General features: G+C 28.0%; 5 protein-coding genes across 5 annotated transcripts in view; 1 reads left to right on the plus strand and 4 right to left on the minus strand.

Annotated features, from left to right (window-relative positions):
* Window positions 1–8,058, minus strand: part of LOC136074965 (uncharacterized) — a 47,592-nt gene extending 39,534 nt beyond the window's left edge. The window contains exon 1 of the mRNA XM_065787150.1: window positions 7,381–8,058. Coding sequence (XP_065643222.1) covers window positions 7,381–7,899 — 519 coding nt within the window. The 5' untranslated portion in view covers window positions 7,900–8,058. The remainder of the gene's footprint in view (window positions 1–7,380) is intronic.
* Window positions 8,059–20,764: 12,706 nt separating this feature from the next.
* On the minus strand, window positions 20,765–22,965 carry LOC136074673 (uncharacterized). Its single transcript, XM_065787012.1, has 3 exons — window positions 22,807–22,965; window positions 22,336–22,435; window positions 20,765–21,390 (listed from the first exon to the last, which is right to left on the minus strand). Exons 1-3 carry the CDS (start codon window positions 22,963–22,965, stop codon window positions 20,765–20,767), a joined length of 885 nt encoding a protein of 294 aa, XP_065643084.1.
* A 51-nt stretch (window positions 22,966–23,016) lies between these two features.
* Window positions 23,017–23,559, minus strand: LOC136074674 (uncharacterized). The gene is made up of 2 exons (XM_065787013.1): window positions 23,428–23,559; window positions 23,017–23,343 (listed from the first exon to the last, which is right to left on the minus strand). The coding sequence occupies exons 1-2, from the start codon at window positions 23,557–23,559 to the stop codon at window positions 23,017–23,019; spliced, it is 459 nt and encodes a 152-aa protein (XP_065643085.1).
* Window positions 23,560–39,509: 15,950 nt separating this feature from the next.
* On the minus strand, window positions 39,510–89,973 carry LOC105845232 (uncharacterized). Its single transcript, XM_065787151.1, has 6 exons — window positions 89,350–89,973; window positions 80,147–80,238; window positions 61,541–61,688; window positions 53,351–53,420; window positions 40,883–41,184; window positions 39,510–40,043 (listed from the first exon to the last, which is right to left on the minus strand). Exons 1-6 carry the CDS (start codon window positions 89,866–89,868, stop codon window positions 39,669–39,671), a joined length of 1,506 nt encoding a protein of 501 aa, XP_065643223.1. The 5' UTR covers window positions 89,869–89,973; the 3' UTR covers window positions 39,510–39,668.
* A 22,926-nt stretch (window positions 89,974–112,899) lies between these two features.
* Window positions 112,900–143,013, plus strand: LOC136074966 (uncharacterized). The gene is made up of 6 exons (XM_065787152.1): window positions 112,900–113,651; window positions 116,944–117,035; window positions 131,293–131,440; window positions 132,984–133,053; window positions 141,412–141,713; window positions 142,361–143,013. Exons 1-6 carry the CDS (start codon window positions 113,148–113,150, stop codon window positions 142,691–142,693), a joined length of 1,449 nt encoding a protein of 482 aa, XP_065643224.1. The 5' UTR covers window positions 112,900–113,147; the 3' UTR covers window positions 142,694–143,013.
* Window positions 143,014–144,179: the final 1,166 nt, after the last annotated feature.

Consider the following 144,179-nt stretch of genomic DNA (forward strand, 5'->3'; position numbering starts at 1 on the left):
AAGGCGGAGATAAAAATTCGGAATTTTTTTTTCTTCAATGTCAAAGATGAAAAAGGACGTAATTTGAAGAGTTAGAAGTGACCAAAAATCCATAATTGGCCTTTACACACATTTAAGAGCCAAACATGATTTAATTTTTTAAAAAAGAGATGCTAGTAATATTCTTCATGAATTTGGCTGAAAATCTGATACTCATCCAAATAGCTAAGTATTTTATTATACTTAATCATCCCATCACTAAATATTTTAAAATCACTTCAAAAGACACTCCTGTAGCAATCTTAGCTAAAATGACAGATCTAGATGTGCTTCCATTTAGAATTTTTTTAAGATCCAATAATCATTAAAAGCAACTGAAAACCATAAATTTAAATGATGAACTTCAAAAACCAGTTACTACAATAGAAAAAAGTTAATATTATTAGAAAAACTTCTCAACAGTTAGTAATGAAAGAAATATTAAAACATAAATTAATGGAAAAGTTTTAGTATTACTTTTGATGAGTGGAAATCTTCAAGGAACCGGCAATACAAAAGTGTGAACCTTTAATCCAGTCAAAATTTTGAAATTTGTACTACTCCAAATTGATCAAAGATAAAAAATTAGACAAAATGGAATCGATTTCTCAGGCGAGATGGCGAATAGAGCAAGATGGCTTTTCATATAACAGCTCAACAAAAAAATCTAATAATTGGGTAAAAAAAACTGTAAATACATTTCGTATTTTAAAACCCCAATTTGTAATTTAAATCAATTTATTTTTAAATATTATTAACACAACTTTTTACGCAAAAGATTACATTTTTGTGCTTAAAAAAAATACCTTGGTTATTCTTGTTATTTATGCCATCCTTCGAGTGAAACTTATTAAGGAATATATTTTTACGGCGCGTGTTTATTTTGTATTACTTTAGTTAGAGTAGTTGTTAGTTTTTTTATAATTTTATAAAATTGAAGGCAGAAATTGCATAATAGTCATCCTGCCCCGGTCACGTGACCAGATTACAAATTTATGACATTTTGTTTTAATTTTTATTAGAAACTTTTTTACGTGCAAACTAAAAATTTATGCTTACAATTGATCATTATAATAACATAAAAATACTGAAAAAGTATTATTACTTCATGACTGATAGTTTCGCAATCACTGAAGGCTTTCAAAACATTCGCCATCTTGCCCGTCTTCCCCTAAATCAAGATTTTGCTAAAGAATATTGGTTAATCTCAGATTCTAAAACTTGACGGAACAGCCTATTAGCAGTGCTTTAAAATTCTTTTATAACTTAAAATTATGCATTAAAAAATCATTGACTTGAAACTAAGTACAAATTTTACAGATACCAAGTTTGAAACAGTAACTCAGCTCTTTTGCCGGTAAACATAGCAGTTGAGTCACTTTTTTAGCAGTTAAGTCTCTTTGTTGAAAGAAAGCTTGTTTATTTGTCTGCAAATATAATAATTAAACAAATAAGCGGCAGTGGTGCAGTAGTTACAGCACTTGCTTTAGAAGCAAGAGATCCTGGATTTGAAGCAAGCTGTGTACTTTTCCGCACTATTGGTAAAGAAGGAGGCGTGAACATCTATTTAAATGCACTACCGTGGTTCTGTGACAAGACCGTTAGGTCTTCTTGGGGCACCTAAAAGAAAAACTTATGTTTGAAATTAAGTCATCACTGGTCAAAGAAAAAATTTACAATTGCAAGAAAAACGAAACACGCCAATTTAATTTCTCATCTGTATAAAGCTTAGAAGATGGTATTAGAAAATAAAACTTTAAAATATCACATTTCCACGCGTATTTAAAGCAAGCATTTTCAATTAAATGCTCATCCGCGGTGCTTTGTGATAAGACCATAAGGATTTCTTGGAGCACCTAAATATAATTAAAAAAAAAAATTCATTGTTGGACATATATATAAATCAAAAAAAGCGTTGGATTCTATGTACTACTGCTGAGATAAGACATGTATAAGAAAAAATCTGCGCGTGTTCTGATGTGGTGTTTGACGAAACCGTGCATCATTTTAAATAGCTGATTGTTTTAAAATGTCATTGTAATAGTGTTATTAAAAATTTTTTGTTGAAAATCCTGGTGCGTCAAACAAAACAATTTCTAAAGAGTTGCAGATTGCTTTGAGAACAGTGCAGAGCGTTGTGAAACAATTTACGGACACTGGTACAATCAAAAGAAAATCAGGAACTGGAAGAAAAGAATGTTTCGTTGACGAGATCTTGATAAAAAAGTGGACATGCCTTGAACAGAAAATCGGAGATTTCTGATTGAACTTTAGTGAATAAATTTAAGACAAGTGCTTCCACTAAACAAAGAGTGAAGAGAAATAATGGCTATAAATCTTATAAAAAGAAAAAAGTTTTTTGTCCAGAAGAAAAGCAAGCAAATGCTGCAATTCGTTATTCAAAGCTGCGCAATAAAAAATTATCTGCCAAAAATCTTGTTTGATGATTGACGATAAAACTTATTTTGCTGTATATTTCTGATCTCTTCCATGACATCAATATTATTCAGCAATTAATCGCAAGAAACTGAATTCCAATTACAAAGGCATTGGAATGCAAAAATTTGTTAAAATAGTCTTAGTTTGGCAAGCATTTGGTGAATGTGGTGAAAGAAGCTTTTGTCTTGTGACCACGGGAACAATTAACACCAAATATACATAAAAGAATGCCTCAAAAAACGTCTTTTGCCGTTTTTAAGAACACGCGCGGGTAAATCATTATTTTAGCCCAATTTAGCATCATGTCACTACTCTGGGACATCTTTAAACTGGCTTAGAGAACATAAATTAAATTTTGCTAAAAAACACTGCAATCCACCAAATTGTCTCGAACTACGTCCTATCGAGAGATATTGGGCTTTTGTCAAAAGAAAACTAAGGTTCAATGTAAAAGAAGTCAAAAACATTATAGACTTCAAAAATAAATAGATTACAGCTTCCAAGAAAGTCCAGCCGAAGACTGTGCAAAAGCTGATCTCGAGTGTAAAACGCAAAGTGTGTGCGTTCTCATGTACAAAACTTCGCAAGCTTTCTTAAGTGAAATTTAAGAATATTAATATATGTACTCTCAAAACATATATAACATTCAATATTGAAATACAATGGTTAAAAAAATATCCTTTAAAATGTCCGCGAAGATTTTTTCTAATACATGTCTTAGAATCTCAGGAAATCCCTCACTTTGAGATTACTTTGAGATGAATTGGAAACTAAAGAATAAGTAAAGTTTGAAAAATCAATGGAAAAAGATGTAACTTTGTAACTGTCAATAAAAAGATGCAAACTTTGTAACTGTCAATAAACAACCAGAAAACGTTGGAAATATTAAAAAGGGTCTATAAAAGGAAATGAGGCTTATTAAAGATAACTCAGATCCAGAATACTCCACATTAAAATATATTTATTTTAATGAAAAATGTTCGGCAAAAAATTACAGTAATCAGAGACTACAGTCAGTTTTCAAACTTGAAGACAAATCTAATTCTTTTATTAATTCTTTCGCACCTAAATTTAATATTTGTTAACAGTAAAAATAAACATATTATACTGAAAATGGTATATTAGGAATAGGAGGCACCATATTTACACGCCATAACTATATATTTTTTGAAAGATAAATAAATATAGTGTCTCTTTTTTCAAAAAAAAGAGAAATACCAATGATGGCGAACAAAAAGATCACGTAACTTTTTCAACTTTTTTTTTTCCCAGGAAATTAGTCTGATTTTATTGCTTTGCAAAAGTTTAAAAAATCCTAACCTAGACTTAAAACCATGACTTAAAACTCCCAGAGGTGCATGCAAATCCAACACTTAAATCTTTAAGAAATCAAAAATTATCAAAAAAAAGCCATATTTTTCGAAAATTCACTAAAAAGTTGAACTAAATATAATATCAAAAATTAGTTTATAGTACAGAAGGCATCATATTTGCACCCTAAAACTATATATTTTTCGAAATTTAAATAGGTAGACATTATATATCTTTAAAAAAAATTAAATTATTAATGATGGCGGGCATAAACATCACGTGACTTTTACGAAAAAAATAATTTTAAACAAAAATCAGACTTAAAAACAATTTAAAGTTAAAAGAAATGCTGATCAAGACTTGAAACTAACAGACATGCATTCTGCAAGAAAAATCGACACAAATACAGTGCTTAAACGCATATGAATTTTTAAGATATCAGAAACTATAAACCAATATAAACAAAATATAAAACTTAAAAAAAGGAGTCAATATTAGTAAATAACATTCTATATATAACTTTTTGTATAAAGATCTTCAACAGTAAGCAAACAAACTTATTGCATTTTTCACAAAAATGTGAAGTTTATGTATATTTCAATTTCCTAGAATGATTTTTTTGGTAACCACACACATTGCATCTTTGATCCTGAGGGTGACGACTAACAGAAAAATGTTTTCCTATCATTCTGACATTAATAGAAATAGATTTCTAACCCTTGGTGGTCAATTTCCTTCCAAATCATTGAGATAATCTTCAACCAGCAAATGTACAAGCTCTATTCAAAAAGCTTTATGACAACTTCGGTTTGCCTTTTTATTTGGGTGAATGTTGAAGTATATTACTTTAGCGTTCACAACACTTAATTCTAGAAGTCTAAAAAAGACACTCTTCCACCACTTAATTGATTTTCTAACAACAGAATAGTAGGAATGATGTTGGTCAAATAAATAAATTATAGTGGCACTTTATGTCAGGTTTCTCAATAGGCTCTTGATTTCCACGACGGTTAACAACTTGCGAAGAGGTGCCTTGAATGGACGAAATAGCATACATATCCAGCTTGTCCTTCCAATGAACAAGAACAATGTTATTGGATTCCAGGAAATTCACCCTTCATTTCACCCTTCTTGATTGTTGCAGTAAATTCTTTTGGGAACTTTGCACGATCTGCTCAAACTGTTCCACATGCATATGTTTGTCGTTGAAGTAAATTGTATATCAATTTGAAGCTTCTGTTGAAATTATCAAAATTATTAAAATTTAATAAGGACTATAATGCATATATATATATATATATATATATATATATATATATATATATATATATATATATATATATATATATGTATATTAGTAAGAAAACATCAATTGATGCGAATTCTCTTAATACAATTAATAATTTGTTATTAGAAATTTTCGCTGGATTATGGTTACCAGTATCATCAGCTTGTAAAAGATTTATACAAAAAATTTTTTTTTGTAAAGTTAGAAACAGTTTACAACTAACTGTCGTCAGCAGTTGAATTGCTTCTTTTTTATTTAAGTTCATTCTGCCATGTAAAGGTGAATATTGGAACCTCTGTAATACGAGAGCTCCGCGCACTTTTGGATCAAATTTTTTTGTTTCAACTTTAATTATTTTTACGTTTTTCCGCTTTATTTCTTGTGAGCAAAACTTATTATAGGTGGCTATTATATACTGATAATGTTTCCTCTCGTTTAAAATTATTAGATATTGCTGAGTTCGAGTCCTAATTTAGATAACGGGCAGTTAGTGAAAACTAAATTTTGGACTTCGTTTTTTACATTTTTACGTAAGCAAGAAAGAAGCCATTCAACTGCTGACGTCAGTTAGTTTTAAACTGTTTCTAACGTTACAAAAAAAATTTTTTTGTGTAAATTTTTTACGAGCTGATGATGCTAGTAACGATAATCCAGCGAAAATTTCTTATAACTAATTAATAATTGTATTAAGAGAATTCGTATTAATTGATGTTTTCTTACTAATATAACATATATTCTCATACACGATATTAACACTAAAGATATATATATATATATATATATATATATATATATATATATATATATATATATATACATATATATATATATATATATACATATATATATATATATATATATATATATATATATATATATATATATATATATATATATATATATATATATATATATATATATATATATATACATATACATATATATGTACACATATATGTATTATATATATATATATATATATATTTATATATATATACATATATACATATATATATATACATATATATGTATATATGTATATATATATATATATATATATATATTTATATATATATATATATGTATATATATATATATATATATATATATATATATATATATATATATATATATATATATATATATATATATATATATATATATATATATACTCTGAGTTAAAATTTAATTATCGGCTAAATCCGGTTCTTAACTATCTTATAACAGCTTGGTTATCAGATTTAGCAGACAGCAGATTTTTGTATTACATTGGGTAGGTCAATATTATCCTTGGTAGAACTCCAGCTGTTATAAATGATATTGAAGTCTTTAATAATAAACATTTTATAAAATCCATGACGAAATATCGTTTATTTTTATTTCTTTTTTCTTAAAGTTTAAATGTTTTAGCAACGTTGTGATTTAAATTGATATTATAAGTAATAATAACAGTTTTTACATTGTTAATGTTTGTTAAATTATTATACTATATTGACTAATTTAAAAATAAAATAGGTGACCTAACTACATTTATTATTATTGGTTCTCACATACAGAACTTCACATTTATGGTTTTTTTGTTCGATTGTTGGGAATTTAGTGTGGATTGCATTATATAATCTTTGAATAAAATGCTCATTTACTTTGTTAATACAAAAAGTCGTAGCAATAAAAGCCAAATAAATACAACTATTTGATATGACTTGTTCACATCACTAGTTTTATGTGTCTTTGTTTGCCAATATATTATAATGGGCAAATGTAGACGCTCCTTGAGAGGATAGAGACTGCTGAAGACGCTTCATTAGCGTCCATGATCCACTTTTTATATATACTTATTTCTCTTTTTAAGAGTTATTTTAAAAGACGTTTAGATAACTCCGCTTGATTGCAAATTTAAATATAAGCATTATTTCAATGAATTTTAACAGTCGCATTGCAAAAGTCGCAAAATTTTTAGTTATAAAAACTTATTTCTTTATTTATAGTTAATAAAAGTATTTATAGTTATGAAAATTTTTTAGTGTATTTATAGTTATTAAAAAGTAGTAAAAATTGCTGATTTAAGTGATTGAAACATTTATTTCACTATTAAGTAAGTTATTAAAACATTTATTTCGAAATAACTCATGTGAAAAAACAAAATTCTTAATCTATTGCTAAAAAAAAAAAAAGAAAAAAAAAATTTAACCGAGAAAGTATAAAATGATAATACAAAAGATATGCATTTAAATTAAAATTTTATTGTTATTACATTACAAATAAATAATGCTGTTTATTATTGTTTTTTATGGCAAATAGCAAATAAATAAAAAAAGACTTACTACTAACCATACGAGTAACGAGAAAAGAAAAATAAATCCCATAGCAAATGATGCGATTGGAATGCTTTTTTTAATAGATTCTAAAATTTTACGCGATACTGTAATTTTTTTTTTATTAACAATAACTCCAACATTTGGTGAATATATAAAAAAACCTTCCTTAACATTTCTACTTTTCAAAATATTTTCATCTGGTTTAATTAAAATGGGAAACCATATTCCATTTTTTCCTGTATAATTTTCGAGCTCTTTATTAGCATAACTTTTTTTTTTTAAACTTTTATAAAAATCATTTTGATCAAATGTTTTGTTAATCAAATGATATTGCACTAAATCTATTGAAGGACAACACAATTCTTGTAATCGTTTATACATAAACGGCAATATACCATCTAAGTTACCGTCGCTTTCATAAAATATAAAAGGTTTAATTGGCCAAAAAAATACTTGATCTGGTACCAGCATTTGCCCTGGCAGAATATACAGAAAAATCAAGCACACTGTTTGCTTTTTAAACATTTTTTTAACAGCTTAAGTTATTGAGTTTTTGAAAATAATTAAAACATTTATTGCTTCTCCTTATTGTGTCACGTTCTTGCTTTAACAATGATAAATTTTCTTGATAAGCTTTTCTTGATAAAACAAAAATGATTTTCGAGAGGAAATGCTTTTTGTTTTATTTTTGCGGAAATATTTAAAACATTTTGTATCAAAATAATTAAGCTCATAAATTAATTATAACTGTTTAAATGTTAATACTCATTAATATTAAAAAACGAAAAATGTAAGTACATTGTTTTGAAATATTTATGTTTTTCATATTTTATAGATTGCCTTGTATATACTTGCAATCATATAGTCTTTTAAAAAAAAAAAAATTTTTTTAAGTGTTTAAATATTTATAAAGAAAATGAAATTTGAAACTGAGGTTTTAACTTTCAAATTCAAGTATGAAAAATAATATGCAATTATTTAAATTGAAAAATTTAATCAAGCATGCGAGACTTTCGTCTATGTTATTTCCAGACTTTATCATTTTGATAATTTAACACCAAAATTTTAGAGTTTTTTGAAATGGTTATGGTACGTATTGAAATATGCATTAAAAATCTCTCCAATTCTAAGTCTTCTAATTAAAAATTCTATTATGTTTAAATAAATTCGTAACTACTGGTAACAGTTGTTTAAATTAAAATGAAGTTTTACCTTTTTATGAGTGTATATATATATATATAATATATATATATATATATATATATATATATATAAATATATATATATATATATATATATAAGTGTAACTTTTTACATTAAAGCGTAATATACAACCCTATGCTTTCAAAAACACTTGGTTCAGATTCTCAAAGACACTTGGTTGCTTGATCTACACACTGTTGTGGGAATTTGTTCTGGGAGTTTCTAGTATCAATAGTTCCTGATTTCAAAACTTTTTCACCAAGTTTAATGCTTTTTTGTGAAGTGAAAGCTGCTACATAGCTTCCATAAATCATCTGTATTGTACTGTGTTCCCATTTATATACCCAATATGTTCTTTGTTCTCAATCTGAAGATAATAAAATCTCTTGTCCTAACTGGAGAGCCGTTCACCATCTTTTTATGTGCTGTCAAAAACTTCATTTAATGAATCGTATTTTCTTTGTTTTACACATTTATTGTGCGTCTTCAGCACTTGATCTAGTTTTGTCAGTACAGTTTTTCCATAAACTTGTTACTTCTTTCTTAATTTGCTTTATGAACTCTTGTCCCCCTTTGATGGATTCTACCAGAAACAGACAGTGACCAACAAATTGGAATTTAAGAAGTAGGGGAGACCGGGGCTAGTTGGCCGCATGGGTAAGTTGACGAACTGCGTTTATCTTTAGAGCCTTTCATCAGAAAGTGACAAAAATTACTCAGAAACTTTCTCATTGACCATTTCATCATTCACTGTAGTATTGTCAGGGTTCGCGCATGCGCATGGGAGATATTGAGATTTATGCGCTTTTTGGACAAAAACGTAACTTTTAGAACATCGCTTCCTTTTTACTTTACAAAGAAAATATTTAGTCGTATGAAAAAAAAAATTATTGTAAAAGTTCCAGTCACAATTGGTTTACTATATCCAGTCAGCATATTTACATACTCCACAAGGCGATAGCACACATGCGCCCGCGCACGATTTTTCGTACTTTTTTATAAAGAAACATATTTTTAAATTACGTACTATATACTATACTTTATTTACCTTTGTGTTTACATTTGAAGTGTCGCTTTATAAATGTATAGTAATCAAAGAACACGTAAGTATATTAGAATAACATTTTTTTAATTAAAGTACACAACTATACAAAGATCGTGAGGGTTTATTTTAAAAGAAAAGTTGAATGTAATTAATGCCCTTCTCCATGACTTTTGGCGTTTGCTCTATCTTGGGATATATTTAAAGCCAAATTTCATTATTTTTATTTCAATTTCAATTTCATTAAGATTTATTGCTTTCAATGAAAAATAAATATTCTAATTATGAGTTTCAAATTTTTTTTTTGTTTTAGTAATATAGTCAGAAAGAAAACAATATATAGGTACAGTAAGTACTTCTTCAAAAATTTAAAAATATGTTTCTTTATAAAAAAGTACGAAAAATCGTGCGCGGGCGCATGTGTGCTATCGCCTTGTGGAGTATGTAAATATGCATCCAGTCAGACTTTTTTTTCAAAGCTGCCGTTTTTCAGGATCTATAGACTGTTTATTAAAAAAAAAGCTTTTGGGGTAAGTTGACAATTTTTTTACGGGGTAAGTTGGCTCATAGCATTTACTATGGAAAAAAATATTTATTTTTATAAATTTATTTTTTTTAATTTTTTTTATTTTTAAAAATATTGAAAACATTTATTCTTACAAAAAAATTAAAAAAAAATTTTGTTTAGTTTTTTTTTCCACAGATAAGAGGTGGGTTACTGTTTGGCTTTTATACGGACAAATATTTGGTACCAGCTAAAAGTAATATTAAATTTTGGGATAAAATTGTTGCAAAAATTTATTTTAAAAAAATTTCTATTAATTTTGCACTTAATAGTGCATTAATAAAAATTTTTATAGTTTGCGCCGACTTACCCCGTGGTGGGGTAAGTTGGCGCAAATTTTTTTTTTTTTTTTGAGGGTCCGGAAAGGCCCCAAGAATTTTTTTTTTTAAATGAATGCAAATTTTATAAGATACCCTAATCCATACTCTTTAAGACTACACTTTAATATTTTTAAAAAAATGTACTGTTAGGGGTACAGAGCTCATAGAGTAAAAACCGAGCCAACTAGCCCCGGTCTCCCCTATCCTGCTATTATCTTCCAATATTTTTTTTTTTTTTTAAGAGTACAATATAGCGTCCAGTTGCTCTATTTCAAAAAATTTTTATTACTGTTTAAAAAAAGTTAAACTTTATATCTACTTGGATCAGTTCACATTTTATATTTGAACATAAACAAAATATTATGATATAAATTGATTTGTAAATGTTCACAGCATTCATCTGTTTTAGTAATGGCTTTGCATGAGTAAGCTTGTCTTTATAAAATACAATTCTTGAAGCGAGTTTTGGTTGCCTATAAATTTAGTTTTATAGGTACTTGGCCGAGTTATATTGACGTATTGATAGACAACTGTGTCTAAAGGAAAAAAAGAATGTTACTTTATAGTAACATTCTTTTTTTCCTTTAGACACAGTACTAAATCTTACTTTATAGAGTGGACCAATGTTTTTTGAAATTTTTTTTTTAATGGCATTTATACGAGAGTTTTATTATATTCTTATTTAGAAGCACACCAAGTAACTCAGCTGATGGTGTTTGTTCAATAACTGTGTTGTTTATACTAAGTTTTTAATTAAAGAGCTAAAAATGTTAAATTAAACCTTTTTATACCAGAAAATAAGTAAAGTACAACATTGATAGATATGTTAGGGCCTTATTCATTTTAATTGATTTAATATATGTTTCTAAGTTTAGATTACTCTTTCTAGCAATGAACACTGAAAGTCACTAAAAAAATTTTAAAATGATTTAATTTTTGATGCAAGGTTTTTGTCTTGCATTCGATAACGTTTCCATTAATTTGAGTGGTAAAATGTCAGAAAACATTTCATTTTTACCAATTATTTATTTCATGACTTCCCGCGTTTTCTTTATGCTTAATATTATTTTTTGTAATTGTTCAAAATAGGTTTATTCAAATAAGTTTTTATATTCTTTATAAACATTAAGATTAGCTTTGATTCTGCTTTTTGATAATGTGATTTATAATTTTTGCGATTTTTTAGAAGATTTTTTTATTTTTGTAATCCACAATCCTTTAAATTTTTTAATTTAATTTCTATTTCTTGTATTGGAAAATGTTTGTTAATAAATAAAATAATAACAGGAAAAAATAATAAAAAAAAAATACATTAATAATAAATAAAATTAAACTAAATAAATTGTTATACAAGAAAGATGTCGAGAAATAGGGTATTGGCGGAGTAGTGTTTCCTAGGTTACATTTTCGGTATACAATTTTTCCAACTTATTGTTGATATTGACTCTAAAATTCTAAACTCTAAAATTAAGCATAAAAAGTTTATTGACTTTTTCGTTTAAAGGTTTTTGTTTTAAACTTGTTACTAATGTTTGCGTTTTCAAACAAAAAAAAAAAAGAAAAAAAGTCAAGTGAAAAGTGATCGGATTTATCAGTTTTGATTATTCCTGTTTTATCAGAACTTATCTAAAAAGGAGTTTATTGCATTATTATCTATAGCAGTAGTGTAAATTATTGTAACAAGAGTTGGTTTGTAAATGATTGGGAAAATATTGCGTTAAAACATTTTTTCAAAAAATCAGCTTGTTTAGCGTTTTGTGTATAATCGAATTTAATCTTTGTATTTAAGCAATGAATAAAAAAAAACTTAAAAACCTTATTATTACACAATTGTAAAATCTTGTAAAAATAAAAAAATAGAGAAGAAAAAAAAAAGATGATAGATAAGATCAACTCTGTTAAAAAAATATCAAAAAGATTATAATTAATTTTTTCTTAAACTCGTTATGACATTTTGATTTAAGTTTTGTTTAAGTGTAAGAGAAAGTTGAAACTGTCATAAATACTGTATTTTGTTTGTTTTTCTTGCATTTTTAATTTTAGGGTAATTTTTAGTTTGAGGGTAATCATTTAATTTTTATTTTTTATATTAGGTTGTTCATTGTATTTTAAATTATGTTAATGTCACCGATGCAGAATAGTCTTTTTTATTTCATTTTGCTTTTGATATCAATTCGTTGCAAATAATTTTAAAATTGAATAACATCGCCATCGGGTAGCCTATAACAAGAAGAAACTATGCTATTTGTATTTTAAATTATTATCTCAAGAGTTAGGACCTCACCTTCTGAATAAGAGGCCGAGAGGTCTTTTCTTATTTTGATATCGTGGTCATAACGAATGTCAACTATAACTCCTCCTCTCTTTTATAGCGTTTTTATCCCAAATGAAATAATTTTCAATTAGGAATATGAAAATTTGAACTCTTTTGAGATGACTCATCATTACACCATGAATCTGAAAGACAAATCATGTTAACAAAAATTGCATTCTAAAAAAAAGTTAGTTTGTCTATATTAACATTGGTACTTGTGATATTGATGGGTATCGCCGTGAGTTTTTTTTATATTTTTTTTTAACAGCGTTTTAAAAGTTTCGATTTCAATGTACTGCAAATTAAAATCTAATCCTTTGAAAAGACGTGTATCTGCGTTATAAAAGTCGTTAAGTAAAATAATGTTATCAGTTTCAAAATTTTTCGTTTTGAAGATAATTATTTCTTTAGCTACTGTGCTTGTTTAAGAGCTTATTTTACAAAATAGAGGTTTTGAAACATTTTACTTATTTTTGAACTTTCCATACAAAATTTTTATCTTATTTGATAGCTACATCTTCTTATCGGTGTCTTTTTATTTCTTCTCAAAGTTTTTTTTGTTTTTCTATTATTTCAGTAACATGATCTTTATTTATGAATATTCCACTGCCTTTTTCAAACAACAAGGGTTTCCACCCTACATCACCGAATTTGCTGAAACTTTGCATTAATGTTAATTGTTAATTTAGGAAGCATTTTGATTGTAAACACTGTGAATTTTTTGCAAAAAACTACCATCAGTTGGTAATTTAATATAACTAATTGGTTTATAGCAACTCAAAGTTTTTTCAACTTTATATTAATTATAAGCGGATAAAATGTTTAAAATGTATCTATTTCTTATTTCTCTTATAAGGTCCATGTAGAAATGCTGCGATGCTAATTTTTGGTACCAACGAAGTTCGATACTTGCTGAATCTGAAAATTTAGTCGTGTATCTCTCAAAACAATAGGAAATATAATTGTGTAAATATTTCATCTATAAAATAAGTAACAAAATATGTGTACATAAAAAGTCCAATAAATATTATCTTATTAAGTTATATTTAGGTAAATCTAGTAAATTTTGTATAATAACTAATATCGATAGTAAATTTAAACTTTTTTGTTCAAAATTTTTGTAAATAATCTGCAATGACTTGACAATAGGTAGTTTATAATTAGGCATTTAAAATATGTTTATTAGAACTATTTGTTCAAACAATGTGTTCCTGATAAATATAAGTACTTTTGTTTTGGAGATATTATTTGTGACAATAATAATATATAAAATAAATAGAGAGAGCGGGTTAATACACTATGAAGCAGGTAACGCTGTCACAGAGAAGACCACCTCTAATTTTAAAGATCTCTCAATAAAAAATATAATAATGGATAAATATTTATCAGCCGTCAAAAAAATAAAGTAACAGCAAATTGTTGACTGCGCCATAACCAGGACCTGTGTCACATCCTCTACCTGCGCCTCAGTCTTGACCTATCCCTATGCTAGAGCCTGTAATATTACATAAGACTCAGTAAACTGATCATAAGCTTAAGCAGCTTGAGCAACTTTAGTGTCTATTTTGTGATGAAGATTCTATTGAGAAGCTACCATTCTTTGAGGCCTAAAAGCTGACTAACCAAACGGAAACTTTTAACACACTCTTTCCATAAGGCTACATGTTAGAAATAGATGCCCAAACATTTTTGGATGCTGTAATAGCAAGAATTAATTAAAAAATTGAAAACAAGATTAAGAATAATAAACTCAAAGTTTTGTTTATCCTAGTGTTTGAAATGGGAAAGACAACCTTTGGTATAGAAGATGTTTATGGCAAGAACCGAGCGGAAGAAAAAGTAAAAAAAACGTCTATCTTAGGTCCAACGCTAATCCAGTTTTAATCAAAAATGACATTGAGAATATCCTTAATAATATCAAATATATAATTATAAATATCGAACATATGCAAACGTACAATCAAATTGGAATCTTTGTTGCTGTAACTTTATATTCATCGGGCTCGCTCAAAACCAACCATTCCTTTGTAAGAGCTACATTAAAACGGAGACTCACAGAAGACCTTCAGGTCTTATCATCGAGAACCGCTCGTAAATATTAAGTACATTAAAATAACATGAAACATAAAATAAAAAAACAAAACAATGTCGTAGTAATAATTAGCAAGAATATAAATATCGCAAGAATTTAAAAACAAAATTGGTATAAAGAAATTCTTCATACATTTATATATAGATAAAAAAATATTTAAAAAGTACAGTTTTCATAAACACATAAGATGTGGATCAGATATACTGTTATATATTACCTTATGTAATATGCTTCATATATATTTTCAGAAGAATTTAAAATATTCACCTTATAAATATTAAGAGTTTTTATTAGAAATAATGATGGTTTGGCATGAGCAAACCTTATTGGAAGTTTGGCATGAGTCACCTTATTGGAAGCATTATTCCGCATTTTTTTGAATTTCTTTTTATTATTTGTTACTCCACCAGCCTTTCAAAGAATTCCTTTAACTATTGCCCAAAAATCTTCAATCTTTCGCTCTTTAAGACAATTTGAAGGATTCGCATCTTCAGGAACAATGATTAGATTATTATCTTTGCAACACTGTAGAGCTTTTTAGAGAATAGTGAACAGCGGTAAAATCTGGCCAATGGAAACATTGGCATTTGAGTTTTATCGAAATGGCAAAAGCCTTTTTTGGAGGCTTTCTATGATGTAGAGATCGATGGTCAAGGTCTTCTTAGTGACAAAATAAGAGGACTGCATAACTCATCCACAAATCGCTTGCCACACAAGGAACTTGGAAGCAAGTTTTTCTTGTCGAATATATTTAAATTGATCATTGACATGTTTATCTTTTTTTCTCATTTTAAATTGTTGACCAGGAAGTTGTGAAAAATCCGTCCAGCAATATGTTTCGTCATCTTCAATTATGCATATGCTTTTATCCGCCATTACTTTAACCAACTTCTTTGTGCGTTGAATTTGTTTAACTTCATCATTTAAGCTTCTCTTACGTGTATTTTTTTATAAAATGCTTTAATTCCAGTTTTTTTAAGTATTTTTTTGATATAAGAACGCAAAGTCTTGAATTTTCTTACTAGATCTCATTGGTTTCACTCATTGGTTCGGATTTCTCGCTATTGAATTAAGAATTACTTTTCCCTTTTTGGAATTATGAAATGTTATCTTTCTTCCACTTCCAGTTTTTCTTTCGAAACTTTGATTAGTCTTGAACTTGGTTACAATATCAATGACGAATTAAACTTGTTTGCAATATCGACGATGACTGTAGATTTTGGGACATTGGTACGTTTAGCAGTCAAGCAATATGAAATCGCTGGATTTTTGAAATAAAAATTAACTTTTTTTTTTCAAATATCCAGCAATTTCATATTGCTTGACTTTTGAAAAAAAAGTGATGTAAAAAAAAAGTGAGTTTTCAAAAAAATAACTTTTTTTCGCACCCTAATTTGTTTCCGAAAAATTTTGCAGATCATTGATTTGTAAAGAAAAGTTTATCAACACAATTAAAGTTAAAGAAGTAACGTTTAATTAAAAAAAATAAAATACAAAAAAGCATTTGTGGTTTTAGAGAAATCTTAATTTAAAGTTGAGCAGATTTTTCCGTGTCCACACAATAATTATGATATATATTATCAATCAATCCTTCGAGTGGACTATCGTCAGGGCCAAATACCTAGCAGACAAATAAGATGACCGCACAAGTAAATACAGTAAGCATCTCGTAGAGCTGGTCTTAACGGATATCAACTTCCTAGTGATCTTCGACTACTTACTGATAATCCATAAACTCATTTTATGTCTAGATCAAGGAGTGCACGTATGTATTACTATGGGAATTAGTATAAGCCATTAAAGCACCCAATTCAACAATGCCTTCAAGCGTTCTTGAAATGATGATCACCTTAAAACACATAGTAAGTATTGCCTTGGTAAAGGGAATAATCACAAAGAACAGTGATGCTATAAGCCGGTAAAAATGTATTTAAATTTGCAAGCTGTTATACGCATATGCAAATTTCTTATATTATTTATGCTGACTTTAATTCTCTTAAAATGTCAACCTTTAAAATATCTATACCTATTAAACACTTTCAAGACAATCCGTAGAAAAGCTTTCTTTGCCTGATCAAAAACAGGTTCCATGTAGCTACTGCTATGTGAAGGTTAAAACGAGTAACAAGGTGAGGCTTCCTTTTTTTTTTCTTTCTTTTTTACAAAATAAAACAGAAGTCTCATAGGAGCACTACTTAACAAACGTTGAATCCGAGTTATTAGCAGTTTATAAGGTCTTTGTCAATTCAGAATATATTATTATGAGTGAAGTCAATCAGGTCTCAATTGCAGAAGTAAAAGACCGTCACATCTGCGGCTCAACCCTAGGCATTCTTGTGTTATACGCGATTTAACAAAGTCTCAACCTTATACTGCGACAGTTCCTGAGTGCTCCGAAAAATCTTATTCCTCTATTTTTTTCCTCAAACATCAGTTCTTTTAATTTGCTTCCTTTATCTTGTTTTGCTTATTCATATAATTTAAAAATTTTTAATTCGTCTGTCAATTGCTTTCTAGCTCTATAAACTTCATCCTTTCTCTTACAGTAACTTCAAACTCTAATAGTGGTTGTTTACAGCCTTGCCTAAAGTGAAGATGTTGAAAGAAAAAAAGTGACCTATGACGTTACTATGATTACCTTACAATGAAAGCTTTTAACACGGCTTCTGAAGGCAGGATAAGCTGCATTCCTATCAGCATGAGAAACCACACGTTCTTCAGCAATAAGTCGTCTTTCTTCAATTCTCTCCAATCAATGCATGACTCAATTGATAATCTGTCAAATAAACTTAAGCTGGAAGACTTGAAAGTAACCAAAATGAGATTAAAATATACTAAGCCTAAACTCTTATGTTGCAAGAGAACCTACCCTTATGAGTACGTTGATAGCTTCGGCAGATTTAATGAGACTCAGCTCCCACCTTTAGAGGCTTTTTAATCTAAATTAACAAGGAATGGAAATGTTTAAGACTCTCAGCGTTTACAGCATGTTTGGAACACGCTCAACTGTAAAACCTTGGTGACATTCATGATGTACTAGCAGTAGGCAACCCGTATTACGGGTTATTAGTAAATAAATTATTAATTACAATTTAATTTTTATTTATTTTCTCTAATGAAATATAAATTTATTAATGTATTTTTTTAGTTCTGCTTACTTTATTTTTCTTGGCTAAGAAATTAATCAAAACTGTTAGCTTTATTAAAAATACAGTTAACCATTTATTTCGAAACGTTGGAACATTAAATGCGCAAATTACAACAAAATCGTTATGTTAAAATATGACTTGAATTATATGCATAGATCATCCAAGTCTTATTTCAAAATTGTGGAAAATTGTTTGCGTAAAATATCCGGAAAATATTTTCCCTTTTCTTCCTCTTAATTTTGCTTTTAGCTGAGAAGTTTCTAATTTTTTTTTGAACTTTTCTTTGTTTTTCTAAGAGTGATAAATGAAGCTTAAAAAATAAATATTCACAAAATTTATACCTAAACTTGTATCTATAGAAATCGTTTTGGATATCCGGAATAACTATATATTGAAAAATATATCCGCATTCCGGAAAAGGTTAATCCCTGTATACGGCTCCTATAATATTAAAGCTAATTACTCAAGCTTACTCTTTTTTTTAATAATCCAGCAGAAATTAAAATAATTTTAAAAAAATACGATAAACGGATATGTCGATTTACATTATAGTTAACGTATATTTATTTTAACATTCATCCAATCCAAATTTATGCAAATGCAGAAAATATTTAGCGAAAAATGTCCGGAATATAATTTGCCTTGCGTTTGTCTTAAATTTGCGTTAAAATTATGAGTTTTTATTTGAAACTTTTTATTAATTTTTGTATTAGTCAGATTAATAAAAAAATCAATTGCTTTTTTTTATTCACCAGGCCTAATGAGCTGAAAAGGCTATAAAAGAGATGTTAAAACCATATAAAATAGTTGTAAAAATTAAATATTTAGAATTGTGTTCACTTTTTTTTAAAAACAAATTTATTTACATGATAAATAGTTAAATATGTAACAAAAATATTAGAAAAAAATCTATATAACACATACTTTTCTTAAAAAACAATCAACGTTGAAGGAGCCAAGAATAGCCTATTGTAAAGAAAATCATATTAAAATAATTTAAAATATTACCGATAGGGACGACTATTAAACATATATTAAAAAAACTACGTGATTCCATATTAGTAGGAAATTATAGAAAAATTAGTAAAAAGTAAGAAAAAAATAAATTAAAAAAGAACAAAATAGAAAGATTTTTTAAAACTACTTAATTTTGTGAGCACTTTGGCTATGGTGTTCATTTTTGAAACCAATATCTAATGAAAAGCCAACTCGTTTAATTAATCTCATTCAAAGAGCAAAAATATTAATAACACTAAGGTAAAAGAAATTAAGGAGATATAAACAATTGTACTATAGTAATATCAAATGCTATATTGGCTTTTAGTGAATGATTAACAGCAGTTAGAGAAACTACCTAAAATCACTTTTAAACAATAGAGACCACGGGAAGGTAAGCCAATCTGTCTACTAACACAAAGCATTACAACAATAACATCACAACAATTACGCAAAACAATTACGCAATAGCAAATAGCTTAAGATATTTGTAGGATGAAATTACACTAAATTTTATCAGACATGTGTTTTATATATATATATATATATATATATATATATATATATATATATATATATATATATATATATATATATATATATATATATATATATATATATATATATATATATATATATATATATATATATATAGCTATAAAAGGCTAGACAACAGACATTAAATATAACAGTAAGAAATCGTCCAAAAATTACGCAACGCAAAATATATTTATAAACTGAAATAGATAATATTTAGCTCTTTTACTCGGCAATTTTCATTAAACTTAATGCGCTAATTTATCTAAATATTAAAACTCTGCGAGGAAAAACTTTTGAAATTTTATGTTTTATTGTATAAGTTTGCGTTACGTAACTTATGCACAATCCCTAACAACTTTTGGCACTAAATGCTGTCTAACACCTCTGCTAACTAAACCTCTTGGCTGGCAAAGTTAGCAATCTTACTTATCGCTACTTTACTTTTCTTTTTTTTTTTAAATAGATTTTTAGTAATGAAGAAGTTAGTTATATGTCGGCTAGCATTACAGCTTAGCTTTACACACACTGCAAGTCATGACACTTGCTTGGCTAGTTTAACAACCTAGCTCTACACACTTGTCTGTGAATTATAACGCTAATAATTATTTAAAAGCAGTTATAACAGTAGGCAAATAACAAAAACTGTTTGCATTTTCTACATTTTTTTATAAAAAAAAATTAGGTGTTTAATATTAAAACAATAATCATTTATAAATTAAGTATATTTGTAAATATAACATTTTTGAAAATTGTTTATTAAACCATTCAAAATTTATGCTATTTTGTTAATGCAACTTTTGGAATTTTATATGGAATTTTGGAACAAATATTTAAACAAAAGAAAGTAAAAACGGTAAATAAAAAGTACAATTGATAATTAAAAGTATAATTAACAACTAAAAGTCACTAGATACATCATAAAGCTTATGCTTGCAAGCTATGAACATTTAGAAATATGAAAAACCTAAACACTATAAATTAAGAACATTAGAAAATGTAATATTGCTTGTGTAACATTTTTCAGCGACCATACCTGAGACCATACCTTGAATGGGATGTTTATAATTATAAAAAAAACTGTCAAATGCTCTAGTTCTTGAACAGGCAACATATAGTTGTCAATGAGAAAAACAAGTTTTTTTTAGATATACACCGACTCTGTCAAATGTTTAATCTTGAATTTTGTTAATTTTCATTGAATATGCCAATCTGACAGGAAACTGACGACGTTTCAGAACAAAAAGTACATTAGAATCTGATGGAGCTAACTGAATTCGAGGAACAAATACCCGTTTACCACCAGAAGCACCTGTCGAAACCTCTGCATCACTAAAATTATTTTGTAAAGCACAAACTTTCATTCGAGTGCCATTGCATAACCCAGTTTTGTGATCTAAATCTCTAAGTAGCATAATTACACAACCAATTTTAAATTTTAAAAAATGAGGAGGCATACCTAAAGAAGTTAAGCTGTTCCAAAACTCAACGTGAAAGTTATTTCTTTCATTAAGGTCATCAGTCTCAATTTGATCAGCACTTAAATAAATTTTGACCTCACCCGGTAGACATTCAAGCACTTCTTCATTGATTGATAATGAATCCACATTAGTGGGTGTTAAAATGACACGTTTAGAATAATCATTTTGTTCAGCATTTCCAAAAATCTTATTAAAAATAAAGACATTTTCTCTAATAATGCACTGATGAGGTATTTCAATGCATACTTTAAAAGGATCCTCTTCTTTAACAGGTATTTTTCCACTACCAAGTTTTAATAGCCATTGTGAAAAGTCTCCTTCCCCATCATGTACTCATATTTTCAGTTAATGCAAACTTCTGCACCCATTGCCACTGTAAAGAACATTTTATACACGATTCTACAATTTCAGTTGGTTGTCCTCTTTTCACAACAGGCAGTATTTGCCTGAAGTTACCATCAAAAAGAATGAATTTTCCTCAAAGTGGATAGTTGTAGTTTGCAAACATCTTTTAACAACCTATCAATTGCATTTAAGGCATGTTTAGGTATAATCGATGTTTCATCAAGCAAAAACAAATAATTAGTCTGAAAAAATATCCTTGTATAGAGCTAGGGGTTAAATTACTTGTGCTGTTATCCAATATTGGGAAAGGAAGTTTGAATAAATCATGCAATGTAGATCCATTTTGAGAAGAGTTGCTGCTATGCCAGCACATGCAGCAGTAGCAGATTTACAACCCCTACTTATGGTTTCAGCAATCAAATAATTATACGTGAACGTTTTTCCACTACCAACTGATCCATCCATGAAAAACACTCTATAATGTTGATTTCCTACTCTTGGTTTCTCATTCAGTGCAGCAAGGATAACATTAGATACATTTAATTGATTAAAATAGAGCAACGTCCTCATTTAATTGGTTTCAATAGATGTTGAGCATTTTCATTAAAATTTTCTATATTAAATTCTAAAAACTCATCAACAGCAGGCAAATTGTAAGCAGCCAGTGTTTTACCACTTTGATTAATAATCTTTTCAATTTGACGAAGAGTAGCTTGTTCAGCTATTAGAAGTGGGACTGAGTGGTGACTGAAATCTTCCATCATAAAAGCTTTTTATGTATACCAGAGATGTAAAGGATTGTCAGGTTTACAAAAGGTCAAAATAATTGTTAACAACTGTTTAATTTGCTTTGGCATTCGTATTAAAACCGCCTCAAAAAAGAATATTCTGCTATTCAGTGTCATCTTGCAACAAACCTTTCAAAGGACATGCTTCATGAAACATTTCAAAGTCAATACAACAAGAGTACGCACATTCTCCCAAGATGTTGCTCCTTTTGCTTGCAAAAATAACAACCTAAGAAAAAACAATTCTCTGGTTGGATTAACTTTATATATTCTTACAAAAAGACAAAGGAGTGGTAATATCACTTTATTACCACCCCTTTGTCTAACCTTCTATTTACAAAGTTTATCATCAAAAACAAAGTGATAAGAAATGTCTACATATAAATATGAAGGGGCTTATTCATATTCGGAATTTAACTTAAACCATGCCATAAGATGTGTATCACGTTGAGCAGCTCGATGTTAAGCCACTTATTCTGCTCATTCTCTAAAATACACTATGTGATTCTCAGGAAAATGAACTTTAATGCGGAAAATAGTGTGTGACATTTGACTTATGGAATACTCGAATATTCGCCTCAATGCTTTTTGCGCACTAACATAACGACAATCTAAAAAAGCGTTTACTTCGTCATGATTAATTTGTTCGTTTATTTCTATATTTTCGCCGTCATGCCCTTTGTTTAAGTACTTGCATAAATATTTAACAGCCTTTACAGACATGCAAGCTTCAACATTAATATGGGCTTGATATTTCATTGATAACCAAGGATTGTAAGGTACAACCCAATGGTTGTCTACATTGTTGCCTTAAATATTGATAACCAAGCAATTGTCACGACGCCTGTAACGCCGATAACCATTATGAACTGCAACTGTGTTGGCATAAAATTCTTTAGGATATTTTTTGTTGCATACTCCATTTATCATGCAGGGAAAATTTGGATTTAATAAACCACATGGACCATGAATCATGCAAGTTTTAATAATTTCATAAAGTTGAGGATTTACAATCGTATCTGGAATTTCAGCAGATATTAAATTATTGATATCATGTGCTGTCTCAAGCATATCATCGTTTGCAAAATGAAGTAAAATATGAACATGTGGCAAATCACGCTTTTGAAATTTGATAACCTGAACATGGGTTACAACTTTTCCTTATACACCATTTTTTTTAAAAATATCATTTAGTAGATTACTTAATTTGAGTTTGAATACTTGGGTAGTTAAGTCAAGTCGATCATTTGCAGTCTGGCTTGGATATAAATTTTCAGTTATCTCGCGCCATTTCGGATTGCAGATAAAAGTAATGAGAAGACCTGGTTTACTATATTTTTTAATTATAGCCATTGCATCTTTAAAGTTTTCTTTTATAGCTCAAAGATTTCCTACATAAATTGATGGCAAAACCACTACATTCCCTGGTCTAAAATTATGATCATGTCCAAGTTTGTTATATGTTCATGTAAGGCATCATACTGCTTGCTTCTTAGCTTTCTATGGTTATTTCTGATGAAAGCAATGCGCTGGCCTTCAATTTTGACATATGCATCAATAGCATATTGCTGAAACAGTTTCTTGCCATAAAAGATTGAAAAAAAAAATTGTCTAACTAAAATTCTATAATGTAACACTGAGAAAGGGTAACATAAATTCTAACCAATGTAGCATGTCTCAGTCAGACAATAGTCTTAATTGTGATTCTAATATTGTTTCTGATTAAAAGAGTTCAAATTTAGGATTCCGAGTGGGAAAAATAAGCCGATAAAAATAATTTATCTAATAATTGATTGACCAATAAAACCAGACAAGGAAACAACTATTATTTAAAGAAACCTGTAAATAATGTTTTGTTTTGAGTAAGAAATAATAGTTTAAATGAATTTCGTGGAAACCTAAAAAATTAATAGTAGTAGTCATTTTTTATATATATGAATTTGTATTGGAATTTCAAGTTTAAGGACATTACTTATCTATAATATTACATTTTCCTGATATCTTAAATTGAGTATAACTCAAGGAAAAAAATTCCTAGGCTTCTTCTTTCAGACTTAGTTTCGTTTTTACCGTAATCCAAATATGAAATTTTTATTTTTTTCAACCATAAACCACAATTGTATTATACATTTAAACCATGCTCTTTGGTAATTTAAGCAGTTTTCCATAAGAGAAATTAATATTTTATGATTCAATACAATTGTATTGAGTTAACTTGAGTTGAATTAAAGAAGAAGCGAAGAGTGGATTCAGACCATAAAGTAAGGGGAAAGGGGTAGATTTTATTTAAATTTTTTGATTTGGTGGATACAAATCATCTAGTAGGGGTAGGGGGTAAATTTAGATTTAATGGTTTATAAGCAAGCAATCACACAATTTAAAATTTGCCTTACACAATTTTTTAAAAAATATTATTTTATTTAGACAGTCTCCCCAATTTACTTCCATTTTTAAACAATTTGCTGTGTTAAATATATAGATTTACCAAAAAAAAAACTTTTTTTAACAAACTTTTTACGATAAACTTTGCCGTTTTACAAAGATAACAATTTGATTAGGATTATTTCATTTAAATTTACTAAACCTTTTAATATAGTTTGTTTTTTAAAATCAAGTTCAAAGGAACTTTTCCCTTTTTTTTTTTTTAATTTATTTCCAATTATTTAATTTACTATGATTATTTATTCGTATTTTTTTTTGTCAAACTAAAATTAAATTTTTGAAAGTTGAAAAAATAGCTACTTAGCTTATAGTCCAAATCTAAATGAAAATGATGCCAAACCAATAAATCAGAAGATATGCGCCAGTTTCTTAGAGTTATTTTTTATATCGGATGGGTCAAACTGTCATCTAGTTGGATGGTATTGTACAAATAGTAAAAATATGCTCTAATGAGGCTCTCTATAAATACTTTTTGGGTTAAAAGGGAAATATTGTTTTAGGTTTAATAGAAAAGGTTATCACCTGTACGCCATTAACTTCTAAAATTTCTTTGAATAAACAAAGAACATGATAAATCACGTTAAGAACTGAAGTCAAATCTAAAAGAATGAACAAAAGCTAAACTGAGAAACAGGGAGAACTGAGAACTGAGAAGTTAAAACTGAGAAACTTAGAAACAAGGAGACATTATAAGCAGAAGTAGAGAGAGTGAAGTAGTTGCTAAATGAAAAGACAAAAGAGACAAGACAAAAAATCTTTTTTTATATATGAATCTAATTTTTTAGGAATGAATTTTGATGAAATCTATCATGGAAACAACATATAAACTCCATTGAAAAAAAATCTCAAAAACATTGGCGTAATCTTTAGAGCAAAGACGATTTTAAATTTTTTTATAAAAAGTTACCTAACCTACAGCAATATTGTATGGGCAAGTACAAATCACACTAAGTTAAGAAAACTCTATAGAAAGAAAAAACATGCAGTTAGAATTGTATTTGGAGCTGGTAAAGCTGTTCCTTGTGAACCTATTTTACGTAGACTTGGTGCCTTAAATATTCACAAACTTAACATCCCACTAGTTTTACAGTTTACATATAAAACAAAATACGGTCTGTCTCCAAAAAGTTTAAAACTTAACCAAAAAAAAACATTTTTGTTCCTAAATCTTATTCAAAACTGAGTTCTTATTCGATTCAGAATCGTGGGCCATTTTTGTGGAAACGTTTTCCACAATAATAATGCCTTCTTTTTGCTCTGGTTATTAATTTTATTTGTAAACATATGAAGGTTGTAAAATTTCTTCAACGGCAAAATATAATGTTCAAAAAAATCTATTAAGACCTAGTTTAAAATTTCCTATAGCATTATACCCACCTCTGGGCAAGTTTGTCGATATCGGATAAGAAGGAGGTGTGAACCTTTTGCCAAATACTCTTGCGCAGTGCTACGTGATAAGTAAGAACTTCTTGGGGCACCTAAAAATAAAAAATAAAAAATAAAAAGTAGGTAGTAACAATAAATGCAGAGGTGGGGAAAAGCCCCACCCCTGATCTGTTGCTACTGTTTACTTCATTATTTTAAAGTAGATAAATTTTTAGCTTTTGGGTAACAAAAAATAAATACAATTTGTCTAATATAAATAATAATTACATAGCTATGGCAAAAAAAGGACAATATTTGAATGGGTCATTTCAAAAGTACTATAAAGCAAAATAAGTAACTTTTGTTTGTTCCATAGAATAACACCACAACTCAGTGTCTTAAGGTAATTCTAAAATCAACTGTAATTCCCAGAGGTATTTGCCAGAGGTGGCAAAATTTGCCACCACTGGGCAAGTTTTGCGACATCGGTTAGGAAGGAGGCGTGAAGACCGTAAGGACGTCTTGGGGCACCTAAATAGAGGTGAAAAAAACTATATTCCAACTGATAGACTATTAAATTCCTTCTCCAGGCCAAAGTCAAGATGAAGATTTGTTAAGGTTATGCCAAAAAAAAAATAACTTTAATCTTTTTTATTTGAAAAAGTAAATGCAATATATTTAATACCACTAAGGACTAATCTAACATGTTTACTTAAAATTAGTTTTTATGCTTAAAAATAAGTTAGTAAACAACAAAAGTTGTTAAGATCATCTTGCCCATGTCTCTCCTACAATATTATTATTTTTCTTTCAAGATAATACATAAAAATAAGTGTTTGATAATTGTTTAGTTGAAAAACATTTGGATATTATTTTTGAATAGATCTTTAAAATGGGTAAATCAACCTGGATTCAAAATAATTCTGACCGCACGTTTTTGTCTACTTAGAACTTTTTTAATCTTAAATATATTAGAGCTGCACCAAGAGATATTAGCATAGTTTTAGTCTATTTAAAAAGTGTATTTTGTTTTAATTGTATCGAAGTTAATTTTTCTTAAACCATTCCGTTAGATTTAAAAACTCTTTGCCAACTATTATATATACATTTGGAAAACCAAAGAGTTGACTAAACATAATTCGCTCTAATATTTTAGAGAAACAAAGGAGATTTGAAATTGGTCTTAAATTTACAGGATTCCAAAAAAGGTTTAACTCTAGGATTACAACTAATTTAACGTTTGTTTTTAAAGTATATCCTTTCTTAAAAATCTTCAGAATATTTACGTTGTATTCAGATAGAAAATAGTAACCAACTCAGGTAAAAAGAAAATAATCGTGCTCAATCAATTACAATTAGCAGTTTATACTTATTAATAACAAATCTTGACAACCATTAACAACTAACTTATCTAATTAAATAATAGTTTGATAATTTCCAATGATAAATAAATAATAATAAATAAATAAGTTCAAAGATTGCGCAGTATTGGTTATGAGGAGGATTGAAAGTTTTTTTCTTTTTTTTTTTGTTTAAAAAAAATGGATAAAACTACAAAAGAAAGATGCATCAGAAAAATGTCGCAAAGTAATAACACAGTGTGCTAAGAGACCACGAGGTTTTATGTCGACTCAATCAAATGAAAAATTTTTTATTCAAGAGTAATTGTCTTATTTGTCTTAATTATTAAATTAAATTAATTCACAAAACTTCATAAAAAGTACATTAAAAGAAAGGCGACATATTGAATACTGCTTGGGATGATATCAAACAACTTTATTACCTTTATTTTATTACACCGCTTTCCCCAATACAAACGCTACGCTATAAACAACTACAAACGCTGCCTAACTTTTCTTATTATAAGTAACCTACTTTATTTAAAAAATCAATATTGTAAACGTCAACTTTTCTTGACCTCCCCCTGTCAATAATTGTCAAAACGTTTCAGACCTCCTCCTCCCCATTTTGTCGACATTATTAATCGACATTCCCTAATCAAAATATCTTCATCAATGAAGCTTTTACGTTTTATGTTTTTTAAAAGTAGATTCGAAAGCAACTTTAAAAAAATATTTTTAACAATTTCTTTCGGCTAAAAAATAAAAATAAAATATTAGGTCATCGTCTCTATGAATCTGAGCAAATTATTAATGATATACAAACGACAACCTTAAAATAAAATAAGGCATAGATAAAAAAAGTATACTGAGTAACAAAAACCAATACTAAATACATTTTGATAATTATTAAACCATGACTAAAATAAAATCTTATGCAGAAACAATCTCAACGTTTCAATGTGTTAGGTATTTTTCTCTTTTGTTTGAAATTTATTATTTACCAAATTTTTTTATTTTAAACGTATACGTATTTTAATGATTATTTTTTTATATTGTACTTGTTTTTTTAATACTGCACTATTTAATTTGCAATGATTAAAAAGAAGATTTTGTAATTAAGATTTGTGCCGTAAGAAATTATTTTCTTACCGCACAAATCTTAATTACAAAATCTTCTATTTTCCGAGAAATCGTTTCTGTTTCTAGAAAATAGTTCCTGAAGAAATAGTTTCAGTTTTTGAGAAATCGTTCATTAAAATGATGTTTTAATGAACGTTCGGAATTTCAAACCAATTGCTTGGTATCATAAAATTAAATTATTTATAAAACAATTAAAAAAATTGTTACAAATGATTTAACTTTTTAGTTGAGCTTCTAATGCTTAACATGTTTTATGAGCTTATAAAAAATGATGTTAATCAAAGTAAAGTAAAATTAGGAATTTAGTTCAAATAAAGGAAATACTGTTTACTGTATGCTATTTTTGTAAATATTACTTTTTTAATAGTACAATTGCCATATATTACTGATGTACAGTACTTAATGTTTATTCCATATATCACTAATGTATTCCATATATCACTATATATCACTAATGTACAATAACACATTATTTTGATGTAAATACAGTTACACTGTAAGCAATCGGATACAAAATCAAAGTTTTTAAAATGATAACATCGTGTAGAGATAGAGTAGTTACAAAATAAAATGCAGAAGGATGGTTTTAAAAAACCTTATGAACAGCATATAAATATTAATTTAACTTTTGTCCTAATTATCAGCAATTTGTCGTCAGTTTGTTTGAACACTAAATCTTAATTAAGTTTCAGTCAAGTAAATAATAAACTGCTAAGGTTTTAAATTTTTTGGTTCATCAGTTTCTTAACTAAGAAAATAAGCTCCATATGATGTAACTAGACAAGAATTCAGTATGATAGTAATGGTTGTATTCAATTTATGAAAGCGCATACCTTAAATAAAGTGGTCTTTATATCAAAGCAGGCTGTGTGCTATCACATCATTACTTTTACTTCGTATTTTTTTACGTCAAATTAAAATTTAATTTTCAGGATTTGGGAAAAGTTGACAATACACAGCCACAATCATTTTTAAATAAATTTTTACATTAAAAGATCCTTTATTTATTGTCGTCATTAATTGGGCAGAATTTGTGACGACTCCTCGGTTTAAAAAAAAATCTCCTTCATTGCTAATAAAATAAAAAAGGCTCTGGAGAAAAAAGTGAGGGTATGAGCCTTTATAGTAACCTTCATCAAAATTTTTGTTTTTTAACAAGTTGTTATTATTCGTACTAGAATCAATATTCCAAAAATTTTTTAAAATATTTTCATTGGTTCTCAAGATACTGAAGTTTGATTAAATATTTAGAAAAAATAAATAAATAATCAGTTCTCAAAATTTAACTCAAAAACGGAGTTCCAGACAATTAGCGCCATCTGTGTGACCTCGTAATACTGTAAGCCCTGGCTTTACAGTAAAAGTTATTTTTTAAAATGGGTAATGATCTTTCAGCTACTATATTTATAAAAAATACCAGAGGGGTATTTTAATATTATAAAAAAAAATTCACATATATTTAAAATATATAATTTCAAATTTGATTAAGAGCTGCCTTGTAAGAATCAAGCAGAGCTCAGTAGTAACTAACTTTAGGTTTGAAAATTAGACAAAAGAAAGAAACCAATTTTGCATAGTTATTTCCTTTTATTGTTTTTATTACCTATTTAAGACTTAACCCTCTCGCGGCTGAGTTAAAAACAGCTATATGACTGTGCGTAAAATAACGAAGTAGGATCATGTTCGATTAAAAGAGTATGAAATAAAAACTACTAGTCAGAATTTTACACCTTGTTTTTTTTGTTAAAGAATTTTTTTCAGAATATTAAGAAACTTTAAAAATTTTTGTGTTATTTTAGTAACGTGATTAAAATATACCATGTTGAAATTAACAAAATATTTTTGGTTTTTTTATGTAACCTTAAACAAATAAAAAAGAAATACATATACACATTGTTTTCGATTTAAAATAAATGAGGCATTTATAGTGGTAATCAAAAAAAAAAAATTCCTCCACTATCATTGAAAAAAATATTAAGGATTTCATTTATATCAGCATAATTTAGTCTATTTTAAGTCATTTTATAAAATTGATTTTTGAGTGATCTATATATGCAATTAACAAACGGTTTGAAGCATTAGCTTATAAAATTATTCAGATTTCAAAGGTAAGTTTAAAGTTTTTCTCTGTTGCTGTAGATCTTTTTAAATTTTTGAAGTTGTTTATGAACCGACATGCGGGTCACTCGCCATTAAAGGGTTAATAAACAAAAAAACATATATGGTAGACATAAAGCTTGTTTAAACAGCATGCTTCAAAGTACTCAAAAACTGATTTTTCTTTTCTTTTAATATTCATTTTTATCCAAAAACTTTAGCAGCCTATAATTTTTTTAAATTATAAATCTTAACTTGGTAAAACACCTTAAAATATAAAATTAATTACATTAATTACGCAAAATAGATACATCTTCAACCTCACTTCAATAACACAACCTAATTTATAAATAGCCTTTTCTTTCCAATGGGTATTTTTATATTTTAAGATAGTTGAACAAATGAAGAATAATAATTAAAAAATAATAATTATTGACTAGCAAATTTTTTTTTGATGAAAATTAAGATTAAAAAAAATAATTTTTTGCGTACTTTTGAATCATGATATTTAGACAAGCCAAATGTCTACCATATATATTTTATCACCTATTAAGTCTTAACTAGCTAATATAAAGTTATAAAAGAAATAAATATGCAAAATTGGTTCTGCTATTCTAATTTCAAATTTGAAAATGTGTTTAACATATCTGGGTAAGTATTCTTAAGTCACTATTTCAAACTTTTGAAGTCCAATATTTAGAGAATGTATGAATATTTTTGATAAATATTTCTGAATTGGCTTTCTAGTTTAAATAGCAAAAGCATAATAAATAAATAACAGTTGTGAAGAGTTACTATTAAGCTCTGATTCTTACAGAAGAATCAGAGAATTCTTTCTAAAAATTAAAATTATCTATGTTAAACATAAGTTGTTTTTTCATTATATTTAAATAGTATACCAATTTTATAACATATAAAAAAAATGCCATAGTTATTTTTTATAAATATGTTATATGAAAAGTCAATGCCAATTTTCGAAAATAAAATATTACTGTGAACGCTGTTCTTTACCCATATTTTTATAAGATTAAATTTAGTCATCAACAAAAAAGATTAAAACGTTTTATTTCCAAGAAATTTAAATAAAGTAAAAATACTACCCCATGATCATGCCATAAGGAACTCCAAAAGTTTATGTTGATATTGTTATTTCTGCTGTTTGATATTATATGCACTACTTTCTGCTCGATAAATTATCTCAAAACTAAAGCAAGTTAATGTTTTTTACTAGATACAGAAGGAGTTTTCATTCTATTATTCAAATGTAATAGTTTATGATTTTAAAAGCTTTAAAACACTAATCGAACCTCCTAATATTAGGAGTAGTTACTAATATAAACTTATTTTCAAATATAGAATTAGTTATTTTTCATTATTTAAAAGTGTTATCTATGCAGCTCATGTTCAGATGTTTCTAAAGATTAAGATTTTTGGTTCTTACATTTTATGCAAACAAGTAATTCTTTAACAACCCGACCAATTCAAAGGTCCTATGGATAGAATACGTTTCCAAATAAGATTTCTTCAACACTTCAGTTTCTTATATATTAAAATTGTGTCCTTATGCCCTCTACTTTAAAGATATTATTTATTTATTTTTAGTGAAAAACTAGACGAATAAAAGTTTTTAGACGAGTCAAACAAAAATGAATTTTAGCTAATGGAATTAGGGATGATAGCTCATTTGAGTAGCAACCATGATAAAGTATTTGTAGGAAAGAGAAAGATATGCAACTTTAATAAAATGGGAAAGAAGCTCAAGCTTAGTAGATAGAGCGGTTCCAAATACGTTTACAATGCGTTTTTGGATCTTGTCTAGAAGAGAAAGAGCATCATTAGAAGAACCTGCCTAAATATGATAACGGCGAATATAAGATTTGTAGACATAGAGAATGCAATCAGGAGAGAGAAAAAGGTGAGCACGATAAAGCAAAGCAAACTTAGCAGATGCTAATTTAGCAATCGATTGTACGTATGATTTCCTTAAAAGGTCAACAGTAAACGAAAATCCAAGATTACGTAAAGGAGAAAACTTAGTGGGAGGGTTGTCATTCATTAATATAGGAATATTGACAGTACTGCAAAAGTTGTTTGTAGTAAATAGCTGTGTTTTGTTGGAGTTAAAAATTACAAGCCACTGTAAGCTTAAATCTGTTATAGAAGTGAAGTTAGATTCAAGATCGGCTGACTGTTCAAAGCGATCGAAAAGAAAAGACTTTTTGTCAAGACAGGAAATTAAAGTTGAGTCATCAGCAAAAATTTATTTGATTTATTAAGAGAAATTTTACCTAACCACAGATGATGCAAAATTGTTGCTTAACTTATTTTAGTAATAAAGTGGCCTAAGGTTTTTCTGAAATGACCCTTTCATTTATTTTGTTACTACGCCGCTTAGGCCGAGACGTACTTTTTTTTATTGTAAATAGTGTCTTGCAAATATTAAATTATAAAAAACTAAAATTACTGTTACATTTAAAAACTCTATGCAAGTATAATTAAGATTAGTTGTTTTTTTGTTTATAAGATAAATTATTGAAAATTTAAAATAAATTAAAACCTAAAAAAAAATTCAACTTTTTTACATCAATAAAAAGTTCTCGTTGAATTTTTTGACAGAAAAAGGAAAAAACATTTTTAGGCGATTGTTTATTAAAGTCAGAGTAACTAGGCTTCGTCATGCCCACAATTGCGGAAGCACAGCGAATTAAACGGTTCTTTGCCACAATTCAGTGGGACCTTTCCGAAATTTTAAGATTTTTTTTGTAAAAATGGTTTTATAAAAGGTTTTTTAAAATTTTGGGGCCTTAATGACATATTATGGGGGCCAGACCACTACCCACAATTCTAAACCTAAATAAGCTCAATATTGTTTCTAGTTTTTATTTAAGTATAATGATTCTATTTAAATAATTGCCTAATAAAACAAAATAGTATTTTGTAAAGCTCTTTATTTTGAGTTATAAACTTATGTTTACAGAAAGAAAAATTTAGTTCGAAGCCACAAACTTTAAGGTGGTGGTAGTGTAATAATTTTCAAGGCAGTTGCCCCTCATGTTTAAACTGGGTGAGTCGTTCGTAAAGTTAACGAGGCATTACGTAAGAAGTACAGAATAAGTCCGGTGAATTATTTTTAAGGATTATATATTATTATTTAAATTATATATACGGATTAAATAACTTAACAAAGTTTGCCACCAGACGAGTCAGATTTATTATTAAAAAAAAACATTTTTCGCTTCGTCAAATTTGTATTTTTAATGCTTTTAATATTTTTTTTAGAATTAAAGGCTAATTTTCAAAAATAATAATGTACAAAAATAACAAAAGAAACATATTTTACTTGATAGAAATAATATAACCAGACTAAATTATATATAATAAAGTATTACGGGTTGCAATATTAAGTTGATTTTTGGATTTACAATAACTCATTCAAAAAATAAGAAAGTTTAAAAAAAAAAGGTGAAAATAAGAGCAACAACTTGCTATTTAAAACGAAACTACTTAAGTATAGACATTAAAATTGTCTGTTTCTTAAGTACCTTCAACCATAGCATGAAAATGACAAACTGATGCTGATTGCGACGGTCGAGGTGGTAGATGAACTGCAATAATTTAAAAATAAAATCACATTATTCAATATAATTTGTAATATTTCAATATTTTAGTTGAAACACTTGAAGACTTTAAATAAACGTTGCATGCCCTCTTCAATTGACGACCCAGATCAATAAGGACTACTCAGCAGCAATTTTTACCGAGAAAACATTGCAACTAATATTACCTTGTATAAAAAGCAATAAGTACGGTTTCAAGAAACTTTCTGCAGCACCAATCAAAATTTTTTTTTAAACTAACGTTCAGTTAGTAGCTAAAATAGGAGTTATAAAATTTTTGCAGTTGTTTTTTAAAACAGTGAAAAAGTTTTGCAAGCATGATAAGATTGCCAAACTTTAAATTATAATAATCAGAACAGCAATATCTCTAATTTACAATCAAGTTAATTTATATACAATCACATGGCCTTGACCTTGCTATCGTTGGGCTTATTAACAACACTGGTAAAAGCTATGTTGGCTGCAAGAGACTAGCAAAGATGACAAAAAATCATAAACATGAAGTAACTCATGAATCAGGTGGATTTAAAACACAAGTGGAATATATCTTAACCAAAACAAATTAGTTATTTGCTATATAAAGTTGTTAGACATGAAGCTGGAGAGATCTATGTGAATAAGTGGAGAATTTGAAATTAAAAGAAGATGAAGTGCATAAACATTTTGAAAAGAAATTTAAAGCAAGAAAAAGAAATCTGAACATAAAGTCATCAGCAACACAAAGAATCGTGGTAGTTCAATGAATACTTGGTTAAAATTGTAGCAAAAATCAACTAATTTAAAAAATGTTGTAAAAGTCTGTGAATGCAGAGGACAAGTTTTTGCATTGAAAGTCAAAACGCAAGGCAAAACAAGATGTATACAACGTTCAATCAAACAAGCAGAAGGTATGAGGTAAGATTCTAGATGAATAAAATAAATGGAGAATCTAAAGTTGTGAAGCAAACAGTTACAAAAAATATAGATTTTGTTAAAGAGTGTATTAAAGGTCTAGATGGAAAAATATTTACAAATGAAGTTGAAGTAAAAGCAAGTTGGACTGCTCATTTTGAAAAATTGCTAAATGAAGAAATTGAAATGATAAAGGAAGGTGAATAAGATTAAGAGACCAGCAGATAACAAGTAGTGAAGGAAAATGGAGGATATTCAAAAGGCTCAGTTAGACAAGGCTGATAATCCTTCCAGTGTATTGAGGTAAGTTTTGAAAGCTTCAGGGATGCGGATGTTCATTATGTGTTAGATCTTCGCAATGAAATTGTTCAAGTATAAATTCCGAAATGATTAGAAGCATAAAACCAAGTCATGGCTGTTCTAATTATTATACTTAAAAGGTTGCCAATCAAATCATGCTTGCAAAACTTTTTCAATGTTGTAAAGAACAATTGCAAAAAAGATGTTGAATCAAAAAAAAAAAAAAGTTGGATAGTAAAGATTTGTAAATGTAGGGTGGTTTATATCAAGGGATAAACCGGCTTGACCAAGTGATGAAGGTTTTAGAAAGAACTATTGCAAAAACAAATAACAACATAAGAAGCAGTGTATGTACAGTAGCGTGCCAAAGTTTAGAAACATCAACTTTTTTTCAGTTTTAAAAGCATAGCTTTTCACAAACTTTCTTAAATGAGCTGTAATTTTTGTAAACAAAAGCAAAATTTAAGGTCAAAATTTTTGTGAAATTTCATAATTTAATTACTTTGAGATATTTTTAAGACATTGCAGTATGACGAATTGCCAAAATATTGGCAAAATTTTATAATTCAATGACTTAGCAATATTTTAAAAGCATTGGAAAAGCTAAGGAAGTTTTAAAGGAAATAAAGGAATTAATTATAAAAGCTGTGAGAAATAAAATGACTTACAGGTAGATTTCTGAACTTTACAATGTTTCTAAACCAGCAATAAGTCGCACTATGAAAAGATTTTGTCTGCGCAAAACTTTTGAAAGCAAACCTTGTTCTGAAAGACCTAAAGTTACAACTGAAGAGTCTGATAGATTATCAGTAAGGTATTCCAAAAAAAATCCTCGCAAGTCTGCTGTCTAACTTAATGCATCAGTTTCATGGCACAAACTGTAGCATCAATACAACTAAATGTCAATTACGACAAAATAATCTCTATGGCCATTGTCCAGTTAAAAAACCGCAAATACCTGCAAAAAATTTAAAAACCAGAATAAAATTTGCAAAAGATCATTTTAGTTGGTCAGACTGGTCAAAAGTCTTTTTTTTTTATAAATCAAAGTTTATGCTATAAAGTAGGGACGGAATTAAGTATGTTTGGGGCCCAGTAGGGGACATATTAATCCAATATATCAGTTACTCACTGTTAATCATGGAGGAGAAAATGTTATGGTTTGGGTATGTTTAGTCGTGACAATGTGGGTCCCATTCATCACTTAGAAGGTTTTATGGACCAGAGAGTTTATTTAGACATCATAAAGAATGTTATGCTGCCACATGCAGAGCATAAAATGACTTGCAAATGGATCTTACAACAAGATAATAATTCAAAGCATTGTGCCAGATCTATTAAAGAATAAGTTAAATCACAAAAAATCAAAGCTCTTAAATGGCTTTCACAGAGTCCAGATCTCAATCCTATTAACCATCTTTGGGAGTACATCGACCGGCAATTAGTTGGTAGAAAAACAACTAACAAAGACCATTAATTTGCATTGATTAAAGAATTTTGGTATAATATTCCTCAGGATTTACTCATTAAATAAGTAGATTCAATGCCTCGTCGCTGCGATGCTGATTTAAAGGCAAATGGATGTGCCACCAAATACTAAGTGTTTTATCAAAACTATTTTATTGTTAAAAAAATTGTTATTTTATGGATTTTAGTAAAAGTTTCAGCATTTTTGAAATAAATAATAATCAAATTCGATTGTTTCTAAACTGTTGCATGGAAGCTTTTTTGAAAAAAAATTAAATGTTTAAATTAAAAATTAAAAAAATTAACCATTTAATATTACAACTTTTGTGGCTTGTATTTTAAATTGAAATAATATAAAGCACATTTGGTACAAATTTCAGCTTATTTATGAAAGTTTGTGAAAAGTTATGCAATAAAAATTGAAAAAAAGTTGGTGTTTCTAAACTTTTGCACGCTACTGTATCAGTAAAATGCTGTTTGTTTTTAGGTCAGAGAAGGGGACGATAGGTGCAATATTTATTTTTAGGCAAGTTCAAGTAAGATTTTTAGTAAAGAAAATATATTTGTGTATGAAACTTGTTGACCTTAAGCTCTCGACAGATTACTAAATGGTGGGCTTTAAGGCATTTATATATTAGAGGAATGGCATTATGAGAAACATGCAATCTGTAGAAGCAAAGAAACAAGGACGCTTGAATAATAATGAGGATCATCATTATAATTGATTTCTAAAAATCATAAACAAATGCAGATAACTTTTTGAAAAAAACTTTATAAATAACCAGATAAAACTATTTTGTGTTAGTTTGGTTTATGCCTGGATCGTAACAAACACGTGTCTAAACGGATTTTAATTCCGAGATTGAAACTAGATGTGGATGGGATATAAGTATGCATACAAAAATTTTTACTTTACTTTAGTATAAAATAAATTTAATACTAAAATTATTTTATATTTAAATTAAAGTATAATATATATTGAAAAAAACTACTTTACATCAACTTAATTTAGTTAACTAATGACAGAATTTTGGTTTATAAAAATGAATTACTTCAAAATTTAAGTTTTGACAACATTTTTTTTTTTTTTTAAATTTATTCCTTTTCCCCCCTCCAGACCATATTTGACTCTAATTTAAAGATTTTTTGTCTTTAAAATAGAGTCAAATATGGTCAACCTTTTTTACATCATTGAGCGAACTTTTAGCAATTTTGAATTAATATTTTCAAAAAAATTAATTTTAAAGTTATTCCTGATCACTGTGTAGCGGTAACAGTTTTACACTATCATAAACTTATCTTAAAACGTTGTGAGACACATTTTAGTGTAACGTTTTATTGTGGAAGTAATACTTATTTGCGCAATATATACTACAATATATATATATACTACAATATATATATATATACTACAATATATATATATATACTACAATATATATATATATATACTACAATATATATATATACTACAATATATATATATATATATATATATATATATATATATATATATATATATATATATATATATATATATATATATATATATATATATATATATATTACAATATATATATACATACTACAATATATATATTGCAGGTAGCTAAAATAGTATTTACTTAGCTCAAATTAAGTTCTAATATAATAATTCATTTGACTAAAGTAAACAAAATATTTAATAAGATATACCTGTTTTTCTTTTTTACATCAATAACATCTTTCATAAATGTACAACTGTTAAAACTGACACGATCACAGTTAATTGAAAAAGGTTTTATTATTAAAAAAGTAATAATGGGTAAAACTTTAACTTATACAAGTTAAAGTTTAGATATTATAATTCATAAATATTTTTTGTTAACTAATGCTAACTTAAAAACAAATGCAACTATTTTGTGTACATTAAAGCAAATGGATATTGATAATGATGTGAAGGTGCACGAGCTGGATTCTAATACGCAACTTATTTTATGTAGTTCTTTCGATTGTGAGTTTTTTTATCAGTGTCACTGGTGAATATAAAAGAACTGTTTACACTGAGTTTATATTTTTTATGTCTGTCTACTGTTGAATTATCGTTTCAACATTAGACAATAAAAAAAGAGACCACATTAAAACAAAATTTAAAAATGGTTGGTGTGGAGCAGATTCTCCATGACCTGTTTTATACATGTCCGGAGAGCTAGTTAAAAGTAATTATATAAAATTAAAATTATATAAGTTTTATAAGTTCAGTAATATGTTTAGGCAAAAACGATAAATGATATAACTAATATTTGCTAGATAAGACTTTCCTAATTTAGTTTTTAATGAGATGAACGTTAGTAACAAAAACGTATTTAGTTAAATTCTTTTTTTTTTCTAGTTGGCAATATAAAAGTGTTTTTATAGTTAGCTTACCATATTGTTCAGTATTAAAAAAGAAGACAAATTGCCATTTTCAATATTACAATACTTATTCTTATAATGCTTTGACAAGGTTTTGAGACTTAAAATTTCAAAACCTTGTAAAACCAATTCAAAAAGTTTGTCAGGGTTGAGATGTTATATTATATAAGAGTAAATTTTTAATACATAAAAATATATTGTACAGGAAAAAATGTCATTAATACATATATTTAGTGTTAATGGTTAGTGCATATTTTATATAAACTAACTTTTTAAATGACTGATTGTTAAAGTTTTCACATAATAGCTTTAAAGGAAATTTATATACTATTTAACACGAAAACAACAAAGCAGATTCGATCTTTTGTCGTGTTTATACTTTTTTAAACAGGTGAGCATAGTTTGTTTATTTTGGTTTTAAACAACTTTGAGAGTCTTGTTTCAAACAAACTAGACAATCGTCTTTATGGATTGCATTTAACGAAAATATATGCTCTTTGATTATTAACAATTCTCTAAGTAAGTCGTTTTTTTCAGCCAAAAAGGTATCATCAATTAAACTACAATTCGAAACTTTTTTTAAAGAAATATCGGTGTTTTTAACAATCTCGGTTTTATTGAGAACTTTTCTGTGGTTTTGAAGTCCGTACATCTTGTAAATGAAATGAATAACATCTTTAAAAATAAAAACACTAATTAGTGTTAAAAAAACTATTCCAGGATTTTTTATGTAACTTTCGTTCCAAATATCTGAAAAATTTTGTTGGGCTTCAGTTTCAATCTAAAAAAAAAAAAAGAAACTTAGTTGGACTACCGTGTCGATCTAAAAAAAACTATTTAAATAGTATTTATTTTATTAATGCTTTCTAAAACACAACGAACTTTGTAAACTTTAAAAGTTACTAGGTGGTTTTAAAAGTTACTAGGTAGTTTTAAAAGTTACTAGGTGGTTTTAAAAGTTGGTTACTTGGTGGTTAGTAGCTGGTTTTTATAAAAATAATAATGTAATAGCAGCAGAAACTTCAAAAAACAGCAACAACAATAACAAAAGCAAAAAAATACGAACATTATTAACAGCAACAACAACAACAACAGCAGCAGCAGTAATAACAATAACAGTAAAAACAATAGCAACAATTACAACAGAAACAACATTAACAACAGCAACAATAATAACTAAAATAACAACAGCAAGAAGAATGAAAATAAAAACAGCAACAACATCAACATCAACAATAGCAACAGCAACAACAACAATACTAATAGTTTCATAATTTTGTACTCTGACTAAAACAGATTTCGTAAGTAGGATCAGTACTTGGAATTGTCGACCTCACCGCCAACCTAAAAGTGTTTGAGGTCAGTGATTTTTTGCCGACCTCGTTTTAATGTTGTCATGGTAAAACCGATATTTCAAAAACTTCGTGTAGACCAAAAATAATTGAAGATTGTCAAAAGATTATTGAAAATAATTTTTCCAATTCTGAGGACTGAGTTAAAAAAATAACTCTCGATTGATTTCCACAAAGCAAAATGCAGTCATAGTTTTTATAGGTCACTAAAAGTTTTTTTTAATGAAAAAATTTACAATGCCACATAATAAAAAACTACATGTCTTACTATCGGGATTTTTCCATATATCTCTTGGACATTTTTCAGTATTTCTTTTATATTTAATTTTCTTATGCAGTTTAAAACATCATCATTTTGTAAAGAGGTGGATGGATATGCATACGACATAAGATAAGTTTCAATACCAAAAACTATTACTATAGGCGACAAAACATCTAATAGTTGTACAAGAACTACATTAGAGTAATCTTTTTTATATTCTGTGTTTAACAAAACATCAATGTTGATAACTCCATAGTCGACTTTATTCTCGTTTACATCCCTGAATACATCGTTGTAAGTGTAATAAACTAAATATAAAAAATATTATTTGCAGTAAATATACAGTCGATTAATTATAAATGATTTAAAACATAAGTTTAATTAGTATACAGTATGGTATCTTAAAAAACAAAAAATTTGAAAATTATAAAGTCTGTTGGCTTAACAAAAAATTGCCATTCTAATAATTGTTTTTAACAATACTCAATTATGATGCAGTTTTTTTAAAGCGTAAGATTAACACACGTTACACTTTGCTAACAAACAAACTTTCGATTTAGTTAAAATGTATTTCTAGTAAAAATTATAAAGCTTTAACACTTGAAGTTAAGAATAAAAAGTCTTGAAGCATATTTATCTGTTGAGACCATTTATCCGAGGTTATTAATTCAAAAATAGTAAAAGCCTCAATTAGCAATTTTCTTTTATACATCGAAAGAACATTCTAAATTAGAACATCGCAAGTTTTTCCTTTATTGTTAAATGACTTAGACTTAAAACGCTAAAAATTAACTTTAAAAAACTAAACATCTTCAAATTCTAAGTTTTTTTTCTTTGATCAAAAAAATGATAAACAAAAAAAAATTACACTTAAACAAATATAATGCAAAAATATAAAACAAATATAAGTTGAAACATTTTTTGAAATACATTTAAAACTTTTCATTACATCCGACATCCTTGATCAAATCTCCATTATCTTTTAAAAAGAATTTTATTAACATATAAACAAATTCAAAATTCGCTATTTCAATTTTATACACAATCACATTAATCATTTTTTACAACATTTAATAGCTACACCTCTACATTTGCCATATGGATCAATGCATTTTTAGCAATTTCTTTTGCTACTTAATTATTTGGTAGAACTCGTACAATAATATGCACTAACATAAACTTATAAATTTAAAAAAAAGCTTCAACACATTTGTATTGGTGTTAGTTATCCTTTTTTTTTTTCATTTCGTTTCTTTTCTAATGAAGTGCTTTAAATTAAGTTTCAAAACTTTAAATAGATTTTAATATGCTTTCACTTAGCATCTCTTCATTCAATCGCCTTCATTTTTGTTTTTAATCATTACCCTTCTCCACTAGACTTAACTACTTTTGATGTTATTTCTAATCAATATTAAATCCTTTTTTTTATGCTTCAGTAAATATTGTTGTTATTTACCTGAATAATAACAATATTGACTGAAGTACACCCAGGGCCGCCGAGAGCCTTCAAGCCACCCGGGACAAAACCTTTTTTGGCGCCCTTAATGATTTCGCTTCATAGAAGCAAAAAAATACATTATGTCATTATAGCTACTTTAACTTTATTTCATTTTTCGCTAACTAACCACAGCATAAACAATATTTTAATAAAATGTTTGAGCTTTTTTCGAGGCAAAATTATAAATTACTTCATCATATGACAATGATTTCGCGAGATCATTTTCAATAGACAGCATCATAAGATTTGAAAGTTGCTCTTGTCTCATAGTGACTCTGAAGTGGTTTTTTATAACCTTAGGTTTACTAAAAGATCTTTCACCCTCTGCAACGGATATTGGCATTGTGTGAAAGATGCGCAAAGGTATGCATATCGACGGGAAAATTGGTTGTAAGCCTTTGGAATATATTTGATTTAAAAGATTGAGAGAGTTGCCTCTATTGAACAAGGAAGATGCTTTCAACCGGTCAAAGTGACAAATTTCCTCAACAAAATCATCTTCTTTAACATCATTTGAATAGAATTTTGCAAGTTGGCGAGCTGTCATCTTGTGAAGAAGGGTCTTCAGACTGAAGCCAGATAAAGGAAAACTGAGAAGAAACCTTTTTCACCACATTATACCTTGATTGAATTTGTAGAATTATGTGGTCCATTTCCGCGCTGAAAATATTGACTTCAAAATTCTTTTCTGTATCGTCAAGGTAGTGGGCTGTATTTGATGGTTCCTCGTGGAATATTTTCACTTTTCTTGTGCGTTTCACTTTAAATTCTGTATCAAAGTCTAGGTTTCCAGCCACTAGCTTTGTTTCAGTCAAAATACAATTCCACCACGAACAAATGCGACCTAGGTCATCGATAAGTTGCTGAATGAGGATGACTTCTTCTTCAATGGTGATTGACTCGGATTGGAGACATTGACTAACACTATTAATATTTTGCAGCGTCTTATACCAATTGGTCAGGAGAAATACTGATTCAAATAATTTAAAATATTTTCCCAACAATTTCGCTTGATTTGGGATGTCCGCAGTTAGGTCAAGTTGATTAGTGGTTCTATCAGCTGCAATGTGGGCTGACCATCTAGTTTCTGAGAGCTTGTGAAGTGATAAAGTAGTTTCTTCAAGAAGAATTTTCCATCTTGCTGGGCTGCAACTAAAAAACGGATTTTTTTCCAGTATATGAGCTTGGGCTCCATTATAGATTCCAGCCATATTAGAACAATTGTCGTATCCTTGGCCTCTCAATTTTTGTCAATCGAGATTTACTTTCGCTAAATCATTGAAAATTAAGTAAGCAATATCTGCACCTTTCTTTTTCTCCATATCTTCAACGCAGAGAAATCGTTCTTTAACTTCCCAAATCATCTTACCCGAGTTGAATCGCACAAATCGAAGAATAAACATGATTTGTTCGGTGTGAGATACATCTGGGGTCCCATCGGTAATTATTGTAAAATATACGGCATCTTTTACTTCTTTCACAACTGCTTCTTGAACTAATGTAGCGCAGTCACGGATGAATTCGTTTTGTGATTGTCAGTAGAGATAGTGAGCTTGCAATCTGGTTCCTTTATTTTGATGACGAGCAACTGTTTCAAGATGATTCTTTAATGTTTCGTTGTGACGAGAAATAAGTTCCAGGCAACTAAAGAAGTTCCCTTTCTTGTTCTTCTCCATCGACGAATATTGCCCTAAAACAATAATTTCTACGTTAGTTAAATGTATATCATATAAGTTCTGTAATAATAAAGAACTTATTCTTAATTACTTAGAGTTCTGGCCTAGAATATTTACCTCTAAATGATAAGTTTTGAGATGCTAAAAATAAAGTTGCATCTAAAATACAACAAAGTATTTCACGCCATCTGGCTACTTTTTCCTAGTGCCTTTTGGAACTCTGAGTCAATTCCGTGCTGATTGACAAAGGCTGAGTGCACAGTCTTCCAATTGACATAATGACTTTGATGAACTGGGTTGCTATGATGACTTTTGATACGATCACTCAATTTTCTACAGTCATTTCTTATTCCTCCATTCCAGCGAAATAGAAGAGATTGATCCCCATTTGATCCGAAATTTTCACATTCAAATAAAGAACACGGGAAACAAAGAAGAGAGTTAGACGATGGGCTCCATATCAAAAAATCTCTTTAAACTTTTTCTCGATTAGGCAATGCAATGAAAAGAACTTAATTTGGGAAGGCCCTGTTATTAGAAGCATCTCGTGGGAAACCATTAGGTAAAATTGACGGACCTTTTTTGATTAATTCTTCTTTTTCTTTTTGCTCAAGAATCGATGGCCATAGTGCTAGGTTATTTTCAACGCGTGAATTTAAAAAAATGAATTAAAACCTGATATTCAATTAAATATTTAACTATTTTGAATTATTGTTTGTGTAAAAAACCTTTGTTTTCTTCGGGGTTCAATTCATCATTAAAACTGTCGTCTGTTTCATTTTCCACTGAACTAAGAGAATGTAGATCAACGATACCCTGAACGCAATCATCATTATCATAATACGATAATTCTATTGTTTGTTCTGATTTATTTAATTGATTGATCTGATTTATTTAATGCCGACTTGAAAAATGATTATTTATTATTCGTAAATTGCTTCGAAAATAATATATATATATATATATATATATATATATATATATATATATATATATATATATATATATATATATATATATATATATACATATATATATATATATATATATATATATATATATATACATATATATATATATATATATATATATATATATATATATATATATATATATATATATATATATATACATATATATATATATATATATATATATATATATATATATATATATATACATATATATATATATATATATATATATATATATATATATACATATATATATATATATACATATATATATATATATATATATACATATATATATATATATATATATATACATATATATATATATATATATATATATATATATATATATATATATATATATATATATATATAAACCTATATATTTCTACTAACTCACCTTCAAATCAGTAATTTGATTAGTAGCTTTGTAAAACCAACGTATTTCTTGGAGCGTTTGTTTATTTTTTTCACATTCTTTTGCCCTTTTGGAAGCCAATGCCCTATTTTGGGCACCAAAAAGTTTTTTACGATTCATTTTTAAAAGTTACTGTAAATAACCGTACGCATCAATAAAATAATAGCATAGTCAACTACGCAAGATCATCAAAAAATTATAAACTCAATCTCAAAAAGCTAATGTCATAAACCAATATTTCAATAGTTAAATATAAATCTTAAACATGAATTTCCATTAATAAGTTGATCGTAAAGAGTTGAAAAATACTTACTATTACTTTCTAAATTTTGAATAAAATTATTTCTAAATTGTATTCACATTTTGTTATTGCTAATTATCAATGTTTACGTTTTTTTTTGCTTTAGTCTGATGAATGTGAAAATCTCAAGGGACATTTTTAATTTAATAGCGTATAGAGTACGAAATAAATGATGAGTTCGTGTTTTAAAATTTTTTCGAGGAATTAAAAATAACGATATAACGCGAGTAATATATACATTTTAATTATGGAATTTTAAGATTAAAAAAACTATTTTTATTTTACTTCGACATCAGGCGCCCCATCGACATCTGCCGCCCGGGACAAATTATCTCTTTGGTCCCCCCCTCCCTATCGGCGGCCCTGTGTGCACCTGAACTTGCTGGCTCTAATAATCAAAGCTTTTTATTTAACCTTTTAATCAAATAGTTAAACTTGTGACTCATTTTTCTTTTACATTTATTTTATTGACTTGTTTTTACTACGTGACTTGTGTCTTGTTTTTACTTCTTGTGCTTAGTTTCTCCTTTAGATGCTGCACCACCTAAAGTAGAAACTAAGCGCAAGCTAATTCAGAAACAAGACACAAGTCAAGAAGTAAAAGCATGCAACTATCGCACTATAATTATAATACTTGTACTTCTTCTTAGTTAGATTAACTTTATTAAGGAACTTAATTTTATAATCTAAACTCTTTTTTAATGCAGACTGAGAATCATTTCGTGATTTTATTTTTGATTGTCATTGGACTGAAGTATTTTGTCTCTTAACTAAAAATCGTGCATCTTTTTTACTCTCCTTAAATCAGGCAGACATAGAGACTTTTTTTTATTTGTTTTAAGTCAAACCAGACTCTAACTCGCGGTTTTTATGTCAAGAAGATGCAATCTTTAATTTTAGTTCTTTTTTTTTTTATATTTTTATAAATTCATGAATAAATATTTCTAGAAATTTTTATTTATTTCAAAAAATTGATGCGATAAAGTATTGCTTAACATTAAACCTAACACCAGGTTCAACACTAAATCGCCCATTGGGTTGAAACCGGGATTGAACCTCAAACTTTTTGGTTCTGAGCCAGAACTGCGCCACGGCTGCAGTTTATTTATAGATCTTGCCTTATTTTAATTACTTCTCCCAAACGTAAGTAAATTCTATTTGCAAATAATTTTAACTCTAATTTATCTAATGAATACTTGAATCTAATTACCAGACTTTTCACTTCATTTAAAAAAAAAAGAAACATATTAATACCATTTTAAATATCCAAAATAGTTATGCTTCCGATATTAAATTTATTTCAAAATATTAAAATGATAATTTTATTTGCTTTTCCGCAAATTTTTAATTTTTTTCCGCAAATTTCGATCAAGTCAAAAAGCACTCATTATTGTTAACTTTATAAATTATTTTAACTATTGTTAAATTAGTTAAACATTACTGTCACATTTTTAAAAAAGTGTTTTTTATGAAATCACATTCTTACAAAAGCGTTCTTCTTATCTCACATTCTTACAAAAGTGTTCTTCTGAAACCTCTTTATTACTCTTTAACTATTTAAAAAGAGCTAATATACAATTTGTGCTTGCTTGAAGCTTTGGGAATAAGTTTGTTAAAAAAAAGGAAACTTAATTTTAAATAGCACAAGTCATTTTAGTTTATTAAAACTAATAGTGTAGATATAAAAAACGGCATATCTTTAACCACCTTTAACAAATAATTCAATTCCAATGACACCAAGCTAAAATTTAAATAAGGATATCTGAAAAATTTCCAGCATCTTACAAAGATGGTTTTTTAAGTAATAAAATTTCACCTGTTATTTGTAGAGCAAACATGTATCACTACCAGTCCATGGACTCAATACTAGAAATTCAAACATTTTAGGCATTTTCAAAAGTGAAATTTTCAAGAAAAAAATTTTAGAAAAAATTCTTTATCTCCTTATTACTCAGCTGTGATAAATAAATAAAAATATGTAAGTATAACTTAATATCCTTTAATGTGCTCTTCAGTTTGTGAAAAGAAATTGTCTCATTTTTTCTAATAACAACTTCTTAAATTTCGTAATATATACTTTTTATCGATTGTGTTGCATTCTCCTTTAAAAGCATCCATTAAAGTGTTAAACTTTTATAACGAAGGAGAATAACTTTGTTGGATTCATATAAAACGCATTTATACAAATTAAATGTATCACTGTGTTTTTTATTTAGTTCTAATACTTTTCCCATAACAACCCATAAATTTGAATGGAAAAGTTCAAAGTAAGATGTAATGTAATGTTACAACCCATTATAGAAAGTTTAATTTCTTTCTGATAATTTTGATTGAATGTTACCAAATCTTTATTCTGTTTTCTCTGTTTTCTATTTAAGACTAATTTCTATTTTCAAATCAGCTTGTCATTGGATAAATTTTAATGAAGTGAAATAAACGTTTTTGAAATTTTTTAGAAGAAAAAAATTCAAAATAATAATTTCACTTTATGAAATAAATATTTTGAATTGAAAATGTTTTGAAAGCACATGTCTCATTTTAAAAAGAGACAAGCTTTTTGTCTTGAAAAAAAATTTTTTTAAGACGAAAAAGCATGTTTCAATATTTGCACTTAACATCATCTTGTTAGTTAGCTATCTCAAAGACCAAAAAATGATGGATTAGCCCCTGCATTCCCCCTGGTTCACCTTATTTGCAAGTTAGAACTAATGCAAAAACCATGATTTACTCAAGGATACTAAATGAAACAATTTAATTAATTTTAACTTATTCTTGCTTTTGAACTTTTCTACATTTAAAAATAGAATGCGCTAATCTCACAACATTACAGAGATAAGTTCACTGTTGTAAAAAAATGAAATATTGCTCAATGTCATGACCCAGAAAAATCTTTTAGGAATATGATTGTGTTATCATTGATGGTTACTGAGATATAAGTCCGTAAATCTAGTTTCACTGTCAGTGAAAGAAAATCCAGTTTCAAACTTGCATAAGTCGCATTAAATAACCTGCAATATATTTCACTCTAGAGCAATAAAACTTTTTTTTTTAATGTTTATTTTTATCCACTTCATAAATATTGATAGGTTGTGTTAAATAAGTTGTTTTTGGAAGAATAAAAAAAAAAAGATTGCATTTTTTAAGGACAAAAAAGAATTTACGAGGTATCTGTACAAAAAAATTTAATAAAAATTAAAATTGCTTTTCTCTAAAGTATTATGATAAAATTCTGGGAAAAAACATGAGCATTAGTTGTTATATTAACAAAAAAAAAATTGCCAAATCAACCAAAAAATATCGATTAGAATCAATCTAGAGTCTTTGCCAAGACATTAGATTGCTTCTAGTGTCTTGGCAAAGCTAGTGGCTTCTTAACCAGCTTTATGACAGAAAAAGAGCAACAAATTCTGAAGCAGTAAATTGATCCTTTAATGATCCAAAAGTCCCAACTGGTTTAGAAGGCTTGAGGTGGGAAAGCGTCAAAAACAACTATTGCTGTTTGACTTCTCTACTATCATTCCTTGTAATCCTTGTAATCATCAAAAAAGGCTTAAATTTTTTGACAATAACCATTTTCAAAAATCGCATTTTCTCGCATTTTATTTTTTGTGTTTATATTTATATATATATATATATATATATATATATATATATATATATATATATATATATATATATATATATGTATATATATATTATATATTCACTTTTTTTTTTTCACCCAATCTGTTTATGATATTATGTGTATTAAACGATATCTTTTACATTTTTATATTTTTTGTAAACATTCATTCAATTTTTCTTTTATACTATATCTTCTTGAAACAACTTTGTAAAAGTTATAAGTTGTAACAAGGTGCTCGGCGATAAGGCAAATCAATGCCTTCTGCTTGCTCCAACCATTAACTTAATTGTAAATTTATGGAAACTGTTATATTTATTAAACGGCAAAATATAAAGTTAAAAAAAAAAAAAAAACAGAAGTCCTTCATGTTACAAGAGATTCAGTTTGTGATTGTTTGATTTGCTCAGTTGGAAAAATAAAACAAAGTTCTTCACATCCATTCTTGGCGACCAAGAAATCTTAAACAAACCAGAACTAATTTTGAAAGAAGATGTTATCAATGTTTGATAATTGTTGGCAAAGATCTCCTACACAAAAGCTCAAGGTCTACCTTGCCAAAGAATTTTTCAGAAGTCAAGTCAAAGGACTCTGAGGCAGCTGAAAAAGTTGCAGCACCATTCATTGCCAACAAAGAAGCTTCACCTCATGAAACAGTTTGTCTTAGTAAACCTAAAAGAATAGGAGACCACCCTATTCCAGTTCTTCCAGGTCACATTGTATGAGTTATTAAAACTTTTTAAGCTTTATATTTTAAATCTGTGTAAGGCGTAATAATGCAAAATCTCTTAATTATTTCCAAGGCTCATCTTCAAGAGCAAAATGACCTTTCAAAACATGCAGCAAAAGATATTGTTTATGTGCAACACAACTCAGGGCTGCCCAATTCTGGTGTGAAAATCTAGTTTTAACACTAAATTAAGTTGTTCCAAGTAGGATTGTTTAGAAGAACTTCCTCTCCAATTTATAATCAGTTAAGCAAAAAACTAGAAAGTTATTTTACCAAAACTTAGATCAAAGTAGCAACTGACATGGGCACAAATCGGAAGGCTAAACTTTTTATTCCTTGTAAACAGTTGAAAGTTCTTGGTCAGCAAGTTCTTGAATCTAGAAAACTTTATGATGACTACATTTTAATGGTGGGAGTGGATAGTGGTGGTGGTTTTCTAAAAGTATGCTTTGGGATTATGTAAACAGATTCAGTTTTACAATCTCCACCATAAACACAACTCAATTCTCTGAATAGAGATACTAATTATTATGCCTGCCTATCAGTAACTGATGCCGTATCATGTCTAATCTGAAGATCTCCAAGAAAACTAAAGCAATGTTAAGCGAATTTTTGATCTGCCGAATCTTGAAGAATTACCCTTTGTTTTTTCGTGTGATATGAAGCTGACGAATATATTATTTGTAGTATGCAAGCACATTCTAGTGCATGCACATGGTCTTGGTGTGACATCTTATCAAAAAATTTTGCAAAGTGTGAACCTCTAAGAACTTTTGGATCAATGAGAAGAGATTATCAGTCTTTCAATGCGGCTGGTGCTAGCATCAAGAAAGCAAGTTCATTCAGAAACTCTGTTCATGCATCCATCATCTATGCCTCAGATGAATTCCTTGTCCTTGATGTGCTTCCACCCATGGAACTTCATCTGTTGCTTGGTGTCGTAAATCATCTTCTACAGTATTTCTCAAAAGTTTGGACACATGCTCATGAATGTCTTACATTACATCATATTCAAAAGCAGCCATTTCATGATTAACAGCTGGCTAGGAAAGATTGCAGTAACCTTTTGAAGAATGTGGATGTTTTAGAGAGATTGTCCAGCAACACTCCTTCTTTTAGCTGTTTCCTTAATTGACACACTAAGAAAGTTCGGGATGACTGAACAGCAGAAATTTCATAAGTGCAAACTGGCAAACTGCGAATAGCTTTAGTGCAAACTGGCGTAAAAGCGAATTTGTATAAGTGCAAATCAGTTGCAAAAATGTGCACGTGTGTAAATTGGCATAAGTGCAAAATGGCATAAGTGCGCAGAAAGAGTTTGCAAACATTGACATAAGTGCGAATTGGCATGAGTGCAAAGCAGTTTAAAAAACTGGCGTAAGTGCGAATCGGTATAAGTGCGCTGAAAAAATTTGTTAATATTGCATTTATGCAAACTCGAACTTATGCCAATTTACGTTTAAACCAGTTTTTCTAACTGCTTTGCACTTATGCCAGTTCAAACTTATGCCAAAGTTTGCAAATTTTTTTGTATTTATATATTTTAAACAAGTTGCAAACTGGCATAAATACAAATTTTTATATAAAAATTGTATTTATACCAGAATGCACTTGTTCAGCCTACCAAAATATTTGATAACATTGTCCATGCTTTTTTTGGCAATGCTCTTGACGACAGCTATGCTGAAAAAAGTGAGCAATTCAGAGTCTCCTATTTACAACTCCATGACGCCACTAACACTACTAAGGTTCATACTGTCATCCACCATGTTTCAAAATTTATTTAACGCTGCAATAACTCTTTGAGAATTTATTCAGAGCAAGCAACTGAAGCACTCCATTATTTTTTCAGCACTCATTGGCAAAGATACAAGAGAGCAAGAAACCAACCAGAGTATGAAGTCAGGCTGCAAAGATGCATCCCAGACTTCAACAGCAAAAAAAATGGTTAGGAATATAACAAACTAGTTTAAACATTTTTCTCAAGAAAAAACAATTAGAACTGAAGATTTGTCAGATATGAAGAAACTTGTTATTTACCAGTGAATTTACTGGACAAATAAATTTGTTCTTTTTTCGGGACTAGCAAAAATTGTTGAAAACAACTTTGTTAGTTGCTTATCAACTAAATGTTTAATGTGATTTTATGTAAAATTTGAAAATCGATTTGCTTCCATGGACGGTGTAATCAGATCTAGGGACTTATATCTCAGTATATAACCACCAATGATAGTACAATTATACCCCTAAAGGATTTTTCTAGGTCATGACATCAAACAATATTTTATATTTTTACAACAATGAGTTGTGTAAGCATATTAAAAACAATTTTACTTTACATTTTATTTTTCAAGAAACTCAATTTTCTACTTTTTTCAAAAAAGGAAAAAAAAACGTATACAAAAAAGCCCAAAATTCACCAAAACAACAAAGTACAAAAAAAGGCACAAAAAACAACAACTTAAAAACAAATTATAAGTGCAGAATATATATATATATATATATTTTTTTTTTGATATTCACCTCCTTAAGGCCAAAAAAGCCACTACAGATGAGGAGGCTACTTAATAGTGCATATAACCCTCTCTCAACTCTATAACTCCGAAACACGAACCTTGACAAACAAGGCCGCTGCGCGGAGAAACAAGTTGAGCGCGGTACTACCAGGGACGTGGTGGGGATCGAACTCGGAACCTCTCGCTTATGAAGCGAGCTCTTTACCACTACACCAATACCGCATTATATAAATATATATATATATATATATATATATATATATATATATATATATATATATATATATATATATATATATATATATATATATATATATATATATATATATATATATATATATATGTATATATATATATATATTATTATATATATATATATATATATATATATATATTATATATATATATAACTATATATATATGTATATACATTATATATATATAATTATATATATATACATATTATATATATATAATTATATATATATATATATATATATATATATATATATATATATATATATATATATATATATATATATATATATATATATATATATATATATATATATGTATATAAATATATATATATATATTATTAAATATATATATATATATATATGTATAATATATATATAAATATATATTCGTTTTTTATCATAAATAATGTATAAGCAAGCTTTTACATATTTAAATATTACATATTTAAATTTTTTATAACTTAAATAAATTTTCATACCTCTTTTAGCAGTGACGTTAAAATTTTTTTGAGCAATCGCAAACTCTATAGAATTGTTTAATACTGCTATCTGTAATAGTATTTGATATAAAATCATGCATATATATATATATATATATATATATATATATATATATATATATATATATATATATATATATATATGTATATATATATATATATACATATATAAATATATATATATATATATATATATATATATATATATATATATATATATATATTATATATATATATATATTAGGGGCTTTTTAGTCATATTTATATATAAATATATATATATATATATATATTTATATATATATATATATATTTATATACATATATATATATATATATATATATATATATATATATATATATATATATATATATATATTAGGGATATGACTTTTTAATTTTTTTTTAAATAAAATGTTTCCTGTATCATAAATCGATGAACTTTTACCTAAAATCATGAAAAAAGGCCCAAATAGCTTTCTGCAACAAAAAAAGGTCACCCCCAAAATAAAAATTTGATTTACCATTTTTATACATTCATTTTTGTTTTGAATATGAATTTATAAATATAACGCCACACGTTACCATGGCAACGAAACGGCCGTGTGCCGGCAAATACTTGGAATTGTTATGTGATGACGTCATTGTGTTACCACGGTGATATAGACGACTGTAACAGACTGTAGAAGATTATAGAACTTAGTAGAACATTCTGGAAGCTCTAAATAATTATATAAGCGAGCTGCTGTCAGAGCTCAGTGTTGATAATGTGAATAGTTCTATGAAGTACTCTGCGTGTAACTGAGCTAATAAGGAACTACTGTAGCGAACTAAAGATGCTGTAAGTGTACGAAGTATAAGTAGTTGTAGCATTATCGTTAGGATACGGACTGGATTATCGAACTGTTATCAACATTGACTGGATTATCGAACTATAATTGGATTACTATACAGTTAAAGTATTTTATTAATTAAACGACTTTATTAAACGGATATTTACGCTCAGCTATCCGTAAAGTCGTAACAATATTATATGATGTCTCACAAGAAAAGTCATACCACAGTAACAAAGAACAAGAAGACTTGGACTAAAAATTTGGTGAGATTTCAAGAGTCACACAGAAGAAGAGGAAGCGTGGCTGTAGAAGAACATTCACTCGATGAAAAATTCAGAATACCACTTCAATTGCAGATCGTAGGAAGATACCAGTTTCTCGGAGCATATGTTAAAGGAAGAAAAGAACGAATAGACCAAATTTCTAAGGAAATTACAAAATTGTGGGACAGTAAACTGAATTTTCCACGTGTGTCTGATCAAGTGATAAGAGCAAAGCTTATGAAGGTGCTGAAGGTCTATGATGAATGTGTCAAGCGTGGAGAATATGATGTTCTCAATGCATTATTTGACATCACGAAAGTGAATGACCAGTGGTTATCCTCGGAAGATAAACGTCTATACCACCTACAAAAAGAAAGTAAAGGACAGGTGGGGTACTCAACAGGACAAGTGGCAAGTAAAGAAACCATTCACCCTTCCAAGAGAAGGAAAGTCCAGTCTGGAACAGCAATACCTTCCACATCACAAGTCCTGTCTACCACAGACAGTGGTACTGAATCTGAAAACTGCAAAAGTAAGATTGAAGATGATGAAGACGACGACGGTGATAAAGACGATGATGAGGACACTCAGAAAAAAACTAGAAAGCACTACAAAAGTAAATTTGCTGTAAGTATGGTTACATCAAGTGGAGTTTCCACAAAGAAAGCTGCTAAAATATGCAATGTATTATCACAACAAGGTATTGATATTCCAACTCCAAGTCAATCAGCAATTTACAAGTCCATATTCAAAGAGGCAGGTAAATTAAAAAAAGAAATGATACAACAACTTAAAATGGAACAGTGGTCCTTACACTTTGACGGCAAACGAATAGATGATAAGGAATATCAGGTAGTTGTACTTCAGAATGAAAGAACTGACGTGAAACTTGATGCACTGCGTTTAAAAGATGGCAAAGCTGAAACTGTTGCTGAAAAAATTGCCAAACTTATTGATGAATACAATTTGTGGAATTCAATTAAGATGATCATTACTGATACAACAAACGTCAATACTGGGAAGAGAAATGGAGTTGTTGTGAAGTTGCAACGTATGTTTAAATTAAAGGGTGTCACAATACCACAATTTATCGGTTGTCAGCATCACGTACTAGACAGGATTCTCCGTCTGGTGATGGACGAAGAACTTGGGGGTGATACCAAATCTCCAAACATTGAATACCCATTTGTGTCTGAACTGTTGAATAAGTATGATGAACTGAAGGATAAGTTTGTGAATGGAACTGTAGAAATTCTTGATAAATCAGGGTGGAGAGACGATATGAAGTTTTTGTACCATTTAACAAGAGTGTTTAGGTTCTATGAAGAACAAAGAAACTTCCCTCTGATTCACTTTCAGAACATTCCTAATATGAGCAATGCCAGATGGAACTCAAGAGCCATTCTCGCCATTCTGGCGTTCATTCTTATGCCTGAAGCGAGAAAGAATTTGGAGAAGGTTTGCAGGTTCATTTCATATGAGTGGGCAGAACATTGGTTTAGTAGTCAAAAGTACAATGACAATGACTTCAAGAATTTATCTGATGTATTGAAGCCTTACAAAAAGGCATTGCAGTCATTCAAAAATCACTGGAAGAAAGAGCCATCCGTCATCGACATACCACGAAGTAATCAGATAGCTGAACGTGCAATCAAGGTGATGCAAGACCTGTATGCTTCCTGCAGAAAGAAAGACAAACTGCAACTTCGATTCATTCTAAGTAATAAGCGCTAGACTCTTTATGAGACGTGAGCATCATGTGACCCATGTACTAAACACAGTAGGCCTATAGACACAGACAGTTATGTATATTGTTGTACTAGACGCTTTGATACTGTTAATTTTGTAATACTTGTATAATTATATATCACATAATGTTTTTTGTTATATCACAGTACATGTTGCATAAATAAATAAAATAACAACAGGAGTATGACTCTTACAACATCTTCAGCCTTTAATATTCATTTACTGTACAAAAGTGTACCTATTGAAAATTCGATTTTTTGGTTTTGGGGTGACCTTTTTTCAAAATATGTCAAAATGAAACATCTATTCGTTATTTTTAAATAAAAGTTCATTGAATTACGATACAGCCCTAGTAGTTTGCAAAAAAGTCATATCACTAATATATATATATATATATATATATATATATATATATATATATATGTATATATATATATATATATATATATATATATATATATATATATGTGACTAAAAATCACATTTTATTTTTTCGGAAAAGATATATACGCAAATGATTAACTTTGACTTGTTTAAACATAAAATAATAATATATTTTTCCAAATTGAAATAAAAATCATTTAACGCCACCACCACCCCAATGCGCAGATGGAAGTTTGGTACCAGCAATCTAAAAATTCAAAAAACACTTTTGCATTTATAGTAGGGGCAGGATTACTTATAAACATTTCAAATATACAATAAGAGTTATTTTGTTAGCTTAATTTATTTAATTTCAGGATATATAAAAATTTTTTTTATGTACATTAAAAACAAAACTTTTTTATTATTTTTTATTATTATCATATTTTTTATTCAATGGCTATTTTAAGACTTTCAAGGTTTTTAAGCTTTTATCTAAGACTTTTATCTAAGGTTTTTTTATCTGTTGCCTTAAATATTAAACTATGGTAAGCTATAACCATTAAATTTGCTTTCAGAAACAAATGAAGACAAAAGAATGAAGTCTTGACTAAAATTAATAGCACGTTCTGTACTGTAATGTAGAATAAGAAGAACTGTGACAATTTTTTTAAAGCTTTTTTAAACTGGAAAGTCTCTGTTTGATGAACTGATTTTTATCTATTCTATATCATTTCTATTGTATGTCACTTTTAACAAATCTAAGAAAAACGAGTTTTCAGGTCCAAAAAATCTTTAATTGCTTTATAACTTGCATGGTTTTTAATGCGTCTTCAGCAAAATTTTATAAATCAGCTTTCCTTTTTGTAATTATATTATATTCGTACATAAACTACTGTTTTGTGGCTAAAGAAGATTGTTTGTTAATAACAAACTCCGCGTGACAAAAATATGGCATAGTGTGAAGCGATTGGAAGTCTTAGCTTATTCTTATTTTATCTTGCTCTTAATTTTTTCTGCCTTAAAATACTTATCTTAGAAATTGAATAACTCTCAATGCTTCATAAACTATTGTTTAAAAAAATTTTGCAGTCAGTGCAGCCAAACTTGTTCCAAATTTCAATTCAGTTGGAGCTAAATTTTTTCTCAAAACTTTTTTGAATAAAAATAGGTAGATCACCCAGATGCATTCCAATGGGGAATGTCTAGTTCCCCCTCCCCCACGAAGTTTATAGTCCGCAATTTGGACACTGGAGCCGGCAAGATTGGATCTGTAGTTGGCAGTCGCAAATGCACGAATTTTTCGAACATGCAATCCTTTCTGATCATTGAGAAAAATTACGATTTCTTGTCAACTTTTTTGAAACTTTTGTTTTATCTTTCAAGATGCTGTCTTCACAGTTTTTTAATTTTTATCAAATACATCCTCATCTTTTAAAAACCACATTTTTGCCTAAATAGTTTTGCGTTTGTTTAAATCTTTTTATCCATTTTTAAGCAACAATTTTGTCTCTAAACGGTAAATCAAAAGGAAAAGAAATAGTTAAAGGTTTTGAAGCTAAAAACATTTATGTATTGATATTTTTATTATGAAAGTATATCATTATAATATAACTTATTTTAAATTTGGACTGAATTGTAAATTTAAAAGTATTTTACTATAATATAGTAAACATTTGTTATGTTAGTTAGTATTTTCTTTATCTGACAAAAGAAGCATAGTAAATTTATTTTACCATGAGACAACCTGCTATTTCAATACAGTTTTGACTTCCCCCCCCCCTTCCCCACTTTCCCTTCTTTTAACTTCCCAATTTTATTTTATTTTTTGTCATTTTATAATGTATACTATTTCGAAGAAATGAACAAAAAAAAATATTGGCGGGGCAAGAAGAAGACATATTAACCGACCCCCATTCTCACGTATTTACAAAAACAATATTTAAATAGCTATAATTAACAAATTATTTATTAAAAAAAATATAAAAGTAAAATAGATAACGATTCCTTGTCTTTTAAAGAAAAATTTAAAGAATCAAAATTTAAGGAAAGAGTAAGATGTGAATAAGAAAAAATAAATAAGATATTATCATTTAGTTAAAACTTAATAGGCATCATTACTGCGAATGGGTAGGACCAGCCGTTACCATCATTTTTTCTTTTTTTAATTTCATTTAGGTGCTCTAAGAAGTCCTTACGGTCTTATCACAAAGTACCGCGAATGAGCATTTAATAGAAAGTTCACGCCTTTCTTCTAATCGATTTCTTAAAGATCGCCCAGAGGTGGGGTTTGAATCACGGATCTTCGTTTCTGAGGCAAGTGCGTTAGCACTGTACCATGGCTGCTCATTTTACTAAAAAAAAAATAAACTTCTAAAACGATACAGATCAAGGTACAAAAATAACTCACAAAATATTTTTGAAATATATGTAATTAACCCTGCCCCCACCATAAATGCAAAAGTTTGGTTTTTTGTATTTTCAGGCCGCTGGAACCTAATTTTCATCTGCACTGGAGGGAAAGATTTATTTGATTTGGAAAGAAGTATATATATTTTCTGCTAATACAAGTAAAAGTTTATCTTTTGCCGTAATGCCATTTCTAAGAAAATGAATTTTACTTCTTAGTCATACTCATAATATATATATATATATATAAATATATCATCCAAAATTACAATATACTATCGAATTTGAAAATGACAAAAAAACGCTAAATTTCCTTGACTTGTGCATAATAAATAACAAAAAAGGTAAATATGAATACACAGAAAAAATGCAATTACTAACATTCAACATCAGACCATGACCCACAAATTTCAAATGGAATATTCAAGAGTTTCGTACATAAAGCATTTAATGTATGCAGTGAGAAACATATAGAAAATGAACTGAAATTCCTTATTTAATTAATTTTAGAAAACGGCAACAAACAGTCCAATCTCATAAAAATCATAAAAGAAATAAAGCGAAAGAACAAAAAATCACTAGTGACTACTAAAATCATTAAAAATATCATCCGTACATATCCAACGATTTCATTACCTAGGTTACCAATATTGTCTCCCAAGGAGACGCAATATAGAATAATAATAAAATAATAATAAAGAGGCAATGCAACATAACAAAAACAGTACAATAGGCAATAAAACAGAACGATCTGTATTAGCGACACACATGACACATTGTACACAACAAATTAACTGGGACAGTTGCAGAACTCTAAAAGTTGGTGCTAAAAGGTTTAATAGGAAAGTTAGTGAGACACTTGAAATGCAGTACCATCAACGTGCTCCTTAACAAAATCGTATCAATTTAGATGAGGGACGATATGTGTCAACAAAATTTTGGACACCATTTCTGGCGCGCTTACGTCAGAAAAAAATGAAACCATCCCAATGACATAAAATAGAAATGCCGTTTTAAAAATAAGATATAAACAAAAAACTTTTAAGCTGAAGATGCTGGTCACAAAAATCCAGCGAAATTTCTTTTAAAAAATAAGTTTAGTATAGAGAGAAATTCGTATTTATTGATGTTTATAAAATAATAATATAAATATATAAATATATATATATATATATATATATATATATATATATATATATATATATATATATATATATATATATATATATATATATATATATATGAAGTGTCGGGTGACCTGTCGGGTACCCGGTTTGGAGTTTGGATCCGGGAACCGACAATTCAGCTGTTTTACCGGGTGCCCGTAATCGGAAATTTTTCCGTAGAAATTTTAATAAACATCTACCTTAAGTGCTCTCCCTATTTGTTCAAGTAGTACCGTAAATTGTGTCGAAATATTATTAACAGGATTGCTTTTAGTTGAAACTTCAATCCATAAATATCTTGATATAAGTCTAATGGTGGTACTGAGTCAATAACCACAAAGCTTTTTTCACTCAACATAGATGCGTCTCACTTAAAACGTTTTTTAAAACATATTTTTGCAAAATAATCAGAATATATTTTAAAAAAAGACTAATTTATACGGATATTTAAATAGCTTCTTTTTATTGCGTAAGAAAATTTCTTATCAAGAGAATATTTTAAAGTTGAGTTAATTTTATTTTTAATGCTCTTAAGGCTTTTGGTATTTACAACGTCAAACGGCAAGTTATTCCAAATTTAATCAACCCTGAGGGAGAAAGAATATTTACGGACGTCGATTTTAAACTTTAGTTAGCATAATTTGATTTTGTGACCTCGAGTGTAAATATAATTGTTAAACTTATTAAAAAGAAACGTGATATATTTAGGCAAACTAAATTTGAGCAAATAATTCAGCGTTATTTTGTGAAAACAATTCAGCACTAGTGATTTCCAAATCTTTTATTTCAACTTTATATATATATATATATATATATATATATATATATATATATATATATATATATATATATATATATATATATATATCTATATGTATATATATATATATATATATATATATATATATATATATATATATATATATATATATATATACTAGTAATAACATTTATCTTACTTTTTCCTTTGGCAACTGATCGTTTGGAAGCTTCGTGATAAACTTTCTGACAGAGAAAGAAGTTGTTGAAGGCAAAAATTAGAAAAGTATTTTTATTAACTTTTTATTGCTCTGTTCTTTAAGAACATTGAACACTCTGTTTGTAGAATACAGTAACATAATATATATGTATATATATTTATATTTATATATATATATATTTTTTTTTATATTTAAATATATATACATATATATATATATATATATATATATATATATATATATATATATATATATATATATATATATATATATATATATATATATATATATATATATATATATATATATATATATATATATATATACATATATATATATACTTTTATATTCAAATATATATATACTTTTTTATATTCAAATAAAACCCTTGTAACAGCATCACCTCTTCGTTTTGTATACTCAAAAAGGAGTTTGTTGTGATTATTGAGCTGAACATTCCTGTCAATCCAGAAACAAGTATGATTCCTATTATCATCCATAAAACTGAAAAAGCTCTCCCAAAGAACGATTTAGGTACAATATCACCATACCTGAATGAAAAAAGAAAGATAAATTCAACACATGTAATTTATTGAGTTAATAAATATCATATAATAATAATGAGGAAGAAAATTTTGAGCATTCGCACCGCTGTTGAGTCGTTAATTGGCATTACAGGTATATTATTTGATTGTCGCTATGTTGTCAGTCATTGATTAATATTTAAATGCATAAATCAATAATAAAGTATATTACATAAAACTTTAATATAAATTAAGGTTAAAATAAGGAATAACATAGACGATTCCACTCCAACAACAAAAATAGTTTTCTACCAGTAATATTACATTTCTTGTCAGTTAATGGCAGGAACAATATTATTAAAATGCAGAAGTATTGCATATAACTTTTTTTTTTATCAAAGCAAAATAAATATACATTTTACAAAGATATGTCAATATTAAAACATTTTACCTTAAAATTAAAGCATTTTAAATTATTTTTAATGGCCTTAATAAATTAAGGATATTGAAATTTAAAAACAATTGAAATTCACTAATAAAATTACAAGTATATAAATTTATTTGTATAAACTTAAAGGTAGAATTCCCTTAAAAAAACATACTCCTTTAAACACTAAACGTATAAACTTTCAGCTCCAGGTTCCATTAATGTTAATGAAATTATTAAAAAATGATTGAATCAGTATCTCTTAACATCCTAGATGACAAATTAATTAAAAATGTACCTCTTTTACAATTTTATAATTCTCAAAAAGAGAATGCAAATCAAATTTTTAGTATTAAAAATGATTCAACTTATGCATTATGACCTTTTACTGTTTAATAATTAATTTTAAGTTTGCAATTATTTTATTTCTAGATAATATTACACTGGTTCTAATCCTTTAATGTAATATAAAGTATTTTTCAAACTCTTAAAGATGTTTATTTTGCAATTTTTCGCAGTGCTATGAATGTACTATCCTTTTGAAATCATTATATATGATTGTAGTTTTAAAGGGGCCAATCATTATATATGAATGTAGTTTTGATGGGTTTTAAAATAAACCTAGCTTTAATACAATAGCAATCATTATATATGAGTGTAGTTTTTAAGGGGTCAATCATTATATATGAATGTAGTTTTTAAGGGGTCAATAGCTTTAAAATAGGAAACCTAGCTTTAAAATAAAGCAATGTATACTTTGAATAATAGGAAAAATGAAAAATAATAAGAAAAGTTAGATTTAATACAGTAACAGCTTTAATAACAGCAATAGCTATATTTTGAATAACATAAAATGACAAAAATAAAATATGAATAGCACAAAATATTCTAAAAAAGAGATATGCAATAAACAAACATTTCATCTAAAAAAATATCTCTGAGTCATTATGATTTAAAATATTTAAATCAGAACCAAAATGGAGTGTTTTTTTCAAGAATCATTGTCGGTTTTTTGTTAGTAATGCGACAAGCCATTTTAGTGCATACAGATTTAAGAATGGAATAGCATTGCAAACACTCTTTCAAAGATTTTGGAAGACATTCTTTTACACAAATACAAATATTGTGATATTTCATACATTGATTTCAAATATTTGGCTGAACCATACCTTCCTTTTATTTGGGCGACTTCGGACTGTGATCTCAGAGTTTTTGCCTAGGGTCCGTCTTTTGAGGTCACATTTCTTGTTTTCTTAGAATTAGAAGATTGTAAAAGAACATCATCAGTTTTACCAATAAGAAGAGCTGCTCGTTCAAATTTATTCTGTTACATATCATTAACATTAAGACCATTCTTACTTATAAAAACTCTCTTAGCAGCTGCTAAATATCGGCAGCGAATGTCCAATCATTCCACATTGTTCCTAGGATATTCATGAATCTTTCTCAATTTATTGTCTGGAAAGAGGAAAACAGCTCATCTCGCGTGTTACTATAATATCGATGGAGCTGTTGATTTTGTGCTTGGTTTAGTAGCTGTGTGACTCCAGTAGTATCAGGTGGAGACACAAAAGAATTGATTTGCTTTTTACGTAAAAAAGTTAAGAACTTTAAAGTCAAACCGCGATGAATGACCATATGATAGAAGCATAACTGGTTGCTCTATACCTTGTTCGTTGAGATGTTTATCAAGATGTTTATTCTTATACGCATCCAATAATGAACAGTTATCTTGCGTACCACTTTCTGTCGTGAAGATGATCAAATTTTTGATGTTACTGACAGCTTTTTGTGGTGCCATCTTGCTCTTTATGTATTTGCTAGCTAATATTAACTGACACAATGAAACCTCTCCTCAAAGTATAAATATTTTATTTCACTTTTTAAAAATATAAAACTATAAAAGCCACAACTTTAATCGTGAAAAGTTGCTTAGTTGGCTCACCTAATAATAAAACAAAAACAAAACCTAATAATAAAATATTTATAATAATAAAACAAATGGGTTTATTGTTATGCACTGTTTCTGCGAATCGTTTTTTTACATGTCTCTTCTTTGCCAGCATAAACTAACCCAGTGGCAGGACCATCTACACCGTAGTTGACTAACTGTAGTGTTTCATTATGATTGAAAACTCTTTCTGTTGCAATATCACCAACCCATACACCATTTTTTTTTTTAGTTCTTTGTTATACTTTGAACAATTAGTTCATCAGCTAAGGCATCTGGGATAAAAATAGTTATAAAATTAATAATATAATCAAGTTACATAAATTATCAACGTACAAACATATAAACTTATTCAAGAATAACAACTAAGTAGTAGAACACTTGAGAATGAAATTGAAGATAGATCTTTTCATACTGTGGCTAAACTGAAAAAACAATATTTGTACCTAGATGAGTTATAGCCATCTCTCTAGTACAAGTTAGGGCTCTGTTCATTTTAACTCGACCTTGTCTAAAAATGACAATATCACATGATGATCATCTTCTCCAAAATGATTTCCCAAGTCTAAATAGTTTGGATAACAAGGTTTAGTATTTTACATCTATTTAATATTTACTGTACCCTTGTACCTTTTGGGATGTTGATAAAATATTTTAAAGAAAAAACTTTTTTCTTTTCTGTGCACCAATTTACTGCCTCTGATATTTGATTTTATTTAGCTCTTATGTCCTTTCTGTAAACTGTTGCTTCAGCTTGAGTTTCTAGCTTGGATTTTGTTCTAATCACAAATGAAAGTTCAAATAATTGACCTATAGTGGATGTACTCTATTTTGAAAATTTGCGTAGTTTTTAAGGGAATTCTACCTGTATATAATATGATAAAGTTAAATACCTAAATAATCTTATATAAATGATTGAAGACTGTTAAAACATTTATTGTATAATCATAGCTCCTTTAGTACAATAGTTTTATTAATATGTTTTCATTTTTATGTCATAATAAGATTATAGTGACAGTATTATTGCTGTGATTAAACACAATTTACATAAAAATCTAAATTAACTCTTATTTATAATAATAGAATTATATTTTGATATAACATTGTTCTGAAAAGGTTGCGTGAGATATTGGTTTGGGGAAGGTTGCATTGTTAGGGGAAGATTGCAGTCCTATATCTAAATAAACATCGTTATATTTAGATATTTCATTGTTCATGAATATTATTCATTTCATCAAAATTTTGATTTGTTTTGTTTTTTTTAATTATTTTGTCCATTGTTAAAAATTACAAAAAAGATTATTAAGAAATTACAATAATAGATAATCTTGGCCGGATCAAATAGAAGACAGATTTATCTTATCACTGAGCCCCGTTACATTATTGTTTTCAAACGTTTTTTTAAAATTTACATAACTAATAAGTGATAAAATAAAATAGTATAACCTACATTATAAGTACCTACAAAACTTCAGTAATAAAATATATTTTTGCTGATAATCTTCCAGCAGAATAGTTAAAAAAATAATGATAATAATAATACAAAAGTAAAATAATTGTGAAAGTTATTAATCACAAAAGATTGCGTAAAGTTTTATTAAAAATAATGCAATATAAATAAGTAGGGGAGAACGGGGCTCGTTGGCTCGGTTTTTACTCTATGAGCTCTGTAGCTCTAACAGTACAATTTTTCGAAAATATTAAAGAATAGTCTTAAAGAGTACGAATTTGGGTAACTTATAAAGTTCGCATTTGTTTACAAAAAAAATTTTAAGGGCATTTCCAGGCCCTTGAAAAAAAAAAGAAATTGCGCCAACATTCCCTACCACGGGTAAGTTGGCGCAAACTATAAAAATGATTAATAATGTAGTATTAAGAGCAAAATTAATAAAAAATTTTCTGGTAATAATTTTGGCAACAATTTTATTCCAAAACATAATATTACTATTAGCTGGTACCAAATATTAGTCCGTATAACAGCCAAAGCAGTAGCCCACTTTTTATCTGTGAAATAAAAACCTTAAAAAAATTTTCTTTTTTTTTTTTTGTAAGAATGAATTTTTTCAATATTGTTAGAAATTTAAAAAAAAAAAAAAATTAATTCTATAAAAAAATTTTTTTTTTATAGTAAATGCTCTAAGCCAACTTACCCCGCGAAAATTTTGCCAACTTACCCCGAAAGCCTTTTTTTCAATAAACAGTCTATATATACTGAAAAACGGCAACTTTGAAAAAAAGTCTGACTGGATAGCGTAAACCAATTGTGACTGGAACTTTTACAACAATTTTTTTTTGATACGACTTACTATTTTTTTTGTAAAAAAAAAAGGAAGCAATGTTCCAAAAGTTACGTTTTTGTCCGAAAATCTCCTATGCACATGCGCAAATTTTGACAATACTATTGTGAACGATGAAATGGTCAATTAGGAAGGTTCTGCGTAATTTTTGTCACTTTCTGATAAAAGGCTCTAAAGATAAACGCAGTTCGTCAACTTACCCCTGCTGCCAACTAGCCCCGGTCTCCCCTATTTAGGGCTGATTAATAAATATCAACAAAAACTTTTAACAAATAAGGAAAATAGTTAGTAAAAAAATCTAAATTAGATAATAATAATAAAATAAATAATAATAATAATTGTTCATTAATTCGAAACTTTTATATTATTTTTATAAAAGATATTTGAAATCTAGTATATCGAAGTCCGGGTTTAGTAAAAGCCGTATTGAATAAGCCTTAAAACTTTCCAAAGTGCAGCTTAAAACAAAGTCTCGTTATTTAATTAAGTATGAACAAAATTTTTCCAGTCAAAAGGTCCCCCATATTGAATTTGGTACGAGCCTATTTTAAGATGGTTTATGGAAATGACAAAGCTGTTCACTGAAAATTTAGGATATTTAAGAGTGATTTCATTAATAGTAAGATTGAAATGTTACTAGAGATAACCCACGTTTTGCTTTAAACATAAATAACATTATTTGATGAATATTAATCTTATAAATATTTAAAGCTCCAAGCTGATGTAAGAGAGGTTCACAATGTGCACTCCTGTTTGCCCCAAATATTATTCTGCAGGCATGTTTTTATTTGCTGTAAAGTTTTTAGTGCGATTAGTGCTACCCAAGTCAACGTTACAGTAAGAAAGATAGCTGTTTATGAACGAGAAATATGTATTTGTTAAATATTGATTTTCAATAAATGGTTATGTTCGATATAAAATGGAATTGCTTTTGGAAATCTTATTTTCTATATATTTAATATGATAATTCCATGACATTTTTTCATCTAAAAGCACTACTAGAAATTTCATAGTTAATTCCTTTTTAACTATTATGTTATTGATCCGGTAATTGAAGAGGATTATTTGAAGATTAATAGATATTAAATATTTTGAAGAATAATAGATATTAATTAACTATCTTAAATGTTTTTAATAAAGTTATTATCATTAGTGTTGGCATTTTTCAGCATTAATGTTCTTGTTATAAGAAAAGTTGTTCTCCATTTCCAAAAGTTAAATTAAAACAAAAAAAAAATTAAGTAAACTATTATAAATAAAAATAATATTACTTTACTTTGGAAGACCAATCACGAAAGATCAACCTGTTGTATGATATATACGTAAATTACCCACTTTTTCAAACTTTTTTTTATTTACACCCGCAATTTCTTTTTTATTTGTGCCGTCTCTGTATAATAATCCTCGTTAATATAAATGCTTTTCCCCCTTAATTTTGGTGAGTTTTTAAAGATGCTGATCTTATCTTTGTAATTAAGTAATTTTCTACTACAGATCTCAATTTTTCCTCCTCTGATTCCAGTTCTATGAGCCTTTTCTGTTTAAATTTCTTTCAATCCAAGTGTTTCTTTAAATAACTTTAATACTTTTGCTTCACTATCACTTCAACTTTTATTTTCATTATTTTTTTAAGCCGCCAGGTTGTTCCTTCACACATGTTTTCAATTTCTTTTGAAGCCTCAGCTTGTTCCTTCTCACCTATTTTCAATTTCTCTCAGTTTCCTTTTTACCTTTAACAACTCACTGTTATCTTTTAGCTTAGAGTTTATTTTTTTAGTTTCAAATTTACTAGCTCAAATTTTTTGGAATCAGTTTTACCCCCTGTTTTTATAAATTTCTTTGGCTCCGAAAAGTCCTCAAGAGAAATGACTTTTTTAGTTATTATATCTAAATCGTTTTCAATTTCGTTAATTTTTATTTGGTTATCAATATTAACTTTATCGTACTCGTTCAGTCTTTTTGTGAACATTTTAAAGATTGCAGCTGTTATCGACGCAAAGCCTTTTTTTTGTTTTTTCAAAAGTTTTCTCGTTTCTTCTAAATTTTCATTACCATCTTTATCGAGTATACCAGCAACAATTTTATTAATACTTTTAAAATTCATTTATTATCAAGATTTTATTGAAATTTGAGTATTATCAAATTGTTCATAAAAAAAGAAAACTAACTAATTTCTCGCTACAAAAACAAGCCCACTCACTTCAGAAGATGAATAATCTGTCTTGTTTGTTGTTTGTTAGAATCAAGGTGAATTGCCAAAGACACTTAAATTTTTATATGGATTTAACTAGTACTATTTATAGTGTTCTAAGAGATGGGTCTGCGTGCTCTAAAAGTCACATAAGAGTTTTTTTTTAATTAAAAAAAAAAAGAATTATGACAGAAGCTGTCGCCAGCGATTGGAAGAAATAAGAAACTTAGAAACCTACCTATAGAATGTTTTTAATAATGAAAAGCTTATTTTGTTATTTCAGGATTATAATATCCTCAACAAAGAAACTAAAATCTGTTTACGAATCATTGTATCATATAATATTTTAAAAATGATTTTAATGCTGCTGCCATTAATCATTCGTGAATGCTTGACACGAAAGTCACAGAGACGCAGCCTTTTTGTATCAGAGAATTTGAACGAAAGTGTATGCAAGTATCTAATTTATGTAAACTTCAAGTAATATAATTTTAAAACATATATAAAGTTGCAATTCGCAAACATTTCCTTATATTTGATTTATAGCATTTATTTACCGTTTTATAAAGCTTTTTGTTTATTAAATACTTCTAAAACTCTTATCAAACACTAGTCGCCGAAGTAGATAGGTCGCAGGACTTCAAGTGGATTGCCGTGGTTCAAATTCTCGCTTTTCCACTTTTTTTTTTTTTTTTTTTTGAAATCTTGTTTGATTTTTTAAAATAAAAAATAAAACATTTTTGAAGTTCAATAGATATTTTTACTTCCATAAAGTTTTACTTCTATTTAAAAATTGCATTGAGGTAAAATCTCCTTAACTTTGATTTAAACAAGAAGGAATAATAGACTGGATCGAGAACGATGTTAAAATACGTCATTTCTCAACGAGAACAGTCTTAATAGTGATATAATTTTTTATTTAACAAGTCGTAATTATCATAACTTAAAGTTAACCAATCACATTCCCCTTTCAACAAAAATTATCTAATGATATTGTTTCAAAACTCCATAAGCAATTGAAGTATTGCAAATTATAGAGGTGGCCGGTTCAAGACAAGAATTCAGGAAAGCCTTTCTAGGAAAGAAACATGAAAATTCTTGCTATGATTGAAAAAAACATGATTACTTTTTAGGATAGAATAATTGAAGGATAGAAAAGAAGAAAGAAATACATATATCCTTTCTGGCAAAGAAAATTGAAAAACTTGTTAGCAAAGACTTTTTTAGGATAGAAATCGCACAAGTAAAAGTCATTTTCTTTCTAGCAAAGAAAATTAGAAAAACGTACTAGCAAAGAAATTTTAGAAAAAAAATTTTAAAAACGTGCTAGCAAAGAAATTTTAGGAAAGAATTTGCGCGCAATTTGGTAATTACAGTTATGATTTTTAATTGAATAAATGTTAAATAATTATAATCGCATTAATTTTGGTTCGATCAGAAAAATTCATTTAAAATTCAAAATATTTTATTAATAAAAGCAAGTTTTTTGGATTAATGAAATAAAATTCTGTCGTAGCAAGTTTTTTAGATTTATTAAATAAAATTCTTTCCTAACAAGTTTTTCGCATTTATTAAATAAAATTCTTTCCAAGCAAGTTGTTTACGTTTATTAAAAAATATTCTTTCTTAGAAAGTATTTCAAGTTTCTTTTAAAAATTTCTGCCAAAAATATTCTTTTGTAAAAATTCTTCTCGAGTAAGGTTTCTTTATTTCTATCATAAAACATTCTATTCTGAAATTATTCTTTACTAGTTTTCTATCCTCATTTTATTCTTGTCTAGCATGGCACACCAATTATAGATATAAGTTTGAAATTCGTAAACAATATTTAGAGTTGGTATATTGTTACTTTTTTACTGTTGTTCTATTTAAGCGGCCTATAATAAATATCAAGATTAGATTTGAATTAATAAATGTCTAGATAAGAAATGTTAGTATTTTCGCCGGATTTACAAAAAGCTTTTTAATGTCTCTTTATTAAGAACATAGAAATTTGTTTTTAAATCCTGAAAAAATAATGCAACACAAAATAAAATGTTCTTCGTTCTCCCTCCATTCTACTATACTTTCTTGATTTAAAGCAATTATATGCTGCTTTATAAAGTTATTCATTGCATTCCGTCATCTGCTTCTTAAACAGTGTTAAAATTGGCAATTTAGTGTGTCTTCGTGGCCAAAGTGGTTAGTTAATCAAGAAAATTTTAAATTCTTATCTTAAAATGAGGGGTTCCTACTCTATGCAATTCAATAAAAATTGGTGATAATGCAGTCGATTGCCACCGTAAACTCTCAATGATCTTTGTTTTTTCATTGTTACCAAATTACTGTGAAATTGGTCACTATTTTCGAATTAATTGTTACATAAGTTTTTTACTATTCAATACCAACATTTTTTTTTTTTGATCATTTTATCAGTACATGGACCATTTTACGTATGAGAGAATACGAGATGAACGAGAGAATAGATCCTTAAAAAAAAAAAGTATAGATCCTTACAAAAAAAATTTTTTTGGGCTGTGTGATCAAAAAAAGTGTAACAGGTATCAATAATTTAAAAAATTCTTTCTTTTTTAAAAAAAATAGTTCGAGAATTATTTCTTTGAAAATAAAGTAAATATTAACCAGATTTTATTAGTTTTAATTAATAATATTTGTAGGAATGTAGAGTGAAATGTTACCTAGATTGAGTTTATAATATTTGTAAGAAAGTAGAGTGAAATTTTACCCAGATTGAATTTAGATTAAATATTGTGCAAGACAATGTTCGATTTAGCATAATTAGATTTAATGAATTGCTATAGTGCCAAAATAAGCCAAGATTCATGATAAAAAATAAAAGTTTATGAGTTTACGATATCTGAAGATATTTGAATTATAACTTACTGCTTTCCAATCAGATCGAATATGTCAACGGTACAAGATCAAGATCTATATTAATAGTATTCGGCTACCACAAGAACTTTAAAAACCGTGCAGAGCTACCTTGCGCAGGAAACAAGAAAAGAAAGAATTGGAATTCCCCCTCCCTTTGTTTGATTTCAATTCAATGCAAGTGAGACCGGAAACAAGAGCAATAATGTGATGTTTTAAATTCTGCCGAGTTATTCGTTCAAAGCTGCAACAAAAATATTCTCTTAAAGACAAAACCGCCTTTAAAATAGAATCAAGTGTGCGTGGCATCAAATGCCTATGGCTTTTTTAAAAAGAAAACGGAAAATAGAAACTAAAAAACGTCCAAAAGAAACTAAAACAACTTGTGAAAAGATAAAAAATGTTGCTTTTAGCAATGGAAGAATGTTTTTTTGAAACATTCTTCCATTACTAGGTCAAAGAAATCTGTATTTACTATAAATTATGGTGGGTATTAGAAGTCAAATAAAACAGGAAATTTTACTAAAACAGATCTTAGTAATGCATTTTGTTTAATAAATACAAGCTTGCACGTAAAAATTTTCATTTAAACTGTAAAAGCAGCTCATAACTTGAAAATCAGAAAAGTTACACAAATATATTGAATACTTTCGGAAATCTAAAACTCATATAATTTAGAACAATATTTAAAGAACTTTTTTTTTTTTTTTATAAAACATCTTCGCTTTCAACAAGGCTGCAAGCAACCACTAATTAAAGTTAGATGTTACTGGAAGAGAAAAGATGAAGTTTGTAGAGTAAGATAACGATTGACAGACGATTTAAAAGATTGCAAATTATATGAATCAGGAAAGCAAGATAAAGGAAGCGAAATCCAAAGAAATGATGTTTAAGGAAAAAAACTATATGAATAAGAGTTTTTAAAGCACTTAGGAACAGTCACAGAAAAAGGATGAGACTTAATTGAATGACGAGTAACACGAAAATGAATTTTAGTAGGTGGCAAAAGAGATGCTAACTCTTTTGAGGAGTGCCCTTTATGGTACTTTTAGAAAAGAGAAATTGAAGCAACATCACAACGATGTGATAAATATTGAAGGTTGCTGCAAGAGCAGGTCCAACTATGTTTACAATGCGTTTTTGCACCTTGTCTAAAAGAGAAAAGACATCATTAGAAGATCCGCTCCAGATATGGCAACAGTATTTTATACAAGACCGGATTGCATATTTTGAAACCCTATGCAGGCTCAGAATAGGCAGAAAAATGAGCAATCTGATTCGCTGATTTTGAAAGAGAGGCAGGTGCAATTTTGTTGAAAAATATAATTAAAATCAAAACAAACAGATTTTTGAAATAAATTTCAAGGTAATGATATTCTAAGTTTATCAATACAAGTCATGTGTTACTATCAACACAGGAAATTCATTTTATTTTAGTACTCTTCAGAGTATTTAAAATGTATCAAAATCTAATTGTACAAGAGAACTTTCACTCGTAAAAGTTAAACTCGTAAAGTTTATCTTGGTGATGAAGATTTTATCTATTGTTAATTTTAAGAAACAAAAATAAGAATGTGTTGAAGTAAATTTGAAAAAATCTACAAATATCTTTCTCTTAAAATATGGTCTTGGCCTTAAAGCATTCTCAAATACATAGTTTATATAAGTATGTTGTACGAGAATAATAGTGAAGCACTTTTGCATACAAAGTTTATATGCAGTTTTACGTGACTACTGGTGAAGAACTTTGGCTGATATATTTTTTTTTTTTTTTTTTTTTGTTATTTACCTCTTCATGGCCGATAAAGCCACTACAGATGAGGAGGCTACTTAATAGTGGTTATAACCCTCTCTCAACTCTATAACTCCAAAACACGAACCTTGACAAACAAGGCCACTGCGCGGAGAAACAAGTTGAGCGCGGTACCACCAGAGACAAGGTGGGGAACTCGGATCGAACTCGGAAAGTTCTCGCTTATGAAGCGAGCGCTTTACCACTACACCACTACCGCATCTGGTTTATAGTTTGTTACACTGGTTGTCTTTTTTATATCTTAGAATTATAAAAACAATTAGAAAAACAAACCAATTTTTTAAATCTTTTTTTTTAGAAAAAATTATGGAAATAACGGATGTTTCGAGTTGTGAGGGTTTGTATAAGTATTTGTACTATATTGCACAAAACTGGATAGAAAAATCATAATTTTTTTGCTATTATTATTTGGTTTTTTATGAAATTACTCAAATTCACTTTTATTATTCAATACGTTTTTTGACATTTGTTTTGATTTAAACATACGCACAAAGCCTCTCTTTCAAAATTAGCGAATCAGATTGCGCATATCTCTGCCTATTCTGGGTCTGTATAGGGTTTCAAAATTTGCGACCGGATTTGAGATTTATAGAGATAGAGAATAGAATCCGAAGTAAGAAAGTGTCGATAAAAAATGCAATCTTAGCAGATGCTAATTTTACAGCAGATTTGATATATGGTTTCCAAGAAAAATCAGAAGTAAAATTTAATCGTAGAAGATGAAGAGTTGATGACTCATCGAGTACATTACCGTTCATAAATATAGGAAGATCTAAAGTATTGCAATAACGATTGGCTAAAAAAATTGAAATTTATCTACTATCTATTTTACAGCTACTGTGAGCTCCATGCTATAGCAGAAGTGAGATCGTTTTCAAGCTCAAATGCCCATCTCCAAGCAATCAGACAGTGTTAGCTTCTTATAATGACAAAAATAAATAGTAGTATCATAAGCGAACAATGCCACTTTAGATATGAAGATTGTTAATTTAAATTATCTGGAAGATTGTTAATATAAATTAAAAAGAGTATAGGGCCATGGAAAGGACCTTGAGGAACCCCTGAAGTTACAGGATATGAAGAAGAGTGCTTCCATTGAGGACAATTTTTATACTACGATCGGAAAGGAAGGATTCTTAAATCTTAGAGATGTTGCCAGATAGACCATAAGAATAAAGCTTATGGAGAAGACCAGCATGCCAAACTTTATCAAAAACTTTTGAAATGTTAAGAGCGATGGCCTTAACCTCTCCACCTTTATCTAATGCACGATAAAACCTGGTTATTACTGTTTGCAAATCAGCTGTAGAACGAGAAGATCAAAATCTATATTGATGGTCAGAAAGTAAGTTTATTACATTCAAGATGAGAAATTAAGTGTTTGTTAATTAAAGATTCAAAAACCTTGCTTATGATAGGAAGAAGACAAATTATGATAGGAAGCGGACTAATGGGAATTAAACCAACTTTAAATATTAAATCAACTAAAATATAAACATTTTGGAACATTATTTGAAGAACTAAATAAACTTCAAACATTTGTATTTTTGCTAATAATAACAAACAAGAAATAAAATTGTTAAAGAAATTTAACAAAACGTTTATACGACTCTCTACACTGCCACAATTACTAACAACAGTTACAAATACGTGGGTCTTAAATACTCTTAACAATGACCTCCAAATATTGCTTTCGAGGTTTTATAATAAAAATTTTATTAATGGAGTGGTCCCAGAGTACTTATTAACTTTCATTACAGATAACTATTGTGGAATTAGTATCATACTTATTTTGACAAAAAAATTCAAATATATTATCATGCAAGTATGTCTGTAAATATCAGATAGTTACTCTCATCAATTTGCTTTCAGGACAATTACCTCAAATTTTAGGAAATTACCGTTATCAGTAGTTTGCGCACTACAATGATTATACCGCTCGGGTATTGCTTATATATCATAGCTTGGACATAAGTAAGATTGTTTCAGATTGCAAAGTTGGAACAACAATAAGGGCCATATACACTGGCATTATTGCTAATGCAGACGAAATAATCCTTCAAAGTCCTACTCTTTCTAGGATAGAAGAAGTAGTTCATAAAATTTTAACCCGATGGAAAAACCTCTGTATCAAGCAATACACTTTAAAAAAGCCAAGTTAATTATCTCCGGTAGAAGGTCAGTAAAATACAATTCAAATTAACGGTTCTTCACTACATCTCAACAATAATCAAACGCACCTTGGGTTTCTATGAGATAATCAAGACCATACATTATGTATAGCTACACTCTAAACAGCAAACGTTAACGACCGCATTATTCAAATTCAACCAATCTAGAGAGCTCTTATAAAATCTAAAATTCGTTTTTGTCAGCCATTTACTACAATGTACTTGCTCAAATATCTGGCTGTATTAAATTTATCACACAGCTTTGTAAATATAATAATTCATTTGTTTAATAATTGAGACGCTGATAGAATTTCAGCGTTAAAACTCCTCTTTAGCAAATCAAAGTACAGGTAAGAAAATTTACATTCCTTCATTAAAATTGATGACATGTCTACCAATAATATTCAAAAAAAATATGTATATCTAACTAATAAGACTTGTTTCTCCTGATTTTAACACAAATTTCAAAGATTAATAAAGATAACTACATAATCGATGTTCTGAGAATTCGCAACCAATTGGAGCTAAACGTATAGTATATAAAACGTCCTATTGTTGACGTAAGAAATATCATAATGGTAACTTTAAATTTGTCCTTTGAATTATGGAATATCAGAGAACAACGAATCATATTTAAATACTTGATGGAAGAAGGCATTCTAAAAAAAATTTAAACTAGATATCAGACTAATTGTATAAACTATTAGATTTATACAGTTGTTTTTTTTTTATCTGTTAATAGGGTAATGAAAAGTTTAAATTAATAATTTCATTGCAATGTAAAATTTTCAAGGTAAAAAGATTTTAAAAACTATTGATTTATAAGTTATAACGTTTTGTTTTATAATTACTGTATACTTTTTTGTCTGAATGTTGCATTTAAACTTATCCACATTTTACTAAGTTAAAATATAATTATTTGATGTTTCATAAAATTTAAACTAATGAATAAAATTAAAAATAATATAGTGTTGAAAATTTAGTTAAATTTTTAATGCTATATTGTTTGTTATGAAATAAATAAATACTTTATTTTATAAAACTTATAAGACTTAGTTTTATTATTATTTGCCACTATCAAATAAAATTAAGTGTATTCTGAAATAGATTTTACATTTTATGGAGTATTTACATATAGTACAAATTTTAAGTAAATACCATATTGAGAAACTAAAAAAAAAAAAAAAAACGTAAAACAGTTCAATACGTAAACGAAAAACTTTATGGAATAATAATTAAGTAAGAAGTTTGATAAATTTAGGACAAAATTTAATTTACTTTTATACAACTATCTAGAATATAAGACTTTCATATACCTAATTAAAATATAGCAAAAAAGGAGAAGTAGATTATCATAATATACAGTGACATCATTATAAATAATATAGTAATATAAGTATTAGGTATCAGTAACAATAATAGACAATAATAATAAAAACTCAAGTTATTGGTAATATTAATCAAGATAATAATAATACTAATGATAAAAATAACAATTTTATTATTAATAATAATAACAATAATAACAACAATTATAATAAAAATAGTAATAATAGTAATAATAACAATAATAGTAATAACAATAATAAAAATAGGAATATTTATAATTGTGAGAGTTTGAAATAGAATAAAGCTATAAAAGTAATATTAATTTAAGAAATAGTTAAGAAAGAGCAAATATTAGTAAAAATAAATCAGCATTGAATCAAGAAAGGAGTAGAAAAGAATTTTAAAAAAGATCAAGTATTAGTAGTTATAAACCAGCATTAAGGAGCGAATAAAGTTAAGATGAATAGTAGATTGTTAGCAATAGAGTAGCATAGAAATTAGGAAGAATACTTAATTAAAAAATTAAATAGACTGTTTTTGAATTTGGAAAATGTATGGAGAGATTTTAACTGTGGGGGGAGACTATTCCATGTGAGTATGCTCTGATATTTAATCCATTTATGTCCATAACAAAGAATTCTACGTTTAGGTAAAGATAATTTGAAGCTTAAGCTGATCGAAATTGGTAACGAGTATTTTTTTTATAAGTAAAAAAATCAGTAAATGGAGGAGGTAACGTTTTATGTTGCTGTTTCCAAACAAACAAACAGCTGGAGTGTTGAATAAGGTCTTTCAATTTAAGTATCTTTGATATGTAATAGAGGATATTATGGTCAGAGTTAAAATGCTGAGAACAGATTATTTTTTGGGCTTTATTTTGGAGGTGAGATAATCTTTTTAATATTAGAGATTGGGTTTGTTCCCATACTTGACAAGCATGATGAGACTCAAAAACAACATGATATATGTTAAGGGGCGTTTAGGACTAAGATAATGTTGAATTTTGACCAACCTATCATTGGACCTGCTTAATTTCAGTGCTAAGCCTTGAAGATGGGAGGCAAAACTTAGATTGGAATCAATTTTAATACCAAGATACTTGATAAAGTTCACAAAATCTACTTTTTTACCTCTTAATCTAAAATTTAGGTGCTTTTTTATTTTTGTCTGACTTTATTTAAAGATAATAATTTTAGTTTTTTTGGAATTACGTGAAAATCTATTGGGTAGAAGCCTCTGGAGTAGATTTGCTAAGTCATGGTGAATATAATTATTTATCTTTTTAAGTGATTTGTTTATTAGAAGCAGGTTGGTGTCATCAGCGATGTGGTAAGCAGTGGAAAACTTCAGAGAGGTATTAAGATCATTAAAAAAGAGAAGGAAAAGCAGTGGTCCTAATGCAAAGTCTTGTGGGACATCATTTGTTGATTTTATTAATTCAAATTCTATCCTATTAATAAAAACAAATTGTGTTTTATTTTGAAGATAAGAAGAAATCCATTGGAGTGATGTGTCCTGATACTATAGTACTCTAACTTTCTGATTAGAATGGAATGATTAACTGTATTAATGGCTTTCTGAAGATCAACAAAAACACCACATGCAAACAATTTATTGTCCAAAGCTGTTCAAATTTTTTCAGTTATATCAATTAGTGCATAAGTTGTTGAATGATTGTTTCTAAACCCATTCTGATTTTTATAAAGACACTTGAAATTTCCAGAAAGTTGCAGAGTCTTTTGTGCAAAGCTTTCTCAAACAGTTAGCTTTTATTTGAGAGAAGAGTGATTGGGCGATAATTAGAGTAATCAAGTAGAGAACCTTTTTTATGTATTGGTGTCACTTTAGCTATCTTAAGGAGATCTGGGAAAATTCCATTTCTAAATGAGTTATTTATCATTATGGATAATGGCTTTGAGATTATGTTTGGAATAAGCTTGAGAAATACTGTGGGAAGGGTGTTTTAGCCCAGACTTATTTTGTTTTGAAATTTCAATTTGAGACTCGACACCTCAACTTTAGTCACTGACTCAAAGAAAAAAGAACTTTCAATAGGATTTTTTAGAGTCTCTAAAATTATATTTAGGGATAATTTTTTTGTTTATCAGATTATCATGGATAGTAGCAAAGTAATTATTAAAAACATTATCAATGTTAGTTGGATCAGAGATGACTTTATAATTTATTTTGAGGTTAAAAGAGTTATTGTGTGTTGTAGGTCTGATGTTTATAATTTCTTTTATTCTTTTCCAAGTCTTTTTAATGCTGTTTAAGTTGTTGTTGAAAAAGGAAATGGTTTAGATTTAAGTTTACCTTGTTTGTTTGTTAAAACTTTGTAGGAAGCATGTCTGTTAAGAACTTTTTTAAATGTATTTAAAAAACTTATCATAGATATATATATCCTTGTCTTTTATTTGTACCTTCCACTTCTTAATAGATATGTTTTGTAAGTTTTTGAAGCATCTTCAAGAGATTTTTATATTCTTTTTTTTAAGGGTTATACCAGGAATACAGAGGAAATGGACTATGTGGTCTGAAATAGAAATTGTTAGACTGCCAGAGATTGTTTCAGGAGAATAGGAGTTTATAAAAATATTATCAATGAGATTTTTGGTGTTTGAAGTTATACGTGTTGGAAGAATGTTTGGAGATAATTAGAAACTATGGTAGATTCTCTAAATTAATAAAGTCCATGTTGAAATCACCCATTAACATAATGTTTTTTTTTTCATAACTTAAATTCGCAAGTAAAAGAGTTTAATGGTTTGTGATGAATTCTTTTGGATTTAAAGTTTGTTGACGAAATAAGCATAAAGTTAAGATTACAGCTTAGATGCAGAAGAGCCCCACCTTATTTTGACTCACTAGGGCAATATTCAGTGTTAAATCCATTTAAGTTATATCAGTTGTATTTGAGTCTTTCATATATAAATTTGATTTGGCAATTCCTATCACCATAGGGGAAATGTTAAGAGTACCAATAAGGCTACGGAGATTGTCGATATGTTGTGGTAAGGAAGCAATATTGAGATGAAGATATATACCAGTATAAGGATTTAAAGAATTATTGAATTCAGTAACATTAAGATATTTAATAGTTGGATTATATACTTTATTCTTATCTCTATATAGACTTTTTAGGTAAGCAGAAGATTCAAGAGATTTTAATAACTTTAGTGGAAGATTCTTGCATGAAAGTGTAAGCTTATGTTCTTGATCGGAAAGGCTACTAAATGGTATATTTTTGGAAATACAGTCAGAGTAATACCATTCTAAAGAGTCATGAGAGATAATGTCATATGTATGCTTATTGGTTAAATATGCGACACATTACAAACATTTATTGACATATGTTTTGAATTTTAAAGCACATGAATGGTATATGAAGAACATAAAAAGTTCTTACAAAAGTAATAATGTTAATAATATTCCTACCCAACAGTTGCAAAGGTAACAATTGACCACCATAAGCTTGTGCCGAATCCCTGAATGAAAATCTTGCTAAAATCGTTGTTTTTTAAGGATTCCTAAAAATAATTGCTACTGGTAACAACTAGGGCAACTGAAATATGCAAATGCATTTTTATTTTAATAAAAACTTATTGGAAGAGTGAGATTTTTTATTGGATGAAAGAAAAAGTTTTGAGACTTTATACGGCTACATAATGAACATGTTAACTGCATATACTTACAAGTTTATAGCTAATCAAAAAAATATTAGCATAAAACAATATTCTTGAAAGCTATTTCTTAATATTTCGTAAAACAAATTTACTTTTACTAAGTTGGGCCTAATTTCAACTACCAGTCCAAACTACCGACTAGAAAGTAAGACCATTCACTAACTCGTACTATTTTTTTAAGTTTCTTCAACAAAAAACTTAACTCAATTAAAACTTTTATTTTGAGTTACATATAAAGACATGTAATAAAAAAAACTTTGAAAGCTGGGAGAAAACTTACCCAGATGGTTAGGTCAAAGGAAATAAAAAAAACGATTTCTCGTTTTAAAAAAATATCAATTACTTTATCAGTTGATCGTACATAGAAATTTACTTTTTTTTAGTCGTTTGAAATAAAAATAAGCATAGAAATATTTTATAGTGTAATAGAGGTTATTAACATCATTAAATATAAATAGACTTTTAACAACAACAACAACAACAATAACAACAACAAAAACAACAACAACAACAAAAATAAAGCAAATAGTATTAAAATAGTATAGTAACAATAACCATAAAAGTAATTTTATTATCAATGCATTTATTTGAAAAGAGATATTTTAAGTAAAAGTCTTCTGCTTCTTTGTATTTTAAAATGTTTCTTTGTATATTTATTTTTTAATTGTATGAACACTTTAAATATACGAAAAGTCGTAAACTTTTTTTGTTACAATCTATATTTACAACTCTGTTTAAAATCATTAAACTGTTTGTATGAGTATAAATCTTATGCAAAAATAAAAATATTCATTGAAGATACTCTAAGTTTAAGCAATTATCTGAGATGCCTATAGTTCACTTTTACTCAATTTAACTTTAATCATTATTAAAATTAATATAATATTCAGAAGGTTCATAATTTGGAATTGCTTTACGATTTTCTTTTAAAACGTTTATGAGTTTATCTTATCCTTTATCTTTAGGAAGTTTAAGGAGTATATTAACATTATTTATATATATATTTTTTAATTTCAGTTAATTCAAAACAGAAATTTTTAAATTAGTCAAATGTTTATACATGTAAATGAGATTAGGAAGTTTATTTATAATTCAAAGGTGGAGATAAAAATTTGGAATTTTTTTTTTTCATTATCAAAGATGAAAAAGGACGTAATTCGAAGAGTAAAAAGTGACCAAAAATCCAAAATCGGTCTTCACACACATTTAAGAGCCAAACATGATTTAATTTTATAAAAAAGAGATGCCGGTAATAACTTTTATGACTTTGGTTCAAAATCTGATACTCATCCAAATTGCTAAATATTTTACTTTATTTACTCATCCCATCACTAAATATTTTAAAATCACTTCAAAAGACTCTCCTGAAGTAATCTTAGCTAAAATGACAGATCTGGATTCCATTTAGAATTTTTATAAGATCCGATGATCATTAAAAATAAATGAAAGCCTTAAACTTAATTGATGAACTTTCAAAATCCGTTACTACAATAGAAAAAAGTTAATATTATTAGTAAAACTTCTCTATAGTTAGTAATGAAAGAAATATTAGAACATAAAATAATGGAAAAGTTTTAGTATTACTTTTGCTGAGTGGAAATGCTCAAGGAACCGGTGATACAAAAGTGTGAACCTTTATATCCAAAATTTTGAAATTTGTACGACTCCAGATTGAGCAAAGTTAAAAAAAAATTAGACAAAATGGCGCCGAATTCTCAAGCAAGATGGCAAATGGAGCAAAATGGCTTTTAATATAACAACTCAACAAAAATCTAATAATTGGGTAAAAAAAAATCTGTAAATACATTTTGTATTTTAAAACACCATTTGTTTTAATTTTTAATATTATTAACACAATATCATACGCAAAAGTTTATTTTTGTGCTTAAAAAAAATACCTTGGTTATTCGAAATAGAAGGTATTACGTTTTGTGTTTACTTTAGTTGGAGTAGTAGTTTTTTTAAATTTTATAAAATTGAAGGCAGAAATTGCATAATAGTCATCCTGCCCCGGTCACGTGACCAGATGACAAATTTATGAACTTTTTGTTTTAATTTTTATTAGAAATTTCTTTACTTGCAAACTAAAAATGCAAAAGAAACAAAGCAACCGGAATAGACGATATTATTAGCAACATTATAATTAACTACCAAAACGAGCTTAAAGTTCCTTTATTTAAAATATTTAAACACTCCTTAAAGGAAGGTATTTTTCCTGAAAAACTGAAAACTGCGAAAGTAAAACCTATTTTTAAGTTAGGAGATACAAGTGAAATAGGCAGTTACAGACCAATATCAACGCTTTCTACATTCTTTAATATATTTGAGTGAATTATGCACAATAGAGTATATACTTTTTTTTAAGAAAATAATTTAATTTACTCCAAGCAATTTTGCTTTCAAAAAAATACAGCAACTGAACACGCAATCCTTCACCTAGTTGATGAAATAAAAAACTCTTTTACAAACGGAGAAGTTACTTTAGGTGTATTTATAGATCTCTCTAAGACTTTTGATACAGTCGATCACAAAATATTATGATCAAAGCCTAATATGCATGGCATAAGTTGTAGAACGAACAAATGGATAGAAAGCTACTTAGACAAACGTGTGCAATCTATATACTATGGAGATAATAAACTCTCTAATCCTTCTATATTAAAGTGTGGTGTTCCTCTGGGTTCAATACTTGGGCCATTGCTTTTTTAATATGTTAACGATCTCTATCGGGCATCAAAAAGAATTTCAACTATAATGTTTGCTGATGATAGCAACTTTTTTATCTCCGGAAAAATTATAAACGAACTGTGCGTAAAAATGAATCAAGAATTAGAAAAAATTTCTGGATGGTTTAGGGCAAATAAACTTTCTATTTACTTAAGTAAAGCAAAGTTTTCTTTATTTCATCCTTCTTATAAAAAAAAAAGTCGAATCTTCTCTTCCAAAATTGTTTTTTGAAAATAGAGAAGTAAGTAGGGATAATGTTACTAAATTTTTAGATGTTTTCATTGACAAAAATCTAAATTGAAATAAACATATCGCAAGTTACCCGCGTTCTTCCTACAGTTCGTATTACAGAAGTTTGTTTATTATTTATGTTTGTGATTTTTTACATTTATATGTATTTTCAATCTTAACGAATCTTTATTATGTAATCACGAAAATGTATACTATGGAACAAAAATAAATTAAAAATAAATAAAATTCACGCTGTCTCGCAATAACTCAAGGCTTTCAAAACATTTGCCATCTTGCCCCGTCTTCACCTAAATCTAGAATTTGGAAAAGAATATCGGTTAATCTCAGATTCTAAAACTTAACGGAACAGCCTATTAGCAACGCTTTAAAGTTCTTTTATAACTTAAAATCATGCATTAAAAAACTATTAATTTAATACTAACTACCAATTTTACAGACACCAAGTTTGAAACATTAATTGCTACCATCTCAGTACTTTTGCCGGTAAACTTAGCAGTTGAGTCACTTTTTTAGCAGTATAGTCACTTTGTTGAAAAAAAGCTTGCTTATTTATCTTTTTGTTATTGTAAATACAATAATTAAATAAATAAGCAGCCGTGGCTCAGTAGTTTGCTTTAGAAGCAAGAGTTCCCGGATTTGAACCAAGCTCTGGGCTATTTTGCACCATTAGTAAGAAAGGAGGCGTGAATATCCTACTTAAATGCACCTCCGCGGTGCTCTGTGACAAGACTGTTAGGTCTTCTTGGGGTACCTAAAACAAAAATTAAAAGAAAAACTTAGGTTTAAAATTAAGGTGAAATTAAGTCATCACTGATCAAAGAATTTCTTAGTACTTTAAAAAAGTCTATAACTGCGAAAAGAACGGAACATGTCAATTTAATTTCTCATCTGCATAAAGCTCAAGAAAATGATATTAGGAAAAAAACTTTTAAAATATCACATACCACGCGTAGATAAAGCGAGTATTTTCAATTCACGGTCGGACATTATAAATCAAAAAAAGCTTTGGATTCTATGTAATGCTCCTGAGGTAGAAGCTTAGGAAATCTCTTACTTTGAGGTTAGTGAATTGGAAACTAATGAATGAGTAAATTTTGAGAAATTAATTAAAAAAGATGTTTGCGAATTTTGTAATTGTCAATAAACAATCATAAAACGTTTTTTAATATTTAAATATATATATTTTAATATTTAAATATATATATTTTAATGAAAAATGAATATGTTCGGCAAGATAATACAGTATGTAGAGACTACCGTCAATTTTCAAACTTGAAGGCAAGTCTAACTCTTCTATTAACTCTTTTGTGTCTATATTTAATATTTGTAAACAGTAAAAATAAACATGCTATACGAAAATGGTGTATTAGAGATATGAGGCATCATATTTTCACCCCATTAGTATGTAATATCTGGCAGATAAATGAATAGAGAAAGTGCCTCTTTTTTTTAAAAAAAAAGAAATACCAATAATGGCGGACACAAAGATTGCATGACTTTTGCAGTTTTTTTCCTAGAAATTTAAAAGTCTGATTTTATTGCTTTGCAAAAGTTAAAAAATCCTAACCATAATTTAAAATTACCACAGGTGCATTCTATAAGAAAAATAGATACGAATAGAGTGCTCAAACACTTAAAAATCTTTAAGATATCAAAAATTATCAACAAATAAGCTAGGACCATATTTTTTGGAAATTCGCTAAAAATTTGTACTAAATATAATGCTAAAAATTAGTTTAAAGTACAGAGGGCATCATATTTTCACCCTGAAACTGTATATATTTTGAATCTAAAATAGATTCTTTCTGTTGACCAGCCTTGTACCCCTTCTTCATCTATTAGGCTGGCGCCGATGTATTTTTAATACACTGTTTCCAGTTTAGGATGTTGAATGCTGGATCTTCTTGACTCAATGCATTAATTTTGCTTGTGTCTCTATTTTTATGACTAGGTAACTCATTCTATTATTTGATATTATCTCCTAATTAGGGTACAGCTCTAAAACTTAGTTTTATGGCTTTGAGGCCGGATGGTAGTCAGATTTCTCGAACTCTGTGGTTGCTCTCAAAGAGGCTGATTCCATCAACAGCTGAAAAATACCAAAGTATTACCAATGCCATGTTGCCCATGGATGGTGTCTCTGTTTGTACTTTTGGTTTGCATTACTGAGGCCTTATTTGGAGCCGTTTGTTACGGTTTAGAGATTATTATTAGTAATGCGGCAATTGCTAGGGCTATTAAACAGTGTTTTGAGTCAGTGTTCACTATCTATGCTTTGAGTCAAGTTCTCCAACAATTTTAAAAATGAACAAAGTACCAAAAACTATGAAACACAAAAAATCATCAACACAAAGTTCTCAAACCTATCATTTGAGTTATAGTATCAACAGACCTACTTCCTCTTTGTGAAAGTAATTTGAGTTAAGCTGAGTTTAGCTGTTCTCGCTATTCTCAGGTCATGAAATCTCGTATCTCATCTCAAAAATTAGACTCTCATGACATCTTGAGAATCTTTAATAGTATTAATAACAAGGCCAAATCTTTAATACCACCTCTCTTGTATGGTTCAGACTTTGTCACCTCACCTAAAGAGAAAGCTGAATTGTTTGCTAAAAACTTTTCATCAATATCATCTCTTGATTCCACTAGTTGCGTTCCACCTGATATTGCTAACGACCAGGTTGATTTATTGCTTGTCATTCGTATCACTCCAGCTTCTGTTTATTAAGTTATTTCCTGCTTTGACGCTTCTACAGCTTGTTACCAGGACAACATACCGGTTATTGTTTTGCAGAAGTGTTCTCCCGAGCTGTCGTCTGTATTCTCAAAACTATTCAACAAGTGCTTATTAGAGTCTTGTTTTCCATCCTGCTGGAAAACGGCATCTGCTAACCCTATCTTCAAAAATTGTGGAGAGCAATTTGATTCGTCTAACTACCGTCCCATTAGTCTTCTTCCTATCATAAGCGAAGTTTTTGAATCTTTAATTAACAAACACTTAATTTCTCATCTTGAATGTAATAAATTACTTTCTGACCATCAATATGGAGTTTGATCTTCTCGTTCTACAGCTGATTTGCTAACAGTAATAACGGATAGGTTTTATCATGCATTAGATAAAGGTGGAGAGGTTAAGGCCATTGCTCTTAATATTTCAAAAGATTTTGATAAAGTTTGGCATGCCGGTCTTCTCCATAAGCTTTCTTCTTATGGTCTATCTGGCAATATTTTTAAGATTATTGAAACTTTTGGGGTTCCTTAAGATTTCATCCTTAGCCCGATACTCTTTTTAATTTAGATTAACGACCTTCCAGGTATTCTCACATCTAAGGTGGCATTGTTTGCTGATGATACTACCATTTATTCTTGTCGTGATAAGAAACCAACACTCTCGGATTGCTTGAAGGAGGCATTTGAGCTTGAAAAGGATCTCACTTCTGTTACAGCATGGGGCCCACAGTGGCTGGTAAACTTCGTTACAGATAAAACTCATTTTTTTTCAGCCAATCGTTATCGCAATAATTTAGATCTTCCTATATTTATGAACGGTAATGTACTCGATGAGTCATCCACTCTTCATAATGTAGGATTAACTCTAACTTCCAATCTTTCTTGGAAACCATACATCAAGTTTGTTGCAAAATTAGCATCTGATAAGTTTGCATCGCTTTATCGACACTTTCTTACTTCGAATTCTATTTTTTATCTCTATAAATCTCAAATCCGGCCATGTATGGAATACCGTTGCCATATCTGGTACGGATCTTCTAATGATGTCTTTCCTCTCTTAGACAAGGTGCAAAAACGCATTGTAAGCATAGTTGGACCTGCTCTTGCAGCCAACCTTCAACATTTATCACATCGTCGTGATGTTGCTTCTCTTTCTAATTTTTAAGAATACAATAATCGACACTGCTCTAAAGAGCTAGCATTTTTTGTGCCATCTACTAAAATTCACTCTCGTGTTACTCGTCATTCAATTAAGTCTCATCCTTTTTCTGTGACTGTTCCTAAGTGCTCCAAAACTATTATTCGTCTGGTTTTTTTCCTCGAACTTTACTTCTTCTAAATTCGCTTCCTTCATCTTGTTTTCCTGATTAATATAATTTGCAATCCTTTAAGTTGTCTATCAATTGTTATCTTGCTCTACAATCTTCATCTTTTTTAATTCCAAATTTAATTAGTAGTTGCTTGCAGCTTTGTTGGAAGCAAAGATTTTCTGTTCTAGTAACTTCCAAATTTAATTAGTAGTTGCTTGCAGCTTTGTTGGAAGCAAAGATTTTCTGTTCTAGTAACTTCCAAATTTAATTAGTAGTTGCTTGCAGCTTTGTTGGAAGTAAAGATGTTTAAAAAAAAAAATCATAGACATTATATATCTTTAAAAAAAATTAAATTATTAATAATGGCGGGCATAAACATCACATGATTTTTGTGAAAAAAATAATTTTAAACAAAAATCAGACTTAGAAATAATTTGGTGCTATAAATAATGCTAATCAAGACTTGAAACTATCAGAAATGCATTCTGTAAGAAAAATTGATACAAATGCAGTTCTCAAAGTATAAAAATCTTTAAGATATCAGAAATTATAGACCGATATAAATAAAATATAAAATTTAAAAAAATAGTCAATGTTAGTAAATGACATTCTATATATAACTTTTATATGAAAATCTTCAAAACAATTCCTGCAAATAAACTTATTGCATTTTTCACAAAAATTTAAAGTTTATGTATCTTTCAATTTTCCAGAATAATTTTTTTGGTAACCAGAAGCACTGCATCTTTAACGCTGAGGGTGACAGCTGACAAAAAAACGTTTTCCTTTCATTCTGACCTTAATGGAAATTGGTTTTCAAACCTTTGGTGGTCGATTTCCTTCCAAATCATTGAGATAATTAACCAGCAAATGTACATGCTCGATTCGAAAAGTTTTATGACATCTTCGGTTTGTCTTTTTATCTGGGCGAATATTGAAGTATATTGCTTAAGCGTTAACAACACACAATTCTAGAAATCTAAAAAAGACAATCTTTTACCACTTAATTGATTTTCAACCAACAGAGTAGTAGAAAAGACGTTGGTTACATCTATCAACTCAATTCATAAAAAAATTATTTTGACATTATGTCAGGTTTCTCAACAGACTCTTGATTTCCAACAGAACTCCAGCTGTTATAAATGATATAGAAGTCTTTAATTATAATCGTTTTGTAAAATCCATGACAAAATATCGTCTATTTTGATTTCTTTTTTCTTAAAGTTCAAAAGTTGTTGCAACGTTGTGAATTTAGTGTAGACTGCATTATATAATATATGATTAAAATGCTCATTTACTTTGTTAGTACAAAAAGTCGTTACAAGAAAAGTCAAATAAAAACAACTATTTGATATAGTTGTTCCCATGACTCGTTTTACGTGTGTTTGTTTGCCAGTATATAAAAATGGACAATTTGTAGACGCTCCTTGAGAGGATAGAGAGTGCTGAAGACGCTTCATTAGCCTCCATAATCCACCTTTTATATATACTTATTTCTCTTGTTAAGAGTTTTTTTTAAAGACGTTTGAATAACGCTGCTTGATGGCAAATTTAGATATAAACATTGTTTTAGTTAATTTTAACAGTCGCATTGCAAAAGTTGCTAATTTATAGTTATTAAAACTTATTTCTTTATTTATAGTTAATAAAAAGTATCTATAGTTATAAAAATTTATTAGTTTAATTATAGTTATTAAAAAGTAGTAAAAATTGCTGATTTAAATTATAAAAACATTTATTTCGAAAAAATGTGAAAAAACAAGTTTTTTAATCTATTGTTAAAAAAAAAAAAAAAAAAGTAATAATCAGAAAGTTTAAAATAATTCAAAAGGTACATATTTTAAATTAAAGTTTCTTTCTTATTATATTATAAATAAATAATGTTGTTTATTATTGTTTTTAATGGCAAATAGCAAATAAAAAAAAAAAGACTTACTACTAACCATACGAGTAACGAGAAAAGCAAAATAAATCCCATAGCAAATGATGCGATTGGAATGCTTTTTTTAATAGATTCTAAAATTTTACGCGATACTGTAATTTTGTTTTTATTAACAATAACTCCAACATTTGGTGAATATATAAAAAAATCTTGCTTAACATTTTTACTTTTCAAAATATTTTCATCTGCTATAATTAAAATGGGAAACCATATTCCATTTTTTCCTGTATAATTTTCGAACTCTTTATTAGCATGACTTCTTTTTTTTAAACTTTTATAAAAATTATCTTGATCAAATGTTTTGTTAATTAAATGATATTGTACTAAATCTATTGAAGGACAACACAATTCTTGTAATCGTTTGTACATAAACGGCAATATACCATCTAAGTTACCGTCGCTTTCATAAAATATAAAAGGTTTAATTGGCCAAAAAAACACTTGATCTGGTACCAGCATTTGCCCTGGCAGAATATAAAGAAAAATCAAGCACACTGTTTGCTTTTTAAACATTTTTTTAACAGCTTAGGTTGTGGAGTTTTTTAAAATAATTGAAATATTTATTGCTTCTGTCACGTTCTTGTTTTAACAATGATAAATTTTCATGATTAGCTGTAAAACAAAAATGACTTTCGAGAGGAAAATGATTTTTATTTTATTTTTGCGGAAATATTTATACCAATTTGTATAAAAATAGTTAAGCTCATAAATTTACTATAACAATTTAAATGCTAATGCTCATTAATATTAAAAAACGAAAAATGCAAGTACATAGTTTTTAAATATTTATGTTTTGCATATTTTATAATTTGCCTTGTATACACTTGCAATCAATAGTCTTTTAAAAAATTAAAACTTAACGTTTAAATATTTATAAAGAAAATGAAATTTGAAACTGAGGTTTTAACTTTCTAATACAAGTATGAAAAATAATATGAAATTAATTAAATTGTGAAAGTTAATTAAGGACGCGAAACTTTTGTCTATATTATTTCCAGACTTTATTATTTTGTTGATTTAACACCAAAACTCTAGAGTTTTTTTAAATGGTTATGGTACGTATTGAAATATGCATTAAAAGTCTCTCCAATTCTAAGTCTTCCAATTAGAAATTCTATTTAGTTAAAAGAAATTCGTAACTCTTGTTTTTATGTGTGTCTGTATATAGGGTAGATTAGGGTATTTATGAGCACCTTAACCAAAAATTGGAATAATTTCAAAAATAATTAAGCTGGATCCAAAATTTTTGCGAATAAACAATATTTAGGGATCCCTTCTCATGATCCACTCAGATATTTGGGCACCCGAAATTTTTTCTTAAAAACACAGAGGTTTTAAAAACGTCACAAAAACGCTCATATTACCCATTTTGTAAAAAAATACCAACTTGACAACTAGAACTAATTTTTGGAATGTAATGATTTGTTTTTAACAAAACTTATCATTAAAAGATCAAATTTTAAGCCACTTTTTGTTGAAACAATACTACTATGTTTTCCGCAAGAAAAAAAAAAAAAAAATTGTTCGTATTTTTTTCAATTTTATCAACTCAAAGCTTTGAACGATAAAAATTCAATTTTTTTGAATTTAAATTACAGAAAAATATTTAGTATTGTTAAAATATTAAAAAGTTTTACTATATTTTATTTTTATTCAAAAAACCAATTAAAACCACTGCTTTTTTAAACTTTAAACTAGGCAATTTCAATGAAAATCACTGGGTAATTTGAGCATGCTCATATTACACAAAAATGGCATCTTTAAATAAAGTCAAAACTAAATAGTTCTATGCATTGTTTTTCAAGCCAAAAAGGATTGGATATTTAGCTAACATATTTTTTTTTATGAAAAAATTAATTTCATTATTTTAGCACCAAAATTTCGCGCCACAGACATATTCATGCGTGATGATATTATTTTAAAAAAACAAAAAATTTAACAGCGTTTTAATTAGATGATACCCGCTAATTACTTCATATAGATTTACGCTAATTGCACTGATTCCTGTAATCACTACATAAAGTCGAATCAAAAAGTACATAGCAACTTTAACTTCACTGCTTACATCTAAGAAATCTTTAAGTATGCTCATATTACCAAGGTGCTCATATTACCCTAATCTACCCTCTATATATATATATATATATATATATATATATATATATATATATATATATATATATATATATATATATATATATATATATGATTGTAACTTTTACTCAATTAAAGCGTAATATATAACCTATATGCTTTGTTAGACTAAATAAATATGTCTATCTTTTTACATATTTCAAAAGCACTTGGTTCAGATTCTCAAAGACACTTGGTTGCTTGATTTATGCACTGCTTTAAGAACTTGTTCAGGGAGTTTCTAGTCTCAATCGTTCCTGGTTTAAAAAAACTAAAAAAACGCTTTTAAAGACAGGTCGGGTATGTAAATGGGAAGGCTGCTATTTTAAAAACTATTTATCCATCCAAAAGAAAAAATGCGTCCTTCAAGCATACTTTAAAAACAGTAACGGCAACAGCAATATCGGAGTCTGAAACAGAATATCAAGGGTCTGAGATTCAGAAGAACAGTCCGAAAGTACCAGCAAAGTACTAGTAACTAAAGCTAAACAAAAGCTGCAAACAAATAAATAATATTTTTGAATATTTAAAAAAATTAGTAATATCAAACATCAGTTTATTACAAAACTAACGTAGTCCTTTACGACAAACAGCTCAAGAAGAATTTCAAAAATGGTGAAAATGTGATTACTGAAACACCAGAATGGCGATATGATATTAAATTTCTATTCTATTTAACTCAGGTATTCCTATATAGTTTTGAAGAATCTGGAGTATTTTTTATAGTTAAGATTTAAAAAATGCCTAATTTTAACAGGATTAGCTGAAGTTATATTTATTTTTATCTTTTAAGGTATATAGATTATGAAAAGAAAGATGAGATGCGCTAGTTTTACATTTGTACATAAAACAAAGTATATTAAAAATATTCACCTAATAAATATTAAGAGTTTTCATTTGAAATAATAATGATTTGGAATGACCAAACCTTATTGGTAGTTTGGCATGAGCTACCTTATTGATAGCATTATTCCACATTTTTTGGAATTTATTTTTATTTTTTGTTACTCCACCTGCCTTTCGAAGAATCCCTTAAACTAATGCTTTAATTCCAGTATTTTTAAGTATTTTTTTGATATAAGAACGCAAAGTCTTGAATTTTCTTACTAGATCTCATTGGTTTCACTCATTGGTTCGGATTTCTCGCTATTGAATTAAGAATTACTTTTACCTTTTTGGAATTATGAAATGTTATCTTTCTTCCACTTCCAGTTTTTCTTTCGAAACTTTGATTAGTCTTGAACTTGGTTACAATATCAATGACGAACTAAACTTGTTTGCAATATCGACGATGACTGTAGATTTTGGGACATTGGTACGTTTAGCAGTCAAGCAATATGAAATCGCTGGATTTTTGAAATAAAAATTAACTTTTTTTTTTCAAATATCCAGCAATTTCATATTGCTTGACTTTTGAAACAAAAGTGATGTAAAAAAAAAGTGAGTTTTCAAAAAAATAACTTTTTTTCGCACCCTAATTTGTTTCCGAAAAATTTTGCAAATCATTGATTTGTAAAGAAAAGTTTATCAACACAATTAAAGTTAAAGAAGTAACGTTTAATTAAAAAAAATAAAATAAAAAAAAGCATTTGTGGTTTTAGAGAAATCTTAATTTAAAGTTGAGCAGATTTTTCTGTGTCCACACAATAATTATGATATATATTTCCAATCAATGTTTCAGGTGGGCTATCGTCAGCGCCAAATACCCAGCAGACAAATAAGATGACTGTACAAGTAAATAGAGTAAGCATCTTGGAGAGGTGGACTTAACAGATATCAACTTCCTAGTGATCTTTAACTAGTTACTGATAATCCATAAATTCCTTTTATGTCTAGATCAAGGAGTGCACGTATGTATTACTATGGCAACAAGTATAAGCCATTAAAGCACCCAAACTGACAATGCCTTCAAGTGTTCTTGAAACGATGATCACCATAAAACATATAGTAAGTATTGCTTTGGTATTGGGGACAAATTACAAAGAACAGTGATGCCATAAGCCGGCAGAAATGTATTTAAATTTGCAAGCTAATATGCGTAAACGCAACTTTTTTATATTATTTATATTGACTTTAATTCTCTTAAAATACCAACCTTTAAAAAACCTATACCTAATAAACACTTTCAAGACAATCCACAAAAAAGCTTCCTTTGTCTAAATAAAAACAGGTTCCATGTAGCTACTGCTATGTGAAGGTTTAAAACAATTAACAAGGTGAAGCTTCTTTATTTTTCTTTCTTTCTTACAAAATAAAACAGAAGTCTCATAGGAGCACTGCTTAACAAGCTTTGAAGCGGAGTTATTGGCATTTTATAAGGTCTTTGCCAAGCCAGTATATGTTGCAATGAGTAAATTCAATCAGGTCTCAATTGCAGAAGTAAAATACCGTTACATCTGCGGCTCAACACTAGGCATTCTTGTGTTTCACGTCATTCAATAAAGTCTCAACCTTATACTGTGACTGTTTCTGAGTGCCCCAAAAAATCCTATTCCTCTTTTTTTATTCTCGAACATCAGTTCTTTGGATTTCGCTTCCTTAATTTTATTTTCCTTTTTTATATTATTTAAAAATTTTTAAGTCGTCTGTTAATTATTATCTTGCTCTAAAAACTTCATCCTTTCTCTTACAGTAACTTCCAACTCTAATAGTGGTTATTTACAGCCTTGCTGAAAGTGAAGATGTCGAATAACAAAAAATTTTGTAACCACATTTACATAACGGGAAAGTACTAAGGCGCAGCTCACAACAAATGCAAACTCAGGTCGATCGATTACAAAAATAGAACTAACGTTCCAGTTATTTTCCGCAGCCTATGACGTTACTATGATCATCTTACAATGAAAGCTTTTAACACGGCTTCTGAAGGCAAGATAAGCTGAATTCCTATCTGCATGGAAAACCACACGTTCTTCGACAATAAATTGTCTTTTATCAACTCTCTCCAATTAATGCATAACTCACTTGATCATCTTTCGAATAAAATTAAGCTTGAAGACTTGATAATAATCAAAAAGAGATTAAAATATACTAAGCCTATACTCTTACGTAGCAAGAGAGTTTACTCTTATGAGTACGTTGATAGCTTCGGCAGATTTAATGAGACTCAGCTCCCACCTTTAGAGACTTTTTAATCTAAATTGACAATAAATTGAATTGCTTAAGACTCTCAGCGTTCACAACATGTTTGGAATATGTTTAGAACGCACTCAACTGTATAAGCTTTGGTGACATTCATGATGTATATTTGAAAACGGATATGACGCAATAAGCTGATGTGTTTAAAAAGTTCAGAAAAACATTAATGGATCACTATGGTCTTTGCTTTACTTTTTTTTCTACTTCAGCTCTGCTGGGACGGCTTGTGACACTTTACGAAAAGGAAAAAAATCAATCTTGAGCCTCTCACATCGATATGTACCTCTTTTTTGAAAAAAACTACGTGGCATCAGTATATTTTTAAAACGCTTAAAAAAACAAACAACCTATACCGCCCTGACTATGAGTCCTGACTGACAGTGCTAAGTCAACTAGCTACATTATATATCTGAATGGTAACAGCTTCTATGGCTATTAGATGATGCAGCATAAACATGTTGGTGAATTTGAGTACGTTCAGTCACAGCTAGAAGAGTTCTTAGGAAAGGTGGGCAATGTCTTAGAAGACTTTGTTTTTGAGTTTGATGTTGTGTACCCCGAGATCTTACACAACACTCGCAAAAAATTTCCAATCTCTCTCAAAAAAGTGGTTGTATGTGAAAATTGGCTGAGCGAGGACCAGCAAATTCTAGTTAAAAAGCTCAATCCCAACTTCAATAAGAGCTCTAAACTATTAACTAATTTGCGTCATAAGAAGCAGTACGTTGTCCTTTTCAGGAATCTGAAACTATATCGTTAGCTATTTTTTGTTTAGCTCGTTTGTTTCACTGTTTAATAACATTTACAATTTAAAAGTATATAAATAAATTCATTAGCGAGATAAGAAAAAGACGTTAGTCTGCCTTTTCACCAAGCCCTAATTGTATGTATTTACAAAAACCGTAACATGTACACTTTACTAATAATTATTTGAAAAATATAAAAGTAAAATAAATAAAAGTTGTGTCTAGTTAGAAAAAAAATCATACAAAAATTTTACAATTTTTTTGAAAAATTGAAAAAATACAAATTATTACAAAAAATTATTAGACTTATTACGAAGCGTTTGCTCTCATTGAATTGTTTCCAAGACTTTAACCTAATCAACAAGGATTACTTGCTTTAAACATTTAAGCGTTTTCCAAAGCAACTTAGCGCTCAAAATTGGGGTTTAGAACCTAGTATTTTATCAACCAGCCAATTTTGACTACTTTCTTTGCTGTACTCTATGCATCCTTTTAAACACGTCTCATTATTCTAATGATAACAAAATATGTAAACAATGCCTGCTTTTATTTTTATTATTATTGTTATTATTGTTATTATTATTATTGTTATTATTATTATTATTATTATTATTATTATTATTATTATTATTATTATTATTATTATTAACTTTAATTCATTAAGATTCAAAATTTCAAATAAATAAAAAGGAAATAAAACATTTATAACAAAAAAAAAGGAAGTTTGGAGTACTAGTAAAATAAAAATTTTTTAGAAACAATCATACAAACACAAAATTAAAAGGTAAAAATTGAATATAACAAGAAGTATTTTTATAAGAAATAAATAAATATAAGAATAAATATCTAAAAGTTTAAGACACAAATATTTTAGAAACTATTATACAAAATACTAAATTATAGTATAAAAATATCATATACTATAGAAGAAATATATAGGTACTCACTTATTCTATTCTCACATCTTATTCTCACATTTCTAAATACACATTTTTTTTAAATATTTTATTGTTGCAATTGTTTATATTTCAGATTTATAAAGATTCAGATTAAGATCAAGAATAAATATAATCAAGAATGAAGAAAAAAAACAAGACAACAAAAAAACTAGTAAAAAACAAGTGATTATTATTTTTTTTTTTTATTCCGGTGTCCCAAGAAGTCCTCACGGTCTTATCAGAGAGCACCGCGGATGAGTATTTAATTGGAAGTTCAAGCCTCCTTCCTAACCGATGTCGCAAAATATGCCCAGAGGTGGGGTTTGAATCACGGATTTTTTGTTTCTGAGGCAAGTTCGCAACCACTGCGTCACGGCTACTCTTCTATTTAAAAGTTTCAGATTAAAGTCTAGTTCTTTGTGAATTATCAAAAGTTTGTGGGCGGATCTAGGGGATATCCTGTGTTGCCTAGGATTCACCCATAATAATCAAAGAAATTATAAAAAATTCCGTTTCATAATATACAAAATACTAAACTTAAATTTATAGCATACTAATATGTATGTATGAGTTCTTTAAAAGAATAAATATTGCCTTTATAAAAAAACATTGACGGCTATAAAAATGTTAGACTTAGCTCTCCTCCGTCATGATTCAAAACGCCGCTATAAATCAAAATTCTTTTTTTAAAGTAAACGGAACCGAAAGAACCCTTTTAATCATTCGTTACTGCAATGTATTTATTTTGGTTGCCGTAATTAAGGCCAAAAAATTCCTATTATTTCAGGATTCATTTGACCCAAATTTCCGGTAGGCAACAAAAAAAAGTTACAGGAACGTTTGATCAAAAGGGTTCTCTCGGTTCCGTTTATTTATAAAAATGAATCCTTAATTATTTTAATAACGCCTTAATTATTTGTATAAAGCCTTAAGTATTCGAATAAATTGAAGTTTATCAAAAATTAGCTCTAGTAATTTTTAATAGAAATTTTATTTTTGTTTGCAATTATGGATTTGTTGCTATCCAATGCCATTAAAGCCAAGCATTTGCCTAATATTACGACTTACAAAGTGAAGCTTCGTAATAATCTCAAAGAATTAAATTCAAAGTTTCCTGTTGTAAACAAAGATTTTCTTTCTTTGAGAAATTCTGAAATGGAAGCTTTTATTCTCATGCAAAATGAAAATGAAGACTATATTGTTTTAAAGTATGAGATTAAACTTAATTTTAATTAACTTAATTAAAATTAATTGCAGAAACAATAAATTTCCTTCTTTTCTTAGTTTAATTCCATTATCTATAGTGTTAAATAAACAAATTCGGTCTATTTATCCTGAATATGGGCTTGAAAAATACAAAAAGTTAGTTAATGTAAGTATATACCCACGTAGAATAAAACAAAAAACAAGTTAAGAAATTCTGAGCATTTTATGGTGTAATACTGATTGTTGCTCTCTTTCCAAGAATAAAGACATGTGGTCACCAAATCATTTTGTCCGTATTGTGAAAAGAGAAGCTTTATGCTCAAAGAAATTTGTCAATAGTGATTTAAAAAGAGGATTGTGTTCAGCTTTGTTGAGTGTTCTACTGCATTCTTCTGTTACCACTAAGGTTCCTAATTTATCTTGTCAACCTCCTAAAAATCTATTTTCAAATAAAAAATCGTTAATTCAATCTCGCATAAAGTTTTTCATAGATAATGAAACAAAGATTATAGATGTAAATATTGATATTACTCCTAATCCAATCTGTATTCCTTGTACATCAGATCAGTCTTTAAGCCTTCCTTTTATGTTTCTACTTACTATGAGTGCGGTAGAAATCTATCTGCTGGCAAAGATGATTCAATGTTATTAGATCTAGTTAATAAAATATTTATTCCTGACTTGTCTTTTGTTTTTCATGCTTCTGGTGAAAAGAAAAAAGATCAAATGGCTACTTGAACATTCCTGGTTTGCTCACTCACAGATTGAAGATGGAGCATACTGCCTTCCATGTACACTGTTGTTTAGCAGAATTCCAAATAATACCACAATAATCAACTTTATTTGAAAACTTTTTACAATATGGGGTAATGCAACTCGTGCTTATATGGATCACAATAATAGTTGTTGACTTCATCAAATATCAATGCATTGTCTTAACATGCTTCAATCCAGATCTATTTCATAAAAAAAGTTTGATTGAAGTTGACATGGATAATTTAAAAGAAAAAACTTATTATCAAAATAATATTATTATTAATTATTATTTCGATTACTTATTGAGTAATCGAAATAAATTAATTCCAATTATAAAGACAATTATTTTTCTTGGCCGCAACGATATTCTTTTCGAGGTCATTTTGATGACCGTAAGTATCATCCAGAGATAGGAGAAACATGTAAAGACAACATTGGTATAGACAACTTTGTAGTGCTTTTAAATTTTTGTGTTGAGGCAGGTGATAAAGTTCTTTATCACCATATTTGTTCTGCTCCTAAAAATGTAACCTATATATCTAAAACCACACAAAACGAACATACTAAATGCTGTGGAAAAACAATCGAAGAAGTTCTAATTAAGTTAAATTAAAAAGTCAGGTTATTTTTCTATCTTGTATGATGGAGCCTCTAATTGTTCTAATATTTAACAGCTATCTCTAGTTATAAGATACATTGACTGTGATAATATTATTTGTGAAGACTTTCTACGGTTTATTGAATGTAAACCTGGTACAACTGGTGTACAAAACATAATTTCTGCAATTGATGATCTTGAACTTGGTATCCAAAAATGTAAGAGTCAAGGATATGATGGTGCTGGGGCAATGTCTGGTAAATTAAAAGGTATTTTATCTAGAAATAAATTTATCAATTCAAAGGCTATTTTTGTTCACTGTGCATACCAATAACTTAACTTAGTTGTTAGTAAATCATGCAATGTTCTAGATAAAGTTAAAGATATATCATATTTTTTTAACTTATCACCTAAACGTGCCAGCTGTCTCAATAAATTCATTTTTCCTAGTCAAGCAAAATTAATTGATACATGTCGAACTAGATGGGTTCAGAAACTTAAAGGTCTGGATGTTTTTTTGGATAACTACGTATCCGTTTTTCATTCAATGGAAGTAATGGCATACCACGAAGGTTAAAGTTATAATATTGATACTTCCTCAAAAGCTTCATTTTTTAAATCTTATGATAAATTTTTCTTTTATTTTAAGTTTAGTTTTAACAAAACAAATAATGGACTATTTCTATGCCATCACTATTGTTCTCCAAACTAAAGCATTTGATATATTACAACAGTGTAATGAAATAAAATATTTAAAAACTCAAATTTTAGATTAAAAAAAATATTGATGTCTATCATAACAAATGGTACTTAGTTGCTCTTGATCTAGCTGAGACTCTTGATGTTTCTGAAGTTAAACCAAGGCTCTGTGGCGGACAAATTTACTTGGATAATTATCTCTATGACACAGTTTCAGCTTATTCCAACTATTCCATCATATCTTCTCTTTTAGATCATTTAATTAATGAATTAGAACATAGATTTGAGGAAGTTGAGATGATTGTTTACAAAGCTTTATCTGGTATTCCTGCAGCTGTTGCAAAAAAAAAAATAAAGAAAGATGTTTTTGGAAGTTAGATTTTATGGAATTATGCTGAATTAGATTTGTGGGAAACATTTTGGAACAATCAATCTGTGATCCCATTCACTGTTACAGAGACTTTAAAGTCTATTGATATGAGGGTTTCCTAAACATTAGGGAAGGTTTTTTAATAATGGCAACAATTCCAATTACTACATGTGAATGCGAGAGGAGCATTTCTGTTATACTCACACTGAAAGAGCTAAGATTTAATTCTTTAGCTCTGATGTCAATACATCAAGAAATAATTCCTGATGAAGAAAGAGTTTCAAATATTTTTTCTGTTTTAAGGGAACAACGCTTAGAGTTGGTTTTTACCTAATATTAATTTATTAATTTCTTTTTTGTATATTGACTTTATTCGTGTATTTTATTGTATATTTAAGTTTATCTTATATTTAGTAAAAAATTGAAAAACCAACATAAAAATTAAAAAAAAAAACTATTAAAAAATACGGCCTGTCTATCAAGAAAAGGAAAAAACCCAGAAACGGATGGCTAATCTAAGGCAACAATATTAATATTTTACTATAACTGCCTATTAAGAAAACGTAAGAATCCAGAAATGGAGGGCTTACCTAAAGCAACAGAACAAATACTTTACACAACTGTCTAATGAAATGAAGGGCTAATTTTAGGCCACATGACAGTTTACAGAAGGAGTGCAAAATCCTATGGCTTACCTTATTGTTGGTGCGCTTTGTTAAATAGGTTAGACAAGTAAAAAATGTCTAATTTATAAACAGAATAGCCGAGGCAACATTTTTATTAGTTTTTTTTTTACATTGGAATTGAGAAAAATGCCAAGTAAGTAATTATAAAGTACTGATGCCGGTTTCATGACGAATTGCCAAAATACAGTCCGCGATACTTTATTGCAATCTTCCACCCCCCCCCCCCTTCCCTCACTGGTCCGAAAAAAGAGTTTACAAAAAAATTTTGGCGACTATATTTTGGTAACTCGAAAAAAAACAGGCAACACCCACAAAAAATCCTCCATCTACCCCTGTTTAGTGTGTGAGAAGCGATCCACATTTCTAATAATTCTTACAGCGTGTTTTTGTTTAACTAGCAGCTTATTATTTTTAGATACATTAGTGCTCTACCAAGCAATGTTAGCGTAATTTAGATAGCGATGTGATAAGAAAAGTTAATTAATTTCAAACAAACTTGTTTTAACAATTATTTGGCTTTGTATAGGAGGCCTACATTTTTTGTGCTCCTTGCACGTTACATTTTTATCTACAACTACACCTCGAAACAACAAGGTATGCTCTCTCTTGACATAAGAGTTTTAAAAAAGCTTAGGAAGTTTATTAGGAATATCTTTTTTGCATGAAGCCAATAGATGAGGATATATTTTGTTTTTTTAAATATTTATAGAAAATCTGTTCAATATAAACCATTAGCTTAGTTTCGCAAGCTCTTTGTTTGCTGTTGCAATTAAATATTAACATCTTTATTAGAATAAAATACGTTAGTATTGTCGGCAAACAACATTGAGTTAAAGATTTTTAATTTAATTAAGTCATTTATATAAATGAGAAATAAAAGCGGTCCCAAAATGCTTTAAAATATCCCCAGGCCCCAAAAGTTCTTAATCCACAACTGGCGCTATGTAAGATCAGTAAATGAGACTCTGCTGAATTGACTGGGCATTAAAAAGTAAGCTGTAATCCGCAGTAATAAATATTTTATCTACTAACATATATTGAATTTCAAATCTAATGTTTTTTTCAAATTTACATATTTTTTGACACCAGTGTGGTGTATCGGCTGCACTAGTCCTGCCACAGCTCTGCCATTTTGCCTCAGTAATTTTTTAGGGTAGAGCGGGGTATAGAGAGACACTTAAGAAAGAAGTTGCGGATAAACTAATCATAATTCACACTGTTTTTTATAAATTTTCTAAACTTCATTAAAATAAGAAAATGAAAAAACAAAAAAATAATTTCTAAAAATGAGTTACGACAACCAAAGTAATGAAACTCTTGACCAGCAAAACTTTTACATTTTGCAAAACGGGACAGTTAAAAAGCAGCAGTTATTCTTCAATTGTAAAGCTTTGAAAATGATGAAAAATGAAGGCTATCTATTGCCTAAATATTTTCAGACATCAAACTCTCAAAAAAGTACCATACCCATAGAAACTACACGTCCTACACCCATACACCACAAAAAAAATAACAGCCAAAATAAAATTTTTTTTATGTGTTTCATTATAAAATACCTCCGCTCTACTCTAACCTATATGTTATTAAATTGGTAATTGCTTCTAAATTTGAAATTAGGCAAAAAAATTTATGGATCACATAAATTACACAAAAAATACCCTGAAACTATTCGCCAACATTTTTAATAAGCTGGCTTATTAGCAATACGCCAATGTAGAGCAAACTTAAATATGTCTTATGTATAAGCAACTTTTCTAATTTAAGTTCCTTTTTACTCACAGTTAAAACTGCATTCCGTCCCGTTTTGGATGATTGATCTTTCTTATAAAACTTCTTTGTTTACATTAAACACTATTAATAGTCGAAGTTAAGCTATAAAAACAAGAATTTCTTTGAATTTATTACTAAAATTGATTTTCTAAATAAAAATAATAATATCTTTAATCATCATTTAAAGATTAATCATCAAGCTGTAAACAGCATCACAAAATGGTAGTAATATACTCAATTATATAAAAAACTTGAAAAAAATAATTGTCATTGACAATGAAATATACTTTTATTTAAACATAATTATTATTTTTGGAAACGCTGGATTCTACTTTTCTTACATAAATGGAACATCAAATGATGTAAGGTTAAAAAGAAATGATTCATTCGAGCCAAAGTTACTTGTTCGGATTGCATTTTTGGCAAAAGGAATCTTTCAGCATTACATAGCTCCATCAGTTTCATTTTTTGGCCTAATCTTGCTTTATCACATTATTCACGTAAAGTACAAGACTATCTAAAATCAAAAGAAAAATTTAATTTGTACCAAATATGCATAATCCTGCTAATGTTCCAAAACTGCGACCAACTGAAGATTTTTGGTCTGAAATTAAAAAATTGGTCTATAATAAAAATTGGCTAGCTAAAAACCTGGATAAACTTAAAGAACGGATTAAGTTTTCAATAAAAAAAATTGTCATAAAACGCTTACATCAGCTAGCTGCTGTAACATTTACAAGAATAACAAGAACACTGTTCGTCGTCATGACATGAAAAACTGATAGTTTCACTTAACTTCATTATTGAGACTTTTTTTGTTATTATACTTTTTAAATAATAAAATTGATAATTCCGTTAAAAAGTTATATAATTTTTAAGTTTGGGTTATAAGCTACTTATTAACTACTAACTAATTTCATCTCTTCATAGTTAATAAGTTATTAACTATAAACAGTTGTAAAATCAAGACCAGCAAGATTCAGTCTCAAGAGAATTATAATTCATTAATTTTATGCACTTGTTTTTTAAAAAAACAAACACGTTTATACCCTATACATACATACACGTTTATACCCTAACCCTGACCAAATAACAAAACCGTTAAAAATCATTAATTTTTTAATAAATTTTTTGTTTGTTACTTTAACAATTAACAAATTAAACAAAATGTTTTAAACAAAAAGATATTTATGCTTAAAATTATTTTAAACAAAAAGATATTTATGCATAAATATCTTTTGTTTAAAATAATTTTTGTATGTTTTAATATCTTTTATTATTAAACTTGGAATTAAAAATATCACCATCTGCGATACATAAATATCACCCTCTGTAATACATAAATGTCACCCTCTGTGATACAAATAAAAAATCTTTTTATCAATTGGATGCTATTCTATACGTGGCTAATGCTTTTTTTCAGTTTTTAGCACCTATATATTTGTTTGAGCTATACTTTAACAATGAATTAAATGTTTCATTTTTACTTATATTAATTCTTTGTTCATTCTGAACATTCTGAAATAAAAATTGAACAGATGTTCAATTTTTTATTTTTATTTATTTTTTCATTACTTATTTAATTTTTTTTATTCGGTCTTTTACTCTTTTACAAAAATATATTTTCGTTTGTTAAAGCAAGGCAAGTTTATTGCATCATATGTAAGAAAAGTAATACTATTTTTTATTTTTTTATATATATATTTTTTCCAGCTATTAAGATGCTCCAAGAAGTTTTTACGGTCTTATTAAAAAGCGGAATAGCATAACCAAAAAGTTCACGGCCAGAGCCGGCTTCAAATCACAAACCTACAGTTTTGAAAGCAGAACTCTAACCACTACATCATGACTGCTATAATTTATGTCTTTAAAATAGCCTTTCTTGACAAGTAAGCAACGACTATTTTATTATACATCGACATACAGAACATTCGTTAGCACGATGTCTATACATTCATATGCATATATTTTTTAAAGCGTTTCGTTATATTATTTTTTCATAATTTTCATAATTCAATATCTTTGTTTGATTTTATCTTTTATTCTACATTTCCTGCATTTACAATACTACTCATATTTTTATAATTTTTTTCTTCTTTACAATACTACTCATATTTTACAATACAGTTTTTTTTTTTTTTTTTGTCATATCAACTTCATTTTTGTTTGTTTTAATGTTCATACTCAATTACTACGGTTACAAACATAATTACTTCAAGGAAAACAATATTTGTCTCTGGAATATGCGTGGGCTTGTTTTAAGAATCAGAAGTCAGAAATAAATCTTAAGTACTTTAATGTACCTATAGTAAGAACTTTTACTATAACTGTTGTATTAATTTCTTTAAGTGCTTTAATTGCTGTTGCTAGGTTTTATAATGAAGTGTAGATTTTAATTTACAAGCTAAGTTTTATCAATTATCTAACAATCATAACATTTTATTTTATTTTAATTATATATTATCGACCATAAGTATGTGTTACGTACGAAGCCTTATAACACATATGCATAATGTGAGACACTCGGCTCAAATGTCATAAGTATGTGTTACGTACGAAGCCTTATAACACATATGCATAATGTGAGACACTCGGCTCAAATGTCTTAGTTAAAATCAACCAAATGTTTAATTTTGAGCAGCCATATTGTTTAATTATGACGCAGTGTTAAAGGGCTATTTTATAACAAAGAGGATATAGATTCAATGCCAACTCTAGCCCAAAAAACGACATAGGTAAGAAAAGAGGCGGGAACTTCTGGATTAAAAGCTTTTCCATTATGCTCTTTAAAATAGTTGTCTTTTTTGAACAAAATATCTTTTAATGTCTTTGAAAAAGAATGTCTGTTTGGAGCAACTTAAAATTAAAATAAATTTTTTTTTTTTTTTTACCACTATTATATGTTATTTAACTTCAAGTTTATACCAAGTTTTACATGTTGTTTATTTTGATTGGTTTCAGCTTCTTCGTTACATTTTAATGGGTTAGATTAATTCAAGTACGTGCGTGGGTTAGGGTTAATTGAAGACTTTGCAACGTTTTGTTTTAACTGATAAGCAGCATTGTTTTTTTCATTTAAAGTCTTAGATTTATTTATATAGAAAATATTAACTCCTGCTTTTGCATTGTTGATTTAGTATTCGTGTATATTCAGTAAGAAAGTACTTTTTTACAATATTTTATGATTATAATTTTTGTTTTCGATATTTCATTTTCATAATTAAATAATTCAATTATGGGAATTATAATAACGCATTTTCGTTATCGTAAGCGATTTATCAGTATTATTAGCTAAAAGTGTTATAGAAAACGAAGGTACCTCTAGAGTTTTGATTTCACAATTTTTTTTAAAAGAAACAACGCACAATTAATGCAATCCTGGTGATGAATTAAAATGTGATAGTCTTATTCATACTCTTATGCCTTAAAAAAGCTGTCTTGTTTGTTGAGAGAAATACTTGTACAAAATGTTGAGAAACATTTCTAATAAAGTGATTGTTGAGATCTATGTAGAAAAAAAAATTGACTCCGTCTGGTTTTTTTTTTTGCTTTTTTTTACCATCTTTGCTTCCAACAAGACTGCAAACATCCAATATTAGAGTTGAAAGTTACTGGAAATATAAAGATTGTAAAGCAAGATAACGATTGACTAACAACTAAAAAGATTGCAAATTATCAATCAAGAAAGCAAGATGAAGGAAGTGAATTCCAAAGAACTAATGTTCGAGGAAAAAAACTAGACGAATAAGATTTTTTGGAGCAATTATGAACAGTCACAGAAAAAAGATGAGGCTTAATTGAATGACGAGTAACACGAGAGTGAATTTTAGTAGATGGCACAAGAGACGCTAGCACTTTAGAGCAATGCCCATTAGAGTATTTGTAAAATAGAAAGAGAAAGCATTGTAAAAAAGAAAGAGAAGCAACATTACGCCAATGTGATAATGGTTGGAGGTTGGCTGCAAGAGCAGGTCCAACTATGTTTACAATGCGTTTTTGCACCTTGTCTGAAAAAAAAAGGGTATCATTAGAAGATCCGCCCCAGATATGGCAACAGTATTCCATACAAGGCCGGATTTTAGATTTATAGAGATAAAAAATAGAGTCTGAAGTAAGAAAGTGTTAAGCTCGATAAAGTGATGCAATCTTAGCAGATGCTAATTTTGCAACAAATTTGATGTATGGTTTCCAAGAAAGATCGGAAGTTAGAGTTAATCCTAGAAGATGAAGAGTGGATGACTCATCGAGTACATTACTGTTCATAAATATAGGAAGATCTAAATTATTGCGATAACGATAGGCTGAAAAAAATTGAGTTTTATCTGTACTGAAGTTGACCAGCCACTATGAGCCCCATGCTGAAACAGAAGTAAGATTCTTTTCAAGCTTAAATGCCTCTCCAAGCAATCCAAGAGTGTCGGATTGTATCATCAGCAAACAATGCCACCTTAGATGTGAGAATATATGAAAGATTGTTAATGTAAATTAAAAAGAGTATCGGGCCAAGGACAAAACCTTGAGGAACCCCAAAAGTTACAGAATAAGAAAAAGAGTGCTGTCCATTGAGGACAACTTTAATACTACAATTGGAAAGAAAGGATTCAATAATCTTAAAGATGTTGCCAGATACATCATAAGAAGAAAACTTATGGAGAAGACCGGCATGCCAAACTTTATCAAAAGCTTTTGAAATGTCAAGAGCAATGACTTTAACCTCTCCATCTTTATCTAATGATAAAACTATTGGTTATTACCGTTAGAAAATCTTCTGTAGAACGAGAAGATCCAAATCCATATTAAGGATCAGAAAGAAAATTATTAGATTCAAGATGAGAGATTAAGCGTTTATTATTTAAGGGTTCAAAAATTCTGCTTATGATAGGAAGAAGACGTATGGGACGGTAGTTGGACGAATTAGATTGCTCTTTGGACTTTTTGAAAATAGGGATATTAGATGCCGCTTTGCAGCAGGTTGGAAAACAAGACTCTGATAAGCACTTGTTAAATAGTTTTGAAAGTATAGACGACTGCTTCGCAGAACACTCCTGCAAGACTATAACAGGTATTTTGTACGGACCACAAGCTGTAGAAAAGTTTTAGTAGGAAACCACTTTTGATATAGAATTAGGTGTGATACGAATGTAAAGCAATCAATCTACTTGTTTGACGGCTAAATCAGGTAGAACGCAAGTAGTTGAATCAAGAGATAATATTGATGAAAAGTTTTTTAGCAAATAGTTCAGATTTGTTTTCAGGTGTGGTGACATATTCTGAACCATCTGTTAGAAGTGAAACTACAGATTTGCCCTTATTATTGAAACTATTAAAGATTCTCCAGAAGTCGCGAAAGCCTAATTTTTGTGATGAAATACGAGATTTTATTGCCTTAGAATAGTGGGCTTTGGCGTTAAACAAAACCTTTTTATAATGGTTTTTAGCAGTAATAAACAGACTTTTCTGGAGAATTTTTTTACTGATAGATATGGAAGTAACGGTTTTGATTGGAAATTGTGGCAGAACAATGTTAAGTTTCGGAAACCAAATTGAGGTGCGTAAAACATTGAGATTTTTTTCTCTTGCAAAAATCCATCGACTTCATATCGCTTGATTGCTAAATTTATAAATGCCCCAAAATCTACAGTCATTGTAATTTTCACTTAACAAAGGAAAACCATGGAGAAGAGTGAGGCTTGACCTGGAATTATCGAGAGGGAGTAAAAGATTCCATATTAACCTGAATCCACCAAGTTATGAAAGAAGCGTAAATTTTAGTAGGAAGAAGAAGATTTTTACCCAACGGCCATTACAAAAAAAAAACACGGAAAGAGTCCCAGTCAGCTTTAAGGTAGTTGTAAAAGGTACAATGTTAGGGGGATTCAGATGATAAAGAAGAATGAGATAATAGTTTTAGAGAGATCAAGCAATAATCAGAAGCACCCAAGGGTGAATGTGGAGAAACTGAGCACTGACTAGGATCAGAAACTAGAAATAAGTCGAGTAGATTTGTAAATGATTCGGGTTGGCCGGAAAGCGAGTTAGAAAGTTGACTATTTGAGTTAGGGATTAAGAAAGACAAAAATTGTGGGCTTTAATGCCTCCCGAGTCACTGACACTAGATCCAAGCCATTAAGTTTGATGAGCATTAGTGTCAACAACAACAGTAATGGCTGATGGATTAAGAGAGAGGGTTTGGTTGATTCAATCAGAAATACAATCAAAAAGAGTGCAGTCTTGAGATCAAGGAGAGCTATGTAGAATAAAGAGAAAGACGATAGATTGAAGTGGTGCTAAACGAAAGCACATAAAAGAACAGTCTGAAGATCCAAACCTAATTTCCCGACAAATGGGTGAATTTTTACGAATGTAATTTCCCAGGCCAAACATGTGACTATGGGAGTCATTACGAATTAAAGGAAGATAATCATCAAATCTAATATCACAAGATGTGACAGCTGAACTTAAATTAGTCTCACAAAGGGCAAGTAGGTCTGGTAAACTTTGCAAGAGATAAGATTCAACAGAATAAAAGTTACTTCAAAGACCAGGAATATTAGTGAATGATAAGTTTAGAGAACTTGATGATGACGATGGTTTTTTTTGTTTTATAGTTTTTGTTACTTTGTTCATTTTTAAATTTGTTAATGTACTTGACTCAAAGCATAGACAGTACTTAATACACTGTTTAATAGCCCAAGTAATTTCCTTATTACTATTTATAAACCCTAAGCCGTAACATAGGGCTCCAAATGTGGTCTTGACAATGTACACCAAAAGTACAAACAGGGACATCATCCATGCACAACATGGCACTGTTAAAACTTTGATATTTTTCAGCTGTTGATGTAATTAGTCTCTGTGAGAGCTACCACAGAGTTCGGGAAGCCTTACTACCAGCCAACCTCAGAACCCTAAAACTGAGTTTTAGAGCTGTACCCTCATTAGGAGATAATAGAATGAGTTGCCTAGTCATTAAAATAGAGACACAAACAAAATCAATGCATCGAGTCAAGAAGATCCAGAACTCGACATCCTAAACTGGAAACAATGTATTAAAAATACATTTGTGCCAGCCTTATAGATGAAGAGTCCACCTGGTTTCCACCAAAATAATGCTTTATTAATAATTAATAAGTATAATTAATAATTAATACACAAAAGTAATAATTATACGTATTATTAGTTATAATACGTAAGTAAAAAATAATACGTAATGACCCACCTGATTTCCACCAAAATAATACGTAATTCTGTACTTTGTAATTCGCTATTTTATTATTTTATGGAGAAAACATCTTTTCATCAGAATAATTGGATTTACAAGAAAACAATTTATAGAAATAAGCGAATAACTTGATTCAATGAGAAATTTAATACAGCGTACTTAAACCTAAGCTATCGCAATATTTCTATTCTGATTTAAAATTGGGTTTTAAAAAACCAAGTTTTGGGTAACTTAAAAAAAATTTATATTTGACAATATCAATGCTTTTTAACTTAAATCCTGAATTTGATATAAGATGGTTACTTCAATTAGTCAGAGATTAACTAACCATTAATTATGTTTAAAATAATTTAGATGTAAGCTACATACAAAAAATTGAATTATTGAAAAACAATAGCCTTATTGCTAAAGAGATTTTTCAAACAAATGATGATCAGTTGATATTATTAACAGGTGGAACTTACTACTATTATCAAAAGAGTAATAAGATAAATAAGAGCAATAATGTTTTTCAGCGTCAAAAAAGAGTAATAAGTTTTAAACATACAGTGACCAAAAGAGAAACACTTTTTAAAGCCATTTGTTATATGTTCTTCACAGAGATATATCTTAAATGTTAATGACTTTTTTGAAACAAAAAAAATGACGCAAATTAAGGAACTTAAGCTTTGGTTGTTGTTGATTTTTATCAACAATCAAAGCCTAAGTTCCTTAATTTGACCAAACGATATCATTATTTTGGGTAGCGAATTCCAGGATTGTATTAAAACGTTTAAGAAAGATAATAAACTTGATCAAAAAATGCCAGCTTATCTAAAAAAAGACTAGTAACAGTTTACAACTTTGGAAGCTAATCAATCATGCTTTGTCACAAAGATTCAATTGGTTATCAAAGTTATCAATAACTTTCTTAAGCAATCATTTCGCGTCTTAGAAAAGGTTTGCAACATTACTGTCGTTCATATGTTTACCGGATTACCGGATTGTTGCTGCAATGATTAATAAATATTTTAAAAGATTACTTTTCAGTAAAGACAACAAAGTAGATATCATTAGAGTTGCAGAAGAGAGCCTATACAAAGAGAACTTGCTTGAAAAATTAGATAAAGAAACTTCACCGTAAAAGTGCCTATACTAAATTGAAATCCCAAGATATCAAAAATTTTTCAATACTTGATCAAATCACAATTCAAACCTATAGATAATAGATTTTTATCAGCCTAGGCAAAGTTTTAGTAATCGGAGCTTCTTAAAAAAGGCAAATACAAGTTAAGTCTTACTGAAACAATTGAATCAATCCAACATTTTAAGATGATTTGCGTTGACGTCTGGTTTAGGCACAGTAAAATGACTAAATACATAGTATACATTAAGTATTTACCCAAAATAAATAATGAATTTGACATTGACTCTTGGTATTGCACGTGTAAAACAGGAATGCTTACGGTTGGTTGCTGTAGTTACATCGCAAGCTTTATTTTACTTTTATTCAAGCGACGAAAATAGAATCTAAGAGTTGAATTCCAGCTCGCTTGATGTTGCATGTTTTTCCAAAGTTGGCCATATTATTGGCTATATATTTGAGACGAATGACGATGAGAATAAAGATGGTGAACAAGTCAACAAAAAAAATTTTAAATAAAAAAAATAGTAAAAGGTCACAAAGTAAAGCTTTGTCGAGTGAGCCAGAAATCGATGAAGTTCAAAACTCTGACTAAGAGAACACTTTTTGCAAATAATTCCATACAGATAATTTCACCAGCAATGAAATTCAAAACTTTTCAATCACCTAATGAAAATAAAAACCTTGAATGGCTCTTTTCAAAAGTGCCTAAATGGGGATCTAAATTTACATTAAAGTCTAATTCAACTTGTTATTAATAAAGATGAATAGGATAAAACAAAAATTAATTGGCTCGTCGAAATCTGTAAGATTTTACTATATGTATTGATGGAAACTTTCTAATAGATTGTTTTGGATCTGAGTATGAGTATTTCATAAAGTATTTAGCTGGTTTACCATCTTGTGAAGCCACGAATGGAAAAACTGTAAAGCTACCTTAAAGAGACTAATAAAGGAAATTTCTTTTGAATGGAATGTTTGTGGTTTCGTTCAAAAAATGCAATAGGAAAGACTATGCTTGGATTGTGGCAGTATTATAAATATTGTAATCGTTTTTTCGGCAAACAATCCAATTCAACATGAATAAGCAGAATCTTTTGTTAACCACTCGGTTAACACAAGATTCTTCTTTTTAATTAAAAATATAAACAATTACATTGAAATGAACTGGTCCTGAAGTATGAAAGCAGATTTAATTTTTCATAACTTTTTAGATATTTTTTAAATAATAATTTAAAAAAAAATATTTTTAATCTTTAATGTAAGCATATATTGACGAAAACGCGTGAACTTTGATAATAAAAAGAGGTGACTTTCCGGTTGTCTTTTAAGAATGTAGCCAACAGAGATCTCATATATCTTTGTTTATCAATAATCAGCGTCTCTTCATTATTAAGAAACTATTTAGAAGTTTTAGGATTTCACTTTTTAATAGGGGAGCCGGAGATGATGTCTATTTGCGTCATGCACAATAAGAAATCCTCTCTAACCATTTATTACGGGCCTAGTTTCTATGGTTGCCAAAGATCACTATATATATAATAATGTATAAAAAAATAAAATTAATTAAATAATTTTTTTTACGTAGAAACTTTGATTTACTATGTTAACAAAAACAAAAATACCTTTAATATATCCTTATGATATTAGTGAAGTTATTCATTTTTAAATAACTATTTAAAATAATAATAGATACTTTTTAATGTATATTTGTAGTAGTAAAATTTTTACCTTTTATTAATTAACTACTAATAATAAGATCTTTAATTACTTTTTCAAGGTAAACCTGCTTTTCTTAAGAATCTTGAAAAAAAAAAGAAGAAAAAGAATCTTTAAGTAAAGTAAATGAAGTAAAGGAAAACCAAGTAAAATAGAATAATGTGAAAGAAACTTGAAGAAACGATAAAAATTAAGAATTTAATAATATAAATAAGAAATAAGAAGAAGAAACGATTAAAAATTAAGAATATTGCTTTTTGAGACTTAAAAAAATAAAAACAGAAAAACAGTTGTTCCGAATACTTTTAACAAAAATAAAGTTGTTTCTAATAACTTTATGATTTTAGTAAGCGTTTTAGTTATTTATTATTTAAAATTAACTGTTTCAAATATTAACGGATACTTTTTAAAATATATCTAATCACAATAAATATTGTACTAGTTTCTTACAAATTATTAATAACCGCAACTTAAGATCTATTATTGCATTTCAAGGTGAAGCTGTCTTTTCAAGAATTTTTAAGTATTGTAAATGAAGGAAATAAACTTGAAGTAAAATAAATTAAATGAGCTTGAAGAAAAGTAAATGAAGTAAAAGAAGCTTGAAGAACACTAAAAGAAGTGAAACAAACTTGACGAAACAAGTTTAAAATGATGTTGTAATGACGATTAAAAAAAAAATTATTCGATGAAACGAACTTTGTTTTTTGTTTCTTTGTTTTTAAGCCAGGCTGATGCGAGAGTACTTGACCAAGTATTCTACTGGCCAATTAAACCTTTCATATTTATGAATAATAATACAATAGACGGTATCTTACCAGTTTTTTATCAGCGATTAGCAAATATATGCAGTCCAAACAAAAATTTAGCTGAGTTTTATTTAGTGAATGAAACATTTAATCGAAATAGTTTTTACAAAAGTATAGAAAAAGCATCTCTTGGTACGCAGAATCCGCCAATTATAAATAATGCAGTATGGTTTCCTTTATTTGTTATACCAAATAATGTTTACTTTTCTACATATAATGTAAAAGCGGAGTTATTAATGTATTCGCCAAACGTTGGTGTTATTGCGAATAAAGAAAAAATAACAATTACAAATAAAGTTATTGAATCCATGAAAAAAAGTTCCACAATCGTCTTGCATGTTGTTGGTTTAATTTTGATCTTTGCAACACTGGTGTGGTTAGCAGTAAGTTTTGTCTATATTTATATGTTAAATATATTCCAATTATACTTATATATTAAATATTATGTTTAGATATATAAAGCGTATAAATTTTTTATTGATTGGTTAAAAGGTAATGAGTGTTTTTCTTTAATAATTCCTAGAAAGTTCTCTAAGCTTTATAGGGTGTAAAAAAATCTGGCTAGTTCCATTAAGGCCATTTGTTGCGCTGCCGACTATATGAGTTTTAATTGGGTTAATCTGCAGTTAATGCAACGTATTATGTTTGCAATTGAGTAATCAAATAAAAATCTTTAAACTTCTGCAAAGCACCAAAAATAAAACATCAATCTACTCAATATTCTTGCAGCGAAACTCCTTGATAAAAACTTATTTGTTCGATGACAACGTTTATCTACACATGCAAAATCAAAGCGGCAAACTTTGTTGTAGCTTGACTTAAATGTGTTGCCTAAATCACTCAAATATTTGTTACAATGATAAAGCAGCAGGTTTTACCATTAAAAAAAAAACCGTATTACAGACAATAATGACAACGTTTTTATAATATCAATAATTTTGGCTTCGCAGATTTAAAAGTGTATCGAAAGCCCTTTTTAAATATATAGTTGTTTTAATGATGATAATGATGATATACACTTATTCATTCTTATTTAATTCTTTCGGTTCTATATACAATTATTAAGAAAAATTAAACAATTTTATTTAATTTTTATTTATTGGTTTAAATGTTTCAGTATTTTTTTCATGTTAAAGATCATTGATATTAGAGAATATGTTTTTTAATAAAAATTTATACCAAAGATATTGAAAATATCGATAAATTTGATTTATCAAAAGATTTCATTTTATTGCGAAGTTATGGCGATCTTAAGTTATATGAATATAAAGCCATTCAAAAATGTTGAAAACAAAAAATGCAATTTAACCCACTAGTTTTATTTCTCAAACAAACATAAAAAATGATTTAGTAATCTATAATTATCACTGACAAGTCATAAAGTCTTTAGTCGCAAATATGTTCTAAATGCAATTTTTGCTTTTAGAAGCAAACTTATTTGCAACAGACACTAAACATAGACACTTTTGCATCACAAATGCTTCTTTTACGCATTTGAAAATTTAATCAAAGCATACATCTTGGGTTTTTATCAAGGCATACGACTTAAGACTTCATAAGTGGATACCACTTGGGACTCTATAACTAATTATTATTAAGTATGAAAAGTTCGGTCAAAGAATCATCAATGTCATCACAGTACATCTTATTTACAATGAGTCATTTTCCAAAAAAATGTTGGCACTCGCATCAGATAGAAAAAGAACTTCTGAGTTGAAATAACTTTAAATATTGGTTGTTCAAATCAGTTTTTTAAGAACATCAAAGTAATATTATTGGCAACAAAATAAATTTGTCTAACATACGCAGTTTCATAAGCATAAATTTTAAAAATTAATTTTGTTTCTACGTATCAAGTACCTTCTCTAAAATACAGAGCATTGCTGTAAACACATTTTTAAATTATAAAGTGTAGAATCTATTTATTGTCATTTTTACAGGGGCGGATCAAGCATTTTTTGGCCTTTGAGATAGCTAACTTCAAGACATGGAGCAAACTCCAAACATTTGTATGTTTATACTTTTGTCAAATAAAAATGTTTTGCAAAAAATTGCGATGATTAGAGCCTGGGAACAAAATTGCCCCAAAATTTTTGCCGCCCCTGCCTTAAAATGAGACCAACAAATTTATATAAAATATATTTGTACTGTTCTTAGGTAGATTTATATTTATATTTAAGCGTTCAAAAATTATGACCATATAAAGTTTGAACCCCTCTCAATTTGAGGGGGTTGTCTCAAAGACAAAAAAATGCTAGCTCCTCTGTCGTTTGACAAATTCAAAATAGTCTACTTAAATCGTACGTCACTACTTAACATTAATTACAAATGTTACTATTTAAAATTTAATTAAAAGATATTTTAACTGTAGCAGTGGATGAAAGATGTCATAGTAATAAAATCTCTTTTCTGTCTAAAATAAAAACATAATATGACTTTTTTCTAAAAAACTATATTTTAAATTTAAATGATACTTTATACAACGTTTTGTTTTTAAACGAACTGAGATTTGTTCTTAAATAAAAAGAAAAAAGCTGTATTTTAGAGAAACTGCTTTAACTTGGTTTATTGTTTTAAGCGGTGTACCCCAGGACTCTGTACGACTACAAACCCATATTTTTCTAAATGAAGTCCATATTAGAAGAAGGCAAAAAATACCTATTCAACCACACTCTTACTTTATGAAATAACTATTTAGATATTTATATATTTAATTTAAATTATTATATTTAAATAACTTTAATTAAATTATATCTTCTTTAAAAAAACTTTCATTGTCCGAAGAGACAGTTTAACAATATTTATGAAATTCTGATGAAACTCTGATCAAAATTATAGATTATAATTATAGATTTTAACTTTTAGATTATAAAACTTTATAAATTATAGATTATAAACTTTTATTACGAAGCGTGTCAGCCCATAAACGCGCCGTTTAAATTAATCAATTAAATGAGTGACGCACTTTAAAATTGTAAACTACTTCTAAAACAGTATAATATCGTTATACTTTGATAAAATCATAATGTTGCATATTTTACGTATTGCCCATCGTGCTAGACACTACGCGCAACATGCTACATGAATCTATAGTTAAACACCATCATTCTAACTCCATTTATCTTCATTATCACCAGTTGTTTTGATTTAGTAGAATATTATGTTGGGAATAAATATGTTACTTATTGAGTCTAACGTGTATTTACAATACCTGTAATAAAAAAAACAATTTTATTACTTTTTATATTTTTCAGCAAATGGAATCCTAAAATATATTTATTAAGAATGAGCTATTTAGGTTCCACTTATCTAATTCAGATAACTTATTGCTCCTTATTAGAGTTTATAGTTTTACACAGAATAAAACTTTACAAAATAGATGAGAGTAAGAACTCTCGTCACCACACTCGTCACCAGTGAGTTTCTCGAAGGAATTTTTTAAATTAATGTGTGCAATAAGTGTTGATTTTGCATATGATATTTTAAAGATGGACGGTAGATTTTAACTCAAATTTTAATTTCGATTTTTTTTAAATTTTAACTTGAAACTTTTTATCAACAAATACTTTTTTTGACTTTAACTAAACGTTTTAGTAAAATATTTTAATTACAGTATACCAATTTAATTGGCAAACTAAAGTAATACAAAAAATACATAATTTCATTTTATTATAGGAATGCAAAAAAAACAATGATTTCAACAATCTTTTTATAAAAGGATTGGGTACTGGACTTTGGTGGGCCGTTGTTACTGTTGCAACAGTTGGGTAAGACAATTTTGTTAATAAAGTATATTTTGCATGTAGTTTTACACATATACACATAAATTTATATATATATATATATATATATATATATATATATATATATATATATATATATATATATATACATACATACATACAGTAGGTTGCCAAATTAATAGGGACTTTTATCTAGTTTTAAATTTTAAATGAATTTAATAAGTAAATGCATAACTTGTAGTTATTTTTTATTGTTTTTATTGTTAGAGGCCATAAAAAATTAGGTGATAATCTCAATATATTGTGTTACCACCCTTTGCTACGATAACGCCTTTAAAGCGTCGGGTATGCATTTTTTGCAGACTTTTGAGTTATGTTAAAGGGTTTTAATACCTCTCTCTAATAAGGGTTTTTATCGATTGCCGCGTGGTTGTGATTGTTTCTTTCGTATTTTCTTAATAGGGGATGAATTGGTTTAACATTTAAACATAAAACAAAGAATATTAAAAATGTTAAGCTCATATATATTAAAAACTTTCATTTCAAATAATAGAGGCTTGGCATGAGTATAACGGTCTTTAAAATATATGAGACGTGCTAGATGCTTCTGCTGACAATAAAGAGGTTTAAGTTTAATTTTCTTTGCACTACCCCAAGCAATGTTTGCATAGTTTATGTGACAATGAATAAATGAGTGATATAATTGTACTAAAGTACGTTTATTTAAAACATTTCTTGCTTTGTACAATATTCCTATACTTTTTGAAATTTTACTTGATAAGTTTTTAATGTGACTTTTCCATGTAAGATTTTCATCTATACAAACACCTAGAAAGTTGGTTACTGTTACTTGTTTAATTTGTATATTGTCAATAACAAGATGAGGCATGTTAATTGGCAGTTTATGTTTTTTGATAAGAGGATGGAAAAGAACCCATTTAGTTTTATCAATGTTAAGAGATAATTTGTTAGTCTTAAACCAGTCAGATATTTTGATTAACTCGATGTTCAAGCAACTAAATAAAGTAGGAATGCTTTTGTGTGACATGAATAAATTGGTGTCATCAGCAAACATAATTGTTATTAAATCCGAGGCTTTGTATAAATCATTAATATAAATAAGGAAAAGAAGAGGTCCTAATATGGATCCTTGAGGAACTCCACATGTAATATTTAACAAATTTGATGATAATGTTTCATCGGCGTAAACAAATTGTTTGCGATTAGTTAAATAACTTTTTAACAATTTTAAAATATTGCCTGTTATACCACAACATTTTAATTTTTTAGCAAGAATTTTATGATTAATGGTATCAAACGCTTTCGCTAAATCAATAAATACTTCCAATGTGTTAGAATTTAGAATTATTAAATGAGTCTGATATACTTCTTGTAAGCTGATAAATTGCATACTCTGTTGAATTATTTTTTTTAAATCCATATTGCATGTTATATAATAATTTGTTTGATAAAAGGTGATTGTATATTCTGTTGTACAAAATTCTTTCTAAAATTTTAGAAAAAACAGAGAAGATAGAAATTGGACGATAGTGTTTAACATTAGTTTTTTCACCTTCTTTAAATGTAGGAATAATTTTTGCTATTTTTAAATCATCAGGAAAAACTCCCTGATTAATAGAGCATTTAAAAATTTGGAAAAGTATGTCTTTTAAAACGTCAAAACAGTTTATAATAACGTTTCAATTGATATCATCTGGACCAACTGCTTTATTTGACTTTAACAATTTATAAGCACTTTCAAACTCTTCAAAAGACAAATCAAAAAAATTTAGATACGAGTTAAGAGGGTCATATGTTGCCTTAAATGATTTTTTAGGGTTTGGAATTAATTCGGCTAGGTTTTGTCCTACAGATACAAAATATTTATTAAATTCGGAAGCAATTGTTTTTTGATCAAGAATAAAATTATCATCTACTTTAATAACTGAGGGCAAAGATTGCGATGTTTTTTTAGTGTTACCCGTAATTTCGTTTATTAGTTGCCAAGTGCGTTTAGAGTTTAGCTTGTATTTTTTAAGTAAATTAGTGTAATATATTAATTTTGAATTTTTCCTTAGGCGTTCAAATAGTCTTACGTAATTTTTATAATTGGTCTTACTCTCAGTTGTTTTCAATTTTAAATATTTAATATAAAGTTTTTGTTTAATTTTAGATGATTTTAGAATACCTTTAGTTATCCATGGCGATTTAATTTTTTTATGTTTGTAATTTATTTCTACTTTGGGAAAATTGATGTCATAAATTTCATAAAAAATTTTAAAAAAAGATTTGTATATTAAATTAGTCTTCAGAAAAGTTAATAATGTCCCAATTAACTAAAGAAAGTTGATATTTAAAAGATTCTAGGTTTTTTTTATGAAAAAGTCGTTTTTTAAATGATTTTTTTTCATTACATAAAATTTTCACATAAATATCTATTGAAAAGAAAATAGGGAAATGATCAGATATGTCACTTTTAATAATGCCTTTTTTAAGCGAATTATTAAAAATATCATTGGTTATAATGTTATCAATTAAGGAAGTTGTTGTTTGAGTAATTCTTGTTGGTTTGTTTATTAGAGGAACTGCTCCATTTTCAAATAGGCCATTATAAAACCCATTAATGTCTTTTTTGACAAGATACTCAAAGCAATTTAAATTCAGATCACCTAATATGTAAAGTAATTTCTTTTCGTGGTTGATTTTATTTACAATATCGTCATGTAAAAATGAACTAAATGTATTAATTTCGCCAGTAGGTGGGCGATTTTCTTGTTTCATGAACTATCATAGATTTTATATGAGGTTCATTTCAGTTGGATGTCCCTGCCAAATCAAAATGCGCAGGTTTTTTCAGCTAGGAGTTTTGTAACAATCCTAACTTTGTGGCATGATGCCAAGTCGTGCATAAACATATACCTTTCATTACAGGTAACCATTTACGGGGCCGAAGACAATTGCTTATTTTCCAATTCTCGCTTGTACTGGTTGTGCCTTGTGGTCCGTTTTACAATGTAGAGGCAACCCATACCCTTGGCTGAGATCACAGACCACGCCATTACACTCACAGACTGCTCAAACTTTTCCAAAATACACTTCTGATGGAAATTTTCTCCTTAGTGTTGTCGGATAAAAGAGCTTTTGTCGATGAAGTAGGTCTAGTGGTAGGACCACCGAGGAACCTAAGTAGATGGTGGAGAGACAGGTCTTTAAAATTAAGTTGGCAAGTATCCTACTTCATAGCTTTCTCGGTCCTCAGCTTACGACAACTCACTTTTCTATCGTGAACTTCATAATTAACGATCATTCTATCACACTCAAGAATAGGAATATAGTTTAAAACTTAGAGCACTTCTGCAATGATATAGTCGCAAATACTTTCTGAAATAGCCAAACTTGATTCTAACATAGCTAGCTTCTGGTTCTTTCACTAAGGAATAGCGTTTCTTTACAACTTTTTTGGTATATTATTCTTAAATTATATTTCATAAAACGTTTTGTTTTTAAATGAAATAAATCCTTTTTAATATATAGAAAGAAGTATATTTTAATTTTAAAAAGGTTGTTGTTTTAATTAATAACTTTCATAACTTATTATTATAATTTATTAAAAAGCGAAAACTGAAAATTATTTTTAGCAAACAAATTTGTTTAGATGATTATAGGCACGATCTTGAAATTTTCAAGTTTCGTTTCCGCATTTGCTCAAGCTTTTTTTTTGAAGTCTCACTTGACAATGTTATTCTTCAAAGTTTGTCGAACTTCACTCACGCTCGCTTTATGCATTCCACTTCTAAATATACTAATGTTAAATTCTATCATTACATTCAGAGTTCGCTTATTTGAAGTTTTAATAATATGCGCGATTTTGAAATTTTTATATGCAAACGAATTATTTTAGCGCGTTGCAATTAAGTAGATTTTTTGTAACTGGTTCACGTACACTTTTGTTAAATTTTTCTCATCAACATTCCTACTATTTGTCGTTTTAATCTTTTAGTGACGCGTTGCGTGTAATCCATAAGTGACCGAAGTTATAGTATTTTAAAATTTCATTAATTTTGAATAAAAAGAAAAAAAACAAATTTCTAAATATGGTTTCAAAATTTATTATCTAGTCACTTAAATTTAGGACTAAGTCATGCTTAAATCCAAAACTTGTTTTTTATATTACAAAATTCTATGTGAAATGATTTACCTAAGTCTTACTTATATCATGAAAATTTAAGTTAAAATATTATAAAAAATGGATTTCTTATAACTTACACCAAACAACGAAAGCTTTCAAAAGCAAAATATTTAAATGAGGAACAATATTTATATTTATTTCACCTATTTAAATTTTTTGTAAGGAACTAGGATTTTAAAAAACTTAAAATGTCCACTGAACGTTGGCTTTAGCCAGGGCGTTATTTGTACCCTCGGATGCCTTAAACCAAATCAAGTTTGGAACCCCTTAAAAAATATTATGCAAAATAGTTTTGAATGAAAAATTGTTTTATAGTTTGTATAGTTTTGTTCGTTATTTGCTCTTGAATCTATTTTTTCCTTAAGTGTCCACGGCATCCGACTTTACCCTATATAACGCTTATGGGTCGTCCAAAAATTGTGTCGCGCTATTTTTGAACGTTTTTGACCCCCCTTCCTTCCTTGTCACAACATCGTAAATCTTTAGTAACAAGTTCCGTTTGAGTCGTCACAAAACCACAAACCCTACCTCCCCCTTCCTAGAAAAGCGTGACAAATTAAAGAATTGTAGATTGTATACATGTATTGACAAAAGACAAAGAGTCAAAAGACTTTTTTAAAAGTAAAAAAATTTATCTATTGAATTAGAAACAAAATATTAATTGTGGTGTGCTTTAATAATATACAAAAAATAAAAGAAAAAAAGCATGTTTCAAATTTGAAGGGTAGCCTCGGAAACATAGTTTGACCATGGTTTTACCTTTTTTTATTCGTGTGATAAAAATATAATAAATAATAAATTAGCTTTGGACTATTCTCCACACATTTTTAAAAACATCGCCTTAAAAAATTGCCTTTGATATATAAGGAATGGTAATGAAAATGTTATCATTTAGAAATATAAACATAAGCTTTTTATTAATGGAACAAACATCTCAAAATACTTTATTCAAATCTTAGATACTTTAAGTGGAATTAAATGAATTACTATTATGGTTTTGTGTATTATATTAAATCTATTAGTATTTATATAAAAAAGTTCCCCATCTTTAATATGTAAACGGATTAAGTTGTCTTAAACCACTCTCCAAATATGTCTCCAATACCACCCGATCATACCTTATTCACAAATACTAGTTTTAAAACTAGTGAATTAAAGTATAAAACTAATTTTTTTTATAAATATTGTAAATAAAAATGTATAATCAATAAAAAGTTACAAATTTATATAAAAATGAGGTACATTGATATGTGAATCCAGATGATACATCGCTCATTTGGAGGTGGAAACAATATCTTGCTCTCTCAGCCCATTGCTTCCGCATACTATGAAAGAAAATTTGCATCCACTATACTTTAACTCAAATAATGTTTTTATAGCATTTTAAATCACATAGCTTCTTTAGCTTAAGCTGTTGATTAAGTGTACGGAGTTACCCGCCGTCCGAGGCTACATGACTTTCCCCCACATTTATTCTCCAAGTAAATTTTAGTGCGGTGATAATTTTACATTTATTTTGTTATTTAGGTGCCCCAAGAAGACCTAACGGTCTTGGCACAGAGCACCGCAGAAGAGCATTTAAACAGGAAGTTCACGCCTCTTTCCTAACCGTGACGCGAAACAATGTCTAGAGTTCGTTTCGAACCTGGATCTCCTGCTTTTAAAGCTAGCGCTCAAACCACTACGCCAGGGCCGCCTAGTAATTTAACTAATAGAACTTTACAGAGGGGAATTATTGTTCAATCATTACAATCATGTAAGTTATATTTTTTAACATAAACTAATAATTTTAATTAATATCTAACAACTCTAGCAAATTGAAACATTCTGATTCCCCAAAATTGAGAGGTTACTGTCGGGTATATCCGGTCATTAAAGCCTTTAATTAAAAGCCATTTTTCGTGATTATAACTTTCGAATGTGCCTAATTTATAATAAGAACCGGTTTTTTAAAAACCGGTTTTGAAAAACTATTAAACTCAAGGAAGAAATTTAATTCTTGATAAATATATAATTTAAATATTTCCTTAGCAATGCGTTATTGTCGCGAAGTAGGTTATATTAACGTTAAAATATTTTATGTTAATGCGCCTTAGCTATTAATGTTTGATAATTATTATGTTAATATTTTTATTTAATAAGTATATTATAATTAATTACCTTTTCATTGACAATGTATTGATTATACCTATATATCTGTATATCTTTATCTACTTTATATATATATATATATATATATATATATATATATATATATATATATATATATATATATATATATATATGTATATATATATATATATATATATATATATATATATATATATATATATATATATATATATATATATATATATATATATATATGTATATATATATATATATATATATATATATATATATATAAATATATATATATATATATATATATATATATATATAATATATATATATATATATATATATATATATATATATATATATATATATATATATATATATATATATATATATATATATATATATACACACACTACTAGCATGAGAAAACAGTAATTCTATTAAAAATCAATTAAATCTATGAGTTATATTTTTTTTTATGTTTTTTTTGATCTCAGTGAATAAAAAAACTAAAAATTAGTTATTGTAGAATGTAACGTTCATTCTGGTGCCGGCGTACAAATATTCTTCTCTTGTTGCCAAATAATTCAAACTTGGACTCATCGCTCCATACTACTGTTTTCCATTGACTTATTTTCCAGTTGACATGTTTGCGAGCCCATTGTAGTCGTTTCACCTTTTTTGCTTTCCTTAGCAACGATTTTTTTGGCAGCTACACGCCCTCTAAGTCCAGCGTGTTCATCAAACGGTTTTATATCGTCCGGACACAAACAAGCTTTTCAGCAGTTTCATTGTATTTTCTCATTATTTGTGGAGCTGTTAATTTTCTGTTTGACATAGATAATCTTGTAATACGACGATCACTATGCTCATCTATCTTTCTAGGCTGTCCAGGTCGTCATAAGTTTCGGCAATTTTTCTTTCTAAAACACCTTCTTCATCAAGTAAAACAATGTGAACTCTCTGTTCAAAGCTTAACTCTTGAACTGGAGCCATTTTTGTACGACAAAATAGAAACTAAAAAAATATAAACAGTTCAAATAATACAATATTTGTATACTCATTTGCAAGTCATTATATACTATATTAGATCTACATAAAGTATCTTCAAGAAGCTACCAATGAGAAAAATTATATTTTCAATATCAATTACAAGTCATTAATCATAATTAAGTAACAATTAAAAATAATACTTGTATTGTCTTTTATGCTGGAAGAACTCAGCACACACACTTTTGTATACTTTTGTACATAAGCAAATTTTTGGGTGCAAAAATGCCCATATCCTATTCTATCCACTTATTTATTGTGCTCTATTTATTTTTCATCCAAAAATAAAGAAGTGCAAATACGATAACCAGATATATTTATTTTTGAAATGTAAATACCGTTTTTAACCTCTGGTCTCAAATTAATTGCCGGTAGTGTATATCCCACCACGTTCTTGGTAATACCGAGCTCAATTTGTTTCTCCGCGTTGCAGCCTAGTTCGTCAAGGTTTGTGTTTCAGAGTTATAGAGTTGAGAGAGGGTTGTAAACACAACTAATGTAGCCTTCTCGACTGTAGTGGCCTCCGTGGCCTTGGGGAGGAAAATTTAAATAAAAATAACAAAAATAACTATGAGTGATTCAATCTGACTGATGTAAATAGCTGGTACTGTAAAGCTAAGATGATTTCAGTCAATAAAAACAAACTAAATCATTTATTTGTGAGCAAAGTTTAAGTAAGCTCCGTTTTTTATAGATCCAACATTCTATCCTCTATTGTCAATAAAAAAAAAAGTTTAGATTCTCTTTCAAAATTTATTTACTATATACCCAGTGGGCACAATGACGTTGAAATAACGTTGAAACAACGTCGCAAACCGACGAAATGCAATGTTGAAACAACGTTGAAATTTGGTGGAATTGGAAACAAAATCCGACGTTGAAAACCACGACGTTGAAACAACGTCGATGAAAACGTTGTTTCAACGTTGTTCTAACGTCTTATCGACTACATATCATCCATATTTCAAATTCGATAAAATGAAAATTAAAAGTTCAACGTTGAAATTACGTTGTTTTAACGTCTTATCGACAATATATCAACCATATATGGTTGATATATTGTCGATAAAACGTTAGAACAACGTTCAAACAACCTAATTTCAACGTTAAATTTTGGTCATTTGATAAAAATTATACAGCCTATTGGATATAACTTATATCCAATAGGCTGCAGCCATGTTAAATTGTCACCGTTAACATGTTAAATTGTCTCGACTTGGATTGCGATAAAATAAGACAATAAAAAAAGCAATATTTTGCGCTAAAAGTAGTGTATTTCATGTTCAAAAAATTATTTTAAGGGAGTTTATATAAGAAATAGATAGAATGTTATGTTTTATATATGCATTTTATATTAACATATTCGAATCGTCATTTACGCACCGACCGCCACAATTGGATCTGTCGGGTGCATATTTCAACAAACTTATGATATCTGTTCTGACTTCAGCAACCGTAGCAGTCTGTTTAATAAGCATGACGCTCTCTATAAAAAAAGGTATTGCCTGAGTAATTTGCAACAAGTACAGCAAGAACTTGAAATTAAAGTAGCACCAAAGCATCAAATTGTGTTTTTCAATAACAGATAACATTACTCATGACTTACCAACAACAACCTTACAAATGTTTGTGCCTTTAAATTTCTCTTTACCCTTGCCGCCAGCCATCTTGAACTTTGATTGTAAACCATTGGTCATCAACCTACAACAAAAAGTTATTATTTTTATAAATATATTAAACTTTGATACAATATCAAATTAGGTAGCGCAATGGTACCGCGTATACCGCGGAATTCCGAATGGTTTTAAAATTTCAAAAATTCAATGACTTTTTTTTTTGTAGAAATAGGTCAATTTGAATAAAAATTATACATATATATAATAGATCATCCAGGTCAGATTTTTAAAAAAATCCGAAAAATTGTTTGCGGAAAAAGTCCGGAATATCCCCCTCCCCCCTTATTTTCCCTCCTAATTTGCTTTCATCTGAGTTGCTTTTTATTTTTTAGTTTTAAATTTCATCCAATAAAATAGAGTCTGAATTATATTCAGAATCTACTATTGCAGTAGCCTCACAATTGCTGCTGCTACAGACATCTTCATTTAATGAAGCTGAGCAATCAATATCAATGTCACTACTAATAAGCTCATGAACCAAAACATTATTCCGTCTCCATCGCTTTAACCGGGTAGCCATTTCCCTAAACAACAGAAGGCACTTTTATAGTATGTATATATACACTTATATGTTGTCTGAAAGTTTTCTTCCATATTTTGTTGACAAAAAGTAAAAGTTAAAATGCAAGACCGGATTATTTTTTTTTATTAATTGATAGACTGCCTGCCCCAACCAAACCCTCAGTCGATGTAGAGTGCTGCTACATCTACTATCTTTTAGCCTGACTCCCTTGCGAGTCAGGCTAAAAGATAGTAGATGTAGCAGCACTCTGTTTCGAGTCAGGCTTTATCAGTCGATATAGCAGCACTCCATTGCGAGTCAGGCTATTTGTCAGTCGATGTAGCAGCACTCCCTAGCGAGTCAGGCTATAAGATAGTCGATGTAGCAGCACTCCGTGCATGATTTACAGTAAAAAAAATAAAAATAAAAACATTTTATTAAAAAAAACAAAAATAAAAACATTTTAATAAAAAAAATAAAAATAAAAACATTGTTTATAGTGTTAAAAACATTCAGAATGTTTTAAAAAACATTCTGGTCAATTAAATTTGCGTTTTTGCGGCTTTTTTAAAAACGATTAATTTGTAATTAAATTAATGGTTTTAACTTTCTGACAACTCGCAAATGTTGGACGCAAGTCAAAAGTAATTAAAAGTGACGTATGTGTTGACGTAAGAATCACTTTTTTTCTTCCGCTCTTCCCAAATTTAAAAAAAATATAAAAATAATAATAACAATAATAAAAATGCTATAATATAGTATTATGATTATTATAATCTATATGATATATTATTAACATATCATATATTTTATGTATATATCATATGTTATATATAATAATATCATATATATAAATATATCATGTATTATATGTATATATAAATATATAAATAAATATACATATATAATATATACCGTGAAAAGGGGTGACTATGAACAACGGGGTAAAAATGAACATCGATGCCAAGTTTACTAAATGGTGAAGAATCACGCACTATATAATTAAATAGTGTGTTTTATGTTATTTTAATTTAGCTATTTTATTCTAAAAACGTCCACTTATATATATATATATATATATATATATATATATATATATATATATATATATATATATATATATATATATATATATATATATATATATATATATATATATATATATATATATATATATATATATATATATAGTTCTATAGTTTGTTGGCTTTAGGAAGAGCGGAAGGAAAAAAGTGATTCTTACGCCAACACATACGTCACTTTTAATTACTTTTGACTTTCGTCCAACATTTCCGTGTTGGACGAAAGTAAAAACCATTAATTTAATTACAAATTAATCGTTTTTTAAAAAAACCACAAAAACGCAAATTTAATCGACCAGAATGTTTTTAAAAACATTCTGAATGTTTTTATAACATTTTGAATGTTTTTAACAATATAAACAATGTTTTTATTTTTATTTTTTTTAATAAAATGTTTTTATTTTTATTTTTTTTAATAAAATGTTTTTATTTTTATTTTTTTTACTGTAAATCATGCGCGGAGTGTTGCTACATCGACTATCTTATAGCCTGACTCGCAAGGGAGTGCTGCTACATCGACTGACAAATAGCCTGACTCGCAAGGGAGTGCTGCTACATCGACTGACAAATAGCCTGACTCGCAAGGGAGTGCTGCTACATCGACTGACAAATAGCCTGACCCGCAAGGGAGTGCTGCTACATCGACTGAGGGTTTGGTTGGGGCAGGCAGTCTATCATTATTAAAAAAAAAAAATTCCGGTCTTGCATTTTAATTTTTACTTTTTGTCAACAAAATATCGAAAAAACTTTCGGACAACATCTAAGGGTTCTATATATATATATATATATATATATATATATATATATATACATATATATATATATATATATATATATATATATATATATATATATATACATATAGATCTATAGTTTGTTGGCTTTAGGAAGAGCGGAAGGAAAAAAGTGATTCTTACGCCAACACATACGTCACTTTTAATTACTTTTGACTTTCGTCCAACATTTCCGTGTTGGACGAAAGTAAAAACCATTAATTTAATTACAAATTAATCGTTTTTTAAAAAAACCACAAAAACGCAAATTTAGTTGACCAGAATGTTTTTAAAAACATTCTGAATGTTTTTATAATATTTTGAATGTTTTTAACAATATAAACAAAGTTTTTATTTTTATTTTTTTTAATAAAATGTTTTTATTTTTATTTTTTTTAATAAAATGTTTTTATTTTTATTTTTTTTCTGTAAATCATGCGCGGAGTGTTGCTACATCGACTATCTTATAGCCTGACTCGCAAGGGAGTGCTGCTACATCGACTGACAAATAGCCTGACTCGCAAGGGAGTGCTGCTACATCGACTGACAAATAGCCTGACACGCAAGGGAGTGCTGCTACATCGACTGACAAATAGCCTGACCCGCAAGGGAGTGCTGCTACATCGACTGAGGGTTTGGTTGGGGCAGGCAGTCTATCATTATTAAAAAAAAAAAATTCCGGTCTTGCATTTTAATTTTTACTTTTTGTCAACAAAATATCGAAAAAACTTTCGGACAACATCTAAGGGTTGTATATATCTATATATATATATATATATATATATATATATATATATATACATATATATAAATATATATATATATATATATATACATATATATATATATATATATATATATATACATATATATATATATATATACATATATATATATATATATATATATATATATATATATATACATATATATATATATATATATATATATATATATATACATATATATATATATATATATATATATATATATATACATATATATATATATATATATATAGTTCTATAGTTTGTTGGCTTTAGGAAGAGCGGAAGGAAAAAAGTGATTCTTACGCCAACACATACGTCACTTTTAATTACTTTTGACTTTCGTCCAACATTTCCGTGTTGGACGAAAGTAAAAACCATTAATTTAATTACAAATTAATCGTTTTTTAAAAAAACCACAAAAACGCTAATTTAATTGACCAGAATGTTTTTAAAAACATTCTGAATGTTTTTATAACATTTTGAATGTTTTTAACAATATAAACAATGTTTTTATTTTTATTTTTTTTAATAAAATCTTTTTATTTTTATTTTTTTTAATAAAATGTTTTTATTTTTATTTTTTTTACTGTAAATCATGCGCGGAGTGTTGCTACATCGACTATCTTATAGCCTGACTCGCAAGGGAGTGCTGCTACATCGACTGACAAATAGCCTGACTCGCAAGGGAGTGCTGCTACATCGACTGAAAAATAGCCTGACTCGCAAGGGAGTGCTGCTACATCGACTGACAAATAGCCTGACCCGCAAGGGAGTGCTGCTACATCGACTGAGGGTTTGGTTGGGGCAGGCAGTCTATCATTATTAAAAAAAAAAAATTCCGGTCTTGCATTTTAATTTTTACTTTTTGTCAACAAAATATCGAAAAAACTTTCGGACAACATCTAAGGGTTCTATATATATATATATATATATATATACATATATATATATATATATATATATATACATATATATATATATATATATATATATATACATATATATATATATATATACACATATATATATATATATATATATATATATATATATATATATATATATATATATATATATATATATATATATATATATATATATATATATATATATATATATATATGTATATATATATATATATATATGTATATATATATATATATATATGTATATATATATATATATATATATATATATATATGTATATATATATATATATATATATATATATATATATATATGTATATATATATATATATGTATATATATATATATATATATATATATATATATATATATATATATATATATATATATATATATATATATTTGTAAATATAAAAATAATAATAACAACAATATTAAAAATACTATAATATATTTATATAATATAAAATTAGTATAGTCAAATATACTAACATACATAGTAAAACAATTTAATTAAACTCTAAAAAACTACTTACTTAAACAAACTCTAAAACAAATTCAAGCAAATTCTTCATGCAATACACACACTGATGAAATAAAAAAAAAGATCTATTTAATATTTATCACTAATGCATCGCAAATTAAGCAATGTGGTATCGTTAAATTGACAAACTCAAAACCTTATGAAATGGCAATAGATGACCTAATCAATGACTCGTAAAGTCACGCATGCGTATTTGAGTTCTCAAAATGCAAAACGAACGGTGGAACTCATAATATTGACGTTGAATTAACGTTGATTCAACGTCGCGTTAAGTTGATCGTTTTTAACGAATTTTCAACGTTGATAAAATGTTGATTTTTGGTTATATGACGTCGCGACTAAAAATCAACCGTAAATCAACGTTAAAATAACGTCGTGTGTCCACTGGGTACAATCCATGATAATTTTGTTAGTCTATCAAATTACAGCTACCTTCATTAACCCTTTTTTTTTTTAAAAAAAAATGAAGGAAGGAATAAATCAACTTTTGCAAAACAATAACGCATTTATTATAAAAAGATTACTAAAATTTATCTCAATACATCTTTAGTTTTGGTTTTATTTTAATATTTATTGAAAATATCAGAATTTATTAAATTTTTATTTATTTCTAAATGAATGAGTGTTTTATATGTCTTTTTAATCAGATATGGTGATATTGTTCCGAAATCACTCATTGGTCGAGTACTTTCCATATTTTGGATGATAATAGGTATCATCTTTTTATCTGGAATGACAGGAACATTTAGCTCAGTTATGACAACTAATTCTTTTTTGAGTATACAAAACCAACAGGTAATTCATATTTTGTTTAGTAAACATACATCTTATGTTAAAAAAAAACCAAAACTTAAGTTAGTAGAAATTTCAAATACAGCTATTTTGAAAATGGACATTTTGGCATAATAGTGCAGAGGTAGGTAGTAGTTTTGACATAATAGTATAAAGGTAGGCAGTTCAAACCATTCTATTGTAGTTACTTTAAGGTTCTTGGGAAACAGAAAGGTTTTAAAAAAAAGATTCTTTAGTTAAAAATTTTACAAATATTTTATTTGTAATGAGGGATATTTGATTTTTGATTTTTATTTGTTTAAAATATCTTTTTGTTGAAAGTTAAGATAATGTCTTATTTATATTTTATTTGAGTTTTTCATATTTATTAATAAGAAGCAGTATTAACATTTTTTGTTCTATTTTTTTAACGTAAAATTCAGCTGGAAATGAATGTAACAAATTGATAAGAAAACATTGACATAAAAAAACACGACTTTGGAGTTTCAGCAGTCACGCACATTTTTTTTGTGTATTACAAAAATCTAAATTGTGCATTACTTGTATTATTATTGTTTTGTATGTGTCTCTAGTATGTGTCTGTGTGCTTCTAGAATGTTATATTTATGTCACTAAAACGTTTTGTGTGTGTCACTAGAATGTTGTGTGTGCCACCAGAATGTGGAGCGTATGTCACTAAAGTGTATGTCACTAAATTATTTTTGTTTGTCACTCCATAGTTATATACTTAGCTTAAGTGTTATGTGTTTGCCACTATAACTTTATGCATGTTTCACTAAAGTCTCGAGAATGTTGTTTACGTGTGATATTTGATTGTTGTGCTCGTCAGTTTGACCCGAAGGATTTATTACAATACGAACAGGATTGTGTACAACAATGAAAAAACTCAATATTTTTTTCTGTAAGTTTTTATTTAAAATGTTAGTATTGTGTAAAATTTGATGGATGAGCACATAGTCAAAGTTTCCATCAAAAAATACTCAAAGAAACTTAGTATAGAAACTTAATCGATTTCATTTGTGTCTGCCAGAGTGTGGTTTAAAACATTTGAATCTAACTAATATAAAATATATTTATATAGAAATATTGAATATAACTAAATAAAAATAGCTATAAATAACATGACAAAACTTTTTTGAAAATATTATAGTTGGGAAATTCTTTTAAAACCGTAAAATTTATAGAAAATTTTTTTTGTAGAAAATATTTTTTTGTGAAAAACCATCAAGAATGTCAAAACTAATTTTTAGGCTTTATAAGATAAAAATTTAAAATAATTGTTTAACATGTGTAGATCTTGTAAATTAATGGCTACTGACTGCATCTTTATTTTATTCATTTAAATTAATGAAGTTGAATAAAAGGAAAATAACTCTAAAAATGTTTTTAAAGAAAAATATTATTTGTTTGCTTATATATGTATCTTAAATATTTATAAGACTTTCAGAAGCTTTGAAATTCAATAGTTGAGTAACTTTATTCATCCATACAAAACTTATTTTTCTTTAGATAATTTATTTAAACTTTTACTTATTTTAAAACATAGATTGCTGCTTTGAACGATTCATTTGATTTTCACATTGCTAAGAACAACTTTAATATTGTTTCAAAAAGAGGTAAAATTAACACATAAACTTGTCGATAAAAAATTTCAATAAAGAAAATTTATATAATTTTTGTCAAATATTATTTTAAATGTGTTGCACAGAAATTTGTAATTTACTCAGTAAACATAAGACACATTTAAGATAACTATAAATATACGTTTAAAATAGATAAGATAAAGACGCCTTTTTAAAAGACAAATATTATGTATATACAGCGCCGGTTTTAGCATTACCAGCGCCCTGGGCGAGATTTCTTCGGCGCCCCTAGATCAGCTTAACCCCATACAAAAAAAATGCTAAGGGTGAAATAACCGATTAGTAATAAGCAATTAAATAACCTATTAGTAATATAAATAACTATTTATTAAAAAGAAAAATTAATAAAATTTAGCTTTTCGTGCCTTTCTATTGGCAAACTCTTTTATGAGTTTATCAAAGTCAATATTTTCAGCAAATTCATTTTAGATTGACAAAGTAGCTAACAATATCCCAATCTAAGTTTGTCAACTTAGATTGGGATATTGTTGATCTTGGATAGATTTTTATCAACTTAAGCTTTAAAAAAATCCTCTCCCTACTAGCAACCGTAACAGGTATAGTCAATAATATTCGCAATGCTATTCATACATTTAGATATAGCTCTTGTAAGTTGCGATCTTTAATAAATTTTAAAACAAAAACAGGAGTAACCTCAAACAGGAGTAAGTTTCAAACTTAGGAGTTCATCGCACAACATACTACCGTCAATATCTGATTTAGATTCTACTGTTAATTTCAATTGGAGATTACTACAAAGTTTGACAAGGTCAGGTTTTTCCGGAATCTGTTTTATATTGTACAAAAAAGGACCATGATTCTGAATGCTTGCTTAACTGATCAAATCTTTCATTGAATGAAGTTAATGTAGATTTTAAAAGACAGTTAAAAAGTTCAACCTCAAATTTTTTTTCTGGGAAAGTTATAGGCTCATCGCAGACAGTTTCTCCAGCTTGACGCTTAACAAATCGAACTCTTGATGTGGCTTCAAACACAGGCTCAATTTCTGAATCCTGTATTTCTATATCCCTCCAAAAAAGTGTAGCATTTTTTCAACATTTCTGTGCATTTACCAAAATCCATGTCTGATGATTGTAGAGATTTACTAACGACATTAACTTAAAAAAGTCATACCAAACAACCAACGAAACTATGAAACTGAAATCTTTTAACTGTTCGGCTAGAGTAAAAGCCTCATGAGAGATTTGAACACCAGTTTTTTGATTTTCAATAGCCAAAATAATTAGAGCATATTAGATGGTACTAATTTGACAACGGACTGCTTTAACACTGCTTATTCTTGCTTCCCAACGTGTGTCAAAGCTTTTTAATGGTATATATTCCCAAGTAATTGGTGAGAATTTTCCAACGATGAACAGAAGCTGAAAACAGTGTAAACAATCTCTGAAGTACCCCAAATAAAGTGACTGATTTTACAGAAGACTTAGCGGCATCACTTAGTACGAGATTGTAGCTATGACAGGCACGCGGTACATAAACAGCTAAGGGATTTATTTCCAAAATTCTCCTTTGAACCCCCAAATTTTTTTCTTTCATGTTTGCCCGGTTTTCATAACACTGACCCCTACAATTGTTCAATTCCAGTCCGTATTTATTTATAACATCTATAACATTGACAGACAAAAATTCTATGAAAAGTTCTTTCAGTGATATTTTATCGTCATTTGCTCTTGTATTGGTCCTACATAACTGGATCAAATTTGGCTAAAAGTTGTACTAAGCCCAAGAACTTTACATTATTAGACGTATATAGTTTATCGGTACCTCTGAACGCCATATTGTTTTTAGCTAAATAAAGTGTAATATGCATCAGTCTAGACAAAACATTATTCCACTTTGTAGTTTCTTTTCTAATCAAAATATCGCTCTTGGCAGTCTATTGTTTTCCCTGTTTTTAATTGTAGTTCAGTGTCGATCCATTAAAGGTAAAACTTCTTATGAGAGGTGCTATTCTCATGAATTTTTAACATTTCTGACAAGTGTTTCCAGATGTTATATCCTTCAGAAACTAAACTCGACGTTGATTTACGATCAAATAGCCGGCTACAAAAACAATAAACGCGATCCTTAGAGATGAAATATATTAACCAACGAAACTGTATTGCTTGTTTGCAAGTTTTTTTGTGAAATGACAATTAGGGAAATGCCGGCCTGTATCATTCTTTGGATAATTATCAATGTGAGTTTGTACTTGGCAGTTAGGTATTATATGATCAATAACTATGTTATTTCGAATGAGTGGCCATATGGCTAGATCATATATATTCATGAAAACAGTGCTTAAGTCATCTAAAATTTGTATGCACATCGCCAATGGAGTTTGTAAAACATCGCCATCGCAAGTAGATATTGCAGTTTTAGGACAACTTATCTCATTACTTCGAGAAACTTCGTCCACAATATCTTCGATAACTATCTGATCTACTGATGCATTTTTTGCTATTCCAGATAAAGATGTCACATTCAAGTCTTGATTTTTCGCTGTGATATATTTCTCTATATTCATAAACTTTTTTGTTTTTTGAAATTCTTTTTCTTTTCCTGCCTTCCGTTTTCTATATTCAAACCCAGATGGTTTTCTTTTGATAAGATTAACGTATTCGGACATTTTGCAATAAATTAAGTATATCTCTGTAAATCCAAATATATTTAAACATAAATTACCATAATAAAACTTCGTTTTAACGATATTTGAGCAAGATAATTTTTTTATTGCGTAATTGCGTAATTGCAGCTCAATACTTATTGGTTAATGACCCCTATTAGTGTTAAAAACTCAACACCGGTTGGTTAATTACTAATTTAATGTTTTTTAGTTTAACTCGTAAAATTTATTTACGTCTTTGGAGAGTTTACTTGACGTTTTTTTTAATTTGGTTTATTTTTAACAAGTATAAATAAGTACTTACAACTATGTAACTTTTCATTTCGTTTGTAGACAATAATAAAAGACAATAATAAGTTCTTAAGTAAAATTATAGTACTTTTAATTAATTAAAATGAGATCCAATCTTGACCAACATAATGATTTTGCGCTAAATTTCACCCCTATTTTTTTGGCGCCCTGGGCCATCGCCCGACCAGGCCCTACCCTAATACCGCCACTGTATATATCTATATATATATATATATCTATATATATATATATCTATATTTATATATATATCTATATCTATATCTATATATATATATATATATATATATATATATATATATATATATATATATATATATATATATATATATATATATATATATATATATATATATATATATATATATATATATATATATATATATATATATCTATATATATATATATATATATATATAAATATATATATATATATATATATATATATATATATATATATATATATATATATATATATATTAAAATAATTTAAATGAAAAAATACAACTTTATTAATGGCCAAAAAACGTGTATTTTTTATAACGGTTTTTACTTTGTATTTGAATATTATGGCTAATGATTGCCGAATGGCATGAAACTTTAAGTTAGCCATTATAAGGTTGTATTTTTTCATTTAAATTATTTTAATATAATTTGATGTAATTATTTAAAAAAAGAAATTGATCACTCTTAAACAGACGAAAGTTGTATTTCCAGCAGTATACAACATTTTAAATGTGTTGCACAGAAATTTATAATTTACCCATTAAATTAAGATAAAAAGTTAACCATCTGGTCGCTTGACCGAGGTATGATGACTTATTAAGTAATTTTTTTTAATTCTTTAAAATTATCATAACTAGCAGCTACTTTAACTAAAGTAACACAAAATAAACTTAACAAAAAAATGTACCTAAAAAGTTACACCCAAAGGACACCATCTACTATAAATAACCAAAAACGAAGTTTTTTTTTTAACCGTAAAAAATAAACTTATGCTTATAAACTTTAAGCATTAAAAATATTTTTAAAAAAACATGTGTCTCTTTAAAATACAAGATGAAAAAATAGTCAAGTTTGCACCCATTTTTAAGTTTTTTTATTGAGTTGTTATATGAAAGCCTTCTTGTCCCGTTTTCCCTTATACTGTATATGTATATCGTACTTAACTTTAATTAACGTTCATATTTTTGATGTTTTAAAACCATTTTAATCAAAACTGAGACTCATTTCTTTCACTTGATTTAATTAAAAAAGAAAAACGTTACAATTATTTTAGCTAAATTTTTTACATTTCCATCATGATATACATGAATAATGTTAAATTCTATGTTTTTATGTTGTTGTTTTTTATATAAAAATACCCATCTACCTTTTTTAATAAATAAGTGACTGATGCATTGCCTCACACGAGTTTCAAATTTTAAAAGATTGTTGACCTTAACAAGCTAAATGTTTTTATTTTTTACAATGAAATCTTTAGACTTAGAAAAAAAATACAAAATATTGCTGCTGGTGCTTTGACACAGTTGCTGTGTGAGATAATATGCAATTTGCTGCTCAAAACAAAGAAAAAAAGTGAGATATTGTTTATCATTTCTGGTTCCAGATAACTTGGAAATTACAAAAACATCTACATTAACAAAGAGCTTAGGTTTCTGGTCAACATATTTATTGTTTTTCAAAACATATATATTGCGCGTTAACAATCTTTATTTAATTAATGCGTTAATACTATTCTTTATTTATTTCTATAATATATAATATATAATTATAATTTATAATAATTTATACAATATATAATTTATTAAATATGCTAAGATTGTCATGCATTCTTTTACTCATAAGAAAATGAAAATAAAAATTTTAAATAAACTTGAGACTTATAGTTTTATACATTCACAAATTTGAAGTTATGAGCATTCTATAAAAACTCCTTATTAACAAAACCATTATTAAAAAATCAAAACAACCGATTGTTTGAACGTCATATACATGTTTAGTAGTTAGTATGCGACGCACATACTAGTCGAAAAAAATCAAACAGGGCAAAAATACGGTTGTTATATATAATGCTGAATTAGCTGAACCAAGAAGTCACTTATGTGAAGCTTACAGACCAAGGAACCCTGTAATGCAAGTTATGAAATATTTTACTTTTTTCCGTTGAAAAAAATGAAATTGAATGCTTAAGTTAAGTGAAATTGCAGTATATAGTGCCCTAATAAAAATATCTGTAAAATGAGAACCACTCATTATGAAGTAATGAAGCGTATATGAATAAAGTTGGTTTAATATTTATGATTTAGTTTAGACTTCGTTTAATATTTATGTTTAAGATTGGTTTAATATTTATGGATTTATTTTAGACTTCGTCTGTTTTGTGCAACTTATACTTCAAAACGATTTGGTCACCTGCACAGAAAACAAAAAAATTATAAGAAACCCAAATATTGTTTGTATTGAATAAGATAATTGACTTTTGATAATTTTTAGATTTAATTTAGACTTCGTATTTATACTTCAATTTATACTTTGTATTTATACTTCGTATTTATACAATTTATACTTCGTAATTTTACTTCAATTTATACTTCAAAACGTTTTAGATTTAATTTAGACTTCGTTTAATATTTAATGTTTAAGATTGGTTTGATATTTATGGATTTATTTTAGACTTCGTCTGTTTTGTGCAACTTATACTTCAAAACGATTTGGTCACCTGCACAGAAAACAAAAAAATTATAAGAAACCCAAATATTGTTTGTATTGAATAAGATAATTGACTTTTGATAATTTTTAGATTTAATTTAGACTTCGTATTTATACTTCAATTTATACTTTGTATTTATACTTCGTATTTATACAATTTATACTTCGTAATTTTACTTCAATTTATACTTCAAAACGTTTTAGATTTAATTTAGACTTCGTTTAATATTTAATGTTTAAGATTGGTTTGATATTTATGGATTTATTTTAGACTTCGTCTGTTTTGTGCAACTTATACTTCAAAACGATTTGGTCACCTGCACAGAAAACAAAAAAATTATAAGAAACCCAAATATTGTTTGTATTGAATAAGATAATTGACTAAGAACTTCCGGTTTTTATTTAAATTTGAATATTGTATTCCATGATATAGTCTAAAGACCATTAAACCATGGTTATTACAGCTTATGCGAAGAATAAATATTTGCAATACATTTTATAATTATCCTCTAGAAAAATTATTTTCTAGAGGATATACGGATAAAAAAGTTTATTTAAAAAAAAAAACGAGTTCGTCAGCTTAAAAAAACATTCAGTTAAAACTATTTGATCTACCATTAAACCAGAAAGCTTTCTTAGGTGCAAGTTAAAAGCACTACCACGGTGATCTGTAATAAGACGGTAAGGGTTTTTGAGAGCACCTCAATAAGCGCAAACCAAGAAAAAAAAAAATTTATATTTGGCGACCAAATCATCTATTGCCACAACACTGTTTAAAAATACCCCGTAGATTCAACGGAGAAAGTCCGGCAGCAAAGTGACAGCAATTTCTCCGTAAAAACTTACGGTTTCCGTAGTTTATTTCCCGTAAAAATCAACAAAAAAAGTCCGTTAAAAAAGATACAAAGCTTTCTGCGTAAAATTTACGGTTTCCGTATTTCATTTTTTCTGTACATATAAATGGAGAAAGAGGCAGCACTTTCTCTGTTAAATTTAGGGTTTCCGTATTTCATTTTTTCAGTTCAAATTAACAGAAAAACTCCGTTAATTCAGCAATAATTTACAGCTGTAAAAAACAAAATAACATGAAAAATAGTTATTGAGATAAATAACACAGCAAAAGCTTTACTTAATATTTTTATCTTGGAATAATTTTTTGACTTTGTTGATGAAGAGAGCTCTACTTCCTTTTTTTTGATACATTGCCTTGATTTCAGAGGGGAGATAATTCCATGATTTAATGGATCGATAATTAATGGAGTTAATGCCATACTTAAGTCTTTGCTTTAAAGGCAAAACAAGATTGTTACATGATACTGATCTAAGATTATGGCAATGACTTTTATTAACAAATTTATAATAACTATCAAAGCTTATTGGTAAGTTATTATGCAAATTGTTCCACATATCTCAAATCTATTAGATTGGAAATGAACTATTTTAAGTTATTTGTTTTGAAGGTTTTCTTTGATAATTGGATACTTTGAATGATATATAATATAGGAAACTAATTTTCAAAAGTATCTATATTAGGTACTTCTGGTAAAGGTAGGTCCTAAACCTTTAGGATCTTCTGATAAAGATAGGTCGTAAACCTTTAGATTTTTTAAAGATCTACCTAAAGATAGTTCCTATCTTTTATAAATATCTATAATGATTTAAAACAGCATCCTTAATCTAAATTATAGAGATTCTGTTGTGAATGCACATCTTCAAAAACATATAACACTTTAGTTCCAGTAAAATAAATATAAATATATTAAAATCTCTAACTTGAAAATATATACGTGTATAATTTCTCCTCGTGAAAAAGGAAAATGGCGCTCTGTAAATTAGAGGCTATACTAAAGTATACTAAAAAATGCGGTTATAGTCCGTAACACCCTTTTTTAGAAGATGTCAAAAACTTGTGCAGCCAAAATGAAATAAATGTATTAAGCGTAATGCAAAACAAAAAAAAAGGTATAAATTTGTCTTAAAAAATATAAAAAGTTCCGAAAATGGAGTTATTAATATAAAATATAATTTCAAAAATGGCTTCAAATTTCAAACAATGCAATAGAGTGTTGGAAATAAGAAGGGATCAAAGAGAAAATTTCAAGGATATTCTTGAAGTAAAAATTAAAAATTAAATTTATTTTCTTTATTTTAATCATTTCTTTATTCTATTTATTTGTACTAAATTTCTTCTCTAAACACTTAACTTCTTTTAAATACTTTTATAACAATTTACCTTGCATTATATGCAGAAGGTGATAAATAAATATATATATGTATATATACATATATATATATATATATATATATATATATATATATATATATATATATATATATATATATATATATATATATATATATATATATATATATATATATATATATATATATATATATATATATATTTATATATATATATATATTGCAACAAATTGAAAAAATATAATAGTAGTTTTGACAATATCTTTATTTTTATAGTAAACAAAAGAAACCAATAAGCCTCGTGAAAATTTTGCTTATTCACTCCAAAATTTTGTCAACTTACCCTAATTGTTACCTGGCCCGGTCTTCCCTATTCTGTTTAAATTTTCGTTTAAGCAGAACGAACACTGGCTGTTTGTTGCTTGTTGTTACAGCAATCTTATTTAAATTAGTTTATATGAAATTCTTTTTTTTTTTTATAGTATACTACTCTTACGATGATGTCCTTCAAGATGTGAATTCAAACAAGGTTGAATATGGAGTTGTCAACATCGATGCTTTATTAAATATGGACTATAAAACTAAATATGAAAATGTTGCTCTCGTGCAGTTATTGGACGCCGTTTCACCGGTTTCAATAACATTTGGTAACCAAACAAACATGATGGCAAGTTTATATCATCTTGATACATACCAAAACGATGCAGTTTTGGACTGTTTACAAAAATTAAACTTTAAAGATATCTTGAAAAATGTGATAGAGATGTATAAAAAAATTCCAATCGTAAGTTAAAAACTTATAAAAAAAAATTCTTTTATGATTACCATTGTATTGAATAACATTGTATAAAGCAAATCAGTTTTTTAAAATTATTGAGAAGCCGTAGTTAGAGCGCTCACTTTCGATTTAAAAATGCGTTTACGTAATGCGTTTATGCGTTTTTTTAAAAAATTTCAGTTCAAAAAAGGATATTTTATTTCTAGAAATATCTTTTTTTTTAAAAAGAAACAAATCAAGTAAACACACCATGTGTTTTTAAAAAGAAATAAATCAAGTAAACACACCATGTGTTTAAGGCGTCTAAAACACGTATTTAATATTGTACACGAATTTTAGACAACACGCCTTATGCCCATTTGTATACAGCAAAATAATTTTTACAAAACTCATAAAAAAGCACTATAAAAATAAGAAATAAAAATAAATAAAAAAATTAACTTTTTAATATGTTAACATTATTTTTAAAACAAGTTAAATCATTAAATGAAATAAACTGATTTTTTAAAAACCAAGTTTTTTGTGATTAGTTTCAATACAATGGAACTTATATTAATTTATCTAATTTTTTGTTTTTTTTTTGTTTTTTTTTGTTTTTACTAAATTATTTTTTCAAATATTTTTTTTCATGATATTTTTTTTAATTTATTTAGATAGACACGGATTCGACACAAAACTTTAATGACATTGTCAAAATAAACTACATTAAATATACTTTGGTTGCTATTTCATTATCTTTCTTCATTTTTGCAATTCAAGATGTCATTCCGTTTGTGTACAACAAATGCAAGGGACAACAACAAAACAAAATAATTGATAAGAACCTTCCAATGTCTTTTATTTTTAATAAACATTTAAACGAGAAAGTAAAGTCTTCATCAAAAAACGATGTTCATGAAGAACTTACATTAATTAAAGAACAATTAATGAAATTAAACAATATTATCTTGTCGAAAGAGTGTTGTCCATGCTCAAAGCAACCCTAAAAAGAGTGTTGTCCATGTTCAAAACATCCCTAAAATATACTTTACCCGTAAAAGTAAACGATGTTTTTGAAACGAGGAAAAATCGAACAACTTAAACATTATTAACTTTATGTGTTCTTTTAGTTGTCAAGAAATTTTTGAAAGGCAATTATTAATTTTGTTTTTATTTATAAGTAATAACTGTTTTTAGTAAATTGCATAACCAAAAACGTTTTGTTTTTGATTCTTCACTTTCATGCATAATAATTTCATACTTTTATACATAATATTTAATATGTAATGCTTAAAATTTAAGTTTTTAAATAAATTTTTATAGACTTTTTTGTATGTTTAATCTCACTGTATAAACTGTAATTCATTTTTATTTATTCAAGTAAATATTCACAGTGGGCTACCCACTTTGGCCATCCAAGCATATTATACTTAACGTTTTTAACATTATTCATGTAGCAAAAAAAGCTATAACTTTATAAAATGGTAAATAATTGCTATAAATTAAAATTAAGGAGATATCGCCGCAATGCAATTTTCAAGTAAAAGTAAAACTGTAAAACTTGATATAAGTTTTAACAACACATATTTTGAAGCTTACATAAAATAGATATTTGTATGCACTTTCGTTCACACTTTCATATAAAAGAAAGTGCTGCGACTCTTTCTGGTTATGAATTTGAGTGTAATGGCTGTTGTATGTTCCATATCAAACACGCACGAATGAGTAACGGCAGCAGCATTAAATTTAATATTTTCATATAACAGATAATGTAACTAAAGCTTTTATAATGCTGTAACCCCGATAAAAAATTATGTTAGCGTAGCCAACGCTATTGCAACGTTGTTATTCCGATGAAAAACAACCTTAGTGTAACTAAAGTTATTAAAGCGTTGTAATTCTGATGAAAAATAAAGTTAGTGTAACCAACATTGTTACGAAGTCAGGTTTAATTGGTTAATGTTGCTTAACATAACCTAACATAAATCCAACCTTGGATCGATGTTGTGTGCCAACAAGGATAATACTATTTTTAGAAATTCTGAAAAAAAGAAAAAAAAATTAAGGATGCCGTTTTTTTAAAGCATCTAGTAAGAATAAATGATGATAAGGCTACTTTAAGATAAGTATTTTTTACGTGGTCAAATTTACCCTAAATGGTTATAAGCTTTTGGGGTAGCTTTGACCACTCTTTAAAAAAACCAAGATTGGTTTGTAAACACGAACCATAAAGCACAAGAAAAGTGAGGTTATTTAGTTACAAATTTAAATCTTATTATAAAGTTATAAAAAACTGGACAGATGTCCAGCATAAAGACAAAGACATTGCATAAGAGAAATAAAAGGAGTGGGGGGAGAGGGAGAGGGAGAGAGGGTTATGTAACTTATAACATTTTACTTAAATTGTACCATTTGACTTTTATTATGTTGTATTTGCTTAGTTTTGCAGAAGACAAATAAGATGTTGTGTAATGGCGTATGTCAAAGGCCAAG

Source organism: Hydra vulgaris, chromosome 01 (genome assembly GCF_038396675.1).
Source record: "Hydra vulgaris chromosome 01, alternate assembly HydraT2T_AEP".
Classification (NCBI taxonomy): domain Eukaryota; kingdom Metazoa; phylum Cnidaria; class Hydrozoa; order Anthoathecata; family Hydridae; genus Hydra; species Hydra vulgaris.

What these genes read in the sequence shown, in the direction of transcription:
- LOC136074673 (XM_065787012.1), bottom strand. Translation starts at nt 22,965, where the DNA reads ATGAAATATCAAGCCCATATTAATGTTGAAGCTTGCATGTCTGTAAAG. An exon ending in CTTTTTTAGATTGTCGTTAT is followed by an intron (nt 22,436 to 22,806) that starts GTTAGTGCGCAA and finishes GTTTTTTCTTAG; the next exon opens with GTTGTTATTTTTGCAAGCAA. An exon ending in TGAAGCATGTCCTTTGAAAG is followed by an intron (nt 21,391 to 22,335) that starts GTTTGTTGCAAG and finishes ATGATGGGGAAG; the next exon opens with GAGACTTTTCACAATGGCTA.
- LOC136074674 (XM_065787013.1), bottom strand. Translation starts at nt 23,559, where the DNA reads ATGGCTATAATTAAAAAATATAGTAAACCAGGTCTTCTCATTACTTTT. An exon ending in GACTTGACTTAACTACCCAA is followed by an intron (nt 23,344 to 23,427) that starts GTATTCAAACTC and finishes ACCCATGTTCAG; the next exon opens with GTTATCAAATTTCAAAAGCG.
- LOC105845232 (XM_065787151.1), bottom strand. Translation starts at nt 89,868, where the DNA reads ATGTTTAAAAAGCAAACAGTGTGCTTGATTTTTCTTTATATTCTGCCA. An exon ending in GTTACCTTTGCAACTGTTGG is followed by an intron (nt 61,689 to 80,146) that starts GTAGGAATATTA and finishes TTTTTCATTCAG; the next exon opens with GTATGGTGATATTGTACCTA. An exon ending in TGAGTATACAAAACGAAGAG is followed by an intron (nt 53,421 to 61,540) that starts GTGATGCTGTTA and finishes ATACTATTACAG; the next exon opens with ATAGCAGTATTAAACAATTC.
- LOC136074966 (XM_065787152.1), top strand. Translation starts at nt 113,148, where the DNA reads ATGAAACGAACTTTGTTTTTTGTTTCTTTGTTTTTAAGCCAGGCTGAT. An exon ending in TGAGTATACAAAACCAACAG is followed by an intron (nt 131,441 to 132,983) that starts GTAATTCATATT and finishes TTTAAAACATAG; the next exon opens with ATTGCTGCTTTGAACGATTC. An exon ending in TGTATAAAAAAATTCCAATC is followed by an intron (nt 141,714 to 142,360) that starts GTAAGTTAAAAA and finishes TAATTTATTTAG; the next exon opens with ATAGACACGGATTCGACACA.